Genomic DNA, 144,179 nt, shown 5'->3' with positions numbered 1-144,179 from the left:
AGCCGCGAGGCTGTCGGCTCCACTGGTTCCCTGCTTCCTCCGCCCCGGAGGAAGTCCATTCCTAGTTTTTCTCCTTTCCTCAATATATCTGAAAAAGGTCTTATGTAAGTATAATATACATATTGTCACACTGGGACAGACCAAAGGCCCATCAAGCCCTGCATCCTGTTTTCAACAGTAGCCAATCCAGGTCACAAATACCTGGCAAGATTCCCAAAATGTTCAATACATTTTATGCTGCTTATCCCAGAAATAGCAGTGGATTTTCCCAAATCAATTTATGTTTCAACAATTTTTATTGATGACCACTCAGAGAATGCACATACATAATATTAGCCTTTTTTAAACCCCACTAAGCTAACTGCCTTTCTTTAGATCTGTAGCCATTTTTTCTTCCACCTGTGTTTTCACTAGTCATATTGTCTTCACTTCTTTGAGTTTAATTCGGTAACCTTTTCCATGATTCTCTTGTTACATTCTTCTGTATTTCTTGAATGAAGTCTTCTTTGCCCTTATTTTTTCATCCACTTGTTTGGAGAACCATATCGGCTTCCTGCTTCTCTTTTCCTTGTATAAAGGTCTGTTGTCATATTTAAAGCAGCTTTCAGCTTGGACCACTGCATTTACACTTCTTCTATACCTACCCATGCCATCAGCTCCTTCTTCAGGTATTCCCCACTTTGACAGGCATCCACAATCTCTCTGCTTCTGCCGATGGGACGTTCCAATCCACATCAGGCAAGTTGAAATCTCCAAGCAACAGCACCTCCCCTTTCATTCCAAGCTTATGGATATTTTCTATCAGATCATAAGAACATAAGCGTTGCCATACTGGGATAGACTGAAGGTCCATCAAGCCCAGCATCCTGTTTCCAACAGTGGTCAATCCAGGTCACAAGTACCTGGCAAGATCCCCAAAAAAGTACAATAAATTTTATGCTGCTTATCCTCGAAATAAGCAGTAGATTTTCCCCAAGTCCACTCCTCCACCTCTTTTGGCTCTCCTTAGCCTTCCTAAAAAGATATAGCCCAGTATGGTCGCATCCCATTCATGTGAATCATTGAACCATGTCTCTGCAATAGCAACAATATCCAAGTCTTCTTCAAACATCAGGGCTTGCAAATCTTGAACCTTTTCACTTAGTCTACGAGCATTTGTGCTCATTGTTTTCCATGTGCAAATTGGGTTAGGATGGTTTTCGTTATTTACGTGACCTTTCCCTCTGCCATCATGTTTTTTCTGGGGGCACTTTCTGAATTCCCTTGTTTCCCTTTTGGACTCATTTTCGAAAGAGAAGGACGTCCATCTTTTGACATAAAACAGAAGATGGACATCCTTCTCCCAGAGACGTCCAAATCGGTATATTGAAACCCAATTTTGGACATCTCCAACTGCAGTCCGTCGCAAGGACATCCAAAGTTCAAGGGGGTGTGTCGGAGGCGTAGCGAAGACGGGACTTGGGTGTGCCTGACACTGGGACGTCTTTGACCCATAATCAAAAAAAACAAGGGTGTCCCTGACGAACACTTGGACGTTTTCACCTGGACCTGTTTTTTTTACGAATAAGGCACACAAAGGTGCCTGAAATGACCAGATGACCACCGGAGGGAATCGGGGATGACCTCCCATTTCTCCCCCAGTGGTCACTAACCCCTCCCACTGTCAAAAAAACATCTTTAAAAATATGTCGTGTCAGCCTCAGATGTCATACTCAGGTCCATGACAGCGCATGAAGGTCCCTGGAGCAGTTTTAGTGGGTACTGCAGTGTACTTCAGACAGGTGGACCCAGGCCCATACCCCCCTACTGTTATGTTTGTGGAGGAAACAGTGAGCTCTCCAAAACCCACTGTACCCACATCTAGGTACCCCCCTTCACCCGAAAGGGCTATGGTAGTCGTGTACAGTTATGGGTAGAGGGTTTTGGGGGGCTCTGCACACAAGGTAAGGGAGCTATGTTCCTGGGAGCATTTTATGAAGTCCACTGCAGTGCCCCCTAGGGTGCCCGGTTGGTGTCCTGGCATGTCAGGGGGACCAGTGCACTACAAATGCTGACTCCTCCCATGCCCAAATGGCTGCATTAGGACATTTTTGATATGGACATGTTTGGTTTCGAAAGGATTTGGACGTCTCTGATAGTATTTTCGAAACGAAAGATGGACATCCATCTTGTTTCGAAAATAAAGGTTTCCCCGTCCTTGGATTTTGTCGTTTTGCAAGGACGTCCAAATCGCAACTTGGATGTTTCTTTCAAAAATGCCCCTCTTTGTCACCCCCACTTTCTAGTTTAAATGTCTAGAAACATAGTCTGAATTTCTCCCCAAGGATCCTTTTTCCTGTTACAGAAAGATGTAGCCCATCATTACAGTACAGCCTGTTCTTTTTCCATGTACTGCCCCATCCTCCTATGTACCTAAAACCTTCTTCTTTACACTGAGATTCAAGCCACTTAATAAATTAGCCCCCAAATGCAGGATATCTGCCCTCTTTCAGGGGTTATCTCCCCCACTCTCACTAGGAAGAGAAGAACCTCTCGCTGAGCTGCCTCCCTTTACATCGGCAATGGGAGATTCGTTACTAAGATGTCATCTCCTGCTGCCGCATGACCAATCTTGCAATAAGAACTGCAAAATCTCTCTTTTCGATTTGTTGATTGCCTTGTTTATTTTCAAAAGAAATGTGCCTGGGTGAATCCTGATGTTACATTGGATATGTAAATCTTGGTTGCTCATTTGTTTATTATTAATAAAACCTCCTTTATAAAAAAAAAAAAGAACTGCAAAATATCACAGCTGCTGATATCGCAGGACTGGTCCCACAGCAGCAGGAGATGATCTCTCTATATAAAAGGCAACACCAACGTTCTATGAAGCCTCCAGCCGGAAGTGTGAAGGGGGAGAGATATCCAGTTTCCCCATGAGTGTCTGCCCCGCCCTCTCTGTAACACAAACAGTCAGTGAAGGAAAACAGCAGAGCACGAAATCAAATCGCTGCCTCTGTAACAGTGAAGGACTCAGAGGGGGGAGGGGAGAGAGGCCAGAGGGCAGGGACACACACACTCCCACATGCACACAGAAGAAAACATTGCTAGCCCCCGTTTCATTTGCATCAGAAACGGGGCTTTTTTACTAGTGTTATATAAAGGCATCTCCTGCTGCCATAGGGGAAGGCGGTTTGTTGGTGCCATGGCTGAGCTGAGTCATAGGGTGGAGCCAGGAGGTGGAGTGGGGTTGGGTATGGCTTAAAATCTCCCTCTTAAAAGATTGAGCCCCCTTGGTAACTCTGTGTCAACTCTCAACAAAACAGGTACTTGAACTCAAAGAGGATCAGAAAAAAGTTCACATCAGATTATATTTTGAAAGATTAGAGGGCTTCTCGGAAAGAGGATGAACCTTTGATTAAGAAACACATTGTGGATATTCCTCAATGTGAATCGGGGAAGAAAGATTTCCAAAGATCTGAAGAGAATGAGGGTTGTCACAAGAGTTCAAAAAGAAGGGAACTCTGAGCAGAAAGTCACAGAGATTTCCAAAAAGTGACCTGAAAAATTATGAGGGTCATGATTAGAGAGATGTCAGTATTCATCTAAAGGACACCGGGTGCCTGAGTGAAATATTTATCAAGAAACTGAAAAGAAGCTTGAGACTATGATCAGGAAGATATTATGAGTCAAGGTCAAACAGTTCCAGGATCAGTGCTACCATTAGGTGAACTAGATGAGTGTTAAAGTGTTAGGGGTGACAAAGCTTTCTCCAAAAAGGCCTTGCATTGGCGACCTCAAATTTTCCAACCCTATCATAACTGCTGCCATACCATTGCCATATCTCCCCTTGGACCTCTGCTGGCAGCAACACTGGCAATAAAATAAAAAAGAAGAGGCACAGGGCCTCAAAGTCCAGCTGGTCCAGCCCCAATATGGGAAGTCTGTGTCAGAGGGGCGGAACCAGCTGGACATTCAAAGCATTGATTGAGGCAGGTCCAGTGCAAGGACATTAATTTGCAGAGGCTCAAGAATGAATGTTTGCTAGGCTTAGGGCACTGTAATTGATTGTGTAGGAAGTTACCAGTTCTCCTTAACAACACTCCTTCATAGAGCTACATTAAATCCCGCTGTACACAGCAGAAAGGGTGTGGCCCAGTGTGAAGGAGTAAGTGGTCTAGCAGCAGGTACTTCTAGGAACACTCTCTCTCGGGTGTTGAAGTTAAACCACCTAATGGCAGGTGGAGCTGTTATGCTGTCACAAGGGTGGGGCTCAGGCAAGGAGGTGGTTAAATGCCCTTGGGCAGAACAGCTCAGAGGGGCCTCAAGGAAGGAGATCTCCAGGGGCAGAAGTCCAAAATGAAGGTGTCTCCAGGAGAGAAGCTCCAAGGGAAGGAGCTCTCCCAAAGTGGTGGCTGGGAAGCAGTGCCTGTAGGGCTGGAGTCCTAGGGAAGCAAGAAGACTTGCAAAGGTAAAAGAGTGCCTTTATTTTCTATGAAGACCCAGGTCCTGAGTGTCCTAGTTGCAGCCAGGCCTGGACTTATGTTTGAGTAACTGGATTTATACTAAAGAAGATAGAACTGCTAAGAGAGAAGAAAGTAAATGTTATTGGGGGCTGTGGCTCAGGGAATGTAGCCTGTGATAGGGGAACAGACTGTATTGCTCTAATTATTTTCCACCAATAAAGCTTACCTTTGACTTTGCACTATAAACTGTCTTTGTCTGTGAGGCCCTGTAGCCAACCGCAAGTCAGACTATCACACTTTTAGTTAAGGCAGAGCAGGGAGGATGTGGTTCAGACAGCGATATAAAAATTCTGAGTATAGGCAGGCCTTGTTCAATTCTAATCCTTGAGTCCAGGCCCGAGCCAGGCCTAGTTTTAGATAACCTTGAAGGCAAAGACTAGTGCACACAGAGACCATGTGAGCCTTGGCTGCGGGAAGATTGTTATTAAATTCAAGATACTTTTCTTCTGAGTTTATCAAGCCTCTTTTCAATATAAACAAAGGGGCCGATATTCAGTCCACGGGAGGGAGCACGGCTAACTCCTGCAGTTGGTGTTGAGCCCGGATTTTCAATGCCGGGCCATTTCTGGTGACCGGCATTGAATATTCAGTTTCTTTTTGGATGGTTTTAAACTTAACCAGCTAAGTTAATACTCATAGATGGCCAGTTAAGTTTAAACCGGCCAAAGATATTCCAGCTGTTTATATGGCTCAATATGCCTGCCTAGAGTAGCCAGCTATGCGCTGAATTTTTCGGGGATAGCCAGCTGTATCATGTGATATGGTAAAATTGTGTCTCACCTGATAATTTTCTTTCCTTTAGTCTCAGTAGATGAATCCAGAAACTGGTGGGTTGTGTCCATCTACCAGCAGGTAGAGGTAGAGATAGCTGAACTGAAGGCAATGATAGCAGATGGCAGCCCTTTCATTAGTCAGTATATGTCTCATCCGAAAGCAGTAGGGAAACAACAAAAACTGAAAACCTTCCTCACAACCCCACAACAGGTAGGAAAAGAACCAGAGTATCAAAGCGTGACAGACACTGATCAGTTTAGAAGAAACATGTCTCTTCTGTCTTTTTTTTTTTTGAACCAACTGCACCTGAAAAAGAGTCAAAGACTACTGAAAAAAATCCAGCAATAAACTGAGCAGAAAAGAACACGCGGCTGACAAACAGGGAGGGATCCTGGATTCATCTGCTGCGACTAAAGAAAAGAAAATTATCAGGTGAGACATAATTTTACCTTCCTTAGCCTCTTCAGCAGATGAATCCAGAAACAGGTGGGATGTACAAAAGCATTCCCTAAATAGGGTGAGAAGCTGCCACTCCAAAATGAGCATCCGCCCTTGCAGCCACGTCCACTCTGTAATGCTTCGAAAATGTACGTCGAGAAGCCCAAGTAGCCGCTTGACAAATCATCTCCAGTGGAAGAACACCTGTTTCCGCCCTTGAGGTCTTCTGTACCTGCATAGAATGAGCACGCAAGGCTTCCAGCAGAGCCCGACCTTACAAAGTGTACACCGATGCAATTGCTTCCTTAAGCCAGTGAGCAATAGTTGCCTTAGACACTGTGTAGCCCCATCAAGTCCCTGAGAGAAGCACAAAGAGATGACCTGAATGCTGAAACTCATTAGACATCTGCAAATAACGAAGGAGAACTCATCGAATAGCCAACAGACAAAGTTTCACAAAATCCATTGGATAATCCTCTTGTCAAAATGAATGGAAAGGGAAATGATATACTGCCTTTCTGAGGTTTTTGCAACTACATTCAAAGTGGTTTACATATATTCAGGTACTTATTTTGTACCAGGGGCAGTGGAGGGTTAAGTGACTTGCCCAGAGTCACAAGGAGCTGCAGTGGGAATTGAACACAGTTCCCTAGGATCAAAGTCCACTGCACTAACCACTGGGCTACTCCTCCACTCTGTACCTGTACTCTGTACCTCCAGGGGATACAGAGGCTGATTGGGATGACATGCTGGCAGGACTTTTGGCAGAAAGGACAGGATCGTACACAAAGTGACGCCCACTTCAGAAAACTGAAAAAGGGGTACCGACACAACAACATCTGAATATCTGAGACAAGATGGTCTGACGCCATGGCCACCAAAAACACTGACTTCAGGGTCAGATCTTTCTCAGAAGCCATGTGTAAAAGCTCAAAAGGTGCCGTCTACATAGCTCAAAACACCAGGTTCAGATGCCACACTGGGCATGGCTAATGAAGTGGGGGATGAAGACAAAGATTCCCCTATAAAAAGCCTACCGCATCCGGATAAGCCGTCAGAAAAGATCCTGGCATGCACCCCCTGTAACAGGCAAGGGCTGCCATTTGAACTCGGAGAGAATTATAGGCAGCCCATCCTGTAGGATGGCCAACATCTGAGAAACCAATGCCTTCAAAGGCAACCATGCACGACTTGCACACCATGACACAAAGGTCCACCATCCAGCATCACCCCTTTCTCTTTCTATCTCTTCACCAACCATCCAGCATTGCACCTCTCCCTCCATCATCTAGCATGGACTCATCTCTCTCATTTTCCCCTCACCATCCAGCATCACCCTTCTGTCTCTCTCTCTCCCCCCACCATCCAGCACAGGAGGAGAAACCCACAAAACTGAGTATACCAATGGGAGGGGGACTGGGGGAGAGGAAAGAGAGACATAGGAAACAAAGCAGGAAATGGAAGAGACAAGGCAATGCTGGATGGTTGCAGGTGGGAGAGAGAGACAGAGGAATGTCACCCATTTGTGAAGAAGTGAGTCCTGCTTATGCACAGAAATAAATCTATTAAAATAAAATATATCCTAATAGCATTAAGGGATTTGTAGTGCCTGCTTCTTTCATGTGAAATCAGCTCTACATATAGAGAAATGTACAAGGACATGGGGTGTCAGAAAGTCAGGGACATTGGCCATTTTGCTGCTCTAATCTGTGGATCTCTGCAGTTTTGGGGAATAGACATTCTGCAGACACTGGGCCCAATATGCAAAGCAATTTAACGAGGCAAGAGGTTCCTGCCTGGAAGACTTAACAGAGATTAAAAACCAAAGCACAATGACAGAGCAAGGAGGAAGAAAGCTCAAGATCAAAGGGGATCGGTACAGAAAGCTGGAAGGGGGAGAAACAGACTCTGACGAAATGTGAGAAATGTGGGCAGTTGATGAATAGCCTAGAGTAGAGGGTGGTTGTAATCAAGATAGTAACAAAATTCAAGCCTGCCTGGGAACTGATAAATGAGCTTGGCATTTATATATTTTTTTTATATGGGAAAGGGCCACTGGTATCCTACTACATAGTGTACAGAATTTGTGGACTTTAGTACTTGGGTATAGCATATGGATATCCATATGAGTAGAGGAGTGGCCTAGTGGTTAGGGTGGTGGACTTTGGTCCTGAGGAACTGAGTTCAATTCCCACTTCAGGCACAGGCAGCTCCTTGTGACTCTGGGCAAGTCACTTAACCCTCCATTGCCCCAGGTACAAATAAGTACTTGTATACAATATGTAAGCCGCATTGAGCCTGCCATGAGTGGGAAAGCGCAGGGTACAAATGTAACAAAAAAAACAAACACAGAAGGGTAAAAGGAAAGACAAAAGATGATCATTAACTGAGTATGGTTTGTAGCAACACCATTGGGCCAGACTGAATGACTGGGTCAAGGGTCTCTATATTTAGCAACAGTTGCCACGTTACTAGCTTTAAGACCTGTCAAGAGTAAAGAAAATGCCCTCATTGCTTCCCTTGATAATGTGCTTCAGCCCTTCCCCGGAAAAGAGGAGAGGGTGGTTCACGCTCCATGCCCATTCATCTTTTGGCTTCTGTGCACCAGCTAGGAGGTTGTTTCACTGAAGACGCTAGTCCCTGAAGGCAGGAAGGTTTAAGAGGCCACTACTCCATCCACACTTAAAGGTAAGACTGCTTTTCTATTTACACAAAATTTTCAGTTAAAATAAATAGGTTATTTTTAATGCAGGGCTTCACAAACCTGTCCTGGTGACCCCCCACCCCACCCCATCCTACCCCAGCCAGTCAGGTTTACAGGATATCCAGAATGACTATGGAGAGAGATGAGTTTCCATTTGATTTTGTTTTTTCAGGGAGAAGGGGATTATATTTAGTTCATACCTGTTCAAGGATATTAGATACATCCCCTGTCCATGGAAGATGTACATCTAATAACCCCATTTACTGATGTGCATTAATACAAACCCTGTTAATCTAAGTAGGGTCTATCTAATAACCACATAATTTGCACTAATGCAGGTTATCTTGCCGATGAGCCCCGCAAAACCCACTATCCCCAACTGTACACCACCACAATAGCCCTCTTGGGTGAAGGGGGCACCTATATGTGGGTACAGTGGATCTCTGGTGAGTTTTGGAGGGCTCACAGTTTCCATCACAAGTGTAACAGGTCTTATCAGAAATCAGAACTGCAAGTGCATGCATTCAGTGGATTAAAACCAGGAATCGCTCAGCCTGGCTAACAGAAAAGGAGTAAGCTGGAAAACTCAAATGCATATTTTTCAAAATGTCAGTACCCTCCTCCCTATTTAGTTACAGCAGGACTTTCCCAAAACCCCTTGGAACCTCATAGCATAACAGGTTTTTCAGGATATCCATGATGAACTTGCATACAAAGGAAACTTGTATGCAAATTTTCTCATGCATATTCTTTGTGAATATTCTAAAACCTCTCAGCTCTGGGGTCCCCAGGGCAGGCTTGGGAATCCCTGACTTAGCACTACAATTCCATGCGGCCAGTGGAGTAAACTAAAGCTGAAACAACATGTCATGAAAATGTGTAACCAGTTGACAATCCAACTTCCACACACCGGATCAGCTAGGCTTGGCTTTGGAGTACTGTGAAGTCAACACTCAGGGCCAGTTTAAGGGGTTGTGGTTCCCTGAGCCAACTTTTGCTTTTGCACCCCCATCTTGGGGCTAATCTTGTGGTATGAACTGTACTAACATCAGGGTTCATACAATGTGAATGGCCCCACACCAGAAGGAAGACTGTGTTATAGCTTAAATGCTATTGCTTACCTAGTTTTGGGACAAAATATCTCACACATTTAGAGCTTACAGCAAAATCCCCCTCACTAAGGGGTCCTTTTACCAAACCATGGGAAAAAGGGCCCTGCTGTAGCGGCATGGGCCATTTTTCCCACACACCAGGGCCTTTTTTACTGCAGCAGGTAAAAAGCCCCAAAAACAAAATGGCCATGCAGTAAGAAAACTATTACCACTTGGACATGCGCCTGGGAACCCTTACTGCCACCCACTCAGGTGACGGAAAGGGCTCCCACGGTAACCCTGTGCACGGCAATGCCGAGTTACTGCCACGCTAACCATTTCTGCGGGGGGAGTCTTCACCGAGAAATGGTTTGCGCTCAATCCGGAACTACAGCTAGCGTCCGTGTTAGGCCAGTAGTAGTCCCGCATTGAGCTTACCGCCATTCTGTAAAAGGGCCCCTAAATCAGCACTTTCTGAGCTTCCAGTATTATTGCCATATTCTACCTCCTGTGTCTGTGCATAAGCAGACTCTGCACTCTCTCTCCTGGGCTTCTCTTATTGATCTAGCGAGTCCCCAGCTAGCTCCAACTCCAGTCAATAGGAAAACAGCAAGGAGTGGAAGGCATTAGTCAGCTCCTCAAGCTGCAAACCACTTAGCTCCAATGGATAAATGAGTTCTTTTTTAAATAGCCAGCTACAGCTAGTTTCTGCCACTAACGAAAATTACCGTTATAATTTAATTTAATAATGTTATTCTAACATACCATTTTAATATAAATCATATACAGTATAATTATTCTTTCATAGAGAACATTCCCAAACTAACAGATCAACTCCCCAACAATAAGTACAAAGCAGAAGTTGGATGTTTCACATGAAACTCAACCTACAACTATCTATAACAAGATCGATTGATTAAAAGATTTATAACTCACACAATCCACAATTTTCAAGGTGGCTTACAAATAAATATACATGATAAAAAGCAATCACAAAATAAACATAAATACAAATCATTTCAACATCTCCAGATAAACATTGACCATCTTAATTCTTTTAGTAAAAGGAGTGGAGGAGTGGCCTAGTGGTTAGCTTGGTGGACTTTGGTCCTGGGAAACTGGGTTCAATTCGCACTGCAGGCACAGGCAGCTCCTTGTGACTCTGGGCAAGTCACTTAACCCTCCATTGCCCCTGGTACAAAATACGTACCTGTATATATGTAAACCGCTTTGAATGTAGTTGCAAAATACCACAGAAAGGCGGTGTATCAAGTCCCATTTCCCTTTCCCTATTTGAGATTCTACATGGAATGTTGCTACTATTGGAGATTCTAGATGGAATGTTGCTAGTGGAGGAGTAGTCTAGTGGTTAGTGCAGTGGACTTTGATTCTGGGGAAGTGGGTTGAATTCCCACTGTAGCTCCTTGTGACTCTGGGCAAGTCACTTAACCCTCCATTGCCCCAGGTACAAATAAGTACCTGTAGGCTGTATATAATATGTAAGCCACATTGAACCTGCTATGAGTGGGAAAGCGCGGGGTACAAATGTAACAAAAATAAATATGGCAAGCTTGACTGTCTTATGGTGGCTGTAGCTTTCCAAGACATATTGCGGAATTGGAAGAATACTCTGTGAAGAGTGTAACATCCTGGTGGAACTCTGTTTGCTTGATATACAACTGTGAGGCGCGTGCCTGATGTTTTGAGACCTTCTGTGCTAGTTGCACTTCTATGCGGAATAATATGGGGGTTTTGAACTAGTTTGGGTCAACTTCTGCTGTGTCAGGGGTGGGGGGAGGGATGGGGAGGGCTGTGCCATCTGGCAATGTTATATGAAGGTTGCTGTGCCGTTTTATTTATCAATAAGTAACAAAATAATAAAGTTGTGAACTTTAAAAAATGTAAGTATATGTTATTTTGTTTTGAATCCTGGATAGCAGACTTGGCCCATGCTCAGTCCGATGGCTGTGAGTTAGAGAATGTGGAAATATACAATCTTTAGATACTGTCACTCCCATTAAATTCCATTGATTAAATGGGATAGGATTTGTGAGTTAGACAAGCCAGAGTTCAAATCCCACCTCTCCCACTGACACACTTTCTGTGACCATGGGAAAGTCACTTCACCCTCCATTACCTCAGGTGCAATTTAGATTGTGAACCTACTGAGGAAGACAAAAAAACAAACAAAATAAAACCTAGGCAACTGTCCTTGAGTTCAGATTTGAAAGAGGAAGTAAATCTAAATACCCTGCTATCTCCCCTTCCTCTGATGCCCCACCCCTTTCCCCTCACAGCTTCACACCTGCACATTTACAAGAAGAACTGGGTGATGTCTCTTTATGTCGGGGACATTCAGAATACGATTTTCGTCACACTCCAGTTGTTTTATAGTTTCCTTCCCTAAATCCTCTCTTCAGCTGTTCGTGCTGTACTTCTGCATCAGTTGGGATACCTGCATGCACCTCTGAGGGATCCAGTGTTCAACTGTTTGTGCTGTATTCATGCTTTGCATGTATCACTGTAGCATCTTCCTGGAGAACAAGAGGGTGTTTATTTAAAACTATTTATGTACGATCCCATATCTGGCGCCTGAATTTAGGCGCAGAACCCTGATGTGCACGTATCTAAGGGTCCCTTTTACTAAGCTGCGATAAAAGGGACCCTGTGCTATAGGCGGCGGCCTATTCATGCTGTGTACCAGGGCCCCTTTTACCACAGCAGGTAAAAACGGACAAAAATGAAATGGCCGTGTGGTTCGCACTTGCCACGCAGCCATTTCCAGGGGGCAGCACTTAGCGCTACCCATTTGAGATGGCAGTAAGGGCTCCTGCGCTAACGTGGCGGTAACGAGGCAGGGCGTGGTGCTTGTCTGATTACCTCTAGGTAACCCCCGGCAAAAATATTTGTCAAATATTTCCGCAAGCTCCAAAAATGCCGCGTGCTGGGGGGTGGAACTACCGCTGGCACCCGCATTGGGCCGGTGGTAGTTCCAGATTGGCAGTTGGTAATCCCACAGTGGGCCTACCGTCCTTAGTAAAAAGGGCCCCTAAATGAGCTGTCAACAATGAATGACAAGGCCCTTAACAATCAATAATAGCACTTAATTGGCACTAATTTGGATCTATGCGCGTCTTCCTGTGCGTTGTAACACCCCGCACTAAGGGGTCCTTTTATGAAGCTGCAGCAAAAGGGGGCCTGTGCTGGCGTCGGCACATGTTTTTGATGTGCACCGAGGCCCCCCCTTTTTTTATTTGTATTTATTTATTGGAATTTATTAACCACCTTTGTGAAGAGATTCACCCAAGGCGGTGTACAGCAGGTACAGTTTAACATAAAACTTTTCGTTCACAGCGTAGCAATAGCAAAAACGACCAAATATAAACATAACTACAATAAATAAGGTAAGCTTGAAAACAGAAAATTGATACCTAATAATAGGACTAACATGAAACAGTATCAAAAATATACACATTTAACAGCACTGAAATTCAAATTCAAATTGGGTGGCGGGGGGAAGAGGGGGTGGTGGTTGGGAGGCGAGGATAGGGGAGGGCAGACTTATACGGGGTCTGTGCCAGAGCCGGTGATGGGAGGCGGGACTGGTGGTTGGGAGGCGGGAAATACTGCTGGACAGACTTATACGGTCTGTGCCCTGAAAAAGACAGGTACAAATCAAGGTAAGGTATACACACATGAGTTTATCGTGGGCAGACTAGATGGACCGTGCAGGTCTTTTTCTGCCGTCATCTACTATGTTACTATGTTAAATAACAGAGATTTATTGATTTATTTATTGCATTTGTATCCCACATTTTCCCACCCATTTGCAGGCTCAATGTGGCTTACAGAGTTTTGTTATGACATAGACATTTCAGGATATCAGATACAATTGGTAATGTACAAAGATTTGGTAAGGGAAGAGAGAAGGATGGTGTACTGCAGGATAATATAGAAGGTGGACTTTAATAACTGGGTGGTTTGGAGAGGTAGGTATGTGAGGTTATGGGTTCTCTTTGTAGGCCTTGTTGAAGAGATGTGTCTTCAGAGATTTGCGAAAGTTAGTTATTTCGTCAATGTCAGACTATGGAAGATCAAATTTCTGTACTTATCTAGGAAGACATCCTTGAAAGAGGGAACGTCAAACTGATTAGAGGATGTAGATTTCAGAGGCCTAGAGGGCTGATGTATTTGCAAAGTCGCTGAGTCGACCGAGGCCCCCTTTTAACACAGTGGGTAAAAGGCAGGTGGTGGTTGTTTTTTTTTTTTTTTAAAGAAACGGACATGTGGCAAGAGAAGCACTTGCCAAGCACCCATTTCAGGTGGGAGCACTTACCACCTCCCATTGAAGTGGCGGTCAGGAATCCCACGCAACCCAGCGTGAGGCATTGCCCTATTACCGCCTGGTACACACCGGCATTACAAAAATAAAAAATGGGAACTACCATCGGGCTGCTGCAGTAGCCCAGTGGTACTACCCTTTTAGTGAGCGGCAAGCCCGCGTAGGACTTACCACTGCTTTGTAAAAGGGCCCTAAATCCTTTAGCGTGTAATTGGGGAAAGGGAGTGGCCGGGGGAGAGATGTGGGCATTCGAAAAAGTTATGCCTGGTTTCATAGAATGGCACCATTTACACACTGAAATGCTGCGAGTTCTATGCAGCCATTTACATCAGGTCTCAGATGAACAAATCACCTTCACACATGTACAAGAAGCTCAAATATTCCTGAACCTACACTTCCAAGTTGACCCCCCCTTCCCCATTTGAAGCCCGAGATAAAAACAGGACAGAACAACAGTGGGAATTAGCAAGAAACAAGAGAACAACAAAACGGAAAGGACAAGAGATAGAAGACATCAGGCACCAGGCCGGGACACCCAAACCAACAGGGTGAAAGGAGAACCCCTCTCCCACCAGAGAATCCCAAAATCTCTCTGCGGGAGTTGAGCTCATGCATGCAGGACAACCATGCCGAAGAATCCACCTCAAAACCCCCAGCCAGACCTTGCAACGGTGTGCTCAAAAAGCACAAACAGAGAGAGCCAACAAAACACCACTGAACTGCAGAGCTCAGATAAGTTGGAGCGCTCCCTCCAATGTGCACCACTGCAGCATGGCGGGAACAGAGACACAGAAAAGACTGTGTTACAACTCATATGTTTGTTATAGAATGGGTGAACATTATTCCATGTATAAGTACAATAGAAACTATATCCAGCCAAAGGTGTGGGGAGGGGGGGGGGAGGGGAGGGGAGAGAATGGGGCAGGAACACAGAGGGTGATAAGAAAAAACTCATACAGTATAAGATGCTGCCTAGATTACCCAAAAATTACAAAATGAACCCAATCCTGATATCCTACAACGTACGGGGACTGCGAACCCCAATCAAATGAAAGAAAACGTTAATAGAACTAGATACCTCATACAGGGATTTTTTTGAGGGGGTACTTGGGGGTACTGAGTACCGGCACCTTTTACATTGTCTGCTAAAATTGAGCCATGGTCCCCAAGTTTTAATGAAAGAGCTCGGGCTCTACACAACAATTCTGCCTTGTCATAGATTCTGTGACTGATTGCAGGGGGTTTGGCTATTGTGGGGTGGGTCCCTGAGTGAGCACCCCACCGCTGGCTTGGCATTTGAGTACCGGCACCTTTTTCTCTAGAAAAAACACACTGACCTCATACAGAAAACATACCATAAGGAAAGGGGAGAAAAAAACTGCAAGCCAGTTGGGTGAGAGATATATACCATTCAGGAGCGGTCTCCAACAGCACCGGGGTAGCGATTATATTAAGAAAACAAAGAGACAAGAAAACACCCATTACCTAGCAGGACCAAGCAGGGCAGGCTATAGCATTAGAGATGAAACTGGGGGACAGAGACATCTTCCTCGTGAATATATATGCCCCGAATAAAGGCCAAATCAAATTCCTACAAGACACACTTTCACATGTGAGAGGATGGACACGACTACCCATATTGCTAGGGGGAGACGTAAACTTGGTCATGAACAAACAACTAGATAGATCAACCCCTCCCAGGAAATAGGAAGATGACCTCACCAACATTATCAGACCTTTGTTGAGAATATAGCCTTATAGACATCTGGAGGAGGCTCCACCCACAAATGAGGGTCTGCATGTGCTATTTTGCCAGTCATAATTCATACTCCAGAATAGACCTATACCTAATTAAACAATCTATAATCCCACAAGTACACCCCTGCATCATAGGCCCAATAATTGGAATAGATCATGCACCCATCACATGACAAATAGAAACTGGGAGGGGGAGAAAAATAGGGACAACAGCCTGAAGCACAAAGATTGGGTCAAGGAAATGAACATATCCTTAGAAGAATACTTTAAACATAATGACACAGGTGACAGAAACAAAAAAAATGCTCTGGGATACCACGAAAGCAGTCTTCAGAGAGAAATGCATAGAAGTAGGAGCAAGGCAAAAATAAATATATATATATATATATATATACACACACACACACACACACTAAAAAAATACTTAAGGAGGCAGAAAAACAAAATAAATCAAACCCCTCTCAAGTCACAACAACCAGAGTCCAAATGGCATTCGAGGAGGTAGAGAAGATATACAAGAGAATGGGCCTCACATAATACCTTTCAGGAGGATGTATGACCAACTTCTCACCTCCCAACTCAAAAGACAAATAGCACAAAACACCATCCTAGAGATCATAGACAAAAAGGGCACCCCATACACGAACAGGGAGGAAATATCCAAATGCTTCCTGAAATATTACTCTAAACTATACTCCTCAGAGACCCAGGCCTCAAAGGAAGATATCAAAACATTCACCTCAACCATGCCATATAAACAACTCCCCGAAGAATCCAAGCTCATACTCTAAGCCCTCATCTAAGGCAAGGAACTATGGAAGCAAACTATACCTCCCCCTCTGTCAAAGCCCCAGGACCAGATGGCCTACCTATCGAGTTCTGCAATCAAGGTCATCCACAAAACCCCACAAGCCAGACTAAAAATTAATGGCACCCTATCAGAAAACTTCAAATTAGGAAGGGGGACAAGGCAGGGATGCCCCCTCTCACGTCTGCTCTTCACCATATCACTGGAACCATTTGCATATCTACTTCATCAGAACTCACACCTTCATGGTGTCAAGGCGGGAGAGACTGAACATAAGATAGCACTAGACATAGATGACGCCCTATTATTCATATAAAACCAAACACAATCGCTCAAAACCTTCCTGAAATTAACTGGCCAATACAGCGGAACATCCAGCTACAAACTAAACCACTTGAAATCCACAATACTTCTCATCAACATCGCCGACATGCTAAAAACAAGCCAACAGCAATAAGAATCAGGTACCTAGGCCTACAGGCCATACCACATCTCCAAGACCTGTACGGCTATACTACCCCCCCCCCCCCCCCCCCCCCCGCCAATGCTGGAGACACTGAAAACAGACATGGAACACTGGAACTTCCTAGCACCATCCCTCCTAACCAGAACAAATGTAATAAAAATGAACGTATTGCCCAGACTGCTGTTCTTATTCACGATGCTCCCATGTGAGATCGAAGACATCTTTTTTACACAACCAGACTCTCCAGATTCCTCTGTAAAAGCAAAAACCCTCGAATAGGACTCAAAGCATGTCTTTCTTCTGTGTTTGTACAGCGCTGCGTACACTTTGTAGCGCTCTAGAAATGTTAAATAGTAGTAGTAGTAAAGCATTAAAGCTCCCCACAACAAAAGGGAGACTAGACCTCCCACACTTCAAACATTACTACCACGCAACCCAACTAAGAATGACAGCCCACTGGATAAAGGGGCCACAAAGACCAACACTGGATACAGATAGAATACAGCAATACAGCCACCCTACTATTTCAAAGAATGGAGAAAGCACCCATTAATAGCCCCAACCTTTAAAACATAGCACCGCATTAAATCGCATGTTCCAATTTGACTCCACCAAGTCCCCCGTCAGAGATACAATAACTGTAGCGTGATGAAAGATAATGTTGATATTCGAAGGAGAGTGGAACAAATCAAAAACTTTAATAGAAGATTAAATTTACGCTTATTGAACTTTCCCAAACTCCCAGGGATGAACCCACATGATTTATTCAAAAGATACCTGAATGAAGTTTTGAAAATGCCTCTGGAAGCAATGCCTGCCTGTTAATAAATTATATTATATTTCAACTTTTAAAGGAGAAAGTGGGAAAAAAACAAGATGTCCAACATGCAAGTTTAGATCTTGATAATATCTCAGCTATACTAGAGCAATCAGTGGATGAAACTACAGACAGGTCAACTTTGATTGTGTCTTTAATTTTTGAACAGGATTTGAATAATATTATGAAATTATACTTTAAGAATTTACAAACTTGTTTTGGAGGGATAAAAGTACAAATCTTCCCCCAACAGAGAAGGAAAGCCTTTTTGGCATTGAAAGCAAGAACTGTTGAGATAGGAGGGATGTGTTTCCTTGCCTATCCGTGAAAATGTCTTATTAGATTGGGTCAGGTTAAATACACCTTTTATTCACCTGATAGTCTATAAAATCACTTCTGGACTCAAAACAACTGTAGTAATTAAGTATTAATGGGAATATTTACGCCATTTTGTTACTTTTGATTAAAGATTTTGTAATAATTCTTCTCTATCTCTAATCGCCCTCCCAAACTAATAGGATCTAAGAAAGCACAAACAGAATATGATGTCATGAAGGAAGATTATGCATTAAAAGTATGTTATTACTTTTTGTTTCAAGTTTATTTAAGAATATGTTATTAATTTCCTAATTAATCTAATCATGGCTGTATTTCAAAACAAGTGTATTCTTGTTTAATTTGAAAAATTAATAAACAAATAGAAATAGAAATATAATAACTGACTCGACAATGGACCCAAAAAGATTCCAATGGATGACAGAACTATGACTAACCTGACCATACAACTTCATTGAGAAAGGCAGATACAGACCCCGAAAGGAACTCTTCCAGAACCAACAAAAAGCCCCACAAGTATTCACAGTCATAGAAGTTTACCACTATCTCCACACCGAGCAAACGTCCTTCCTCTGAGACCTCACCCCTATAGAAGATTTTTTTACACAAAGGACACAGAGAAAAAGGCCTATTGGCTCTCTTATATAGAGAATTATCATCACGAAATGGGCAGGATGGGATCCTAATTATAGGCAGACATGGGAACAGGAAGGAGAGGGCTAGACAACCTAACTGGGAACAATTATGGGAAGCAACCCCAAAAATCAGTAAATGCCTATTCTACCTGGATACCCAATATATAATTTACAAAGAACATACATCACTCTAGAACGATTTCACAAGATACAGAGGGGAACCCCCGACACCTGCTGGAGAGGATGTATAGAAAAAGGAGACTTTGATCACATGTGATGGAGATGCTCCAAAATCAAAATTTTTTGGCTAAAGGTCAGAGATGACATTCAAAAAAATTACTGGAGCACAACTCCACATGGACAATACTTTGATGCTATTAGGAACCACCATGGACCCAGAACTGAGGACCCTAACTAAGGGGGATCTGACCTTGTAACTTCTCCTTGCAGCCCGCCTTGTGATAGCAGCCCAATAGAAAAACCTGGAAACCCCCACTATAGAACAATGGAGAAGGAAAGTAAGACATATTAAAGACATGGAGAAAGCCGCAGCCAGATTCCAAGACAAGGTTGACAACTTCAACAAAGTGTGGTACCCCCACACTGCACTCCAGGAGAAGACTGCACGACAGAATTCAAACTGAGGACTCAGCCCAAAATGAATGGAACTATAACAACAAAAAGAATCCCCCCAGAGACAGTCTCCTCCAGGGCCGCCAAGAGGGGGGTAGGGGAGCAAAATTCCCCGAGGCAGACCTCCAAGGGGGGGGCCTGTTGCCGGCAAGGTTTCGGGAGGCAGGCAGAAGGTTCTGCTCCCTCATTCTGTCTCTCTCCTGCTCATGTGTGTTGGGACCTGGGTGATTGCGTTAACGTGATAACCCGGGTCCCGACACACAGGAACAAGAGAGCGACAGACCAAGGGAGGAGTAGATACAGGAAGGTAAGGGGGTGGCGGTGATGGACTGAGTGGGGGCAGGGAGGCATAAACCTGCCCGGCTTTATCTCTCGGCCGCCCTGGTCCCCTCTTGAACCCCTCCCCCCCTCGATCATGCTAAGACAACACCAAGGCAGAACAACAAAAGTCACCAACTTGCAGAACTGATCGTTTTTGTTTGCTAGAATGTTTGAATTTTAATATCAGTGGAGGATAGAAAAGAAATGTTTAGAAGTACAATTTTCACTAAACACAGTTAATGAATCAGGGTTTGAAAGTAAGATCACTAGAAAACAGGACTTACAGGGTATCCTGTTGTAACCACAGAAACTTACTGACTTTGACTTTAACCTGCATAAGCTGTCATGATCAACAGTGTAATATGTTTTGCTACAAACTTTCTAATAAAGCACAATTTTAAAAATTCTTGCTGCTGTTAGTCATTCTTGAAGGTTGTCAAGCTAGTTAAGTCTCAGGAACTGTTCCTTCTCTATTGCTAATACAAAATTAAAAGTCAACAAACAAGTTACTGGTGAGATTTTTACCTTGCACTAAATTACCACATTTGCATCTTGCTTTCCAAGAGTTACTTTCCAAAAGGCTGTTGCCCAAATAAACAGGTTGGACTACAGGTGGTGATGCCAAGCTTAGTGGTGGAAAGAAAGAATACATGTTATATGGGAAGATTTGCATATTACCAGGAAATATTTGCTTGAAAGCTCAGGCTGGCACTGTATGAATCCGTCTTTGTGCATCTGAGAATTACAGCACAGCTACGACGTTCTAAAAACAATTTTCTTTTTTTAAATGATAAAATTCTAGAGCTTCAGAACCTAAAGCAAAATGCAGTGTATACACAAAACCATATGAGACAATTTGCACAAAATCCTCAACCAGTAGAGAGTGTTCCTCTAAACACATCAACAAATAAGTACATAAGTAATGCCACACTGGCAAAAGACCAAGGGTCCATCGAGCCCAGCATCCTGTCCACGACAGCGGCCAATCCAGGCCAAGGGCACCTGGCAAGCTTCCCAAACGTACAAACATTCTATACATGTTATTCCTGGAATTGTGGATTTTTCCCAAGTCCATTTAGTAGTGGTTTATGGACCTGTTCTTTAGGAAACTCTGTCCAATCCCTTTTTAAACTCTGCTAAGCTTAACCGCCTTCACCACATACTCCGGCAACAAATTCCAGAGTTTAATTATGCGTTGGGTGAAGAAATATTTTCTCCGATTTGTTTTAAATTTACTACACTGTAGTTTCATCGCATGCCCCCTAGTCCTAGTATTTTTGGAAAGCGTGAACAGACGCTTCACATCCACCTGTTCCACTCCACTCATTATTTTATATACCTCTATCATGTCTCCCCTTAGCCGTCTCTTCTCCAAGCTGAAAAGCCTTAGCCTCCTTAGTCTTTCCTCATAGGGAAGTCGTCCCATCCCCGCTATCATTTTTGTCGCCCTTCGCTGCACCTTTTCCAATTCTACTATATCTTTCTTGAGTTGCGGCAGCCAGAATTGAACACAATACTCAAGGTGCGGTCGCACCATGGAGCGATACAACAGCATTACAACATTCTCACATCTGTTCTCCATACCTTTCCTAATAATACCCAACATTCTATTCGCTTTCCTAGCTGCAGCAGCACACTGAGCAGAAGGTTTCAGTGTATTATCGACGACAACACCCAGATCCCTTTCTTGGTCTGTAACTCCTAACATGGAACCTTGCATGACGTAGCTATAATTCGGGTTCTTTTTTCCCACATGCATCATCTTGCACTTGCTCACATTAAACGTCATCTGCCATTTAGCCACCCAGTCTCCCAGTCTCATAAGGTCCTTCTGTAATTTTTCACAATCCTGTCGCGAGTTAACAACTTTGAATAATTTGTGTCATCAGCAAATTTAATTACCTCGCTAGTTACTCCAATCTCTAAATCAATTATAAATATATTAAAAAGCAGCGGTCCCAGCACAGACCCCTGAGGAACCCCACTAACTACCCTTCTCCATTGTGAATTCTGCCCGTTTAACAATGTTGCTCTGCTCATTGCATATAGAATGCAGCGGTATTTTTGGATTGCTAATTTTACAGTAGAGCCACGCTCAGAGCTGGTTTTACAGCGAGGCTTTCTGCATCAGTCCCTGTATTTGTTTGCAGGTCTAATTCTTTAAAAAAAATGTTTTTTTGCAAGTTCTATTGCTTCTTTTCCCCGGGCGCTGATAAATCCATTCCTTCTGTCCGTCCTAACATTTGTCCAGGTTTAAGGATTGAGATCACCTGTGAGCATTTGCTTTTGTACCTTCAGAAAGTTTTGAGAATTTAGGCCTGGTACTGGATGCTCTTAAGTAAGCTTACAAGTTTATGATAGCAGCTCTCTTTCGAAAAGATCCATACCCAACATCTCTTGGCATATACAACCTCGGCCTTAGAAATACCTGATGGGCACGAAGGTGTTTTCTTGCTCTTACATCCAATATTTTGAGATCTTTATTGAGCCAATTTATAAAACCAAAGCTACATGAAAGTACAGAAATGACCAGCTGATGGCAGCATGTATTTTATTCCTCACTGTTAAAGTATTGCTAACAGCATGTAACTTGCAAATCTCAACGTTAAAATGTTTCCCCCTCCCCTTGAGATGCACAGCACCCTCACTCGTAGCACATGATAATAAAGTGACGTACAATACACATATTTGGTCTTCACCTCTCTTCTGCCATTTGCAGGACACAGACCCTAGAAATCTGCTCTGCACTAGCCTTAGCTCCCAAAAGACAGGTGTGGATTAGGGGATTAAGGCCAGAACCGCATGGACTTCTACGGTTTGTGTCACATTTATGGCACAGGAGAGGTGGAGACCAAATATGCGTATTGTATATCATATGCTACGAGTGACTGTGTATCTGAAAAGACCTTAATGTTGAGATTAGTAAATTCAACACTGTTAGAAATACTTTTGGTTACAAAATATTGTCCCAAGACTGCATCATATTTTCTACCTATATATGGTTGGCCTGATGGCAAATTGCCAACCAGTGTTTAAGCATGAATGACTATAACCTGCACAGAGTAGTGGGTGCAGCTTTGCCTTTGTTGTTCAGAGACTGGACGGATTGTGTGGTCTTTAGTTGCCGTCATTTACTGTGTATTACTGCGTATCAGTTTCAATCTTCTGTAGGATTCTTTGTTGAAATTTTCTCTCATTAATTTGTGCTGGATTGTTGAACCTTCTACCAGTGGTGGACTGACAGGGATCTGGGCAATAAAGATTATGGACCCCTAAGCACCTATGAAAAGTGATTAAATTTGATGGCAGCTAGGGGAAATTGGGCCCCCTACTGTTGTGGGCCCTCAGGCACTATCCTATTGTCCAAATGGTCAGTCCGACCCTGCCATCTACTCTTAGATAACTATATTTTGTGACATGCTGGGCAGTAGTCACTAGTTAGACAGCAGTCTACAATTACAGGATACTCAAGAGAACATATGAAGGGTCTGAAAGGAAGTGAGCTCATAGTAATGCTGGGAGATGTAGTTCTCAAGAGTACTAAACTGATAGGAACTGAGGCCCAATGTTCAGAACCAAACACTGGCGTTAGAGCCAATTAGCCCTAGACTACATAAGTGCATAAGTATTGCCATACTGGGAAAGACCAAAGGTCCATCGAGCCCAGCATCCTGTTTCCAACAGTGGCCAATCCAGGTCACAAATACCCGGCAAGATCCCAAAAATGTACAAAACATTTTATACTGCTTATCCCAGAAATAGTGGATTTTCCCCAAGTCCATTTAATAACCGTCCATGGACTTTTCCTTTAGGAAGCCGTCCAAACCTTTTTTAAACTCCGCTAAGCTAACTGCCTTTACCACATTCTCTGGCATCGAATTCCAGAGTGAAGAAACATTTTCTCAGATTCGTTTTAAATTTACTACATTGTAGCTTCATCGCATGCCCCCTAGTCCTAGTATTTTTGGAAAGCGTGAACAGACGCTTCACATCTACCCGTTCAACTCCACTCATTATTTTATAGACCTCTATCACATCTCCCCTCAGCTGCCTTTTCACCAAGCTGAAGAGCCCTAGCCAATTTAGCCTTTCCTCATAGGAAAGTCGTCCCATCCCCTTTATCATTTTCGTCACCCTTCTCTGCACCTTTTCTAATTCCACTAGCACCGGAGTTAGAGCCAGATGCACTAAGCTTTAACGAGCCAAAAATGAGCCTTTAAGGAAGAATTTTCAAACCATTGCATGCACTAAAGCCCATTTTCCGACAATGGAATGCAGATGAGCAATTAGTGTAGAAACCCTATTGAAATGACATGCACTAACCTTTTCCGATTTGTTTAACGCAGGAAAACCGAACGAAACGCCGAGAAATCTAACGAGAGGTCTGTTACTTACGTCAGATGGGGGCGGGCCCAAGAGGAAAGAGACGCGAATGAAGACTTGGCACAGACAGAGGCATCAGCTGTTCTTCTTGCCCGTGCAGCGTCTTCACACAGCACTGCACAGGCTGGTAAGAGGGAGGGAGGCCCGGTGGAGGGGGGGAATGGCGGCGACGACCCCAGGAGGGGGCGGGGCACAGGGCGGAGAATGTCAGGAGGCGGCGCTGTGGGGTGAAAGAGTAGAGAGGAAGGGAGGGGGGCTGGCCAGGGCTGCTGATTTTTGTTTTGCTTTTTAATTTATAATGCAGGGGGAAGCGGGGAGCAGCGGCAACCTCGGGCGGGGGGGGGGGGGCAAGGCCCTCCATACAGGACGCTCCTGACGAGCGCCTTTGCCCCCTCCCGATCCTTTTTTGATTTTTGTTTTTATTTTGGGAGCCACGTGTTTTTTTTTTGTTTTGACTGTTTGTGGCATGCGCAGAGCAGCCAGCATAACGCTTGGCTGCTCTGCGCATGCTTAAGGGGCCAATTACCGACGGGGTTTACGAACGTATGATACATTGTACTTTTCAATACCGCACCGAACATTTCTGAGCTGTTTTTTTGTGCATTCTTTGTTGTTTCAAATTCGTTAAGCACTTTTACGATTTAGATTTTTTAACGTTTGGTTGATGCATCTCCCCCTTAATCTGCTCAGAATGTTCAGAGGGCTTTAGTGCAGGAATCAACATGCACACCAAAGATGGCCGCAAATTGTATTTAAATGTAGTCAAACAAATGTTAACCAGGTCATTTGCTATGCCCTCCCGACGCTCATAGAACAAACAGACCCTGCTGTTACCAACTGGAAACTTAAACACAAAACAACTTGGGTGGAGGTGGAGAAAATTCCAAATGATTAGGGCAATCAAGGAGTAACAGTGTCCAAAGAGTTTATTCGCCAAATAAAACTGAACCAAAAGATCCTACACGAGCCAGACACTCTCCTGAGGTGACCTTTGTATCCATTTTCACTGTCCTGATTCAGTTCTCCTTTTAGTTTTGCTTTCAGCTTCCTTAGGACAGACAGTACACTATGGGCCCCATTTACTAAGCTGCGCTTTTAGCGTGCGCTAACTGTGTAGGCACCCACAATATTCCTATGGGAGCCTACACAGCACGCTAATTTTCTGCACATGCTAAAAACACTAGCGCACCTTAGTAAACAGGGTCCTATATTTCCCCTTTGACTCATTTTTTAAACTTTATGTGGTGGAGATTTTTCTGATGATGCTCGCTTGAGCTCCTTGACTGTTGGTTTCATATGGCCCGGCCTTTTGAGGCTACCTTTATTTTCATTTTTACTTTATTTTTTTTAATCTATTTTATTTTTTTGCGGTAGAGGGCTCTTGACGATGCCAGCATCAGCCCATTGGCTCTTGGTTGCTTTCATATGGATCCCTCTTCCATTTGTTTTATCTTTTCTCATTTTTTCAATTGTTTTTTCATTTTATTTCACTCCACTTAGATTTGCATGATGCTCATATATTTTTTAAGCTGCTTGGCACAGGTTGTGACTCCACAGAGTTATGTAATTCCCATTTTCCACACCCAAATATAGTGCTAACACAATGAATTCTTTTTTTTTTTTTTTGCATTTTCAGTCTAGTGTGTTGGACTTGAATATTTAATGTTTTTTAGACTCACTGCGTTGCTGATTTAACCTGTACCACATTGGTATGTACTCGCATACGACTACACTGTCATTCTCCATGCTCACCACCAGTTTTGTTTTGTTTCTACTAGCCACATTAATCACTGCAACTTTCCTTTCCATATCACTACCCACTTAATCACACACTCTGGTGTATTATATATCTCCATATACCTGTATCTCACCTTGATGGTGCCTACATTATTCACAATTTAATTATTTCTTAACTTTTATTTACTGATGTTTCTGTACCTGCAATAATATTTTACTTGTATCATTATTTATGTTTTTTTGCTGTGTGTGTTTTTATTTTGATATTTTAACTTTGCTTTTCATGTTTTTAGACCCCTGAAGAAGGCTTTGTGCTGAAACACAGCCCTTGTAGGGTCTCTTGGGTCAGTTTTATTTGGCAAATAAACTCTTTGGATGCTCTTACTCCTTGTTTGCCCTGGTAATTTGGACTTTTCTCCACCCCCACCCCTGTTGCTTTGTGCTTCCTTCTCCTGTGGAAGTTGTGAATCCTCTTTCCTTTTTTCGCCACCACTGGAAACTTAACACCAGTTGGGAGCTGGCACTGAGGGATTCCAAGACAGGATTTCTTATAATATTCTTTTTAAAATCTGCCAGAGGGGTAGGGGAGGAGGGGAGGTATTTAAGTCACCAGAACTTGTAAAGGGCTCTCCAGGAGCATCAGGCATTAGCAGGCTCTGGGGAAGATAAAATGATGCCAGTTCAAAGTTGGCTTTATGTGAGGTTGCAGGGTGTGAGGTTTTGCCTCTGCTTCTTATTTAGCTTATGCTGTGCTATCAAAGCGTATGTTAAGGGCTACTAATGCACAATTGTACCATTTGTCCATGGGCAGCCCGGGGAATGCAGGCACACTCCAGATGTGTGTTATTTGGCTAAAGTCACGTGTTATTTTCCTAATGCATATTAGTAACGATCCCGCTGAGCTGGAAATACAAAAGTGCAGAAAACTGTCAGCTTAAAAAAAAAAGGGATGTGTGTTCTTTAACTGCCAGTTCACATACCTGGTTTATCCTTATTTGTTTAGTCAGTCTGAGAGACAAGACAGTAAATCACATGGCCACCCCCTCTGCCCCAGCCTCTGCTTTGTCTCAATGCTTCTAATATTGCAGATAAGGTGCTTGAAAATCACCTACAAGGTTAATCAGCCTGGATTAGCAAGATAAGTGTTTATTATTTTCCGATGAAAAGGTTTATTTAAAATTGCTGCTCTTGCTTCAGAGAGGGGTCCTGTGAATGGGGCCTTTCTGTGCTTGATTCAGCATTGTTTTCAGTACTCAGCTCCTTCTTGAGAAAGAAAGCCTGCAGATATGCAATCAACTGTTTGCTTGGCTTTGAGGAGCTAATCTACTGAGGATTAATTTTCACCTTATTCTCTAACTTCAAGAGTTTCTATCCAGCTGTTTAGAGCCACACACACACTACAGAAGGGTGTTGTGTTTGGAGGTTCTGTGCTTCGGACCCTCGTGGAATGGGTAAAGGTCATATTGAATAAATCCTGGCTCAATTACTATTCTACGCATCCATCAGGATGACTGGAAAATGTGGTGAATTTCGGCCGATAGAATTAGGCAGATAACGTACCACTAAGGTCGGAGAACAAGATTGAAGTCCATGATTGGATTCCCAAGGCTCATCCCTCCTTTTCTGCCATCCCTCCCTTTCTAATAGGATTCAGTAATAGATGAATGCATTTCTTTACCCCTACCATAACTTTCTTGTCAATATTTTCAAATGTTGGACTTAGCTGTTAGTCGAGGAGGAGGCAATTCTATAAAGATTGCCTAAACTTAGGTAATAAAATGTTGGCTGCTAAGCATGAATTCGATACCAGCTATTATATGTGTGATTGCTATTAAAGAATACTAGCGTATGTATACGCTGGAAGAGAGGAGATATGATAGAGACGTTTAAATATCTCAAGGGCGTTAATGTACAGGAAGGGAGACTTTTTCACCTGAAGGAAAACTCTGGGCATAAGATAAAGTTAACAGGGAATAAGCTTAGGAGTAAGCTAAGAAAGTATTATTTCACAGAAAGGGTGGTGGAAGCGTGGGATGGCCTCCCGGTTGAGGTTGTGGAGTCGAGGACTGTGTCATAATTTAAAAAGGCATGGGATAAGCATCTGGGATCTCTTAGGAAAAGGAAGAGTTAGGGGTTACAGAGGATGGGCAGACTGGATGGGCCATTTGGCCTTTATCTGCCATCACATTTCTATGTTTCTAGTGTCTAAGTTTAGTCATGAACACTGGTGGTATAAATGCTTAGGCCTAACAGTATTCTATAACCGTAGACCTGTCCATACCCCCCCCCCCCCCTCTAGCAGCTGTGTGCTACAGAAATGACATGCTGAGGTTACAGAATACCAACCAAGCGCAGACACAAGTATAACTGCATATTAGTGCCAATTAACTCCATTGATTAATGTCAATTATCCCCTAATGTAGCCCTTATTCTATAACCTGGGCATGCAATTTTGAGTGCAAACTGCCGGATTCTATATATCACGCCTTTATTTCTACACGAAAAATCAAAGCATATAGTATCATAATGAGCGTAACTTAATTAGCTAGCTAATCAAAGCTGTCAATTGGATGTTAAGAAGCAATTATAAGCACAAACTGGCATTAAGATTTACACGCAGAAGTCACTAAGCGTATTCTGTAATGTGTTGCGAGTAAATTCTAAGTCATATAGTTGAAAAGGGTGTGTGTCATGAGCGGGTCATGGGCATTTCTAAAACCTATGTGCATTGTTATAGAATGCACCCACTCTGTGCCTAATTTAGGTGTTGGGATTTACACCAAGTAAAACGTGGTGTAAATAGCCGTTACTAAATTTGGTCATGTGGAGAGACACTCGGTGTAAGTGTGTGATGGGGAAGGGGTGCACATAAAATCTCTCTTTTCAAACCTTTTCCTTGCTCTTTCCTCAAAAGCTATTTGGTCCCTGGGCTGATGTTCCTGCTCAGAACCAATCTCAGCCAACAAAACAGAAAGAAAAAAAACTTCATAGATGATCTGGAAACTAAAGTATGCAAAAACCTGAAATGCAGTGGGAAAAACCACACTAGTCAAGCTTTTAGAGAACAGGGATAGCCTAATGGTTAGAGCAGTGAGTTGAGAATCAGGAGACCCAGGTTCAAATCCCACTTCGGCTGTTTTTGATTTTCACGTGGCTCTGGTCACCTTGTGGGGCAGAAAATAGAAAAGCAGATCAGTAGTAGATATAAATAAATTTTATTGATTATATAAGAAAATTGCCCGACACAGGCCATTTTTCACCCAGAAGGGCTGTGTCAGGGGCTATCTATATATATAAAAGGCAACCCCAACGTTCTATGAAGCCTCCAGCCGGAAGTGTGAAGCGCCAGAGATATCCGTTTTCCCCATGAGTGAAGGAAAACAGCACAGCACGAAATCCCTCTCTCTGTAACAGTGAAGGACTCAGAGGGGGGAGGAGAGAGATGCCCTCACTCTTTCTGTAACACAAACACAGCACAGCAGGAAACTTAACACTGAAGGACTGGACTCGGAGGGGGGAGGGGGAGGGAGAGAGGGCAGAGGGCAGGGACACTCCCACATGCACACTCTGAAGAAAACCTTGCTAGCCCCCGTTTCATTTGCATCAGAAACGGGGCTTTTTTACTAGTAAAATAATAAAACACATACAATAACAAATATGAACAATTAATGTCAAATAATATAAAAGATATAAAAACATTTTAAAAAATGAATCAGAACAGCTGATAGAACTATAATACAAAACTGAAAAATTAAACACCCCCCCAATATGTTCTTTCAAGAATATGTATACATATATATAATACACATACAAATGCAAGCAAATAAAAGCCAATAAGCAAATCTATACTAATAATATAATATAATAAAATAATCAGATGACCTTATATTAATAACGAATATATGATCAATAAAATTAAACAAATAAATTAACACTTGAACATATATAATTAATGGTAATATTGATCAAGTTATATAAAAATAATCTTATCTGTTATTATTTTTTAATTTTTATTTTTCACTTGTTTACCTTACATATGTTATGTTGTACTATTTTATTTCATTTTTATTTTTATTTTCAACATGTAGCATCTAATGTTGGAATACATGATAACTTTTTCATAAGCACCCTATATTACAGTCCATTCAATAGGTATGTGTCCTGTTTGTCTAATTTTATATATATTATTTGATATATTATTATATATATTATTTTATACATATTTATACATTATATATGTTCAAGCATTAATTAATGTATTTGTTTAATTTTATTGATTATATATTCATTATTAATATATAAAAGTCATCTTATTTTATTATATTATTTTATATTATTAGTATAGATTTGCTTATTGGCTTTTATTTGCTTGCATTTGTATGTGTATTATACATATGTATACATATTCTTGAAACAACATATTGGGGGTATATTTAATTTTTCAGTTTTGTATTATGGTTCTCTCAGCTGTTCTGATTAATTTGTTTTTATGTTTTTATATCTTTTATATTATTTAACATTAATTGTTCATATTTGTTATTGTATGTGTTTTATTATTTTATAGCCCCTGACGCAGCCTTTCTGGGCGAAACATGGCCTGTGTCGGCCAATTTTCTTATATCATCAATAAAATTTATTTATAGCTACTACTGATCTGCTTTTCTGTTTCCCATCTTGGAGTTTGCGGATCGTTTGCCTTGCTGTTTCTTGGGACCCACCTTGTGGGGCAGACTGGATGGACCAGGCAGGTCTTGATCTGCCATCATTTACTGTGTTACCTGCTTCGATTCTGGAGAAAGGGGGCATTTCTGAGAAAGCATAAATATTTTTTTAGTGTTTGAAATCTTCCTCCTACTATTCCAGTCATTCCAACAGAAATGGATTTAAAGAAAAAATGCAGTGTGTCACAAATAAAAACTACATGCATTGTTTGCCTCCAAAAATATATATGTCTGTGGGGGGAATAAAGTAAGAATGGCCAATACAACAGGGCATTTATTAATGTAGGTTCAGCACCAGGATCTGGACAGCTCCTGTGACAAACATGGGCTGATACCCCTTTGAAAGTTAACAGCTGCTTTTTAAATACTGAAATGGGCCACTGAGAAAGGGAGATGTGGGTATAAGCCTAAAAGAAGAAGTCTATGGGGGCAATTTTATTAAGTGATGCCTTGAGGCATGTAGGCGCTTCAAAGGCACCATTAATTTAATTTATTCATGTAGATTTTGCTCACACCTTTTTCAGTAGTAGCTCATGGTGAGTTACATTCAGGTACACTGGGTATTTCCCTGTCCCTGGAGAATTCACAATCTAATTTTGTACCTGAGGCAATGGAGGGTTAAGTGACTTGCCCAAGATCACAAGGAACACTTCTGGATGTCAAGGCTGGTGCTCTAACCACTAGGCTACTCCTCCACTCCACCACAATTGGCAAGTAGGAATCTATGTGCACTAGGTGCTATTCGTTAAGGTAGCACCTAACTGCAAGTAAGGTTGCCAATTGGATCCAGATTCGCCCGACAGGGTTCATCCAGTCCTGGTTTTACCCCTTTGCATGGAGGGACTTGTAGTCTTGCTTTTCTTAGGAAATGCAATAGAGAAATTAGAAATACAGGTCCATGCATGTGATGGGATAAATCCAGGACTGGATTAACCTTGTTGGGCAAATCTGGATCCAGTTGGCAACCCTAAAACTCCAAGGGGGCATACAGGTGGGCAGAGCATAGGCAGGCCATGGTTGTGTCTTCCAAATACATGCATAGTTTATACAATGCTGTAAATTGCACACACCACTTGGTGCACCAAAGCACGCCAATTTACACCTGCCATTGACATGACGCAAGAAGGCCAACCTTATGCTGGCATTCTATAACAGAATCTTGGCACCAAGATGCCATTATAGAATTGGCATACACTGTTCCCTCTAAGCTGAGAGGGAGTCCTCCACCTATAGTCCTGTCAGTAGATGGCACTGTTTCACTATCACATTGTCAATTGTGAGAGATAGGCTAGCTCTGCAGGACTCCAGGGAACCAGGCTGTCCCTAATTATGGAACACACAATATTGAAGCACAGACCCCCCCCCCCCCCCACACTGGTAGCAATGCAGTTGGAGGACTCCTGCCCAGCTTGGAGGGAACAGTGGAACTAAGTACATTGCATTGGAGCATCAAGACTGAGGTGCCCAGTGGTGTACCAAGGGGGGGGGGGCGGTGGGGGTGGTCCGCCCCGGGTGCACGCCGCTGGGGGGGTGCCGCGCGCCTGTCAGCTCTTTGTTTTCATGCTCCCTCTTCCCCGGAACAGGTTACTTCCTGTTCTGGGACAGAGGGAGCATGGAAACGAAGAGTCGACAGGCGTGCGGCACCCCCCCCCCCCCCCCCAGCGGTGTGCACCCGGGGGGGGGGGTTCGCGCTGTTCTGGGGGAGGGGCGCTGCACCCAGGGGCAGGGTGCATCGGCGATCTGCCCCGGGTGTCAGCGCCCCTAGGAACGCCACAGGAGGTGCCAGTTTAAAGAATTGCCCCCAATATCTTTCTGCTCATGTTTATTGAGGCTTACTATATCTTTTTAGGCAATAAGTTAATGTTTGGAAGGCTCTGAAATACCTGTTGCCTCTTCTTTAAACTGCTCCGGTTTCCTTTCCTTCAATAATGTTCTCCCCCAGCAAATTTTCACAGTTGTGTTTTAAATACAAATTGCTGACATGATTGTTAATGTAGTCCAGAGCTGTCTCCTGAAGATCGAGATGAACCGGTTCCTTGACTCTGCCTTCGGGTGGCATGCATTGTACAGTTTCACTGTAATACATTCAAAGGACAAAGACATTCCAAAAAGGAAGGGCGGCAACATACCTCAAATATTTAAAGAAGGTTTCAGCCAGATTAGAAGGCTTTGAAGTGTATATGGTTGTCAGTATGTGAATCCTCTGATATGGCTCTGAGACATCTTCAAAATAATCCTCTACAAATGAGTATATGTCAGACTTTTTAAGATATCAAATTTCTCCAATCTTGTTAAAAATGAGAGGAAAAGTCTCAACTGACTCCTTCTTAGCTTTGTAGCCGATCACTTCTAGAAGTTCATGCAGAGAAGAAGAATCGATATATATTTCAAAAGCTAAGTAAAATATTTATGTGGATATTATAGTTTAATTCAATAAAATTTTTGAGAGGTTTTTCAGCCAATGATGACTACATGAACTCCTAGAAGTGATCCTAGATGCAGAATTTATTGGATTCTTGGAAGCCTGGTTCTCTCAATCTTTGCAATTATGCTCCCACCATGGATCCTTTAGGGTGGAAAGGGCTCACAGACTCGGCCCTAAGGGACTGGCAAGATCTCGACCTATGGTGGTGATACTAAAGCTTCTAAATTATGCCCATAAAGTACAAATTTTGCAATCCCAGCGCTCAGGGAAAACTCTGATGTATGAAAAGAAAAAGATTCTTTGTTTTCAAGATTACTCGGCAGCTGTGGCAACATGAAGCAAAGAGTTTACTCCAATATGTTCTTCACTTTTTGGTAAGTGCATTACGTTTGCGCTGCTATATCCAGTGCGATTGCAAGTGATAACTAATGGGACAACCTCGCTTTTTTGATACAGTTGCTGAGGCATGCTCCTTTATAGTTAGTCTGCAAGCCCAGGATTCTCCAGAAACAGCCTCTACTGTCACTTGAATTGTTGGTGCCACTTGGGGCAGAGTTGTCTTTCTGTAACATGTGAGTTTGTTTGTTTTTTTGCATTTGTACCCCGCGCTTTCCCACTCATGGCAGGCTCAATGCAGCATACATGGGGCAATGGAGGGTTAAGTGACACCAATGTGGCCGCGCAGGACGTCAGACTCACAGAACAGAAGCCTGCGCAGCCCTCCACATGGAATGTTGCTAGTGGAATAGCAACATTCCATGTAGAATCTCCAATAGTAGCAACATTCCATGTAGAATCTCCAATACTAGCAACATTCCATGTAGAATCTCCAATAGTATCTATTTTATTTTTGTTACATTTGTACCCTGCGCTTTCCCACTCATGGCAGGCTCAATGCGGCTTACATGGGGCAATGGAGGGTTAAGTGACTTGCCCAGAGTCACAAGGAGCTGCCTGTGCCTGAAGTGGGAATCGAACTCAGTTCCTCAGGACCAAAGTCCACCACCCTAACCACTAGGCCACTCCTTGAGGTTAGGCCTCCTGAGGGGTTAGCATGGGGATTAAGTAGGCTTAAGGATTTAGTGGATAAGACAGAGATAGATATTATACAGTCTGTAGATGGTCGGGATGTTGGAGGAGGGGAGAGAATAGGTGTTCATTTGGATAGCAGTAAGGGAATGCTTGGGGGGGGGTAAGGTTAGTGGGGTGGAGTAAGTTACTGGGGGAAGAGGGAAGGGGGATTAGGGATTAGGTCCTGTTATAGGCTAAAGAGGTTAGGACTCGCTTGGAAAAGACGGATGAGGGGAGATATGATTCAGGTCTACAAAATCCTGAATAGTGTAGAAGTGAATTGATTTTTTACTCTTTCAAAAAGTACAAACTACTACTACTACTATTTAGCATTTCTATAGCGCTACAAGGCGTACGCAGCGCTGCACAAACATAGAAGAAAGACAGTCCTTGCTCAAAGAGCTTACAATCTAATAGACAAAAAAAAATAAATAAAGTAAGCAAATCAAATCAATTAATGTGAACGGGAAGGAAGAGAGAAGGGTAGGTGGAGGCGAGTGGTTACAAGTGGTTACGAGTCAAAAGCAATGTTAAAGAGGTGGGCTTTCAGTCTAGATTTAAAGGTGGCCAAGGATGGGGCAAGACGTAGGGGCTCAGGAATTTTATTCCAAGCGTAGGGTGCAGCGAGACAGAAGGCGTGAAGTCTGGAGTTGGCAGTAGTGGAGAAGGGAACAGATAAGAAGGATTTATCCATGGAGCTGAGTGCACGGGAAGGGGTGTAGGGAAGGTCGAGTGTGGAGAGATACTGGGGAGCAGCAGAGTGAGTACATTTATAGGTTAGTAGAAGAAGTTTGAACAGGATGCGAAAACGGATAGGGAGCCAGTGAAGGGTCTTGAGGAGAGGGGTAGTATGAGTAAAGCGACCCTGGCGGAAGACGAGATGGGCAGCAGAGTTTTGAACCGACTGGAGAGGGGAGAGGTGACTAAGTGGGAGGCCAGCAAGAAGCAGATTGCAGTAGTCTAAACGAGAGGTGACAAGGGTGTGGATGAGGGTTTTGGTAGAGTGCTCGGAAAGAAAGGGGCGGATTTTACGGATGTTGTAAAGAAAGAAACGACAGGTCTTGGCAATTTGCTGGATATGAGCAGAGAAGGAGAGAGAAAAGTCAAAGATGACCCCAAGGTTTTGAGCTGAGGAGACAGGGAGAATGAGAGAGCCATCAACAGAAATAGAAAACGGGGGGAGCGGGGAGGGGGGTTTGGGGGGGAAAATGAGAAGCTCGGTTTTGGTCATATTTAATTTCAGGTGGCGTTGAGACATCCAGACAGCAATGTCAGACAAGCACGCTGAAACTTTGGTTTGGATGCAAGGTGAGATATCAGGGGTAGAAAGGTAGATTTGGGAGTCATCAGCATAGAGATGGTAGGAAAAGCCATGGGATGAGATTAATGAACCAAGGGAAGAAGTGTAAGACTAGGAGACACTCAATGAAGTTACATGGAAATATTTTTAAAACAAATAGGAGAAAATATTTTTTCACTCAATGAATAGTTAAGCTCTGGAACTCTTTGCTGGTGAATGCAGTAACATCGGTTAGTGTATCTGGATTTAAAAAAAAAAAAAAAGGTTTGTACAAGTTTCTGGAGGAAAGGTCCATAGTCTGCTATTGAGACAGACATGGGGAAGGCACTGTTTGTCCTGGGATCGGTAGCATGGAATGTTGCTGCTATTTGGGTTTCTCCCAGGTAATTGTGAGTTGGATTGGCCACTGTTGGAAACAGGATGCTGGGCTAGATGGACCATTGGTCTGACCCAGTATGGCTACTTACAGTTCCAGAGTAGTATTTGTAATCCTGAATTGAAATCAACACTGTAGGTCCGGAAATCCAGGGCTGCTCCAAACTGTGCAGCTTTTTTATCATTCACTTGGTGTTACACAACCAACCCAATTGCATTTCACCTGAACATTCCATTGGCTTTGCTCCTCATCCAGTCCTTTCTCTCCTTCCTTTTAGAGGTGTTTTATATATCCTCAGACAGTTCCTGAGGACTCTGATTTATCTCTGTTTGATGTTTATGTAAAAGACTGCTGCTACTCTGGGCCCAAACCAGCATCATTTCTGCTAAATGGAAGAGGAGGCAGCACCACAGCTCCATCTTAGTCTGTGTCCCCCATTTCTCCCACAGTCCCTGCACCCACAAAACAGTGGCAGTGCATGGATACACATTAAGCTTGTTACTGCCACTCTATCCCCGCAAGGCAGTCTCTGGACAAAACAGTCCCTAGAGCAAGGGTTGCTATCAATGCCCACTTAACCAGTTCCAGGCTGGAGACTTTTTATCCAGTTCTGGTTTTGAGGTTACATCCCAAAGCAGTGTGGGGTTTGTACTGCCTGATCCTGTCCATTGAAATCAGTGCTGCAAGTCCCATAATGTACCAGGATGGGGTGGTCAGAAATCCAGGACTGTCCCCAAAACTCCAGCCTAGAGCTGAATAACTGGGCATCTCTGCTCCTCCCCTTGGGTGCCTGAATAGCCCGTCTGATTTAGAAGAGGCATATGGCATCCCCCCCCCCCCCCCCCCCCCCCCCCAGCCGTGGTGCCTTGAAGAGTTACTCTGTTTACCCAGTCTTTGCAACAGCCCTGCCCTGGACTATGGTCCATGCTGCCAAGTTCTTGCCATCGTCCTCTCATGGGTGCAGTGCTCAAACAGCTCACTTCCTCCTGGAGTGTTTTTTACATACAGTTTTTCTTCTCAGTTATAACAGAAGGAAAGTAAAACTTTACAGGTATGAGTCATACGTTCATTCTGATGGATTTTTCATATACTAGAATGCGAGCCTTATCTAGCCCACAGAAAAATGTTTGTTTGCTGGACATCTACAAGGCTTTGACCTAAGAGGAATAACATTACAACAAATGCTGTTCAAAATACAAATCCAACTGCAAGCTATTTCTTCTTACATAGTAGATGACGGCAGATAAAGACCTACATGGTCCATCCAGTCTGTCCAAACTCATATGTGCTACTTTATATGTATACCCAGTGCCGTAGCGAGGGCTAATGGCACCCGGGGCGGGTCGCCACTGCGCACCCCCCCCCCCCCGGGTGCAGCACGGCGCGACCCCCCCCCTGCGGCGCACCCCCGACCGCATTCTTACCTGCGGGAGGGCCGATCCGCCCCAAGTGCACGTCACTCGGAGCTGCGTCGGCCCCGCTGGTTCCCTGCTCTCTCTGCCCCGGAACAGGAAGTAACCTGTTCCGGGGCAAAGAGAGCAGGGAACCAGTGGGGTTGGCACCCCCCGAGCGCGTGCACCCGGGGCGGACCGCCCCCCCCCCTTCCTACGCCACTGTGTATACCTGACCTTGATTTATCCTTGCCATTTTCAGGGCATAGACCCGTAGAGGTCTGCCCAGTACTAGCCCCGCCTCCCAACCACTGGTGCTGCTACCCAATCTCTGCTAAGCTTCTGAGGATCCATTCCTTCTGAACAGGATTCCTTTATGTTTATCCCACAAATTTACAGTGGAGAATGCGGGCATTGATCCCGCCTACTTCTTGCATGCTAAGTGAATGCTCTACCAATTGAGCTAATTCCCCCTCTTTTTCAGCTAATTCCCCTCCCCTTCTTTTCTAGTGCTTTTAAAATTCTTCCAGAAGTGGAAAATGCACATAGTTTTCCATTAAATGTAGAATACCGTACATTCAGATCTATCAGAGGAGCTTTGTTTCATTTTGCAAACCATGCACTTAGCTTTGAAAAAAACTCATGGTTCTGAAATTAAACCTTTGTCATATTAAAACCCTTTTTAAGGATAAATTAAGGACACTGTTTGCATATGCCCTCTTTTTTGCACAATTTAACTTTTTGGGGGGGGAAGGGATGATGTGTTTAAACTATTTTTCTACTCTTGTCATCATCTTTGCCCAGTGTCGTAACTCTGAATGGGGTGTGGCCGTGTAGTCATACTGAGGAATGCACAGGATGGGATAAGGCACCCAAAAAGGTCACAAAGGGTATAATCTATGACACACAGTTTCATTATATTAAGTCCGAGGGCAAGTTAATTTAAGTAACTGTGTCATAAGATTCATTATCGAAGGACAGAAGCCTCCATAAACCAAATATTTTCATTTACTAATTACTAGGTTTAGATTGGGTTTTTTTAAACGTTATTTTTGTGATCCAATTGAATAATGTTAATAAGAACATAAGGGTTGCCATACTGGGACAGCCCGAAGTCCATCTTAATAATGGCTTATGGACTTTTCATTTAGGAAGTTATCCAAACCTTTTTAAACCCTGCTAAGCTAACTGCTTTTACCACATTCTCTGGCAACGAATTCCAGAGTTTAATTACACGTTGAGTGATTAAATATTTTCTCCAGTTTGTTTAAATGTACTACTTAGTAGCTTCATTGCATGCCCCCTAGTCCTATTTTTGGAAAGAGTAAACATGTGATTCACGTCTACCATTTCCACTCCACTCATGATAGAAGTCTACAAAATACTATCTCCCCTCAGCCATCTCTTCTTCAAGCTGAAGAGCCCTGTAACTTTTCCTCATAGGGAGTTGACCCAATCCCTTTATCATTTTTGTCACCCTTCTCTGTACATTTTCTATTTCCACTATATCTCTTTTGAGATGCGGTGACCAGGATTGCACACAGTATTTGAGGTGTGGTCGCACTATGGAGCGATAGAAAGACATTATAGCATTTTCATTTTCCATTCCTTTCCTAATAATTCCTAATATTCTACTTGCTTTCTTAGCTGCCGCTGCACACTGAGCAGAGGGTGTCAACGCATCATTAACAAAGAACACCTAGATCCTTTTCCAGCGGACCCAGCACAGACTCCTGGGGAACCCAACTAATCTACCCTTCTCCATTGAGAATACTGACCATTTAACCCTACTCTGTTTTCTAACTTTTAACCTTAATCCACATAGGATATTATCTCCTATCCCATGGCCTTCTAATTTCCTCAGGAGCCTTTCATGAGGTACTTTGTACAGTGCCTTTTGAAAATCCAGATATACAATATTGATTGGCTCATCTTCATCCACATGTTTATTCACCCTTTTAAGAAATGTAGAATGACACAATGAATGACACAAGTATAAAGGATAGTGGGAGGAAAAGGAATGAGAGGTCAGATTAAAAGACACGAGGGAGGGGAAGTTGCTGTCGAGTTATATATGGAGCTTCAGATGTGTCCACCCAAAGTTGACGAACTTCGGGGCCCTTTTATTAAGCCACGTAGGCGCCTGCGCGTGCCCAATGCACGTCAATTTGGAATTACCACCTGGCTACTGCGTGGCCCGAGTGGTAACTTTCATTTTTGATGCATGTCCCCTACCCGCACCAGAAAATACTTTTTCTTTCTGGCACGCGGCTCTACCAGCAGTAAAGGCATTCTACACACGTAGACCATTACCGCCCGGTTAATATGTGAGACCTTACTTCCACCACAGCTAAGGATCCTCTGAGGGCTCAACATCAGAGGGCAAAGTGACTTGCCCAAGACAAGCAACATCAGTGGTTAAAGGGGGAATAGTCCTTGGCTTTCTTCTCAACTCACTGTTCCACCCACTAGGCCATTCCTTCTTGTTCTGTGGCATTGTTTAAGAGGGACATTTACAGACACATGTATATTCTTCAAAGGCATAAAATGGGACAAATACTTTAATCCATCTGTCCTTTAACAGTAAAAAGGAAGCAGCATACGATTTATTCATTGAAACACAGAAGGTTTGCAGGAAAGGACTTGTAGGAGGGAGACAGTAGAAGCAATTGCAATTTCTTGACTAAGTAACAGGCAGTTTATAAAATAATGAGTGGAGTGGAATGGGTAGACGTCAATCGCTTGTTTATTCTTTCCAAAAACACTAGGACTAGGGGGTACGTAATGAAGCTATAAGTAGTAAATTTAAAACAAATTGGAGAAATATTTCTTCACTTGATGTGTAATTAAACTCTGGAATTCATTGCCAGAGAATGTGGTAAAAGCAGTTAACTTAGCGGGGTTTTAAAAAAAAGGTTTGGAATAGCTTTCTAAAAGAAAAGTCCATAAGCCATTATTAAGAGAGACTTGGGGAAAATCCACTGCTTATTTCTAGGATACAAAAATCCAACAAAAAATGGCTCAGCTTTGTCCAAAAATGTTTTGTAAAATACACAACTCAAACCGGACAAAACAAATTTACTGGCAACACAGATATGTTGACTAATGAAGGTGTCTCATATCGTCCAAAAGCCTGTATATGCCAGCATACTTTGCGGCTCACAAGACTGTGAAAGTTTGTAATCATAGACCACCTCCAGCCAACCAGTAGTGCCCAAATATCAGTCATATGAAAGCCTGAGTATCGAATTATCTCTCCATTTATTGATTAAAGCATTGGTGCTCAGGCGCAAAAAACAATAAGTGCACTGCTGTTTCAAAAATTAAACATTATTGCAATAAATTGACGAATAATGCAAAAAATCAACTTAACTTGATAGCTCTGAACAATGTAAGCCGTCTTCTTGGGCTGGAGCTTATCAGGTTTCAAAGGTTCAATATATCACCATACTGACAACTCCGGGTAGCGCTGTAAGCCCAACAGGACCCTGTTTCGCGGTCAACTGCTTTTCAAGGGCATAAACTTTTCACAGCCTCTGATGTAGGATAAGCAGCATAAAATGTATTGTACTGTTTTGGGATCTTACCAGGTGCTTGTGACCTGGATTGGCCATTGTTGGAAACAGGATACTGGGTTTGATGGACCTTCGGTCTGTCCCAGTATGACAATGCTTATGTTCTTAAGGGGGAGTTTTAATGGAGGATAAGGGTATGCATTTGATATACTGCCTTTCTGCAGTACAACCAAAGCAGTTTACATATTGCATTCAGGCACGTTATCTATCCCTAGTGGCTCAATATTTAAGTTTTTATACATTGTCATATCTGTAATCCCGTTAGCAAACCTTCAGGGGTGGTAGGCTCCTTCAGCAGTCCACAAACAAAGTCCTTCCAGACAACACCGCTTTTAGTTCCAAACAGTTTATTTCCCCTCCTCCACCAAATCTCAGTTCCTGGGGTTAAAGTCCCATTCGGTTTCCAAAATAAAGCAACAAGAAAAAAACTTCCCTTTAAATCCAAGTTCTCCCCCCAGTTCAACAGCCTGGGTTTCAGTTTTAAAAGTCTTTCCGCTTGGGTGGTTGCAGAATGGCAGTACACCGCCCACAACACAGCTAATTGACTCCTGTGACCACCCACTGCCTTCAGTCCCTGCAACTCTGCCCCAAAGTACAATTACAGTCCATGTCAACTGGCTCCTCCAAACCTGGTGTGCAGGTCCCTCCAGACTCTCCTTCCTCCAAGCACTCCATTAACTCTGCTTCTTTGCTAGGCTGTTGTTGGAGACCTCCTCCCCCTCCCAGGTGGAAGGAATCTTGTACTGATTTCTAACCCAAGGGAATTGAGCTTTGTCATCCCTGCTCCCCCTTCTGGCCCTCGTCTGCCATAGCAGCTGCTCTTTCCAGTCCTTTTCCCCCTCCCTCCCATGTGGGGGGGGGGGGGGGGCCATACCGGGTTTTGGGACCTACCCCCCTTATCCCTTCTCTCAGGGCCTTGTGGGGAATGTAGTCTGGCCCCATACCTCCTCCTGACCTGCTTAGACCCTCCAACCTCCTTACAACATAGAGCAATAAAGGGTTAAATGACTTGGCCAGAGTCATGCAAAGCTGTTGGGAACCAAACCCAGTTCCCCTAGTTCTCAGCTCACTGTACTACCCAAGAAGCTAATGAGAGTCTATGAGGTCTTGCAAGCATTATACTACTGGTTTCAGTCCTTATATTATTATTTGTAGGTTAAGCAAGGTGTTTGAAAATTAAAATAGAATGTGGGTAATATTATTATTATTTTCTGCATTTATATCCCACATCTTCCAATAAATATTATTTCAATATAGCTTACAATGGTAATAGTTTCTTTGAGTGTGGTAGAGTCATTGTTTTAAGAATAAAGGGGTTGAGTGAGTTCTTAGTAACATAGTAGATGACGGCAGAAAAAGACCTGCACAGTCCATCCAGTGTGCCCAACAAGATAAACTCATATGTGCTACTTTTTGTGTATACCTTACCTTGATTTGTATGTCATTTTCAGGGCACAGACCGTATAAGTCTGCCCAGCACTATCCCTGCCTCCCAACCACCGGCTCTGGCACAGACCGTATAAGTCTGCCCAGCAATATCCTCGCCTCCCAACCACCAGCCCCGCCTCCCACCACCGGCTCTACCACCTAATCTCAGCTAAGCTTCTGAGGATCCATTCCCTCGGAAACAGGATTCCTTTATGTTGATCCCATGCATGTTTGAATTCCGTTACCGTTTTCCTCTCCACCACCTCCCGCGGGAGAGTATTCCAAGCATCCACCACTCTCTCCGTGAAAAAATACTTCCTGACATTTTTCGAGTCTGCCCCCCTTCATCTCGTATCGTGCCCTCTAGTTCTACCGCCTTCCCATCTCCGGAAAAGGTTCGTTGCGGATTAATACCTTTCAGATATTTGAACGTCTGTATCATATCACCCCTGTTTCTCCTTTCCTCCAGGGTATACATGTTCAGGTCAGCAAGTCTCTCCTCATACGTCTTGTAATGCAAATCCCATACCATTATCGTAGCTTTTCTTTGCACTGCTTCAATTCTTTTTACATCCTTAGCAAGATACAGCCTCCAGAACTGAACACAATACTCCAGGTGGGGCCTCACCAACGACTTATACAGGGGCATTAAAACCTCTTTTCTTCTGCTGGTCACTCCCCTCTCTATACAGCCTAGCAACCTTCTACTTACGGCCACCGCCTTGTCCACTGTTTCGTTGCCTTTAGATCCTCAGATACTATCACCCCAAGATCCTCTCCCCGTTGGTACCTATCAGACTCTCCCCGCCTAACACATACGTCTCCCGTGGATTTCTACTCCCTAAGTGCATCACTTTGCATTCTTCGCATTGAATTTTAATTGCCAAACCTTAGACCATTCTTCTAGCTTCCGCAGATCCTTTTTCATGTTTTCCACTCCCTCCCGGGTGTCCACTCTGTTACAAATGTTAGTATCATCCGCAAAAGGCAAACTTTACCTTCTAACCCTTCAGCAATGTACTCACAAATATATTGAACAAATCGGTCCCAGCATCGATCCCTGAGGCACTCCACTACTCACCTTTCCCTCCTCTGAGCGAATTCATTTACCACCACCCTCTGGCGTCTGTCCGTCAACCAGTTCCTAATCCAGTTCACCACTTCGGGTCCTATCTTCAGCCCGTCCAGTTTATTTAAAAGCCTTCTGTGGGGAACCGTGTCAAAAGCTTTGCTGAAATCTAAGTAGATTACGTCCATAGCTCGTCCCTGATTCAATTCTCCTGTCACCCAATCAAGAACTCAATGAGATTCGTTTGGCACGATTTCCCTTTGGTAAAATCATTTGTCTCGGATCTTGCAACTTTATTGGCTTCCAGGAAATTCACTATTCCTTTCCTTCGCATCGCTTCATTACTTTTCCAATAATCGAAGTGAGGCTTACCGGCCTGTAGTTTTCCAGCTTCTTCCCTATCACCACTTTTGTGAAGAGGGACCACATCCGCCGTTCAATCCCACAGAACCTCTCCCGTTTCCAATGATTTATTAAACAATCTTAAGAGGACCCGCCAGAACCTCTCTGAGCTCCTTAATATCCTGGGGTGGATCCCGTCTGGTCCCATGGCTTTGTCCACCTTTAGCTTTTCAAGTTGTTATACACACTCTCTTCCGTGAACGGTGCTATATCTATTCCATTTTCATTTGCCTGTTGCCAGTCATCGCAGTCCTTCTCCAGATTTTCTTTTGTGAATACAGAACAAAGTATCTATTAGCAAATTTGGCTTTTCTTCATCATTATCTACATAGTGGTTCACAGTGTCTTTCAGTCTCACATTCCCTTATTTGTCTTCTCCTTTCACTAATATACCTGAAGAAATGTTTGTCACCCCTCCTTACATTTCTAGCCATTTTTCTTCCGCTTGCGCTTTCGCCAGACGTATCTCTCTCTCTTGGCTTCTTTTAGTTTCCTCCGGATTCCTCTCTGTGTTGGGCTTCTTGAGTTTTGGTGTATTTCAGGAACGCCAACTCTTTAGCCTTAATGTTTTGGCCACTTGCTTGGGGAACCATATCGGTTCCTTTTTCTCTTGCTTTTATTACTCTCCTACATAAATGCTTGTGGCTCTATTTATAGCTTTTTTCAGCCTGGACCACTGTCCTTCCACTTCTTGTTCGTTCTCCCAGCCCATCAGCTCCTTCCTCAGGTATTTCCCCATTTTACTAAAATCAGCACGCTTGAAATCTAAGACTTTGAGTTTTGAGTGGCCGCCCTCCACTTCAGCTGTCATATCGAACCAAACTGTTTGATGGTCACTGCCGCCCAGGTGGGCACCCACTCAGACATTTGATACACTATCCCCATTTGTGAGCACTAGATCCAGCGTTGCTCCCTCCCTCATGGGTTCTGTCACCATTTTCTGAGCCGAGCACTTTGTAAAGCATCCACTATCTCTCTACTTCTTTCCGATTTCGCAGACGGAACCTTCCAATCTACATCCGGCAGATTGAAATCTCCCATCAACAGAACCTCTTTTTTCTTTCCTAATTTTTGAATATCTGCGATCAGATCTTTATCTAGTTCCTCTAATTGTGACGGGGGTCTGTAGTCACACCCACTGTGAAACAGAGGTTCTATCCTCTCTTTTTAAGGTGATCCATATTGCTTCTTCCTTTCCCCAGGTCCCTGTCATTTCAGTCGCCGTGATATCATTCCTCACATACAGAGCTACTCCTTCCTAAATAGATTATAGCCTGGTATGTTTGCATGGGAACCATTGAGCCACGTCTCCGTGATGCAGCAACATCCAAGTCTGCCTCCACATCAGGGCCTGAGAGTCATGAACTTTATTGCTTAGACTGCGAGCATTTGTGGTCATCGCTTTTCCATCTACATTTCCTGGTATGCGTTTCAACATTAGTGATTTGGGGGGTTTTCTTTTCTCTTTGGGTACCTTCATTTCTTTTTGTTCCACTTTTATTGTTTTTTTCTTTGGCTTCCGTTCTGTTTTCAAGAACATCACAGTGCTGTAATGGAGTAAAGGAATTTTGTAGGGGCAACACTTGTGAGGTCGGATGCTTTCTTAGAGTGGTCTTGAAGACAATGGTTGAGTTTATTTTCTGTGAGTTTTGCAATGAGGAGGTGTATTTCTGTTGGTGATTAGTTGATTGTCTCTGTTGAGAAGGATTATTGTTGCCGGGAAAGAGGTTTAACAAGAAGACTTTCTGAATCATTGGAATGATCCTAGTCTCCCTTCGGGTCTTTGTAGAAGAACTTTTTGTAGAAAAAGGCTTTGAGATGTTTGCGAAAGATCAGGTAGTTGCTCATACTTCTTAAGGCTTTAGGGAGTCCGTTCAACTTTTGGGCTTAGGTATGTAAAACATGATGAGTAAACAGAAGAGTATCTCAAACCCTTGCAACTGGGGAAGTGAAGTGTTAGATAGTTTCTCAATTCTATGTTGATGTTGCATAGTGGTAGGTTTATTAGGTCTGACTATAGCTAGGAGCAAGACCAAAGATGATTCTGTAGGCTAAGGTACAGAGCTTGAAGGGCTATTCTTGCCTTTACAAGAAGCCAGTGTAAGACTTTGAGTAGTGAGGTAGTTCTTTCGTAGCAAGATTTTCTATGTTTTACACCGCCTGTAATTTTCTCAGGACACGGTCTGTGCATCCAGCATAGATTCTGTTGCAGTAGTCAGTGTGCTAAGGTCAGTGTTTGTACTAGCATGCTGAAGATGTTTCTTGGAATTAGCCTCTGATGCACCTTACTTTCCACATTGTGTGGAACATTTTCGTTGAGACATTCTTTGTATTTTGAAGGACAGGTTTGGTCTAGTATGATCTCTAGGACTTTCAGGTTGTCTGCTATTGGGTGGTTGAACCCATCTAGATGATGATGGGGAAAATGTCCTTGCAGTAGGTGGATGAAAGAATTAAGAATTGTGTTTTCTCTTTGTTTAGTTTTAATTTGAATGGACTGCCCAGGATTCTAGTATGCCCCCCCTTGTGTTATTATGGTGGTGGTTTCTGTTGTGTCTTTATCAAATAGTATATAGATTGATATCACCCCAGGCGGTGATGTTTTCCTTTGTTTAAAATAAATTATTTTCTGTGGTCCAGGTCTAAGTCAACCTTTGAGCAAATGAATGAGTTGAATCCATCATTGAGTGTTGGCTAGTGGTAGCATTATTATATTGAAAAGTATGAGTGATAATGGTGATCCTTGTGGGACCCCACATTCTGCTGTCCATGGGAGGGAGAGACTGTTGCCCATCTTGACTTGGTAGGATCTGGATGTTAGGAAACCTTTGAAGCATTTTAGCACCTCACCTCCTATGCCTATTTTGTCCATTAGTCTTAACAGGATCTCGTGATTGACCATGTCAAAGGCACTTGACATGACAAATCGGAGGAGCAGGATTTGTTTGCCTTTGCTGATTTCTTTTTTGAAGTTTGCTAGTAATGTTATGAGTACTGTTTCTGTACTGTAGTCTAAATCCCAATTGGGAGTCATATGGAGAATTCCTTCCTACCTAGTGACTGCCACCTGCCTGAAGGTGACCTACTTTATTTCTCTGCACTTTTTTTCTATAGTCAACCAAAAAAATTCTGATATCACCACCAGTTTGGCAACAGGTTGTTGTTGGATAGAGAACACAGTGTGATTTCTCCTTTAATTAATGATGAAATTGCATCAGAAGCTGTATTGTTTCAGAACATCTAGTGACTGGCATTGAATACAAAGCAGTGTGGAAGTAGTCCTGCTCGCCATTTCTTCCTGTTTACCTCTCCCCACTGCAGAGAAATCTGGTCCCTCTGCACCCCTTGCTGAACCCTCACCCCCCCCCCCCCCCCCTCTTATCTTGAACCTTCTTTAACAGATTCACATACAGGCTCCTTTACCTGGTCCTCTTTTGAAATTCAAACCCTTTTTTCCATAAAAAAAATTCACGTCTTCCATGAAAACTACCTACTGCCCTTGTGATCCTTTTCCCTCTTTCTGGCTTAAGGTACTGGAGTTAGATTTATTGCCCATTCTACTGTCCTTTTTTTTTGTTGTTGTTACATTTGTACCCCGCGCTATCCCACTCATGGCAGGCTCAATGCAGCTTACATGGGGCAATGGAGGGTTAAGTGACTTGCCCAGAGTCACAAGGAGCTGCCTGTGCTGGGAATTGAACTCAGTTCCTCAGTTCCCCAGGACCAAAGTCCACCACCCTAACCACTAGGCCACTCCTCCACTCCTTGATTAATCTCAGCCTCTCTTCAGGCCAAGTCCTTGATCTCTGAAAGCAAGCAGTAGTCCATCCCATGTTAAAAAAAGCCTTCGCTTGATCCTACTATTCCTAGTCCAGTTCAATCTTTGCTATATGTCAAAACTGCTGGAAAAGATTGTGTTTTAAAAAGGGGTTAGATAGATTCCTAAAGGACAAGTCCATAGACCGCTATTAAATGGACTTGGAAAAATTCCGCATTTTTAGGTATAACTTGTCTGGAATGTTTTTACGTTTGGGGAGCGTGCCAGGTTGCCCTTGACCTGGATTGGCCACTGTCGGTGACAGGATGCTGGGCTAGATGGACCTTTGGTCTTTCCCAGTATGGCACTACTTATGTACTTATGTACATCCTCGTCAATCTGGCTTCAGGTCTCACCAAAGTGCAGACCCTTCAAGGCAGAGCTTAACAGTGAACTTCATTTCCACTTGGACCAGCACAGAAAGGTACTGGCAGTCTTGCAAGACCTTTCTGCCGCTTTTGATCTGGCTGACCATTCCCTCTTACTCTCACATTACCTTCCCTTAGGCATCACTGGTACAGTTTTTTTCTGGCTCGCTTCCTTTCTATCTTATCGCACATTTCAGGTCATTCTCTCTAACACAACATCTGAGTGGAGAGAACTACATCAGGGTGTACTCCAAGGTCTATACTCTCTCTTCTTTTTATTCTCTTTTTGAGTCCCCTCGCTGCTCTCATACAATCCTTCAGAATCTCTGCTTATCTTTATGCTGATGACATTTTGCTGCTCTTTCCTATCACCTCTTCCTCCCTTTCCCTTACTCCTTTACAGATCTCTCTTGACTCAATCGCCAACTGGCTAAGTGATCATCAATTAGTGCTAAATACGGACAAAACAGTTGCCTGTTGGTTCTCTGGTTCAACTCTCCTTCATCCATCCCCCATCACTCTATTTGGCACATCTATTACACCAGTGATTACCTTTAATTATTTAGGTATTATTTTCGATTCCTCCCTTTCTTTTTTGCCACAGATCTTCCACTTGACTAAAACTAGTTTTCCGCCAGCTACGTGCAATTCGCCACCTCTTTGATACTTCACAATCCCATGCATTAATCCTCTCTTTTGTTTTTACCACCTGTCTTGATTATTGTAATGTTGTCTGTGCTGGGCTACCTCATCACACACTAAAGAAACTTCAATCGCTCCAGAACACAGCCATCAGATTACTCTGCCGTGTCCATCGCTATGACCATACTTCACCTCTGCTGAAACAGTATCATTGGCTCCCCATTGAGCAAAGGATCACTTATAAAATTGCCACGCTCGCTTTCAAAGCCTTTAGACTTGGTATCCCTGACCATCTCTCTTGTTTAACTATTCCTTATTGCCCCTCCAGAATCCTCCATTCATTAAACAATCACTGCTTAGTTTTGCCTTCTCCAAAACGTGCCCACTTGGAATCAATCCGTCACAGCGTATTCTTCTTCCTGGCTCCTCATACCTGGAACAATCTCCCCCTTTCTCTCTGTAGCAATTCTTCTTTTAAGGATTTTAAAACTGAGCTGAAAACCTGGCTTTTCCACTTAGCTTTGGTGAAACAGTTTGCTGAAATTACCACTGTTACCCTTCGACCATGTCCTTCTTTTTGCAATGTTTATGTTTCTAAACATAACACCCTGCTTTCCTATACATTAATGGAGTTTTTTTTTTTTCTTGTTTCTTACTTTTTAGTCTGTACACCAGTCTGTTCAGCCCATCAGCTACAGTGGTATAGAATGTTATTGCAAATAAATAAAAATAAAATAATCTCTGTGAGCCCGTTTTATAGTAAGTGCTTCTTGTCCTCACTTCGGCTAAATCCAAGTGTAAGGGTCTGAACTGTGAGCAGAGGATGGTTCCTGGTTCCTTCTTGGTCTTTTAACTGAGATTGAGAACCTATGCTGGAGAGAGGTGAGGAAGGGAGTTTAATAACCCGAGCCCAGTGGGGCCAGAATAATATTAAAAGGCACAGCCAAAGTAATCTACTGTTAAAAAATATAATTCTAAATTGTAAACATAATCCTCTAATATAAAGGGCTTCCTTCATAGGGGGGAGTGTCAAACATTTAATGAATGAGGAGAATCTGAATGTTTTTTTCAACATGCCTCTGTAACTCAGAACCACTTTGATCGACCTTGAGACTTCCTAGTTTGAATGGTACTGAAGATTACCGCTTTGATTACTGAAAACATATATCCGGATCTAAGTCCGCTCAAACTCACCTCAGCCTTCTCCCACCCCCATGAACCAATAACGTTTCTTATGTGTCAGGGCTCTCTCTCTCTGAGCTGTTTATTCTGTGTGTGTGTCACAACCCTGGGGAGTTGCAAGCTCTTCAGCAAATCTTAACCAGCCAGTGAAGGTTTTCAGTGAAACCATGATCATGCCACCAAAACATGTGCTTACGTCTTCATTCACCGTCTCTCTTTCGCAAGAGACCCAAACCCCGAGCGTACAGATGAGGTTCCCGCATACACTGTAAGTTCTTTGGGACTTTATATCTGCAAATGAATTATTGAGCGTCCAAGTTTTATAGCACGATATAAATGCCAAAATACATACATGGAAATAAATGCATACAAAGGGGTGAGGGTGGGAGGAAAGTTTCACTGGTCAGGACTGGAGAGCAAAGAACTACAACTCCCACCCAGAGCATAGGACGAGACAGACACGACTACAGCAGCCAGCAACGGCGAGCGGGGTGGTGACGTCTCTCAGACGTGTAGTCGATGGGCGGTGCCAATGCAGGGGCTGACACGTGAGGCGGTCTCGACCAATGAGAGCGCCGGGAGGAGGTGTGACAAAAAGTCATCAGACAGTGAGGAGAGAGAAGGAAAGGAAGAGGAGGAGGAGAAGAAGAGAAGGAGACAGAACAGCACCGGTAGCAACAGGACTCAGGAGTCCAGGAGAGCGAGGCAATCAGGGAAGACTGCAGTGACCTCCTGGGGGGGTGAGTGTGGAGCCCGGGGAAGGGAGGGAATGTTCTCCCCCATCCTGGACCCCAGCCCTGCCGTGTGACCTCCGGGGGTGGGGGTGAGGAGAGGGTGCATCCCAATATCCTGTACCCCAGTCCTGCCATGTGACCCTAGGAGAGATGACGGGAGAGTTCACCCCAGTATCATGCAACCCAGTCCTGCCATGTGACCCTAGGAGAGATGACAGGAAAGTTCATCCCAATATCCTGCAGCCTAGTCCTGTTGTGTTATCCCCAGGGGAGAATGCATCCCAGCATCCTGCAACCCAATCCTGCCCTGTGACTCCAGCTTTTTACACCCTAGTCCTGCCGTGTGACTGTTAAAAGAGATGAGGGGAAAATGCATCCCCATCATCTCTCCCCCCCCCCCCCCCCCCAAAAAAAAAAAAATCCTGTTATGCTTCGCAGGGAAAGATGAAAGCGATGCCATGTGGCCCCTGGAGGAAACGAAAGTAGCGTGCACCTCAGCATCTTGCCCCTATTTTACTATGTGACCAGGGTAACATGAGGGGGAAATGTGCCATAACATCCTGAAGCCTACTTCCGCCATATGACCCCTGGGAAAATGAGAGGAGACTGTGCGGTAATATCCTGCCTCCTCTCCCTTCCTGCTATGTAACGCTGGGGAGGGCATTCAGTATCCTAGCACCCCCCTCTTATTGTAGTATTGATGCTACTATATTGTCTTGATCTTCTCACTTTACATTAATATTGAGTGATACTAGAAATTCTTTATTTTGTCTACTGTCTCAAATAGAGTGTAGTCTACATTGATAAGGAACTGTGTTTGTTTTATGTGTTTATACAGTGCCGTGTGTATTTAGTAGCACTATAAAAGCATGTTGTAGTAATATGAATTGTTGCGTCTCCCTGTCAAGCTCATATCCTGCTTCCGGGCATGAGTTATATACCATCACCACCACCTATATACTGTCTATACTGATGTATGATTATCATAATTAAGGAGAGGGGTTTTCAATCCCCTGTTATTGAGTGCACATCACATTCCCTCAGGATGGGAAGCAGCCACAGTCAGTGTTTTTGCTTTGGGCATTTGCCAGATGTATGCCCAGATGTCTTGCTGTGCTTCACAAGTGGTATTAGCTCACTGCTCAGCCTGAAAAAGGTACAGCAAAAGGGTACCTGAACTGAGTATGGAGTCAGCTTGTCTCTACTTAGCTCATGGATTTGCTTGTGGGACTTCTTTAAAGATTTCTATAACTTCCAAAACTACAGTCTAAACTGGAGTATATGTGGTCTACTATATATGTTTGTGTGTATAGGAGGAAACGTTTATCTGGATGTGTTGGAGAGAATAGGATGTGATTAGTCTGCAGGGTGTCCAGCGGCTGGGAGATGTCCAGACCAGCCATTTCTGTTTTTAATGTGAAGTACCTGAATTGTCATACTTCGGACAGTGGCTTTTTCTGCATCTTAGTTCAAACTAGAGAATGACACAGGGACCCGCAGTAACCACAGGGATGGGGACGGGGCGAGGATGAGCCCATGAGGACAGGGACAAACTTTGTCCCTGTGTCATTTTCTACTTTGAAGACTATTAGTTATGTTTCAGTGATGCAGACAATGATATTTTGATTTTTTTGGAAAAACAAGCAAACATGCTGGCCGCAACTAGCAAAATTTGCATGGGGGGATCCTGTACATCCTGCTACCAGCACATCTTCTAAGAAGACATCTTCTATTGCAGGAGGGACTGTGGAACACAGGAGAGCTAGACTGAATCCTGAGATTGTTGATGACTTCTTATTCATCCACAGATTAAAAAATCATAGGGCATATTTCTCCCCTCAAGGGTATACAGAACAGGTTGTATTTTAGACCTCTGGACATTTTAACAGTGTGAATTAGGATTCCTTGGTGTAGTAGAAATCAGCTATTGTTGGGGTTGGAAGGGTAGAGGGTGGTGCTGAGGAGGGTTGTTATAGCTGCTTGCTATTATTATTGCTTTCTATTTGTAATTTATGCACAATAGTTGCACAGCATGTTGTTCCTTTTTATACTTTAATAAAAATATTTAAATATAAAATCATAATTGTTCGAGGCTTCTGCAGATGGAGACAGAACTTGTGGGGATGGAGACAGAACCCACAGGGACGGGGACAAACTTTGTTCCTGTGTCATTCTGTAGTTCAGACGCTTTAAAAAAATGTTTTTGTTCTCAGACATCACACTTGGGGGTTCTTTTACTAAAACAGTTTGAATTATCTGCAGCAGGGCCCATAGGAATAAAATGGGCCCTGCTGCAGATAACTCGAGCTAAGCTTTAGTAAAAGACCCCCTTCTGCTCACTATGCTCCGTTCCACTTTCATGACCGGTCCCCATGCCAGATTTGGGGAAGAGCAGGGAAACTGAATGTGGCAAAGAGACAGAAGGGGCTGAGAAACAAAAGGGACTGCCAGGCTCATTATTCACAGAGAGATCAAAGAAATGGCTGTAATATTCTAGGACATGGGTCCCTTTCCACAAGTCCTAGGAGATTCCAGCTTCTCAACTGCTTGGCTTTAATGGGTTAGGTAATGTACTACAATAGGGTACAGGCTTAATTATCAATTAATAAGGCAACGGTTATTCTCCAGTGGACCAAATGTTAAATAGAGTATGATTATTTTTATTTAACAATAATTATATACCGCTCTCCTGGTTAAAAGACTGCCCAAAGCAACGTGCAAAAAGCACCAAAGGGTGAAAACAAAGGAACGATGTGAAAAAAAATCAGAAAAAGTTTTTACATTTCTGATTTATCATGGCTGCTAGCCATTCATCTTCCTGTTAAACATAAATTTAATTTGGGTAATTGAATAATATTTTATAACTAGCTCTATGTGTTGTGAGTGGAGGATGGGAGAGCTGCAAATTGTTGCAGTGATTTAAAAAAAAAATCTTTTTGTAATGGGCAGCCCGACCTCTCTGAAGCACATCAAAATTCCTTGTACAATTCTTCATGATATAGAGCATCAGATCAGATCTTGGTTCCTTGTTTGGGCGTTCAGTGGGGCAGACAGTATGAATGGAATTTGACTTTTGTTGTTGATTTTCAAGTTTTCTAAAATGTTGCCCTGTAACTTTGGGCCCCTCTTTCCAAGGTTGGGAGGGGCCAGGTAGGGGTTATAATGGCTACCACATCATCAAAAATCTCGAATGGACTTTTAGCCTTTCAAATAAAGCTACAGAATTTAAGAAAGCGTGAAAGAAGCACATGGGATCTCCAGATGCGAAGAGGGAGCCCGAAATCATGTTTACTGTGTGGTCTTCTTGCACCAGGAAGTAGGTGGGCAGAGACTAGATTGACTTTATTCTCATTGTGTGGCATCAGACTTTCTGTTTCTGCTTTCTTTATTATTAACAAGCTGAAACATCTTTTGCAGCGTAACACGGTCTTGCTGCTTTGCCGTTTTCCACAGTTCAGAAATTGTCGCAATTGAGGCCCACATGGGGCATTCTTAAGTTGAAGTGTACTTAGCAGGTACATCTTGTTTATGACGTGGCCTCTAGTTGACTGGCACTAGCCATTCGGATCCGGGAACAGGGCTTGGCATCGTCATGGCTGGCAGAGAACATCACCCATTTAACTGATTGTGGAAACTTCAAGCTTCTCCCCTCCCTCCCCCAGACAGTGCTCTGCGATGAGAACATCTGGCCAAGCTCCCTGTTAGCTAATGGCCTGTATGTAATGATTTGGATGATGAGTGGTTAATTTACTCTGTTTGCTGTACATGTGATTGAAATTAGCCTTGGCAGGACATTCAGCGCAATTAACTAAAATTAGGAGGGGGAACTTTCAAAAATCTTAAAATTTTAGCCCCTGCATCAGAGCTGCTTGAACCTTATAGTTTTCTGGTCATTATTTATAACCCACATTTATCCAAGGTGGGGTACAAAATTACATACATAATCCCTAAAAACAAATACAAAAATAACTTATCACAGTAGGGCTTCTTTTACAAAGCTGCTCGTCTGATTCCCGGTATGGTAAATAAGAAGAAGCCCATTCAGTTCCTGTGGGCTTCCTCTCATTTGACTTTGTAAAAGAAGCCCATGGTTATTTAGTCCATCAGCCAGTTCAAAGTGGCGCATATGCCAGGTGGACCAAATGGTGCTCCAGTAACTTCTTAAAGGAAACTGTGTCCTGCTGTTGTCTAATTTCCAAGGGAAGTTGGTTCCGTTGTGGCCAGTGGAGGCTTCTTTCAACAGGAGGCAGTGGCTTCAGGATCACAACCTGGCAAGGAGTGTGCACCTGGAGGCACTATAGTGATATAAAAAAAACATTAACACCCCACTTAAAATAAGGTCAATATAATGGGATCTGAACTTAGAATGGAAGGCAAGGCCTCAGAATAACAATGGAACACAACACTTTGCTTCCCAGTTTCAGTCATTGGCAGAAAAAAACCTCGGTGAAAGATCAAGAATCCAATGTGCATTATAAATTTAATACATTACAAATTGCAAAAATATGCTGTCCAAAAAGGTTAAAAATATACTTAATCTTATCTGCACATGGTTACTGCAGGATATTGCAGGATCTCTAGATAAGCTACATCATGGCTACCAATATCAATAGGTCATGGTCTGAACTGCTGACAAGGGCCTTTGTTTTGTGAGGAAAGTCACTGCTTCAGGGCAAAGAGTAGACCATGTTGAGCACTGCACTGTCAATTCAAAGTCCTGCTTAACCATGATCTGTTGTTATTTGCAATCATGATGTAGCTCACAGTGTTGTGCTCCATTGTTATTTTGAGGCATTTTCTTTCGTTGTTCAGATCCGATTATATTGACCTAATTTTTAGTGGAGTGTTAATGTTTTTTATGTCTGATATTTTTGTCAATCCTCATTGATTGAGTGGCACTCTAGTGATGACTGATGCCAGCATCCTCAGCTGGGGAGTGCATGGCGGATTACAGATGGCTCAGGACCAGTGGATGCATGCCAAGTCCACCTGGTTGATCAACTGGGTGGATACCCGGGTGATTAGAAGGATGCTGTGCACATTTCAGCACCTAGTGCAAAGGAAAGCAGTCAGTCTTCTGCGATAATGGCTCAGCAGTGGCGTTTCTGCCAGAGTGGTAGTCGTGAAGGAGGCAGAGGCCCACCTAGAGGCAGTCTGCATGCCGCATAGCAGGTTTCCTGAATGTTCAAGCAGATTGTTTGAGCTGACAGTGCCTGGACCTGGAAGAGTGGGAGCTATTGGGGGAAGTGTTTGTCTTTGATATGTAGATGCTGGGTTGGGGGGGGGGGTCTCTTACATGGATCTTATGGTGATAAGACAAAACACCAAGGTCCAGCACTTCTTCCACCACTGGACAGAGTATGGTTCTGTGGGATGATCTCCTGCAAACCTGGGCCCCTTCCTGCCCTTGCTGATTGTGGGGTGGGTGCTACAGAAAGTGTCAACTCGGTCAGGTTTGGTGATCTTGGTGGTTCCCAACTGGCCCAAGCACCCCTGGTTCACAGTTCTCATCCATCTCCTTGAGAGGGACAGCATGTTGCTCCCCCTGGCCAGGAGTCTGCTGTTGTAGGGACCCATGGTTATAGTCAACCCATCTCCTTTCTGTCATGGCTTGGGAATTGAGAGTTCTTGTTTAAGGAGAAAGGGCTATAGGGAAAGAGTGATTATGACCTTGCTAAAAGTTACAGAGAAGGCCACGTCCTTAGCTTTCATGCCAGGGTTTAGCAAGTTTTTTGAAACTTGATGTATAGCAAGAGCTTGGGACCCCTTCTGGTTGTCCATTGGGTAGGTCTTTTCTTTTTTACAGGAGAGAGTGGTGCTGACCTTGAAGGTGTCACATTTCTGTAGTAATTTGGAGGGCGCTCCCATGGGTTCCTACCTGGATGTGGTATGCTTCTTAAATGAGGTAGTGTACTTGAGGCCCCTTTTACACTCAGTGGTAGATGTCGAGCGTCTTACCTAGGTTCTAAGCTCTCTTACTCTGTGGGTTTTTTTGTTTTTTTTTTGCAGCGTCAGCCTGTATGGCTGAGATTTGTGATGTGTACAGCTCTGTGAACCATTTGGGCAGTAAATCACACCTCACAGATCTGCTTCTGCTGCGGTCTCCTCTTTCCTCTTAAGAGTTTTGGTATTAGCTTCATTTGATTCTGTGCCAGAGAATCCTGCTGCCACCAACCCCTTCTACCAGGGAAAGCCACACTGGACACTGATGATCCAGACCTGATTGATTTATTTATTTTTGTTCATTGGGCTTTATTAACCACCTTTATGACGAGATTCTCCCAAGGCGGTGTACAGTTTAACATCAGACTTACAAGTATGTTAATAGCATAACAGTGAAATGAACAAATAAAGACATAGAATGAAAGAAGAAAACTTGAAAGCTGCAAATTGAAACCTAATAATAGGACTACCATGAAAAATATACACATTTAACAGCACTGAAATTCATATAACAGAGATATAATATTATTTATTGCATTTGTATCCCACATTCCCCCACCTATTTGCAGGCTCAATGTGGCTTACATAGATCTGTTAACATTGTCATATCAGGATATCAGATATTAATTTTTTTTCTACAATAGAGCTTACCGTTTAGCTGAGGGGCCAAATGCAGATATATACCCAGGGACAAGATGCGTAGTACAGAGTCAGTTGGGATAAATAAACTGCACGAATGACTGATAAATGCCATATTCAGCATCCTTCTAAATGTTTGGCTTAAGAATTCACGTTGGCTATTATAGCTTGTCTATATATAAACGCTGAAAGCACTTCTGATACATTTTTACTCTTTAACTAAGTTTGGGTGATTTTACTGCTGTTTGAACAGCTTATCAGGCCTATATTCAGCTGGGGCTGTCGGTCTTTTGAACAGCAGCTGCCACAGCTAAATTATATCCAGATATTCAGCACTGTATCCGGATAAATGGCTTTGAATACTGCCCTGTCTGTCTTGAGGAGCATTGGTTTCAGTCTTGCTAGAGTAGACATCCAGCCTTTTGTTTATTGGTAAGTTTGCCAACCCTTCCCTGGGTGCTGTTTATCTGCATCTAGTCTCTTTTCTTACCCCCTGCTCTCCCACTCCCCTCCCTCAGAAACTTCTTGTGTCTTTTGAAAGGCAGAAGAAATTCACCCAGGAAGACATTCATCATAGGTTAAGGGCTGATATAGAAATGACAACCGGCAAGCTGTATGTTCACCATTTTGCTTGAAATTGACTGGTTCAGTTTTTTGTTTTGTTTTTTTCCCCTTCTAGCATACAGTGACTCTTTTACCTGATAGATGTGTTGTTGTGTGCTCTGAAGCTGAGAAAATGACTGATAGCAAACCTGTATCTTATGATGATATCAAGTAGGGTTCTGTTTATCACATGGCCACTGGAAGAATGCAATAATTCGAATGGTGTGTATTCAGTAGCCTGGGGGCTGTAGTAATGGAGGTAGATGGCCCTGGCATTTCCTGCCCTGTTCTGTTCTCTGTGGCCTCCTCAGAAAGGTAGGTAGTATCAAACTGCATCACGGAGTCCGTGAAACAGTGCAGGTACATTGCTGGCACGGAGTGGGGGGTGTCGAGTTCTGGGTACTGGCTTTCACTCCCCCCCCCCCCTTTCATTTACAGGTGGCATTGTGAACTGAAACAGTTTTGTCTGGCTTTGGAAAAGCTGGAGGACCTTGTGCTGCTGCAGGGGTTTGTGGAAACAGCTTTAGATTTGAAGACTTGCTGGTCCTGTCGCACTCATGTCAACATAGCTGACACTTGATCCTACGTTGACAGGCCTGTCGCTGGGGGCTCTCAATAATAAGAATGCTCACAGAAGGCTACAGAATTTAGTCCTTTGCTGTCACATCCAGGATGACCTAGAAAGTTCATATACTCTGCCACTGTCTAAGATGTTCTTTACGTGTTCCATTGTTACATTCATGAATTAAGCCCGAGAGTGGCTGGGGAGTGATCGGTAGCTGTGCCTTTTTCGTGTCCCAGCCCCCAGTCTCCTATCCTGCTTACGCCACCCTCTCAAATAGGGGAAATGGCAGTTGAAATTTTCCAAGGCATGAAATGGGAGGAGGGGAAGGAGATAAATTCTTAAATTAATAGTCAACTATGATTGAATTCTATTTGGTATAAAATCTTGGTCTTTACTCCTAGACCTGGAGGGCCATCAACAGGTCAGGATACCCCTAATAAATATACATAGAGAGACCTCCACTGTATGCAAACTCCTCATGCAGATTCATTAGTGGTATCCTGAAAACCTGATCTGTTGGCAACCCTTGAGGACTGGGACTCTCTCTCTCTCTTGGAAGGATAGCCTGGGCTTTATCCACAACCAACACCTACCTTCACTTATACTGTAAGACATCACTTATACACACACCAGATGCCTTGACGTGACTTATTGTGGCTTCTAGGAAGAGATTGTTGCATGGCGGGATTTTGTGAGTTTGCTGGCTGTAGACACAGGACGTGCTTCAGGCTGTATTGATAATTGCCAGGCCGGATGAAAATGAATTTGTAGGAAGGTCAGAGCGGAGATCTGTGTGCTGCATTCATCCTCCCCTTTTGTGCCCTTGCCATCCAAAGTCATGTACTCTGATTTTGCTCTCCATTCAGTAGAAGTGGTATCTTATTCTTGGATGGAAAACCAGGCCTAGTGCCTGGCGCTGTTTAGAGTAATTTGGTTCCGTCCAGGGTCTGAAGTACTTTTGTGAGCCTAATGAGAACTAAAATGGGTTTAGTGCTGTTGTGCTTGGATTAGAACATCCTCCTTGCCCCCCCCCCCCCCAAGACCACAGCACCTTTTCCTGGCCTTAGATGAGCCACTGCTTTGCATTTCTGAATTACGCAAAACAATCCAGTACCAGGACCTCCTGAAAGCTGGCCTAGGAAGTTGGCGACTGTTTCCAGTTCATACTCTGTTTTTTTTTGTGTGCAGCCGAGCGGTGTATGTGTGCAAATAGCAATGGGTTTGTCATCTGCTACCAAGCCATTTGTAAAAAGGTTGGGTGAATGTAGTTATGTATTTATGTACAAATCTGGGTCGTGGTAACACAGTAGATTTTTCTGCCACTATCGGCTGCTTCCCTTTCTTCCTCCCTCCCTCCCTCCCTCCCATCAGCCTGCCCAATTATTCTGTCCATACTGTTAAATCATATATCATCTGCTAGCTACAGAGCACAATTGCTTGCAAGGTGTCTGCCGTCATCCTTTTTGGTTTTTCACCATCCTTGGCCCTGATCACTACCAAAAAAGATGACCTTTTTTAAATTTATTTACAGGTATAAAAATATCCTCAAGGTGACTGGGTTTTTAATAGGGGGTGGGCAACGATTGAGAACTTTAATTGAGATTAATCGTGCAATTGAAACTTTTAATCACGTGCTCAATCACGCTTTATCATGGCGTTGCCGTACCAGCTTGTTCCATTTATAGCACATACACTTCAGCTTTCTGTAAATGGCGCAATTAAAGCAACCAACTTGGAAGTTAGTCTAGCAAAATGCAGAAAAGTTGTTGGGCATCTCAAACATAGCCCAGCTAACAACACAAAGTTAAATAATCAGCAGAAATTGAAAGGTCTGGCGGAGGAAAGCTTTTGACATAAGGTGGAATAACACCTACGATATGCTTCAGCGACTTCAGAAACATTGCTGTGCTGTCCAAACAGAATCACTCACTTGCCACTTTGTCAGCAGCTGAATGGGAGAAGATGATTAATAAAGTGTCAAGGGTGATGCAGCCATGCAAAACAGCGACAGAACTACTCGGATGTGAGAAGTCCATTTCATGTTCTGTCATGCCGGAATGGGAGAGAGACTCAGAAGTTGTGCCACGTGGGAGAGAGACTAGGAAGCAGCGCTGGAGGAGTTGCTGGGAACGCCTCTAAGAAGGGTCAGGGGGGTTCTTCCGGTGAGTCGGGGAAGTCTCGTAGGGCTTGAAAACTTGAGACTTCCCCCCTAATTCCTGCACTGCTGTGCCGAGAAACTGAAAATCCCAGCAGTAGATCCCCGGCAAACGAAGGGGGAAGGTCCATGTAAAAAAAAAAAAGAAGGCCAGCATTAAAAATCTCCATCTGCATTAAAAATTTAACATGCTGACAGTTAATGCATTAAATGCCCACCCCTAGTTTAAAAAAAATGTTCATGTAACGTATGTTCCTGCACCTCATCTGTCTAAAAGCTGCTTGTGCTGTTTGTACCAAAGGCAAGTTGAGAAGACTGTTGCTGTTCTGTTCATCAGCCATTCTGGTGTGGACATGGCCTAACTAGTGGGAGTGATCACAGGACTGGAGGGTTTTAAAACCCAGAAGTAATATCGTAATAGAAATATGTGCCTTTTTATTTCACGTATATATAAAATAAAGCTAATATATGCTTGATCAGAAAGAAATGAATGAGGAAGAAGACCTGTGGTGCTGAACGTGATAGCAGGGTATAGCTGGTGCGGAATTATTTCGAACAAGATCATTTCAGAAACCTGGTTCAATCTCTCTTAGTTTCTCAATTAGATTATTGTAATCTGGTATATTTAGGATGTAGTAAAAGTTTGGTGAGGAGACTGCAAACAATACAGAATACAGCAGTTCAAATGATTTTCGTACTGTCTAAATTTGATAGGATCACTCCCAGTTATCTATCATTACGCTGGTTGCCTATTGAGGTTAGAATTTATTTCAAACTGGCGTGTTTTCTCTTTAAACTTTTACATGGCTTGGCACCAGACTATCTATATCCACATTTTATATTCATTTATGCTTTGAGAACAAGACATACTGATACTGTAGGTTATTCTTTTGCATCATCAAAAGGTAAAAAGAGATTACATTTCTTTCAATTAGGGTTGGCATTTCAAGCAGCAAGATTATGGACTATGATTTCACCTATATTTAAATCTTCTCAGTCCTATATTCTTTTTAGGAAAAAATTGAAAACCCTTTTGTTCCAGAAATATGTATCCCACACTGACCACTGATTTACTGTTTTTCTTCTTAATTACTGATTTACTAATTTTCTTTTTAATTACTAACCTGCTTATAATCGAACGAGAAAAACGCTCAAGTTCCGACCTAAATCGGGAGATGGACGTTTATCTCACAAAAACGAATAATACGGTATAATCAAAAGCCAAACTTGGACGTTTTCAACTGCACTCCATCGCGGAAGCGTACAAAGTTGACGGGGGGGGGGGGGGGGGGGGGGCGTGTGCCGTGGTGAAGGCGGGACTTGGGGCATGGTTATCACCTGAACAGAGATGGGCGCCTTTCGCCGATAATGGAAAAAAAGTATGCGTTTGTAGCTAGAATTTAGGGCACTTTTCCTGGACCCTGTTTTTTCACGAATAAGGCCCCAAAAAGTGCCCTAAATGACCAGATTACCCCCAGAGGGAATCGGGGATGACCTCCCCTGACTCCCCCAGTGGTCACCAACCCCTTCCCACCACAAAAAATGATGTTTCACAACTTTTTATTTTCACCCTCAAATGTCATACCCACCTCCCTGGCAGCAGTATGCAGGTCCCTGGAGCAGTTGTTAGGGAGTGCAATGGACTTCAGGCAGGTGGACCCAGGCCCATCCCCCCCTACCTGTTACAATTGTGCTGCTTAATGCTTAGTCGTCCAACCCCCCAAACCCATTGTACCCACATGTAGGTGCCCCCTTCACCCCTTAGGGCTATAGTTATGGTGTAGACTTGTGGGCAGTGGGTTTTGAGGGGGATTTGGGGGGCTCAACACACAAGGGAAGGGTGCTATGCACCTGGGAGCTCTTTTACCTTTTTTTTTGTTTTTGTAAAAGTGCCCCCTAGGGTGCCCGGTTGGTGTCCTGGCATGTGAGGGGGACCAGTGCACTACAAATCCTGGCCCCTCCCACGAACAAATGCCTTGGATTTATTCGTTTTTGAGCCGGGCGCTTTCATTTTCCATTATCGCTGAAAAGCAAAAACGCCCAGCTCACAAATTGTCAAATAAAACATGGACATCTATTTTTTTTGAAAATACGGTTCGGTCCGCCCCTTCACGGACCCGTTCTCGGAGATAAACGCCCATGGAGATAGACGTTTTCGTTCGATTATGCCCCTCCACATGTACTATTATGTCTCTCCTTCCCAGTTAAATGAAACTGGCTTCTTAAATGTTGTAACCCGCGTAGAACTGCGAGGTAATAGCGGGATAGAAAACCAATTTACCATTACCAGTATCTCACGCATCAAATTATAGATGGGTGATACATGCAGATAAGGTCACAGAGTGTTTGAGACAGAGCAGGGGCTTTGAACTCCAAGCTCTTGGTTTATTCTGAGTCATGACTGATTGCTCTCACTGTTTCTCCTCTGCAAGATCCCTTGTGGTGCCAAGTATGGGATAACAGACCATGCAGCTCCAAAATGGCTGGCCTTTGTGGAGGTAGAAGGGGTTGGTGGCAGCAGGATTTTAAACTATTGTATGTATTTTTTTTTCAAATTAAAAAAACCCCAAAATTTTCACAATCCAGATTATTACAAACAAGTCCACATCTAGGAGAGCTAAATAGAAGTACTTAGGTGCTATAACAATAATAGAATATATCAAGAAATGATACCAAACAATATTTAATGCAAAAATCCTGCAAGCATGGAAACATCTAAATTGCCATCCTGAACAATTCAACCTCTTCTAAGTTCTGAAACTGAGGGAGAAACTTCCAGTTTAATTGCATGAAAACGTTTTAAAAATTTGAACGATTGTAAATGTAAAACAATTCTGCTCAGTTGAAGGGTGCTGTTTTCCATTTTGTTGACTAGGTGTTGTCCTTGAGCAGCCATGTCGGCGAAAGCGATATCCGAGGAGACCGGTAAGGAGTTCCTGTACAAATTCATCTGTACCACAGCTGCTGTGCAGAACCGATTCAAGTATGCCCGGGTGACGTACAACACCGACTGGGACCGCCTAGTGCAGGAGTACCCCTGGCTCCTCACAGAGGTAAGCGCTGCTGAATCCAGCGAGAGCATCCACTGCATTCTGATATCTTGTGCTATGAGCTTACACTGTTACGGGGTGTGGGGGGGATTTAAATTAGTTGTTAAGGATTAAAGGAAAGGGGATGGGATTGTACCATCTTTCTGTGGTTACAATCAAAGCGGTTTACATATTATATACAGGTGCAAGTGACTTGCCTAGAATCACAAGGAGCTGTCGTGGGAATAGAACCCAGTTCACCAGGGTCAAAGCCCACTGTGCTAACCACTAGGCTATTGTTTCCTAACTCGGTCCTGGATTACCCCCTTGCCAGTCAGGTTTTTAGGATATCCACAATGAATATGCATGAAAGAGAGATTTACATATGGAGGCAGTATTTGCAAATCAATCTTACGCATATTCATTGGGAAACACTGCACTAGGCCACCCTTTCGCTGGAACAAGTCAGTAAGGGGTAGATTCAAGAAAGCGCACTAAACATAAGGGTGCTAAGCGCCAATTCTGTAGCGGCAATTGTGTGTGAAATTGCTGCTTTAGAATAAGAGCGTAAGTCGGCATGGGTGTGCCTAACTTTAGGCGTGGGCACTTTTGCCTTGTAAATGATAGCCTTGTATAGCTTAAGCGTGTAACCACAAGACCCGCCCCCTTTGTAGTAGCGTGCTGTAGCATTTAGGCGCTAACCGACCGATATTCAGAATGATTTAAGCAGGCAGGAGAGGCTTTTGTCTGTGGCTAACTGCCGATATTAAGCAGCCAACGTAGAACCAGATGTTCAACACCGGTGCCTGGACATGGCCCGGTATCGAATATCCGGGAATATAGCTGGCGGCAGGCGTAAAAATGCTGATTGCCACCGACTGAATATTGGTCAGTAAGTTTCTAGAATAGTGCCGAAGTGCATTCACAAACTACAAATTATTGCCAATTCCACTTAAGGGCTGTTATTGGTATTTAAGGCCAGTTGGTGCCCAATTTAACAGTTAAAGTTCGACGTGCAGCTGGCACTGTTCTATAACTTGTGTACCCAAATTTACACACTCATTGGAAATTTGGGTGCACAACTTAATAGAACCCGGGGGGTAGAGCAGGGATGGGATCTCTCAGTATCGGGTTTTAGGAGCAACTTAGACGCTTCAGAGTAAATTTTCAGCCGTAGTCAACATAGTTTTTTGTGAAAAAAAATATAGATATTGATTGGCGCTGAGTTATATGTATTCACCATAGCTCGCTAGCCATTATCTGTACAGCAAGTAATATTCAGCTGTTTTTGGAACAGCCTATGACTTTACTGAATATATAGGGGGTAATACTCGGCCTGTGATAGTTGGCATTAAAAAAAAACAAAACACTAGCTACCACGGTTACCACATACCAGAACTAAATGTCTGGGTATAAAGCAACTGGCAACACTTTTCCAGGTACCAGCAATATTTGAACCGGTACCCAGATAACTGTCCTAGCTGTGTCGGGATAGTTAGCCAGTTAGCAGACTGAATATAGTCTGGTAACTCTTAGCTCCTCCTCAGACCACCCCCTCACTATCAGGATAGCACAGGGTGGTCAGTGATACAATTTTTGCCAGCATCATCCGGATAATGCCTCTGAAAATTGCTGATTGGTCCTGGTTAGTGCTGTTTATCGGGTAGCAGCATGTATTACCCGGATAAACAGCTTTATTATTGGGCCCAAGGTAATTTATGGCTCCCACCCTAATTTCACCTCAGCCCTAAACAGATAGTGGCAGAGTGGTTAGATTAATTTTTAGTTCTCCACTTTCTGTATACAGGCTGAAAATCTATCGGTGGTGAATTTATACACATGCTGGCCACTGGTATGTGTATAAATCTTTTGGAAACTAACCCCATCTTTTTTAGGTTCAGCCTTCAATCTTCTTTGATACCCTATCTTGGGGCACTGGTTTGCAGTCTGATCATCTGAAAGGGCCATGATGTCTGCAGCCAGCAGGAAAGGTTAATTTAAGTAGTGTATTTTTGTAACCCTGACAATCCGGTTTTATGGGTATTCTGGGGGTTCTGGAAGATTGAGGCTGTGCTGTCCTTTGGCGCAGTGAGTTTACTCAAGGTTCTCCAGCACTAATGTTATACTCAGTGTAGTAAGAATTTTTAGCTTGGTAAAACCACTGCGCTAAAATGTAGTGTAATGGGCATGCAAAACACTGAATTTGAAATTGCTTCTGTTGTAAAACCTGTGCTAACTCCAGCTCAGAGCTGCAGTGAAGAGGGAGCACGGGAAGAAGTCATCTGAGGTGAAGTGCAGCATGACACCCCCAGAGACATTTTATTCGTGATGCAGCAAAGGGCTACAGATCACTGTGATGATAAGCGCTGTGTTTTGTTTTGTTTTTTTTTCCCCAGACAGCACACACTTTTTAATGCTTCTGTAATTTGCATGCCATTTAGTTTACTGCTTTTGGAGTAATGTTTTTTTTTTATTGCGTGCATTAGAGTATTGAAGCTTAATGCACCAATCTAAAACACCACCTACTGCATCAAGGCCTGAGTTTGGAAAGCACTGAGACAAAGGTGAAAAATAGTTAATTTGTTTGGCTGAAATTCTAGAGGCTTTTCTGAGCGTGTGAAGGCCGCTCCCTCACTACCACAGTGTCCACCCGTTTCCTCCAACTATAGACAGGCTCATCTGAGAGGGAAAGATGGACAGGCCTGTGTGGCCGACTTACCCTGCTGTCCATGGAGTACCCCTGTTACAGGTAAATAACCTTGCTCTCTCTCAGGATGAATTGGCCACATACTGGTGACTCCCAAGCTAAGGGTCTGTGGAGGGGTATTATGTAAAGGAAGGTGTATCTGCTCTTTACAGCCTGTGAAGCTGAGGGCAATGATGGAAACTCATCCAGTGCAACAACAGGTTGCAAGTCATAAAGGGAAGATTATAAGAGAAAAACAGTAGGAATGCCGCAGGCCATGTATCACATGACACTCGGGAATTGGGACATTGGTGATGTGAACAAGGGCTGATTGATGGAAGAAAAATAAACCCAAGGGAGCAGGCCAGTGTGCCTGGCACATCAAAGAAGAGCAGCCACAGGAGACCTAGAGTTGGAACAGTTGTTTTGTGAGAAGGGATTGATGGTCCAGTTGTTGGTGAAAGGAGATTGCTAGGGCAATATGGACCAAAGGCGGACAGTAGGGGAGGTCTCTATTGTCTGGTTTCAATGAGCATGTCGCTTTTTAGCATAGATGTCCAAAATGTGGTAGGTTTTGCCTATCCAAGTCTCTTTTGAAGGACTGTATTCTGGAGGACTTGCAAGAATGTGACTTGCAACAGTTTTGGATGGGTGACATGGCTCACAGGATGCAAGTACAAAGACTAGGGGACACTCGAGTAAGTTACATGGAAATACTTTTAAAACAAATAGGAGGAAATATTTTTTCACTCTACAAATAGTTAAGCTCTGGAAATCTTTGCCAGAGGAGGTGGTAACAGCAGTTAGCTATCTGGGTTTAAAAAAGGTTTGGACAAATTCCTGGAGGAATAGTCCATAGTCTGCTATTGAGACAGACATGGGAAGCAACTGCTTGCCCTGGGATTTGTAGTATGGAATGTTGCTACTCTTTGAGATTCTGCATGGAATCTTGTCACTCTTTAGGATTCCAGAATCTTGCTATTCTTTGGGGTTCTACCTGGAATGTTGCTACTCTTTGAGATTCTGCATGGAATCTTGTCACTCTCTAGGATTCCAGAATCTTGCTATTCTTTGGGGTTTTACGTGGAATGTTGCCACAATTTGGGTTTCTGTCAGGTACTTGTGACTTTGCTTGGCCACTGTTTGGAAAACAGGATACTGGGGTAGATGGACCATTGGTCTGACCCAGTATGGCTACTCTTATGTTCTTATGTTCTAAGATTGTAACGGACCATTCAATTCATATTGTGTGTGTGTGTGATGCGGGGAGGGAATAACACTATAAGGTTGAGTAACCCCCATAGTAAGTGATGGAAACAACCTACGCAGGCAGTTCACAAGGGAACCCAGAGCATGAAGGAAGAACTCATGAGCGGGGTTTTCAGACTTCATAGCAGCAGGTGGTACAGGTGCAAACAACCCATTCTACTTAACCTGTAGTAGGGTGCCGTGCCCTTGTCCAAAAGAATGAGCAGCAGAAGGGAAGGGTGTGTGATGAGATGGAGTCATATAGGTCATTCTGGCATTTGGTGTTTAAGGTACAGGATGTGGTGCTGTAGACACCAGAAGTATACAGATTTAACAGGTTATGGTAGCAAGGTACCTTTGTACAAGCTGTTGGGGGGGGGGGGGGGGGGGAATTGCCTTGGAGGTAGTTTGTTTAGCAGATGGTGAAAGCATGTGGTCTGTTCTGCCAGCCATCGGCCTCCTGGAGCAGAAGAGGAGGCACTGTATTTTCGGGGTCTCCTGGAGTGAGAGCACATCCATAATGGGATCCAAGTAACCTGGGAGCAGGCTGTGTGAATTCGGGGATGGAGTAGGATGGATGGGAGAAAATTGGATTTTTGACATTCAGGAAAAATAGACCGAGTAAGATGAATGGGTAAAACGGATTTTTCATGTTCAGCAAGAATAGACATTTTCTGAATAAATAAAAATGGAACTTTGCTGCTCAGCAAGAATAGCCAACAGCAGCAGTAGAAAAAACGGGGTAGAGTGACAGCAGGTAAATTCCTCAATAGGATAACATTCATGATGAATTAATGGAAGGTCAGAAGGTTTTAAAGAAGTGTACAGAGTTATACAGAAACGCCTTCAGGGATTGAATCTTTGCTGGAGAAGTATTTGTGTGTGGGGGAAAAGGGGTCCGCATGGGTGTGTAATTGTGTAACCCAGAGCTTGCTGGCTGTGGACACAGGGTGTGCTCCAGGCTGTATTGGTAATTGCCAGGCGGAGATCTGTGTGCTGCATTCATCCTCTCCTTTTGCGCCCTGCCATCCAAATGTTTGTATTCTGATTTTGCTTCCTGTTCAGTAGAAGCTGTGTCTTATTCTTGGATGGAAAATCAGGCCTAGTGTCTGACTCTGTTAGCCAGGGCGTTGTCTGGTGAAAGGGGTGGGGCATTCCACATTAGGCAGTGGTGTTGTAACAGTCAGGCACCATGACATGGGTTATAAGTATGTATAGTGGTAAGGAATGTTATAAAGCTGATATTGGGAGACAGCCTCTATAGCATCCCAAAGTAACAGTGAGTGGGCTCCTGTCAGAGATGGGTAGGCTTGGAGATATAGTGAGATTGACTGCACAGGTTCAGAATGCAGGTAACTGAACCAACTAGAAAGTGAATGAGGTACCAGGAAGGATGAGGAAAGAACTCCTCTGAAGCATGAAATGTGAATAGCGTTTGTAAGCCCGTAGCAGCAATAAAACAGGTAGTTTTTGGAGGCCACAGCTGTGGTATGGTGAGATACATTTGCATAGAATGGAAGGTAGTACATGCAAATGAATCTCATGCATATTCATGCGTTAGTTCTGGTCACCGTATCTCCAAAAAAGATATAGTGGAATTAGAAAAAGTTCAAAGAAGGGCCACCAAAATGATAAAGGGGATGTGAGGAAAGGCTAAAGAGGTTAGGGCTCTTCAGCTTGGAAAAGAGGTGGCTTCAGTGGGATATGATTGAGGTCTATAACATCCTGAGTGGTGCGAGTAGAAGTGAATCAATTTTTCACTGTTTCAAAAAGTACAAAGACCAGGGGACACGTGGAAATACTTTTAAAACAAATAAGAAGAAATATTTTCAACTTGCTGCCAGAGTTAGCGTATCTGTGTTTAAAAAAAAGTTTGGACAAGTTCCTGGAGGAAAAGTCCATAGGCTGCTATTGAGACTGACATGGCGAAGCCACTTCTTGCCCTGGGATTGGTAGCATGGAATGTTGCTCCTACTATTTGGATTTCTGCCAGATACTTGTGACCTGTATTGGCTAGTGTTGGAAATGAGATACTGGGCTAGATGGACCATTGGCCTGACCTGGTATGGCTATTCTTATGTTCCATTAGATGTTAGGATCAACAATGGCTTGGAAACATTAGGAATCATGAGAGGTCTTTGAGCTGAAGAGAAGGCACAAGGTTGCAGGTCTTGTTTCATCTTGACTGGGACCTCTGATCTATACCCTCGCACATAAACCAGAATTTTCTTTTCTTAATGTGTCCCCCTATGCCTGAGTTACCTTCCATCAAGGCGAGGTGTGTTCAGGATCATGGGGATACACATTGGCATCTAAGTTTGCAGTAGAGGCAGTTGATGTGGCTTGTGGAAGATCACAAGGAGTCGCGGTTAAACTTGAACCCTGAGCCTTGGGCCCCAGTGTGCTGTCGGCAGGGCAGTTGGTTATATGGGCACTGTGGTGGGGTTGGGGGGGCCTGCACATGCCCAGAAAGACCTTTTTCAAGGCTGTAGGAGAGCTACTCCATTCATGACGTTGTCAGATGTCATCACCAGTGTGTGGCTGACTCATCCTGCTTGTCCGTGGAGAAAGGGCTCCATCCCATCTCCATTATTTCCTAAAGGCTGTTTAAAATTCTGACTGAGTTTAGACTATGATGTATATAGCAATGTGCATTTGCGTATGTACATCATTGTTACACTTCTTGTTATTAGAATGATGTTTGGAGAGGAATTATCTTGGATTTAGGAAGTAGGTCAGAACTTGGCTATCTCCCTAGATAATGATTATTTTAACCTGCGGTTTTAAGGAATGTGAATATAGTGATACGTTGGATCATGGGGTTTGGCTTGGAGGGGGGAATTGTAAATTTGATTTTTTATTGCATGCCTGTTTCATGTTGTTTCTTTCCTTGAACTTCTTGGTGAGGTGGTTTATCCAATGAAATGAATAAATAAATGTCTTGATGCCTCTTGATAAAACTTAGTACCTCTGACCACTGGCAATGTCGTGATTGTCATAGCCAGAGCTCAGGAGTAGCAAGAGGCTTCTACAAGACCATTAGTCCAGCAGCAGTACATTGGCCACTATAAATATTTGGCCTCCAGTTTTCATGAGTAGCTGGGCCACTGGATTGCAGTACTTCCTGTCAGAATCATAAGCATTATATCAAGTTTTATGGAGCAACAAACTATTATTATTATTATTAATAACTAAATATTATTGTTTGTTGAAATTAATAAATAGGACATCACACAGTGTTTTCATGGACTAAGAATATTTATGAAAGGAAACCTCAAGTCTCCCGATGGTGGTGCTTAATAAAATCTACCAGCCATTTTTTCAGGAGTACTTGCTACTATCGCTGGTTTCCTATTTAAAAAGAGGGAACAAAAGAAACAGTGGAAGAAACTCAAGCGACTGTTTCCAAAAAATCCCCCCAATCTCCAAATTGAGAAAACCATTGTGAGTGATCCCAAACTAAAGCCGTTCCCAAAATCAAAAATCAAATGGACAGCACAAGCTAGCTTGTAATAAAAATTAGAGCTGACTTATCTTGTAGCGGTCTGGCTTTCTGCATGAATTTTAGGTCCTGAGCCCCCGTTCTGTTTTCTGTCGCTGTATTATGAGCATTATACCTCTTCCTTCTTTCTCGGGTCACCGCTTTAAAGGAAAAGACTGTGAAGAAATGCTGAAAATCAGGGATAACAGCTGGAACGCAGAACCACAAAGCAAGTGCACATGTCCAATTAAACTGCCCCAGTACGGGTGCCTTGTTTCACCTGCTGCATCAGGAACTAATCCTTTCGAAGGACATGTCAATCTGAAAAAATGGCTGGTAGATTTTATTAAGCATCGCCATTGGGAGATTTGAGGTTTCACTTCATAAGTATTCTTACTCCGTGAAAACATTGTGTATTGATTCCTTATTTATTAAAACATAAGCATTGCCATACTGGGTCACACCGAAGGTCCATATAGCCCAGTATCCTATTTTGAACAGTGGCCCAGTCCAGGTCACAAATACCTGGCAAAATCCCAGAAGAGTAAAACAGATTTTATGCTGCTTATCCCAAGAATAAGCAGTTGATTTTCCCAAGTCCATCCTAATAATGGCTTATGGACTTTTCTTGTAAGAACGTGGTCAAACTTTTTTTAAACCCTGCTAAGCTAACTGCTTTTACCACTTTCTCTGGCAACAAATTACAGAGTTTAATTACACATTGAGTGAAGAAATATTTTCTTAGATTTGTTTTAAATTTACTGCTTAGTAACTTCATTGTGTGCTCCCCTAGTTCTTGTATTTTTGGAAAGAGTAAACTAGCGACTGACCTCTATCTGTTCCACTCCACTCTTTATTTTTTTTAGACCTCAGTAGGGTTGAATGAACACCTTGCTGCCCAAGGGTTTCTGCCCTCTAGCCTTTACCCATGCACAGCTTCTGTGCAGGATTGAGGCTTTAAGTGGAGGGTAGGGGGAGGCTTGCAGGGCAGTTCTATAACGCGGCATGTGCAGTTGTGTGCATCCTGCTCATGTAAGTGGCACCTTAATTGGCACTTCCTTGTGCCATTGCACTTTGTGCTATTGTAAGGTAGCACTTAAGTGCTAAGGCATGTTCTATTCCATTCCATGGGGCCGATATTCCGACCATGGGAGGTAGCCCAGCCAACTCACGCGGTCAGTGCTAAACCAGGGTATTCAGTGCCAGGCTGTTTCCGGTGACTGGCATTGAATATCCGGTTTATTTTTGGCCGGTTTGAACATAACTGGTGTGTATTTCCATCCCTTAGCCCCCCCCCCCCCCCCCCCCCCCCCAAGGGAGGGAAAACACAGATAAGGAAGAGAACTTAGATTCCATTAGGCATAGCCAGTAATTTACCTTTTATTAGCATCTCACAGAGCCAAAAAAATACAAACAATAGTTCTCTCCCTGAAGCAGGTTGTCAGTCAGCATCCTGAAAGACAAGGACTGCTCTCTAACAACTCCCGGACATCACATATATATACTGTTGCAAATTCCATTTCTCATAAATCATGTGATTTCCCATAAACTAGCACCATTAGGTTGCCTTATACCATATATGGATTGTTCCTGTATTCTATCAGTCTCTCCTGATGGGAGTTCACGTGCAAAATCGGCACCTATTGGCTAGTCAGTTATCTGTTCTGCGTGCACAGTCAGAACAATACCCTTGTGTTCTGTCTCTCTATCGATCTCCCCAAATGAAACAATCTGGACATGTTAGGCTCACACTATGTCCTCAGCCTGTCTCCTAGCAACTTACAAGGTTACGTCCACCCTATATGAAAAACATACTCAGCTGCAAACAAATGCTATGAAGTGTCAGTTCTCAGCTCCTGAGAAAGCAATGATTGTTACACAAGATGCTGAGTTAGTAGGCTAACTAGGCTAACATGTGAGAACCAAACTGACAGTACAGGCCTTAGGCCTAGCCCTTAGTAATAGGCCTAAAAAGAGGAAAGAATATACACCGGCTAAGTAGATATATTCAAACTTAGCCGCTTATGTTTAGACCGGCCAAAGATATCTCGTATTCACACGGCCAAATATAGCCGCTAAAAAGAGGGACTGAAAATCGTGGATAGCCAGTTATATTAACTGATATAACCTGTTATCCACTAACTGGCAATATTCAGTGGGAGATAGCAGGCTATCCTCCACTAAATATCACCAGATAGCCGGTTATGAGGCATTTAACCGGCCATGTACTGATTGCTTTTGACTATTGAAGGGGGGGGGGGCAGTATAACCTTAAGGGGCTGGAGCATGAGCTGGCCATAGACATGTTATCAAATGACACATCCGACTTATCCCCCACTTAACGCACCAACTTGCACAAGCCATTGACCTGGCGTAAGTGGTCTCACCTAAAGCCTGGCATGCCAAGATGCCATTATAGCATTGACGCTCTCAGTGTACATCATTGAGGTGCCAAGTTCTAGAATTCCCCCCTTATTTATCGGGCAGTCCGGGATTATAAGGTGCAGCTGAGTCTTGCAGCTGTCTCTCTTCCCAGTAAGAACAGGGAATTTGATGTACCTTCAGCTGTTTTGTAACCTGTTTCTCCTTGCTGGTTGTCCTCCCTCCGCAGCCTCTGGTAGTGAAGCCTGACCAGCTGATAAAGCGCCGAGGGAAGCTGGGATTGGTTGGAATCAATCTAAACCTGGACCAAGTGAAGTCATGGCTGAAACCACGGCTTGGACACGAGACCACAGTAAGTACAGCCAGTCAGTCAGGGCGGTGCTCCTTTTTGACTGACTCTGCAGAATCACTTTTCTATCCTGTAAAGAAATGCTTAGAATTTGTATTTGCAGGAATTTGTGGGGTTGGTGAAGAACTACTGTTATCTCTGTAAAGCTCAGTGGGGGGAGTGGAGACGAGATATGTTTATCTAATCCTGAGCCTTAATTCAAGGATTTTGCCAGTTTACAGTCACTAGGGAAGTGAATGTACAGCTCTTTCCTTTTGTCTGTTGTCCTTTATCTCCTGCATATTCAAATTGCTCTCCCCAACATTTGTGTTCTGAGACTAGCCCTGTAACAAGAGGCATAGAACCTACTCAGAGAGAGAAACCTGCACTAACATGGATTTTTAGTATATTATAATAACTTTATGGGCACACTAAAACAAATTAATGCTTCTCAATTGACATGTCTGAGAATTGCTATCTGTAGCCCAGCTAAAAGTGCATATAGACTTCCGGAGCATCTGTGCTTTTAGGCATGGGGAAAAAGTGCCATTCTGCTCGCATTTTAGGTTGGGGGGTGTAAAACAGCATTCAGAATATTGGCATTTTGAAAAGTTTGTGTGCTGTTTTACGCTCCTTGGCTGCCTGCACAGGCACATGATACACAGATGCTTTTAGCTGGTATACGTTGTGCTAATTTTCAAAGCAAAACTACCTGGTTGATTTTTATTAAAATCTGGTGCAAACCCCATGTTCCGAAAGCCTCCACAACTATGAGGCAGTTTGAAAATTACCCCCTCCCCCACTCTATATGCTTTACTTAAGGTGTTGTGTAACTTTTCTCCTGTGTGAGAAAGAATATAGAGATAGATAAAAATGGTTGAAGTGGTTGTTAAATTGTTGGTATTTGTCTATTTGTAATGGGGGACAGATGTAGAGGCTGTGTTGTACGGGAGTCCCCTGGACTGCATGGCATAATCCACTTCGTTGGGGGGGGGGGGGGAAGGAAGAATTAGAGCTCCGTTTTCTCTGTTGATATGTGCCATGGGATCCCCTAATACTGTCTGTTACAGTTGAAGACCTCACAGGCCTCTTGGAAGCAAATAAAGAAACACAGCCTGGTGCCTGTGAATTTCGGTTCTTTGTAGTGTGCTCTCTGGGCCCCCTTTCCCTTTTGAAGGGCTATGAGTCTGATAAGAACATAAGCTTCGCCAATCTGGAACAAACTGAAGGTCCATCAAGCTCAGGATCCTGTTTCCCGACAGTGGCCAATCTAGGTCACAAGTACCTGGCAAGATCCCAAAAGAGTATAATAGATTTTATGCTGCTTATCCCAGGAATAAGCAGTGGTTTTTCCCCAAGTACATCTTAGTAATGGCTTGTGGACTTTTCTTTGTGAACACGGTGTGTGTGTGTGAGAAGCTGATCTGTGGCCTGTGTTTAATAACATGCATTTTTTCCTTCATTATAAATAGATTGCTAAAGCAAAGGGTATTCTGAAGAACTTCCTGATAGAGCCTTTTGTACCACATAAACAGGTCAGTGCTCCTGTTGGGCAAAGGTGTGACATGATGTCTCTTGCTTCATGAGATGGTTACAGTCTGATCTTCCACAGACTAAAAATGCTGTTTAGTGTGTCATGCTGACCTGTAAACAGGACAAATTAGGGGTGCTCTGCCACTAGCCACTGTACAAAACTGAAGCTTTTATTTTAAAAACAAAATGTGCTTTTGTGATATTTTATAAAGGTGGCCTGAAAGCCAGGATCACATTTGAGATGTTGTCGCCCAGTAGGCAGGAATGAAGAGCTGGGGGTTGTGAGGGAGTGAAGGAAAGAGAGCTAGGAAGAGGGGAATTTGGCCATCCTTTGGGCAGTTGTCTAAGCCTGCTGAAAGCTGACAGCCTGGGCTTCCGAAGCCCATTATCCCCAAACAGTAACCAAGCCAGCAGAAAGCGTGAACAATGCAGAGAACAGACACAGCTCTAGAGGATCCAATTTTGTAACCTACAGTTAATAAGACGATAAGAATATTTTTTATGATACATCAAAGTTGTTCTAAAGCAATACAGAACTTTCCCATGCCTCTGAGGAGGAGATGTGAAAGACCGTATGTTCTCTAATTTGATGATGTAGTTATTTATAAAGCAAATAAAACTTCTTTTAATTCTAGGGCTAAATTAAGACCTTCTCCCTTTTATAACCTGGCAGTAATGAGTGGCTTGGGCTGTCCTAGCTCAGAATGCCTAATTGACTGTGGAGACTGTGGTTGACGCTCTTGTGAGGACCCCCCTGGTGGAACAAGAGTGGGATTTGCTACTGAAAAGAGAATCGGTTTTGCTGGCATCAGGCCTAGAATTATCTTATGTTGAGGTTGGAGGGAAGGAATTGGAGGAGGAAGAAGAGGAGGATTTAGTGAGTGGCGGAACCCAAAGAACAGGCAGCTCCGCAGGTAAATCGCAGTGGAAGAAGTAACAGTGTGGACGCTGTGGGGTGGATTTAACCCCAAAGTAACCCTTTTAATTATAAATTGTGTAAGACTAAGAGCTTCTCCTCTCCTCCCCCTTTGTGAGCAGTGTTTAATTGTAATGCATTTTTGTTAACCTTGTTTGTAACTTCATATTGCCATTCTTGTTCATAAGGAACAATCTTTGCAGAACATACATTTTTCCGTGATTGTATCCAAGGAGAACAAGAACAATCTTCTATTAACAAACATCAAAGAACAAGAAGCTTGCAAATTCTTTAGGGATTCCCACACTTTAATACCATGAGAAGTTAAATCTAAAGTTCTTACACACTAGTTTACCTTATAATATCAAACGGTGGGGGAGTGGGGGCGGGTTCTATTGTGTGCTTACTTACATATAAGACCTTATCTTCCTAAGCTGGTAGAAAACCACTGGAGAGATCTAGATATCTAGATTGGACGGGCCAACTGGTCTTTATCTGCTTTTTATTCACTGTGTAAATTCAATTTACTTCACTGCCAGATATTCAGAACCCTGAGTCGTCTTAACTCGGAAATAAACAAGAATGTAAAAAAAGAATGTAGTGTAGATTTAATTATGTTTGTGTGTGCTTGTTTATTTACCGGAAAGGTGCCATGTAAGACTGTAGGGGCAGAGAGGGGGAGGGATGCAGAGGGCTCAAAGCACCGAGGGATGTGAGTTTGGGTTTCCTTGTTGGCTAGCAGCTTCTTTACTTATGACATCAGAATCTTAGGGGGAAACTAGGGGCTGTGGAGTCTGTACATCAAACCTCCGACGACAACTATCCGATTCCTACCAGTCTTAGGCTTTAAGTTTTTTTGTAATGGATCTAAAGTACTGGTAAATGTAAGTTATATAAACCAGTACTTTAGATCCAGGACACAAAAATATATATAAATATAAAATGATATGTTTATAATAATGTTGTAAGTTTTTTTTTTTTAATGCTGGAGTCGGTACATTTTTGCCAACTCCATCACTACAGCCCTGCTTTTTATGTCCCTCAATTCTTATCCCTGCTGCGTCACTGAGGGACCATTTTATTAAGCCACATAAGCGTGTACACGCGCCCAACGTGCTCCAAAATGGAGTTACCACCCGAGTACCGCGTGGCTTTTGCAGTAATTTCATTTTTGTCGCACATCCAATACGCGTGTCCGAAAAATTATTTTTATTTTCGGACACGCAAATCAGGCACGCACCAAGTGGCATTTGACGCACATAGGTCATTACTGCCCGGTTATCGAGTGAGACTTTACCGCTAGGTCAGTGGCTGGCAGTAAGGTCTCAGACCCAAAATGGATGTGTGCCAATTTTGTTTTAGCTGCATGTTCATTTTCGGCAAAAATTTTAAAAAAGGCCTTTTTTTTTTTTTTTTTTTTTTTTTTACAGGTGCGCTGAAAATGGATTGGCGCATGCCCAAAACCTGCACCTACACTACCGCAAGCCATTTTTCAGCGCACCTTAGTAAAAGTACCCCTGAATCTCTGGATGACTGAGGCCTCATTTTACCTTTTAGTACTGCAGGCTTTCACCTTGACTTGCCTTTTAGATGAGCTCTGCCTGTTGTAATAAGTATCCTGCTTTGTGAGGCCCCAGTCCACCTCCCAGAGTCAGTGGAAATAGCAAAATAACACAGAAACAGGCCTTTGTAGGGAGAAAGACCATTTTATCCATAAGGTAAGCTTGTTATAAATCTACAGCACTTGGGACAAGATTATTATTATTACAAAGCATCTGCTATAGGATGTAAGATTCAAGCCAAGAACGAATCTGATGGAAGGTGTTCCTCTGTACGGTGCTGACACCTGTCATTTGTAAATATCCTTTGGTAAAAGTAAAATTCCAAAATCCCACTGTATCAAAATAGTAATATCGAGAAGTCAGGTTTCACCACGTTTGGCTTCAGAAAGCTGGCTTTGAATTGTTTTGACTAATCCCATCACTCTGGTCTGTGTCCAGGAGGAGGAATTCTACGTTTGTATCTACGCAGCCCGCGAGGGGGACTACGTGCTCTTCCACCATGAGGGTGGTGTGGATGTCGGAGACGTGGACTCCAAGGCTCAAAAGCTCCTGGTGGGGGTCGGCGAGAAGCTGGCCATCTCTGACATTAAGTCGAAACTTCTGGTTCATGCTGCCCCGGACAAGAAAGAGTAAGACTGAGAGGGGGGGAGAGAAAAGGCAATAGAATTGGCAACAAAACGTTGTAGTCCTAAAAGCCTTGGAGAAAAAGTAGGGGTGGGCCAAAGAACTTCCAGCATCCAAGTATAAATGAACAGTATTTATTGGCAAAGCACCCGTATTTCCAAAGACACTGGGCCGTGTTTTGGCAGAGAACTGCCTGCCTCTGGGGTCAAAATGCTCTGTCAAATGTAATTTCCAGCGCCAGAAACAGGGTACTGTAAAACAAGCTGAAGCAGCTTTTGAGCGCCAAAGTTAAGCGGTAAAGTGCAGGAGAAGCTTCCTAATTTTTCTGTGCTGATCATTATACAGCAAACCCAGATTGTGGTGTCTTTCCCATTTCATTGCTTGACCGTACACTGGAGCTGTCCCCCTGCACAGATGCTCTGATTCTGGGCTAGAACTTGGTTTCTGAGCAGGCAGACACGGGGAGTGAATCATCAGCTAGCTGGCTTCCTTTAGGAGGAGATTTATTGATGGGCTGAGGACTGTCAGATTAAATTGGCTGGCCCCCATGAGGACAAACAGTTATCTTCTCAAGAGTAACGAACATTACATTACGTGGGAAAACTGACAAACAGGACTATGAGAGGCTGAAGACCAGATATGATTGGATTTCTTCATCAAGGATAAAATGACTGTAGGCAGGTGTTCCATAGTGCCCAGTATCTGCAGGCTTCCTCAGACCTCCTGAATGTGTTTCTGACAGGGGCTATATGTCTCTTCTTTTTTTCTTCCTTTGCAGTATCCTAGCCAGTTTCATCGCCGGGCTGGTCAGCTTGTACGAAGATCTATATTTCACTTATCTGGAAATTAACCCACTAGGTAAATTGCTGTCATTTTCAACTAGTTGCACAATGCCTGACCATGCTGTGGCTTATGCACAGTGTGAAGAGGGTTTACTTATGTCACTGAATCCTTCCCTAGATGAGGGGTATGTCCACACCCTTCCTGGGATGAGCTGCTGGCTGTTCCCCCTCTCACTGTAGAACAGAGGAGTAGCCTAATGGTTAGTGCAGTGGCCTGAAAACCAGGGGAACTGGGTTCAATTCCCACTGCAGCTCCTTGTGAGTCTGGGCTAGTCACTTGACCCCCCATTGCCTCGGGTACCTGTACATATTTCATAGAAAAAAAGCAATGTATAAAACAATTGAAAATTGTTTTTATTTCATAAGGCATTTGCAGGCCGATGATTAGGCAGTAGAGGCCATTAGCACCGTACTTGCACCCGTGTTTGCTGTCGCCCGATGATCAGAGCCGGCAAGCATGTGTAACAACAAGCTTGCCGGTCTGAACGCAATGAGTATGCAAATGCCTGTTCCTTCCCAGGGCATCGCCAAATAAAGGCATTGCTCCTGCGGAAAACCGTACGTCAGCTTAAAGCTGGTATTAGAACTTGCCGGGGCATTGTGGAGACCCTGTCCAGCGTGGACCTCCAAACTCCCCCCCCCCCCCATAGCAATAAAGAAAATACCTGGTAGTCCAGTGGGACCCTACTAGCTGCCCCCCACACCCCTGTACCTGGAAGCAGGAGGAGGAAGGGCTTGGGGGGAGCACCAGCCCACCATAGAGGGGGGCAGAGAGAACTGTCCCACTCGACCACCAGGTAATCTCTTTATTGCTTGGGGGGGGCGGTGGACCTTCAGCCCCTTGTGTCCGGGGAGTGATGGGAGGTCTGGAGGTCCACCAGACTTCTATGCTCTTCTGTTCGGCTACGTTTGACAGGTCCGGGCTTTTTTTTTTTTTTTTTACAGCCCAGACCTGTCAAACAAATTATGCGGGAGGATTATGCCTTAGGCGCATGCCCAGGCACAGTCCTCCTGCAGAAGTACCCCAATGATCAACACTAATATTGTGCATAAATTTGCGTGCTTTTAACGTTGATCATAAGGGCTTTATTTCCCCGCACAGTTCCAGTGCTAACTTTACAGCGCGGGGAAATTGATCACGGTATGGTTCTGAAAAGATATAAGACTGAATTACATGTTAATGGTTAATAGCTGGCTATTTATATGTTAAAACCTTTGTGATACTTGTAATGATGTACCTGTTTGTAGTTTTGGATTACATATGTTTATATTGTAATCCTCCTAGAACAAAGGACTGTGCAGAATATAGATGTTAAAAATAAATAAATAACTATGGGGATCTTGTACTAAAGATTAGCTCGAGTTATCTGCAGCAGGGCCCATTTTATTCCTATGGGCCTTTCTGCGGATAACTGGAGCTAATCTTTAGTACAAGACCCCCTATGTAAACTGCTTTGATTGTAACCACGGAAAGACGGTACATCCCGGTACATTCCAGTATTATCCATTTGTAACCACCTTTGGCTGTGTCTGTTCATAAGGAGGCTCATTTTCAAAGCACATAGACTTACAATGTTACATAGGTTACTGTTAGGCTCATTTTCGAAAGAGAAGGACGCCCATCTTTCGACATAAATCGGAAGATGGACGTCCTTCTCCCAGGGTCCTCCAAATTGGTATAATCGAAAGCCGATTTTGGACGTCCTCAACTGCACTCCGTCGCAGGGACGGCCAAAGTTCAAGGGGGCATGTCGAGGCGGGACTTGGGCGTGCCTAACTCTTGGACGTCCTTGACCCATAATCGAAAAAAAGAAGAACGTCCCTGACGAACACTTGGACGTTTTCACCCGGACCTGTTTTTCTTACGACTAAGGCACTAAAAGTTGCCCGAACTGACCAGATGACCACCAGAGAGAATCGGAGATGACCTCCCGTTACTCCCCCAGTGGTCACTAACCCCTTCCCACCCTCAAAAAACATCTTTCAAAATATGTCATGCCAGCCTCAGATGTCGTACTCAGGTCCATTACAGCGCATGCAGGTCCCTGGAGCAGTTTTAGTGGGTGAGGGCACTTCAGACAGGCGGAACCAGGCCCATCCCCCCCCCCCCCCCCCCCCCCCCCACACACCTGTTACGTTTGTGGAGGAAACAGCGAGCCCTCCAAAACCCATCACAAACCCACTGTACCCACATCTAGGTGCCCCCCTTCACCTGTAAAGGCTATGGTAGTAGTGTATAGTTGTGGGTTTGGGGGGCTCAGCACACAAGGGAGCTATGTATCTGGGAGCAATTTCTGAAGTCCACTGCAGTGCCCCCTAGGGTGCCTGGTTGGTGTCCTTGGCATGTCAGGGGGACCAGTGCACTAGAAATGCTGACTCCTCCCATGACCAAATGACTTGCATTTGGTCGTTTCTGAAATGGACATCCTTGGTTTCGAAAATCGCTGAAAATCAGAAATGTCCATGTCTAAGGACGTCCATCTCTAAGGACGACCACATTTAAGGATTTGGACGTCCCTGACAGTATTTTTGAAACGAAAGATGGATGTCCATCTTGTTTCGAAATACGTGTTTCCCTGCCCGTGGATCAGGACGTTTTGCAAGGACGTCCAAATCGAAACGTGGACGTCCCTTTCGAAAATGCCCCTCCATATAACTTTGTAGGTCTGTGTGCTTTGAAAATGAGCATCTTAATGTGCGGTTGCATCCTGGGCTACCCAGCTGTATTCATCTCCTCAGGATTTTTAACTGTTCTACTGTGTGAAAATGCTGCACAAATGTCCTCTTTGCGTGTAATGTTGTAAGGTGTCTGAAAATGATAATCAGTCCAGCAGCACCCCTCCACCTCCCCCCATTCCAGTTTACTTGACAATATGAGTGATTAACTATAGACCAGTAGCAGTGGAGCATCTTTTTTGGTTGGTTGGACAGACCAAACAAACCAAACTGTGGCCCTTCGTCCAGCTGCTGATGCTGTGTTGAGCAAAATAATGGTCAGCCATGGCCTCAGTGGATCAACTCCATTTTGCTGCTTGTGAAAGCTAAGTGATTATTTCTCCTGACAGGGAATAATAATAGGAAGGAGTGTTAATAATTTTTGTTTTAAGAATAGAAAATGTTGCCACATTTCTTTCTCCTCTCTTGCACACAGTTGTGACAAAGGATGGTGTTTACGTCCTGGACCTGGCTGCGAAGATTGATGCCACGGCAGACTACATCTGCAAGGCGAAATGGGGAGACGTGGAGTTCCCGCCTCCATTTGGGAGGGAGGCGTATCCAGAGGTGAGTGGGCCTATATGGGAGACACCTGAAGCATTCTGCACGCTGGAAGTTTCTGAAGGAAGCTTTAGAGAACCCACATCCAGGAAAATACCCTGCAGCTAGGGTAAATATTCTCTCCCCCCTCCCCCATGTTATAATACAGGTTGCTATTCACTGCAGACTGACACATCCCTATTAACATCACCCTGTCTGTAAACTTGTGATCCTGTGTGTTCTAAAATTCTGGAAGGGATGGAGCAGCATAGAGACTGGCTCCGAAGCACCTCTTGGTTTGCAGAACACGACTTCTCCCTCTGAACCTGTCCGTTTTAATAAAGAGTTTGGAGGATGCATTAACAATGCTAGAAGTCCATTTAGATATTATCTTGAAGGCAGCTTGCCAAATACCAGCACTTAACTCAGATTTCTGTCTAGTAAATCATTTTAAGTGCTGAGGCTCTCGAGCTGTCTGCTGAAGGTCACTCCAAGGTTACATCTGAGGTTATTAAGAATTAGAATTTGTGGTCCACAGTGGGGTCGGTGTTGTGACATGAGACAATCCTAGCAGAGCCAATTGCTGTAAAAGATGATTCTGTTCCCCTCCTCCCCACCCTTTAAGTAAGTGTAGATAGGAAAGTGCAGCTTTCTGGTGCATGACCACCAGGACGTGCTTTTGTTTTGACTGATGACTCTGGATATGCACCAGAAGATTTGCGGGCTTTAGTCCCAGCTGAGACAGACGTCCTGACCAGATAATACATGTGCTGCATCAGTGGACATTTACAGGCTTTTTTTGAAAGAGAAGGGTGCCCATCTTTTCGACACAAATCGCAAGATGGGCGTCCTTCTCACAGGGTCGCCCAAATCGGCTTAATCAAAAGCCGATTTTGGGCGTCCTCAACTGCTTTCCATCGCGGGGACAACCAAAGTTCACGGGGGCGTGTCGGAGGCATAGCGAAGGCGGGATTGGGGCGTGCCTAACACATGGGCATCCTCGACCGATAATGGAAAAAAGAAGGGCGTCCCTGACGAACACTTGGACGACTTTACCTGGTCCTTTATTTCTTACTACCAAGCCACAAAAATGTGCCCTAAATGACCAGATGACCACCGGAGGGAATCGGGGATGACCTCCCCTTACTCCCCCAGTGGTCACTAACCCCCTCCCACCCTCAAAAAAAATTTTTTTTAATATTTTTTTCCAGCCTCTATGCCAGCCTCAAATATCATACCCAGCTCCATGACAGCAGTATGCAGGTCCCTGGAGCAGTTTTAGTGGGTGCAGTGCACTTCAGGCAGGCGGACCCAGGCTCATCCCCCCCCTACCTGTTACACTTGTGGTGGTAAATGTGAGCCCTTCAAAACCCACCACAAACTCACTGTACCCACATGTAGGTGCCCCCCTTCACCCATAAGGGCTATGGTAGTGGTGTACAGTTGTGGGGAGTGGGTTTTGGGGGGCTCGGCACACACGTGAGCTATGTACCTGGGAGCAATTTCTGAAGTCCACTGCAGTGCCCCCTAGGGTGCCCGGTTGGTGTCCTGGCATGTCAGGGGTACCAGTGCACTATGAATGCTGGCTCCTCCCATGACCAAAGGGTTTGGATTTGGTCGTTTCTGAGATGGACGTGCTCGGTTTCCATTACCGCCGAAAATCGGGGACGACCATCTCTAAGGTCGACCTAAATTTCACGATATGGGCGTCCCCGACCGTATTATTGAAATGAAAGATGGGCGCCCATCTTGTTTCAATAATACGAGTTTCCCCGCCCCTTCACCGGGACGTCCTGCGAGGATGTCCTCAGGAAAACTTGGGCGCCTCTTTCGATTATGCCCCTCATAGTCAAGACTTTTAAACTTACCAAAAGAGCTAGTGAGCAGGATATAAAGTCAGTTCATTTAGAGGCTGTAGAAATCACTGTGGACGCTGAAAATAGGATATTTGCAGCATTTACTAAACATTACTAAAAGTTAAAAAGCCTGTGATGTTAGAATCTCATTGCTAAGCCAGGAATGTCGGTCTCAGCATGTCCCATGTGTGACTTCCTTATTCATGGAGAGGTTGTAATTTAGTAGGTGCCGTTGATGGTGTCTCTTATGATATAAGATTGTCGCTTGATGAACTTCTGCTGTGAGGCTCTTCAGGTGGTGGCACTCTTTGGTAGCACTAAACACAACCCTTATCCTGGTCTAGCACACCAACAAATTGACCTGTGGTAATTTGTAGCAGTTAAAGATAAGGTGAGGCGATGGGCCCTCTGTCTCCTGCCTCTGGCTCATAGTGGAACAGTTCAGATAGTGTTCCACTGTGTGTTGTAACTGAAGGATTGGGGGATGGGAAGTGTCTGGGGCTATGTCAGAAAGTGGAGGAGTTTATTTGGTGGCACTTTTTGTTGGCAGGAAGCCTACATCGCAGACCTGGATTCCAAGAGTGGGGCCAGCCTGAAGCTTACCATCCTGAACCCAAAGGGCAGGATCTGGACCATGGTTGCAGGGGGTGGAGCTTCTGTGGTGTACAGGTGAGACAGCCACGCCCCCCCCCTCCCCCCCGTCACTGAGGGACTGAAATAAAGTCAGCAAAGTTTTTCTAGCAGACAAGTCCATTAACAACTATGAGCCAGGCAGGCTTGGGAACCACCACCCCTTAACTGTCAGGAGAGGGAAGCAAACAATGGGGAATGGATATTGGGGATTTTCAACAGACCAGGATTGGCTATTCTCAGCAACAGGATGCGGGGCTCAATGGATCATTGATCTGACCCAGCATGGCAGGTGGAGGATAGAGGAAGAGTCTCCAGTTGTTGATGCTTTGAAAAAAAAATGCTGGGAAGGGTTGAAGATGTTCCTTCTTTCAATTATGGGGCTGCCCCTCCCCCCTTTGTTTTGTTTTTTCTATCCTAGTGACACCATCTGTGACCTAGGTGGTGTGAATGAGCTGGCGAATTATGGGGAATACTCTGGTGCACCTAGTGAGCAGCAAACCTACGACTATGCCAAGACCATCCTGTCCCTTATGACCCGGGAGAAGCACCCTGAGGGTGAGGAAGAGCGCTTACAGCTCTTTTAATCGCTTAAAACACGTGTGTTGAGTGAACTGCACAATTCTCAGTACCTGGTGCACGAGAGGCTGAGTTGTCTGGATTTGAACCTGGAGCCTTTTGGGATATACATTTGAGCTGCATTTTCCCACTGACCTAGGGATTATTGTCTGATTTTTGTTCTTTTCTTCAGTTAGTAGGGTGATGGGTAAATGGAACAGGGTACCTTGTTCTTGACCTGCATAGCTGTACGAGAGTATAGCTGACTGGAGATGTGAAAACCGTATGCATATGTTTCTTGCAATGTGGACAAACAGCGAGCAGATCAGTAAACAGTCCACCTTATTGTTGAATCACAAATTGATAAAATGCCCAACACGGGCCGTGTTTCGCTGAAAGTGGAGGAGTGGCCTAGTGGTTAGGGTGGTAGACTTTGGTCCTGAGGAACTGAGTTCGATTCCCACTTCAGGCACAGGCAGCAACTTGTGACTCTGGGCAAGTCACTTTTAACCCTCCATTGCCCCATGTAAGCCGCATTGAGCCTGCCATGAGTGGGAAAGCGCAGAGTACAAATGTAAGAAAAATAAAATAGATACTATTGGAGATTCTACATGGAATGTTGCTATTCCACTAGCAATTTCAAATACTATAATTATCTGGTTTAACCTTCTTTATAGCTTCTTGAATTTATATATATCTCATTCAGCAATATCTCATATAGAGCAAGATATCTAGATACAGTTTAAATATTTATTTTTGTTTTTGAACCTCAGCAATCTAGATCGTTCATCTACAAAATATATAGAAGACGATTTAGAAAAATATCCAGTTCTTCATTGGTTCTTATTTTTTAGATCGCTATTTTAAACAATATAAATTTATTTTAGTTTAAATCCACACTTATCTTGTATTTTTTGTCGGACTCAGGGGGTCAAACGTCCGACGTACGTTTCGCCCATATCGGGCTGTCTCAAGGACATTCCCCTGAAATATATAGTAGACCAGTGATTAGATCATTTTCCACAGTTAAATAATCTACTTCTATTAACGAAAGATATCTAGCAAGCCATTTATTTCTTAAAAAGACTCACCCCGTGTTTAGTTCAGCGTCAGCTAGGCAAAAGTTATTAGTCAAGATGGCGCCCGCTTTTTTTCAAATTCCTTAAATAAGCAGTACGTAATGACGTTTCACTCGTTACATAGATTTATAAGCCCCGCCCCCCAAGGCGTTCCACCAGCAGCCGAAAAGCTCGATCTTGCTACTGGTGGAAAGGAGGATCATATATATATTTATAAATATCTATTCTTAAATATATATTTTTATGTTAACGATGTCCATTCAATTTCAACATTCAATCCTCTAGGAAAAACCGTTTGATACAAGAAAATGTTGAATTGTTCTCTGTAATTCAACAGTTTCTTTACAGAGCCACCCTCTTCCCGATAATCTAAACATTCAACAATTCTCCATCTAATGTCATCCCATGCATGATTTTTCTGAAGCCAGTGTTCTACCAGCGGTAGATACAAAAAAGATATCATCCAAAAATCTTTTCCAGAGTTTCACATATTTAAAGTATGAAGATACATATATAGCTTCCAATTCCATCTTGGCAATGTATAGAGTGGCTACAGAGGGATGATATCTTTTTTGTATGGACAGGATCGAAATCAGCGTTGCTGCAATTTCTGGAGTGGTTGAACAACATAGACTCACATATTAGGTTTACAATGACTGTTAATGAAACGACTATTGAATTTCTAGACCTTTTGATCTTTAGGGAAGGAGAAAAATTATATACATCATTATACCGTAAACCAACCAGTAGAAATACTCTTCTACGTTTCAATAGTTTCCATCCCTTTCATCTCAAGTTCAATCTTCCCATTAGCCAATTTCTACGGGTTAGACGAGTGTGCTCCTCAGTGACTGAATTTAAGAAACAAGCCAATGAGTTGAAAGAAAGATTTCTGGCAAGAGGGTATCCAAAACGGGCTTTAAAAAGAGCATACACTAGAGCAAGATTTGCTCAGAGATCACTTCTGCTACAAGAAACTATCAAAACAGATGAGGATTGTCTTACCTGTATTTTACCCTTTACTGGGATAAGTCAGAAAATTGCTAAAGCAATTAAGGACCACTGGCATGTTGTGCAATTATATCCGTGTTTTGAAGATCTACCACTGATTTCCTATACCAGGGGTAAAACCCTGGGAGAACGTTTTAGTAGAAATAAATTTGGTAGAATTGATCATGTAGCTGCCTTGCAGGGCAAACAGACTGCTTGTGATCACTGTCAATGGTGTTCACTTGCAATATTGGAGGAAAATTGGAAGGTACCCAATAGAGATAAAATGATGCAAAGCAGGCTTAGAACAAATTGTGATAGCAAAAACGTCATTTATGCTATAAAATGCCCCTGTGAATTAATCTATATTGGTCGGACATCAAGATCTATCAAGACTAGGTTAAATGAGCATAAATCAAAAATCTCCACTCAGAATATACAGGCACCGCTGGTAGAACACTGGCTTCAGAAAAATCATGCATGGGATGACATTAGATGGAGAATTGTTGAATGTTTAGATTATCGGGAAGAGGGTGGCTCTGTAAAGAAACTGTTGAATTACAGAGAACAATTCAACATTTTCTTGTATCAAACGGTTTTTCCTAGAGGATTGAATGTTGAAATTGAATGGACATCGTTAACATAAAAATATATATTTAAGAATAGATATTTATAAATATATATATGATCCTCCTTTCCACCAGTAGCAAGATCGAGCTTTTCGGCTGCTGGTGGAACGCCTTGGGGGGCGGGGCTTATAAATCTATGTAACGAGTGAAACGTCATTACGTACTGCTTATTTAAGGAATTTGAAAAAAAGCGGGCGCCATCTTGACTAATAACTTTTGCCTAGCTGACGCTGAACTAAACACGGGGTGAGTCTTTTTAAGAAATAAATGGCTTGCTAGATATCTTTCGTTAATAGAAGTAGATTATTTAACTGTGGAAAATGATCTAATCACTGGTCTACTATATATTTCAGGGGAATGTCCTTGAGACAGCCCGATATGGGCGAAACGTACGTCGGACGTTTGACCCCCTGAGTCCGACAAAAAATACAAGATAAGTGTGGATTTAAACTAAAATAAATTTATATTGTTTAAAATAGCGATCTAAAAAATAAGAACCAATGAAGAACTGGATATTTTTCTAAATCGTCTTCTATATATTTTGTAGATGAACGATCTAGATTGCTGAGGTTCAAAAACAAAAATAAATATTTAAACTGTATCTAGATATCTTGCTCTATATGAGATATTGCTGAATGAGATATATATAAATTCAAGAAGCTATAAAGAAGGTTAAACCAGATAATTATAGTATTTGAAATTGCTGGTAAAAATCTGGTTGTTTAAAGATCTATATTAATACGTTTGCCAGCTGATTAGTAGTATGCTATTCCACTAGCAACATTCCATGTAGAAGGCTGCACAGGCTTCTGTTTCTGTGAGTCTGACACGTCAGACTCACAGAAGCAGAAGCCTGCACGGCCACATTGGTGATCTGCATGGGCCAACTTCTACATGGAATGTTGCTAGTGGAATAGCAACATTCCATGTAGCATCTCAAATAGTAGCAACAGTGGAGGAGTGGCCTAGTGGTTAGGGTGGTGGACTTTGGTCCTGGGGAACTGAGGAACTGAGTTCGATTCCCACTTCAGGCACAGGCAGCTCCTTGTGACTCTGGGCAAGTCACTTAACCCTCCATTGCCCCAGGTACAAATAAGTACCTGTATACAATATGTAAGCCGCATTGAGCCTGCCGTGAGTGAGAAAGTGTGGGGTACAAATGTAAAAAAAGAAAAAGGGGGCTGTGTCATAATATCTACCCAAATATGGATAGTATATGTTATAGTTCTAACCAAATGTGATTGGTAGAGAATAATGCCAGATAGCTAAAAACTAGTGGAATAACTACTATTAAAGGGACGGGCTTGATTTTCAATTTGAGTAAATTCAGTATGTTTTCACAAACCTTAAGCCGCTCATATCAAGCTCACATGTTCCTGGCTGCTGATCTGCTCGTTGTTTGTCCACATTGGAGTCTGTGGATGGATTGCCTTAATTGGTTTCTGGGACCATCTATGTGTCTTGCAATGTCTCATGGCCCTTGAAAAGCTTTTTGCTGTGTTTATAGATCTTAATCCCTTAACTTTCTTTCTTTAATTCATTTTTTTCTACTTTCTCAGGCAAAATCCTGATCATTGGTGGTAGTATCGCCAACTTTACTAATGTGGCTGCCACCTTTAAGGTAATCAACTATTTGGAACTGGCTGCCAAAGCCAACAGCTTCCTTAGATTGGAGTTAAGTCTTGTGGCCTTCCTGCCTCTCCTTTGCCTGCTCTAATGGTACATTTACAACATGGAATGGAGGGCAGATAGAGTGGCAATGGCGGTGCACAGGGCTGTGGCCTTCCTCACTCTCTAATCAGCTAGTTGATCTGTAGCCCTCAGTCACCTATCTTCTGCTGCACTCAGACGCAGACCCGCAGGTTCATTGGGATCACCATATCTTGTATCATAGAGACTTAACCTATGGAGAGTTCTGGCATCTGCCGCACAAAGTCGGTCTTGTGAGGTATATCAAGTATAATTAATCAAATAAGGTCAAGACTGTTGTACATAATAAAAATACCAAAAACTAAATGAGCTCTAACATTAGATAGAAAAGGATAGAACCATACAAGCCACAAGTGTTCAGGCAAGAAATAAAGAGCCAGTAGGCAGTCCACTCGGAGTCCTTCTCTAGGTACCATTTCCAACAAAGCGTCAAATACAGTTGTCTTCAGAAGCATCTTGAATCTGTTAAAGACAGTTGATCACATAACAACAATGATAATTTATTCCAAAGTACAGGGTCCAGCCAAAAAAAATGTACATTTTCACATAATAGGAAGGTGAGCTAGAGAAGGGGAAGGGATAGCAAACCGATGCACAGATAAGAGTACATTGGTCTGCCCAAAATGTATGGGTTAATAAGCAAAGCCAGATAAGAAGGGTTATCTTTGCAGTAAGCTCTATGCACCAACATCGGAATTTTAAACACTATTCCCCTGGATTCTATATATGGTGCAAATCTGGGCATATTCTGATTTGCATGTGTAACTTAATTTGATAACAAGCCAATCAGTGCTGTTAATTGGACGCTAACAAGAAATTAGCACTAACTGGCAATAATTAGAATTTACACGCACTACTCACTAAGTATATTCTATATCATAGTCCGTGTAGATTCTACCATGCGGAGTGCGGCTACGGGAGGAGTGTGGACAGGTCGTGGGCATTCCAAAAGGTTACATGCAGTGTTATAGAATAACCCGCTCCACGCCTAAAGTTAGGTGTGGGCATTTACACCAGGTTTTCATTGGTATAAATGGCTGAGCCTAAATTCTAGTCACGTGGATGGATTTAGGCATATTTACAGCGTGCTTTCCTTCGGTGCCGATTTTTATAGGTGACATATATAGAATTAGGTCCTGTTTGCCAGTGCACTGGTAACCAGTGGTATCATATCAGCAAAGGTGTTGCTTGTTCAAAGGTCATTTACACCCATTAAATTCCTATTTTACTTCTTCTCCAGGGGATTGTCCGGGCTATTAAAGATTGTCAAGGTCCTCTCAAGGAGCATGAAGTTAGAATCTTTGTCAGAAGAGGAGGCCCCAATTACCAGGAGGGCTTACGTGTCATGGGAGAAGTAGGTAAGGTAGCATCTGCAGACTGTGTTTGGGAAAGGAGAGCAGGCCAGCAGGCACTGATTTCAATCCCATTTCTGCCACCATCTCTCATTTTGTGCCCTAAAGCAGGACATCTAATCTTGCTGATCGAACACTAAAATCATAATCTCTTTGCGTATATGTGATCAGAACTTAATGCTGCCGGGTCCTTGCTGCTGACAGTTAAAAGATGAGCTTTCTTTTATTATACTTCTGGTTTTTAAAGGTTTCCTCTCTCCTGCTGTTCCAAACACTATAATAATTAGAGTTTTGGACAAACAGGAAAGGGAAACTAAGAACAAAAGTAGGATAAGTGGAGGAGCAGGGCCTTGAGAGAGGCTTCTGATTTGTTGACTTAGCATATGTCCGCTTCTGTTGCAGTGTGTATGTGGGCTTTTTTAGTTTTTTATTCTAACATCTCCTATTTGTTTTATTGAAAAAAACTTCTAGGCCATCTTACCAACCAAAATAAAATGCCCAACTGTCTTTTTTTTCTTCTAGGCAAGACTACAGGAATCCCTATCCATGTATTTGGGACAGAGACACACATGACAGCCATTGTGGGCATGGCCCTGGGCCACCGACCAATCCCCAACCAGCCCCCCACAGCAGCACACACCGCCAACTTCCTGCTTGCAAGTGGGAGTTCCTCTGTGAGTATCCTGTAGAGCATAGTCGTGTGGTCTGTGCCTCGGACATTGTGCACAGTGTTTGTGTTTTAGAGACCCTCCCAATCTGAGTTTGAAAGCACATTATGTTCTGATGAGATCTTCAAGGAAGCTCTAATTTGCATGATGTACACACCCTACACCTGCAGGTTCTGGAGAAAATTCAGTGCTTTTAGAAACAAGAAGGTGTTTTTAGTGGGAAAGTGGAGCACTCTGAATCTTCCCTGATTGGGTTGGGAATTGTAACCCTGTGCTCCATTTCAGACACCAGCCTCTAGCAGAACTGCTTCTTTCTCGGAGTCTAAACCCGATGAGATGGCTCCAGCTAAGAAAGCGAAAGCAGGCGTTCCACAAGGTAATGAAACTCTCAGCCTACACAGTGGGATTACTTATCTCATAGTCTTGTCTTTGGTTTTTTTTTTAGATGTTTTATGTCAAGGCTAACCTGTGGGTATATGACGCCCTGGTGAGCTTCAGCAGTGCATCCCCCTCCCTCCATTGTCCAGCATCACACCTGCCATTTGTTATTCCCACCCCTCCAGGTATCCAGCATTACCCTTTCAATTCCCAACCTCCCCCCCACTAAGGGCCAGATTCAATAAATGGCACTCAGTTAGTGCTGTTACTATCTGCATAAGATAGTATTCTGTAAAGGACGCTCTGCACAGAGTGCTTTTTATAGAATACTAGCTTGGCGAGCAGAAGCTGGTGTAGATACTTGTGCCAAACTGATGGTGGTTAGGCACACACAAATCCAGGTATTCTATAATATTGCACCTAATTTCTAGGAAGGCCCCTAATCCACCTATGCCCCTCCTATGGCCACAGCCCCTTTGGAGTTGCACACTATGAAATTTAGGCATTCATGTGATAGAATAGGGCACAAGGCAGGTCCATACATCTAATTACTGCCAATTAAGTGCTTGTTAAATGCCAGTTATTGATTAACACCTAATTGATTAATTAGTTTACATACATATCTGGGATTCACACCCAAATTTGGGCAACCTATATAGAATCTTGGGGGTAAGTGTCCAGCATTGCCTCCTCAGGTATCCAGCATCTCTTCTGTCCTACTTGTTGCTGCTGCTGGAGCTGACCTGTGCTGCTGCCAAAACCTTTCGCCGGTGCAGCCTTGAAACAGAGTGAGCGGCTAGTGCAGGGCCTTAAGCATACCATCATGCTCAACGTCTGCTGGGTTTAACCCCTCAGAACAGAAAGTTTGGAGGGAGCAGACACAGCAGGCCTTGAGCACATGTCTACTCAAAGCCCTGCACCAGCTGTTGGCTCTGTTTTAAGGCTGCTAAAAACTGCTACCATTCCCAGATTTCTCCCTTGGGTGGATGCCTAGTCTCTGTGTTGCCTTGTGGTACTATCAAAAAGTAGTTAAACTGATTAAACATAAGTATATTGCATTTGTCGTCTGGATTAATTTATTTATAATCTACCTTGAGCAAATTATGAAAACAGGCTGAAATTAATCAATGAAAGAAGACATTGGGATCGATTATTCAGCTGGTGACACACAGCGCTTTGCAGACCACTGCCGGTGTTATGTTCAGAAATTCAATGTTAGGCTGTGTCTAGGCTCCGGCATTGAATTTCCAGGTTTCTATCGCCGGCTACACCATAGCCAGTTAAGTATGACTGACTTTTATGCAGTCCTGTTTATGCAATTATCTTGACCAGTTAAGAGCTGAATATCGACACTTAACCGGCCAAGTACCGACTGTGCTTCCAGAACATCCTAACATAACTGGTTTTGTTTTAAGCACTAACCGGTCATTTTCAGCGGCAGTAACCGGTTTAAGTACCGCTGAAAATGACCGGTTAGCCCCGAATGGACAATTTTAACAGGCCAGGAGTCATTTCAGGCCAGTTAAATCGCTTTGGACTTTGGATTTTAGGTTTATTATTCTCCTTTTCTAAATCTGAGTTCAAGACAAGTTACATTTAGGTAAACAAACTGTTTCCCTGCCCAACTGGGCCCATAGTCTAATTTGTATCTGAGGATATATGAAGTAACTTAGTCAAGCTCACAAGGAATGTCAGTGTGAGAAGTGGACTTTTGAACCCAGACTTCCCTGGTTTGCAGTCTGCTTCTCTAACCACTAAGCTACTTCTCCATGTTGCTCTTTCCCAAACTACTATAGACAATCCCAACATATTCCTCATAATGTATTGATGTGCCTGGGACTTGGATCTCATAACTGCATAAATATATATTTGGCATGTCCTTAGAGCAGGGCTGTATGAGTGGTGTGGCCACACAAGCTGCAAAGGAGACGGGGTGCAAAAATCTCTTCCTGTCCATTGTCTTTCCTGTGGTGGCCACGATGAAGCAGATGGGACGGGGACGCCAGGGGACATGTTGCACAGAGTGCAATTTTGGCTCAAGTCATTCCTGCTTTTTGAGGATACTTCAATGCTGGATTATTGCTGTCTCATCCTTCTGGAAATAATCTGAGAAAGTGTGAGGCTGAATCCTTAAATCCATTTGCAAGCCCTGTCTCATGATCTTCCCTTGGGCAGCAGCTTTTTCGGTTTGATGGGGGTGAGGAAGATTGAGCTGAGTACCAAGAGTCTTCATTTGCAGCTTTTTGGGTGTAATGCTCATTTCTAATCCCATCCGTTAGCAAGCTCTTCACTTTGCATATTGTACCCAGCCTTTTGTAGCTGGTAGATGTTTGCTCACTGTAGAACTGGGTGGCAACCACTGGGCGAGAGGAAGACGGTCAGACTTGGCCTGATGCATCAGTCGCTGCAAAAACATAAGCCTGGAGGCCACATGTGACACTCTTGCACACTTTGGTGTGTTTCATGTGTGCTGCAGAATTTAAATGGGACCCGCACTCCCATTATCAAAGCTGATGAACACAGCAATGTGCTACTTCTCCTGAAAGGGAACTCAGATGATTTCAGCACACCTTTCTTCTTCCCCATGTTCACCCAGTTTAGGAGTAATTTACAAAGCTTTTTCCCCACTTAAAGCCTGTTTGTCATGGCTCCCGCTGTGACTCGCACCCCACTCATCTTGGGACGCCTTAGGGGGTGTCGAGCTGGGTCCTGTACTGCTCTCTGTTGCTCCTCCTGCCTTGCGGCTTGGTCCCGTTCTGTGCACTCTGGTGCAGCGGCATTGAGGGCTTTCCTCTAGGCGTGCACATGCACAGAAGATCTGCTCTTAAAGGGGCAGCGTGCTGCAGCTCTGGCAAACACCTGAGGCATTCTACTTCCAGCCTGCCAGGTGTTAAGGAAGGCCCGTACGGTTCCTCAGGGCCTTCACAATGAGGTTCTCTAGCCTTGTTCCAGCTCTAGTCTTGGTCCCGTCCATGCCGTAGTCCGGCTCCTGCCTTGTTCCTGCCCCTGATCCTAATGCCAAATTCCTGACTTGTTCCTGCTCCAGCCTTGCCTTGTCTCTTGTTTTGGCCAAGCTTCAAGCCATACCTTGTCTCTGAGTTCTGGCCAAGCTTCAAGCCATACCTTGTCTCTGAGTTCTGGCCAAGCTTCAAGCCCTACCTTGTCTCTGAGTTCTGGCCAAGCTTCAAGCCCTACCTTGTCTCTGAGTTCTGGCCAAGCTTCAAGCCCTACCTTGTCTCTGAGTTCTGGCCAAGCTTCAAGCCCTACCTTGTCTCTGATTTCCTGCCAAGCTCTAGCCCTGCCTTGTTTCCAGATCCTGCATTGCCTTAGATGCCTGTTCTTGCCTTGCCAAGTCCTGTCTTGTCCAGTTCTTGCCTTGCTTCTTGCTTTACCTTGCTCTAGTGTCTGGTCCTTTGTCTTATCTCTTGTCTTGTCCAGATCCAGTCTTTGCCCTGCCTTGCTTTGCCTTGTCTGGACCCAGTTTTAACCTAGTTTCCATGTCTAGTCTTGTTCTGCCTGGGTTCCAGTTCTAGCTCCGTTGCCCTGCCTTTCCTTGCCTCATCTAGATCCAGTTCCTGATTTGTCTGCCTTGCCTTGTCTAGTTCTTACCTTGCCTTTGTCATGCGTGTCTGGACCCAGTTTTAGCCTAGTTCCTTGTTTTGTCTTGTCCTGTCTGGGTTACAGTTCTTGCCCTACTGCCTAGCCCTGTTGTGTGTTGCTCCTTGTTTCTGAATCCAGTTCTTACCTTGTCATGCCTTGCACAGTCTAGGCCTGTCCTGTCTTGCCTTGCCTTGCCTAGTTCTGTCTGCCCTTGTTCTAGTCTTGCCTCAGGTCCTGCCTTGTGCCAGCCCAGAGGACATGTCTGCCACAGCTCTGGCTGTGGGCCAAGGGCTCACCTTCCTGTTGTTGTGACAGATTGCAAAGGCCATGAGCTTGATGAGTTGTCTGGTGTTGGTGTTCCTGCCCTGACCTGACCTTGATCTTAACTACAGGTTACTCCTGCTTCAGCGTATTATCTCCAGTTTTGCTTTTGTTCTTGTCCAGTTCTACCTAGAACCTAGCCATCCATTTGGATAGCTTGCTTGCTTTCAGCCATGACGGATTGGGTGGCTAACGTTTCTGTGAACTGAAGTCATCAACCTTGTGTTTCCTGTATCATGCCCGAAGGACTGGACCATTGGGATGTGGTCTAGGACCCCTTTGGATTCCAGATAGGCCTGTGGTTACTAGAACTCTTCTTGGAAGTTTTAGTCTGCTCCTGTGTTCTTGTGGAGGTTCCACTGTCTGTTGTGATACGCTGTCCTGGACCAAGAGGAGGTCATCGAGGAGGGGGTACTGTCACGGTTCCTGCCGTGACTCACGCTCCACTTAACTTTGGACGCCTTAAGGGGCATTGGACTGGGGCCCGCGCTTCTCTTTGTCGCTCTTCCTGCCTCTTGGCCTGGTCCCACGCTGTGCGGTCCGGTACGGCGGAATTGAGGGCTTTCCCCTAGACGTGCACGCATGCTGCAGAGCTGCCCTTACAGTGGCAGCGTGCTGCAGTTCTGGCGACACCTGAGGAGTTCTGCTTCCTGCCTGCCAAGTATTTAAGGAAGGCCCCTACGTTTCCTCAGGGCCTTCACAACGAGGTCTCTAGCCTTGTTCCAGCTCCAGTCTTGGTCCTGTTCCTGCCATAGTCTGGCTCCTGCCTTGTCGTGTCCCCTGATCCTGATGCCTAGTTCTACCTTGTTCCTGCCAAGCCCTGCCTTGTCTCCAGATCTTGCTTTGCCTTAGACGCTTGTTCTTTCCTTGCTTATTGCTCTACCTTGCTGTATTGTCTGGTCCTTTGTCTTGTCTGTTGCCTCCAGATCTAGTCCTTGCCTCGTCTGACCTAGTTTTAACCTAGTTTCCATGTCTAGCCTTGTTCTGCCAGGGTTTCAGTTCTAGTCCCATTGTCCTGCCTTTCCTTGCCTCGTTTGGATCCAGTTCCTGTGTTGCCTTGCCTAGTTCTTGCCTTGCCTTGTTGTGCCTCTCTGGACCCAGTTTTAGCCTAGTTCATTGTTTTGCGTTGTCCTGTCTGGGTTACAGTTCTTGTGCCGCTGCCTAGCCCTGTTTTGTTTTGCTCCTTGTTGTGTCCAGATCCAGTTCTTGCCTTGCCTAGTCTAGGCCTGTCCTGTCTTGCCTTGCCTTGCTTTGTCCTGCTTAGTCCTGTCTGCCTTGTTCTAGTCTTGCCTCAGGCCCTGCCGTGCCAGCCCAGGGGACTTGTTCGCTGCAGTTCCGGCTACAGTCCAAGGGCTCACCTTCCTGTGGTCATAACACTTTTTATTTGTGGAAAAGAGTTTTTATAACATTATGCAACTGTATGTGTGCACACATATTTTAACCAATCAAAGAAAGCACAGTCAGCCACAAGAAGAGGTGAAGGAAGCAATTTATTAATGACCTGACATGGGTTGTGTTTCAGCGTGATGCCTTCGTAAATGATCTGTATGTAACACAGTTAGACATACATATACATGTCAAATAAAAAGTTAAGGGCCTGATGTTCAACTGCCAGCAATCGGCATTTTGTTGTCTGCTACTGGCGTTATCCTTGGAAATTGAATGTCGTGCCATGTCTGGGCTTTGGCATTTATGTTCTGGGTTTATGAAGCCAGTGAAAACATAGCTGGTTAAGTTCAGTATTCAGCACTTAACTGGCTAAGGTGAACCACATAAAGGTAGGACTGACTTCTTTTATGTGGTCTATTTTTATGGTTACCTTGACCAGTTAAGTGCTGAATATTGGTCTTTAACCGGCCAAGTTTTGACTCTGTCCCCAGAACACCCCCAAGATAGCATCGGGTGCTAACCAGACATTCTCAGTGGCATTAACAGGTTAAATGTTTATTAAAACTTGACTTTAGTAGAACACAGCAGTTTACCTTAAAAAAATTTCTGACAGAAAGCTTAAAACAAGCATCCAAAAGCCAAAATACTATAAAACCAGTGCCACTGAATATGACTTGATAGTCTTGAACAAGCGATTTAACCAGCCAGGAACCATTTCTGACCAGTTAAATCACTTTGAATGTTGACCTCTAAATATAAGACCTTAGCTCATTAAATATAAAGAATATAAAAACATATAATTATACAAAGTGTATTAATTAAAATTAATTAATTAAAAACAACAACAAATTTTCAATATCCACATTTAAAAACAAATCATAAAGATGGTATGAATAAATAGTGTATACAGTGAATTGCTATATTATATATATATAATCTGCTTTTATGCCATTCCTGGTTGTATAGCTTTGGCAGAGCAGAGGCAGGCTTGCAGTGTATTTTGTGAGTTATACCTACACACGTACACCTTGTTCAGTATAAGTTATTGTGTGTGGCATTAGCCCACTATCGAGACAGGTTCTGGGAGCCCATTTTATAAAGGCACATGGGCACATATGTTGCTTTTTATAAACCAGGCACTTTTTGGATTTATCTCTTAGAGTTTTGTCTTCTAAAACTATCCCCTTAGTCACATACCTGGTGATTCTCTCTTTAACAGATTCAGTGGCAGCCTCAGGAAGTGTGCAAGGTAGGGTGGCTGCAACTGACCTCACATTTCCGGGCTTGCTGGGGGCAGGTCTTGTTGCTGTGTTGTCCAGTCTTCACTTGTTCCTCCTACCTGTGCATTTTGTGTGTGTGTGTAAGACTGTTCTGACTCTCACACCTTTGTGTGTGTGTGTATGTGAGACCCCTTCCACTGTTCTGACTCTCACACCTTGTGTATGTGTGTGAGAGAAACTTGCCACCGTTCTGACTTTCACACCTTTGTGCATGTGTGTGAGACACCTGCCTCCGTTTTGACTCTCACACCTTTGTAGGTATATGTGAGACACCTGCCTCTGTTTTTACTCTCACACCTTTGTACGTGTGTGTGATAACTGCCTCCATTTTGACTGTCACACCTTTGGACGTGTGTGTGAGACACCTGCCTCCGTTTTCACTCTCACACTTTTGTACGTGTGTGTGAGACACTTGCCTCCGTTTTGACTCGCACACTTTTGTACGTGTGTGTCTGTTTTGACTCTCACACCTTTGTACGTGTGTGTGAGATACCTGCCTCCGTTCTGACTCACACCTTTGTACGTGTGTGTGAGACACCTGTCTCCGTTCTGACTCTCACAACTTTGTACGTTTGTGTGACACCTTCCTCCATTTTGACTCTCTCACTTTTGTACGTGTGTGTCCGTTTTGACTCTCACACCTTTGTACGTGTGTGTGAGACACCTGCCTCCGTTCTGACTCTCACAACTCTATGTGTGTGTGAGACACCTTCCTCCGTTTTGACTCTCACACTTTTGTACGTGTGTGTGAGACACCTTCCTCCGTTTTGACTCTCACACTTTTGTACGTGTGTGTGACACCTTCCTCCGTTTTGACTCTCACACTTTTGTACGTGTGTGTGAGACACCTGCCTCCGTTTTGACTCTCACACTTTTGTACGTGTGTGTGAGACACCTGTCTCTGTTTTGACTCTCACACCTTTGTACGTGTGTGTGTGACACCTGCCTCCGTTTTGACTCTCACACCTTTGTACGTGTGTGTGAGACACCTTCCTCCATTTTGACTCTCACACTTTTGTACGTGTGTGTCCGTTTTGACTCTCACACCTTTGTACGTGTGTGTGAGACACCTGCCTCCGTTCTGACTCTCACAACTCTGTATGTGTGTGTGAGACACCTTCCTCCGTTTTGACTCTCACACTTTTGTACGTGTGTGTGAGACACCTTCCTCCATTTTGACTCTCACACTTTTGTACGTGTGTGTGAGACACCTGCCTCCGTTTTGACTCTCACACTTTTGTACGTGTGTGTGAGACACCTGTCTCCGTTTTGACTCTCACACCTTTGTACGTGTGTGTGAGACACCTGTCTCCGTTTTGACTCTCACACCTTTGTACGTGTGTGTGTGACACCTGCCTCCGTTTTGACTCTCACACCTTTGTACGTGTGTGTGTGACACCTGCCTCCGTTTTGACTCTCACACCTTTGTACGTGTGTGTGTGACACCTGCCTCCGTTTTGACTCTCACACCTTTGTACGTGTGTGTGTGACACCTGCCTCCGTTTTGACTCTCACACCTTTGTACGTGTGTGTGTGTGACACCTGCCTCTGTTCTGACCCTCAGAACTTTGTGTGTGTGTGACACCTGCCTCTGTTCTGACCCTCAGAACTTTGTGTATGTGAGACACCTGCCTCCGTTCTGACTCTGACAACTTTTGTGTGTGTACGTGCACATTTTTTGTTCATTTTGAGAAACTGATTTCGTTCTGGTTTTGGTCAAGGGGGGTGATGTATAATCCAAAGGCAGCTTGGGTCTGATTTTCTTTAATATATATAAATTACTTGACTTTCACTGAAGTGGTGTCTCAGATTTACCTCTTTCAGGGCCGTCTTCTCATTCTCTTGGTGTCTGGCTCTACGGCTGCTGAAAATAAATGGTAGTTTAGAATTGGTAAAGAGCCTGCCAAAATGAAGTGCTCCCTGATGGCATACAGTGCCATGCACTCATTAAAGAGAAAATAAACTTTCAGTTCTATCATTTATTTTCTGCAAAATGTTGATGATTTGGTTCCATTCACTCCAGGTGTGGCTGCCTTTCAGTCCCTGCAGAACCACTGACCTTTGAATTTGGATCCTAAATTATATTGGGAGGTTAGGGGGCCTGTACTCGCGGAACCCAAATTTTAAGATCAAATTTGAAAGAGAGCAACACTGCCTGTCTGCTTTCTATTCTTTGTTTCTTGGGGAGCGGTAATCAAGGTGCTCTGGTAACCACTGGCCTTAAAATCCTGTTCCAAAAGATCCATTAAACCACCTTCCCTCCCACTTCCTCTTGGCAAATAAACACTGTGTTAGGGAATTTATCTCATGAAGGAAAGAATGAGGCTTTGCAGATCCATTCTTAGATGTACATTTAGCACCTCTGAAGATGTTCTTATGAATATCACGGAGTCACCAGTTGGGGTATATATGGAACCAAATACCCAGATTCTGAACTGGATCTGTATCTGGATAGTGGGTACAGCACAAGGGGTGATGGGGCTAAATTTTGGATAGTAGCCCCTTGTAATGTGGAAATGTCTGCAAGCTGGTCTTGGGGAACAAAAGAAAAGAAAATGCAGGAAAGGTACGTGGGGGGGGGGGGGGGGGGGAAGGGAGAAAGGAGGGGGGTAATGGCCATCGTGGAATGCTCAAAAGATGGATAGATAAGTCATGGAGGAGTAGCCTAGTGGTTAGTGCTGTGGACTTTGATCCTGGGGAACTGAGTTTGATTCTCACTGCAGCTCCTTGTGACTCTGGGCAAGTGACTTAACCCTCCATTGCCCCTGGTACAAAATAAGTACCTGAATATATGTAAACCGCTTTGAATGTAGTTGCAAAAACCTCAGAAAGGTGGTCTATCAAGTCCCATTTCCATTTCCCTATTTGAGATTCTACATGGAATATTGCGACTATTGGAGATTCTAGATGGAATGTTGCTACTATTTCAGATTCTACATGGAATCTACATGCAGGACGTTAGACTCACAGAAACAGAAGCCTGCGCGGCCGCGTTGCTGATCCGCAAGGGCAGGCTTCTACATGGAGTGTTGCTAGTGGAGGAGTAGCCTAGTGGTTAGTGCAGTGGACTTTGATCCTGGGGAACTGAGTTCAATTCCCACTGCAGCTCCTTTTGACTCTGGGCAAGTCACTTAACCCTCCGTTGCCCCTGGTACAAAATAAATACCTGAATATATGTAAACCGCTTTGAATGTAGTTGCAAAAACCTCAGAAAGGCGGTCTATCAAGTCCCATTTCCCTTTCTTTTTCCCTTTTTTTTTCTTTTTTTTTTAATCTTTCTCCCCATGCTTTGTGTCCTGTCTTTTAAAACAACCTAAGTCAGTCCTTCAGACCTATGGCATTCCATTGTAGACCAAAAGTGTTTCTGCTGGTGTTAAAGTTCCATGCGTTGCTAACTGAATGGGATCTGTTTGCTGCAGAGGCGGACTGAGAGTGCTCTGGGCCCCTGGGCAGTAAGAGCCATTGCCCCCCCCCCCCCCCCCCCACCCCCAAGGCACTGCCTGCATCCTCTCCCGCACACTTCCTCCCCCTCCCCCGCACATTAGTGTGCCCTCCCCGATCGTACCTTGAAGTACCTTGAAGCACCTTGGTGGTTTAGTTGCTTCTTCGGGGGCAGGAAAGATCTCCACTATTTTCTGCCCGCTGCCGCCATGTTTTCACTGCCACAGGGAAGTGTCAGCAGCCATTTTGAAAATGTAGCACTGCACGGCAGAGTAGTGGCAGGGGGCAGGAAACAGTGGGGAATCTTTCCTGCCACCGAAGAAGCCACTAGACCACCAGGGCCCTTTAAAGTGGGACTACTGCTATTACTATTTACTACTATTTAGCATTTCTATAGCGCTACAAAGCGTACGCAGCGCTGCACAAACATAGAAGAAAGACAGGGCAGGGGGCTGTAGTTTGTGGGGTGGGGGGGAAGATCCCTTGGGCACTGCCTGGTTGCCTGTATGATCAGTCCGCCCCTGGTTTGCCATACTGTTATTTGTCATTCATTTCCATTGAGGGGCTGGTGACATTCTCTCCTGGTATTGTCCTTTTGGGGGTTTACCTGGGTTGCGTTCACGGAGACACGTTTCCAGCTTCCTCAGTGATCAAACTGTGAGTCCCACACTGCAGCATCTCCCAGCACTTCTATCATGCTAACCTTCTGGCAGTGGGTTGAGATTTTTGGGGAAGTGTGGTTGAGAACATTCTTATTAGCTTTCATTTTAATGTTCCAACAGGCAAGGCTACCACACTGTTCACCCGTCACACGAAGGGCATTGTCTGGGGGATGCAGACCCGGGCCGTGCAGGGGATGCTGGATTTTGATTACATCTGTTCCAGGGATGAGCCCTCGGTAGCTGCCATGGTGTATCCATTCACGTAAGCACTGCGCCCATACCTTCTACCTAGTCGTGCACATAAATAATATCTAAGGCAAGAGACAGAGCACAAATGACACTTCAAGCTGGTCCTGGCTTCCTAGTTCATTCTGGTACCTGTAAGTTCCATTTCCATTACATAGCTTCCCACTATTCCAGAACCTTTGTGATAGTTGTATTCATCAACCAGCAGGTGGAGATTGAAAACTGAGCTGCTGAGAGATATCTCTCTTGGCATTCAGTCCAGCTCCTCAGAATTTTCTATCTCCAGCAAGAGGATGGACACACTTTTCAGCCTTTGTTTCTGAGTGATTTGCTCCTGGTCCAGTTGTTCAACTGGTCCCCAGTTGAGCTTTGTGAGTGGCTTGAGTAGTCTGCAGAGTCATATCTGGAGATCTTCAAATCCCTGTCTGTGGTGCCCCACAAAAAAAGAAAGGAGAAGGAGAGAGGTTTATTGGAGAGTGGGGGAAAGAGTATCAGTCCTGATCCTTTCTCATCTGGGGTTAGACGTGGAGACTGTGAGCTTGGGAGGAGCAGCTGTTAGTGGTTTGACTCTGAACTGCTTGGGGGGGCTTCAAGTTCTACTTGGTGCAGGGAAGGGATCCTGACTCACTGCTTGGGACATGTTCTGCACTGGTGATGGATTGAATGGCAACTCCCGTGGAGGCAATTAAGCAGTGTTTACGCTGTGGGACCCACCGGCCAGCGTCAGGGCGTTGCAGCGCATAAAAGCTGGGAATCCTGTGGGACTTGGAGGAAACGGTCAGCGGCAGCAGATCTTCTGATTTGGCGCAGCATCCGAATATGCTGGCTGTATCGGGGATCTTTACTTTCTCTAGAGTTTATATTGCTCTTACACAAGGCCTATTTACTGAAGCAGGGGCAGTCATGGTTGCCACAAGGTACTTCAGTTTTTCATCCCGCTGCCTCTCCGGCTCCTAAGAGATCTCATTTAGACCTCCAGAAGTATAGACAGATGAGGCTATCTCTGCTTCTTCCTCCTTATCTGACGTGGCCTCAGTCTATTCAGAGGAGCCATCGTTGAAGGAACCATTAGAAGAGGGAGAGCTCCCTCGTGAGGAGGGGGATGATTCAAAAGTATTGACGTTATTTCATAAAGAGGAGCCCTGTACTCTCATTTCTGAGGTACTGGTAGTGCTTTCCATTGAGGAGCCTTCTGCTTCGGCGTTAGGACTTCCGTCTTCGTCTATCATGAGAGGTTTCGGAGGTCTTTCTAAGGCCTTCCCAATGCTTCCAGATATTCAGGACCTGATTACAGCAGAATGGGTCTCACTGGGGGGAAGAACCATGGCTCACCTCTACCAGTTAGTTCCAGAGGAGAAAGATAAATTGCAGCTTCCCAGGGTGGGCTCTCTGGTTATGGTGGTGACTAAGAAGACTACATTGCTGGTGGAGGGGGAAATCGCCCCAAAAAACCTAAAGGATAGGAAGCTAGAAGGCTTGCTGAAACAAGCCTTTTGAAGTGTCCTCTTGGGCCTTCAAGTGACAGTGTGCAGTTCATTTGTGGCAAGAGCATGTCTGAAGTGGAGTCAACAGTCGGCAACACAAGACAGGCGCCATAACGCCCAGCTGGAAGTAGGGTTGGCCTACTTGGTGGATGCTATTTATGACATGTTATGGGTTAGTATGCAGTATATCTTTGGCTGTCACGGCACATCGGCAACTCTGGTTGTGGCACTGGGCAGTGGATACAGTGTCAAAGTCACGTTTAGTTATACTGCCCTCTCAGTAACTTGGTGAAAGAACTGGGGGAAACTAATCCACAGCAGTTGCTGGAAGATAAGCCGAAAGCCTCTGGTCGTCTGTCTTCAGGGGACTCTCGATTTTGAGACGGCAGACGGTACCGGCCTAGTCGTCGGTAGTATGGTCAGAAGTCCTACTTTCAGGCACTCCAATATTTCTTTTCTTGCAGACAGGAAGTCAGCTAGAGCTCCCAATCTTCCAGAACTTTGAAATGATGTGAGGCTGGTCCACTCTTCTCTTCCTCCAATGGGAGGACGTCTTCAGGAGTTTTGCGGTGGAACAAAATTACGTCAGACCAGTGGGTTCTGGATATTGTTAAAGAAGGTTACAAGTTGGAGTTCTCCTGCCCAGTCGCTCCTCTCTTCTTGCAGTCTCCTTGTCAAAAGGGAACCAAGGTGGTCGAGGTGCAGGCCACCATAGATTCCTTGCTGGCAGTCTGGGCCTTTGTTCTAGTTCCCCAGTCCGAACATAAACAAGGCAGATATCCCGTGTACTAAATTGTCACATAGAAGGAAGGCACCTTTTTGTCCGGTCTTAGATCTCAGGACTAAACCGCTGCCTCAAAGTATCCGGCTTTCACATGGAGATGCTAAGAGAAGTTATAGCCTTGGTTCAAGCGGGAGAATTTCTCACTGCCCTCAATTTCAAGGAGGCATACTTGCATATACCCATGTGGCTGTTGCATCTGTTCTTTATCTCCACCTGCTGATTGATGGACACAACTATCCCACAGCTTCTGGAATAGTGGAAAGGACTAATGGGAAAGAAAATTATCAGGTAAGACCTAATTTCTCCCTTCAAAATGGCAAAAACAGGAACTGCATATCCCGCAATGCACCTAGATGCAAACACAAAAACCCAGAAACTGGCCCAAGTCTAGCTGCCTTCTGATTATCTGATTGCTTTCCCAACCAAGTGGATTTACGGAAAGACTTTGCAGTAGCAAATTAATTCATGAGGCTCTGTGGCTGCTTATGATGTAGTGGAGCCACATTATTCGTGTGTTTATTGTGGACAAATTATTAATTAGAATTTGCTCCATGACTTTGATTCACTTTTATCTGTTTCTCAGTTAGCTAGGAAGTTAGCCAAAGCAGTACATAAGGTCAAAACAAATTGATTTTTTGAACTGTGATAAATTTATCAGCATTTAGTCATACCATTAAAGCTGGATCATCCTGACCTGGAATCACACCCTGTGTAGTGCACCCTCACCCTGCCCATTGCGCCACAGCCAAGCGGGAGACGATGGTCAGGGAGCAATTTTTGTGTCCCATGTGGTCACTTTGCTCGCACAGCCCTCAGGGATGGCCCTGCATTATGATCCCATCTTCGGTGGTGCCATTTGATAGCCAGCTGATGTTACCTGTGCTGTTTGGTGGGTGCTGGCCCAGTACACTGTTTCCCCAGTCACCACTGGTCCAAGAAGTCAGCTCTCCTCATTACTGCTTGACTTTTACTTCCAGTTGCAGCAGGGCAGTCCCGAGGGCTGTGCGAGTGAGGTGGCTGCAGAAATCGCTCCCATCCATTGTCTTCTCTGTGGGGCAGTGGGCAGGGCGGGGTCACTAGGGGGCATGTCACACAGGTTGCAATTGCAGCTCAGGATGCTCTTGGTGGGATTTTATTTTATTAAACTTTTACTGTTTTTTCTGAGCAGGGGAGACCATAAGCAGAAATTCTATTGGGGCCACAAGGAGATACTACTTCCTGTCTTTAAGAACATGGCAGACGCCATGAAGAAGCACCCAGAGGTGGATGTGCTCATCAACTTTGCATCTCTGAGGTCCGCCTATGACAGCACCATGGAAACCATGAACTACCCCCAGGTCAGCAGCCTCCATATTGCTCTGTCCCAGGCAACAAGGGGTCTGTGAAAGTCCTTATTCCGCACATCGTGCCATCAGCTATGGCATGACGGAGCCACTGTTCTGTAACTCACATTCTCTTAGGATATAAGATGTCATCTTGTGCAGGCTGACCAACATTTATGGAGGGGGTTGGGGGAGTATGAGCTGAGCAATTAACCTTGTGCTGGCAGAGAAAGATTTACGATCCTTTGTTTGTAAGGAACACTGGGAACAGTATTCAGCTAGCACAGTCACTGCTTTAAGTTAAACACCAATATCTATAAAACGTCCAAATAGAGAGTGTATTCAAAATTTACATATAAACCAAAAACATCCAACAATTGGTGCCATAGATTCCTTAAATTCTATAAGGATAAACAAGGAAATAGGGGCCATCAACTACAGAGTCTTATCGATAACTCCAGCACTGTCGACAGCCGTACATCATAAGATACTTCAAAGGCAGCCTTCCAGATAGTTCATCATTGGTCCTGCCTTGTTAAAAATGTTTTCTTTCATTTTTTACTCTAAATTTTAAATATCTATATCATTACATTGTTAAATATGTAAGATTTTTCGTTTTGTTTTTTTGTTTTTTTTAGCTGAGGTGTTGATGTTTCAAGTTTCCGAGATGTGTACAGGGAAATAATCTGGTCCCCGTCCTCTCCCATGCTCGCAATATTAATGACTATTGTCACTAACGCGGATATCCACAGGTTTCCCGTTGTCCCCATCCCCATGCACACCTCTACTATAAAGGAAAGCAGTCACTTGCTTTTCTTTATAGAATATTTAGCTGTGATCTCATTATGTTGAACACTTGTAACCTGCTTAATCCCTTTCAAAAAAAAAATTAAAAGCGGGTAATAACAAAGGATCTAATTACAATTAACTGTATAACAGATCATTCATACTGTACCAAAAATGTGTTAAATTTCAAAGCCTTCCTAAAACTAAATGTTAGGTTACATTCTAATTATTTATGTGGCAAGCTATTCCACATTTTTACAGAATAATAATTAAATGAAATTTCATGAGTAGAATTAAATCTCAATCCTTTTGTAGATGGTTATCAATAGAAATCAAACAAAATAAAACATGGAAAAGAAAATAAGATGATACCTTTTTTATTGGACAGAACTTTAATACATTTCTTGATTAGCTTTCGAAGGTTGCCCTTCTTCGTCAGATCAGAAATAAGCAAATGTGCTAGCTGACAGTGTATATAAGTGAAAACATTCAAGCATTACTATGACAGTCTGATAGGGTGGGAGGATGGGGGTGGGTAGGAGGTATGCATGGGGACATCAAAGCATATTATTGATATTCTAACAGGATTGGTGTGGATAGGTGAGGGGTGGGGTGATCAACAGAGAAATACAGCTTTATGGTTTATAATGGGCTAGGAACCCCAGATCCTTGTTAAGTCCTTTCTGTTGGGTGTTAAAATATTCAATCATTCTGACTTCAAAGGTCTTATGTTCTTGTATGGTTTTAAAGTTACCTTTCAGGATTCTCACTGTGAAGTCACTGGTACAGTGTCCTGGTCCTGTAAAATGCTGACCAACAGGGGTGGGAGCCCTATTGGCACCAGTATTGTTCATGTGATGTCTGTGTAAATTGAATCTTGTCTTAAGCATCTGGCCTAACGAAGGATGCTATATTGGAGAAACAGGCCAGATGCTTAAGACAAGATTCAATTTACACAGACATCACATGAACAATACTGGTGCCAATAGGGCTCCCACCCCTGTTGGTCAGCATTTTACAGGACCTTTCCTTCAGCATTGCTTCCATTACTTTTCCAGTAACCGTCAGGATTATTGAAGAGCCTCCGCTCCTATGAGGGACCGTGTCAAATGCATATCCTCGATCCAGTTCTTTGGTCACCCAGTCAAAGAAGTCCAATCAGGTTCATTTGGCATGATATACCTTTGATAAAACCATGTTGTCTCGTAACCTATTGGATTCCAAGAAATTCACTATCCTTTCCTTCAGCATTGCTTCCATTACTTTTCCAGTAACTGAAGTGAAGCTTAACCGGCCTGTAGTTTCCAGCTTCTTCTCTGTCACCACTTTTGTGAAGAGGGACCACATCCGCTCTTCTCCAGTCCCACGGAACCTCCCCCATCTCAAAGGATTTATTAAGTAAATCTTTAAGATGACCTACCAGAACCTCTCTGAGCTCCCTCAGTATCCTGGGATGGATCCCGTCCGGTCCCATGGCTTTGTCCATCTTCAAATTTTCAAGTTGTTCATAAACAATTTCTTCTGTGAACAGCGTTATATCCACTCCATTCTCATATATACCTTTTGCCAGTCAATCATGGTCCTTCTCCAGGATTTTCTTTTGTGAATACAGAACAGAGGTATTTTTTTAACACATTTGCTTTTCCTCATCATTATCCACATAGTGGTTCATAGCATCTTTCAGTCTCGCAATTCCATTTTTAGTCTTCCTCCTTTCACTAATGTGCCTGAAAAAATTCTTTCTCCCCTCCTTCCATTTCTAGCCATTTGTTCTTCAGCTTGCACTTTTGCCAGACATATATCTCTCTTGGCTTCTTTCAGTTTCATCCGGTGTTCCTGTTCTTGAGTTTTTCTCTATTTCATGAACGCCAACTCTTTTGCCTTTATTTTGTCAGCCACTTGCTTGGAGAACCATATGTTTCCGTTTTTTCTTGCTTTTATTTACTCTCCTCAGATAAAGGTCCATAGCCATATTTTATAGCTCCTTTCAGCCTGGACCACAGTCTTTCCACTTCTCATATGTCCTCCTAGCTCATCAGCTCTTTCTTCCGGTACTCCCCCATTTTACTACAGTCAACATGTTTGAAATCCAGGACTGAGTTTTGAGTGGCTGATCTCCACTTTAGCTGTTATATCAAACCAAACCATTTGATGATCATTAATGCCCAGATGGGCACCCACTCGGACATTAGACACACTTTCCCCATTTGTGAGCACAAGATCCAGCGTCGCTCCTTCCCTTGTGGGTTCCTTCACTATTTGTCTGAGCAGAGCACTTTGAAAGGTATCCACAATCTCTGTACTTCTTTCTGATTTCACAGGTAGAACTTTCCATAATCTCTTCATATCCTTTAATTAATTTAAAAACCAAGGAGTATAGACTAGAGGAATATTTAGTATGTAGTGGTACCACTACATCTAGTGCCATACCAATATTACTTGACCAATCTGACAACAATAACTGTGGATCCTGAGTATCAAAATTAAATTGAATATAAGTGCACAAGTGTTGCCATACTGGGACAGACTGAAGGTCTATGAAGCCCAGTATCCTGTTTCCAAAAAGGCCAATCCAGGTCAATAATACCTGGCAAGATCCCAGAACAGTAAAACAGACTTAATTTAACCCCAGAAAGTTTCTCTACAAATTTTACTCTGGGTAACCACAGCCTTCTCTTGAGGACATGAAAAACATGACAAATAAAAATTTAAAGTAAAATTACAAAGATAATGGTCAGACCAAGGTACAGGAAACCGGTCACAAAAAGATAACAGTTGAGAAGAAGTAGCAGTAATAAAATCCAAGGAATGACTTTTTTTCATGAGTTGGAACAGTGTTTTTACCATAGAGCTGGTATTAATATTGGTGCCTAGATTGCTAGCATGCTCATGTGGAACTGTGCACCCCACCCATGTGTACACACACCATCAAACTATATTGCCATCATATTTAGGACCGTGCTATAGAGTAATGGCATTTGTTCAGGTGTATTCCCACAGAGGAATATGCCTCTATTCTGATCATTTTATGCACATTTGTGGCACCTCTTTATAAATTTACCCTCTTACTGTCCAGCCACAACAGGACCACATAATCCAGCCTGCACTGGAGGGTGGAGTTAGAATCCAGGGCTGGACTTGAAATTATTATAGTGGCACGTAGTACGGTCACCCCTTTCTGTAACACAAAGGCTGGCAACCAGTGCATATGTGCGTTTAAAAGGGGGTTGGTTATAGCAGTGCATCTAAGAATTTACACTAATGGGTCACTGGTTTACTATTGGAGGGAGCCTCTGTAAAGGTCTGAACCTGGGTGTGCATTTGGAGCTTACCACTCTCTGGTTCTGCTCTCTCCCCACAGATCCGCACTATAGCTATTATTGCCGAGGGAATTCCAGAGGCACTAACCAGGAAGCTAATCAAGACTGCAGATGAGAAAGGCGTTACCATCATTGGGCCTGCTACGGTAAGAGATGGGTAGATGAGAAAAGCGTTACCATCATTGGGCCTGCTACGGTAAGATATGGGTAGATGAGAAAGGCTTTACCATCATTGGGCCTGCTACGGTAAGATATGGGTAGATGAGAAAAGCGTTACCATCATTGGGCCTGCTACGGTAAGATATGGGTAGATGAGAAAGGCTTTATCATCATTGGGCCTGCTACGGTAAGAGATGGGTAGATGAGAAAAGCGTTATCATCAGGCTTGCCACCATACAAGATGAGTGATATCTTTCACTGCAGGTGGTCTGTACACCACTAAATGAGCACCCAAAAGAAGACTTTCAGTAGATAGGGTGGTGAGAACAGAGCAGACCAGGTTGACTTCCTTAACCTGTGTGTCCGTTCCACTCGCTGGCTGCTGAAATAATACTAATTTTTATTTTATTTTTTTAATTTGAAAAATCAGTCACTGCACTATGGGAGTCTTTTACTAAAGATTAGCTTGAGTTATCTCAAGCAGAGCCCATAGGAATAAAATGGGTCCTGCTGCAAATAACTTGTGCTAATCTTTAGTAAAAGACCCCCTATGAAAATGAGTCAGGACCTGGGATGGTTCTTTTGGGAGCCATTTAAATTTAACATATCCTTTCATTGGGCCTCATTTGTGATCCAGGTTGAGTTAGCCTCAGCTCTCTATTCTCTTGCAGGTTACTTCAGGTCAGTGAATTTGCCCCCCCCCCCCCCGCCCAACCAGAGGATCATTTTAAGATTTCCAGGCAGAAGACAGACAGTATTTGAAATGTTCTGTTTCTACATGACAGATTGTACTGTTCTAAGAAATGCATGCAAGATGAATGTTTGTTTTGTACTGGTAAAGGCTTGCCATTAATCCTCTTCCAGGTTGGTGGCATCCATCCTGGCTGCTTCAAGATAGGAAACACGGGGGGCATGCTGGATAACATCCTAGCTTCCAAGCTCTACCGGCCTGGAAGTGTGGCATACGTCTCCCGCTCTGGGGGCATGTCTAATGAGCTGAACAACATCATCTCCAGGACCACAGATGGCGTGTATGAGGGTGTGGCCATAGGTGGAGACAGGTGGGTTCTAGAAATGATGGTTTGCGCTTCTAAACTGAGATGGTTGAGATAAAAAAAATTCCTACCTGAGTTAGCAGGAAATCTCACTCAGTGTGGTTTTCTTTCCATGCACTTATACCACCTGTCCTTCCCATCTTACCAAAGAGGTTCAAGAGGGGGTTACATTTTTGGGTTTTTTTTCATTATCTTGAGATAAGGAGAAGAAAAATGATGTTAAAAGAGGAACTGGAGCTGGTTTTGTGTTGAAATGTCCTGCTCTACTTTGGGTGAACTGTGCTTGTCCACCCTTCCCCCCCCCCCCCCCCCCCCCCCACACACACACACATTGAATTTACAGTTCATATAAATATTTTTCTTGTGATGCTTCCTCCTCCAGGGTCTTCACATATTCACATACAGCCCTCACTGTACCTATGCAACTTTTGGGTTTTTTTTTCTTGACTGAATGTGTGAATATTACCTCATCCCCTTCATTTAGGGCATACTTTTGGCCAATTTTGTGTCTAGCTGTTTCTCTCTCCTTTAAATATAATTGGACTTTATGATTTTTGTTTAATTGGATATATATTTTAACAAAAAGAACCTTCACAGCTTTACTGGTGAATCAGTTTAGTTTTCTTTGCTTTTCAATATTGGCTTTTATACTGCATGTATTTTATTAAACATGTGATAAGTATCTTCTATCATCTCCACCAGGTATCCTGGTTCAACTTTCATGGACCATGTATTGCGCTATCAAGACACTCCAGAGGTTAAAATGATTGTCGTGCTTGGAGAGGTAAGAAACTGAGGGGTCCTTTTACAAAGGCGCGCTGAAAAATGGCTTGTGGTAGTGTAGGTGAGGGTTTTGGGCGCGCACCGATCTACTTTTCAGCGTGCCTGTAAAAAAGGCCTTTTTTTTTTTCCGAAAATGGACATGTGGCAAAATCAAAATTGCCACGCGTCTATTTTGGGTCTGAGACCTTACCACCAGCTATTGACCTAGCGGTAAAGTCTCACGCGGTAACCGGGCGGTAATGACCTACGCGCATCAAATGCCACTTGCTGCACGTCCGATACGCGTGACCAAAAATAAAAATATTTTTCAGACACGTCAAAAATTGAAATTGCCGCAAGAGCCACATGGTAACTCCATTTTGGCGTGTGTTGGGCGTGCATAGACGTTTACGCGGCTTAGTAAAAGGACCCCTGAATATGTGGCATTCTCTGCACCCACCAGAAGGTGGCAGGAGCAAGTATATGAGCATTCAAAATGGCATTTAGAGCGGGCGGATGGCCTCAAGACATAAAAGTTGGGAATGCTGGGAGCAGCTGGAATTTACATAGTATAGGGAGTAGGGACAGAACAGTATGGGACAGAGATGCCAAGTTACCCAGTTCCAGGCTGGAGATTTTGGGACAGTTCTAGATTTCTGACTACCCCATCCTGGTGCATTATGGGACTAGCACTGATTTTAGTAAGCAGGATGGGCACTTCAAATCTCACACTGCACTAGGTTATAAGTTCAAAGCAGGCTTCTCCCAGAACCTCCAGCCTGGAACTGGGCAACTTGGCATCTCTGATGGGGACATATTTTAGCTAAAGGCTTTCTTTGTATTAATTTATTTCCTGGATAAATGTTTGTGCATCTAGGGAGGAGGGAAGGCATTAGCAAGGGAACTGTGCTTTCAGTAAAAAATCTTTTTTTGTGTTTCCGGGGGCTCATTAAGTTGTTCTCTGAATCTGTCTCTCCCAACTTTCCTTTTCAGATTGGAGGGACAGAGGAGTACAAGATCTGCTGGGGCATCAAGGAAGGCCGAATCACCAAGCCTGTGGTGTGCTGGTGTATTGGGACATGTGCCACCATGTTCTCCTCCGAGGTATGCAGACTTTCCCTTCAAAATTAGAACAACGTTTTGTCCATATAGCAGATGCAGCTGGACCGTATGGTTTTTTAAACTTGGATAGCCATTCTTATCAGACCCCGATGCAGGCATGGTTGCCAGAATATGGCCCGTGTCGGGTCCTTTAATAAAGAACTCTTTGCTAATCCAGCTCTGGAGGCCTTTGGTGCTTTTTTGGTTCTTTTGTTTGTTTGTACTTTGGATTCCTTCTCCTTTTCTGTGTCTTGTTATAAAACAGTAATCTTTTGAGTGGTAGATTTTGGAATGATTTAATCTTCTTTGTGATGGCTAGGTTCAGTTTGGCCATGCAGGGGCCTGTGCCAATCAGGCCTCAGAGACGGCAGTAGCTAAAAACCAAGCCCTGAAGGAAGCCGGAGTCTTCGTCCCACGCAGCTTTGATGAGCTGGGAGACGTGATTCAGTAAGTGTGGCACCATGTACCCTCTGAACCTCCTTATGAAAGATGCTGGAGGAGAAGGGCTTACCAGTCTTTGCTGTCTTTCCAGGTCTGTCTATGAGGATCTGGTTGCTAGAGGAGAGATTGTGCCTGCCCAAGAGGTGCCGCCTCCCACAGTGCCTATGGACTATTCCTGGGCAAGGGTAGGTCATGGTCTCTTCCCATTTGAGAGGCGAGTGAGGGCCTGGACAGACCATATCTGGTTGTGAATCATTTCTGGTTAACAGAACATGTAGTGTTCCATAATGAACCAGAGGTAAAAAGCCAATCCTGATGATGTGGGAAGATCTGGCCTGCATTATCTTTTGGCTGGCTCCAGGAATCGTCTATTCCTGAACACGGTGTGCACCTTTCTCTGCAAATAGTAACATTTATAACAGCAACCTGGACTGCTGCTGCCACAGAGTGACCCGTGCAAGGGGTTTTAGTAGGTCTAACATGAGCAGCATGACTTTTGTCACCAGACTTTTCAGCAGCACTTTTTTCATACAGACTGATTGTGGAAGGGGGTGGGGGAGCAGGAGCAGAATTCCCTTAGGGTGAAGTGAGAGTGAAACCAGATATCAAGTAATCTTTGGATAAGGCAGCCTGAATGGGCCTTGGGGTCACTATCTACCCCAATAGTCCTATTTCTGTAGTAAGGAAGTGGCCATTCCGGCATTCACTCACCCATGCTAATCTAATCAACCACAGACTGACTATCGGCTTATTTCCCAAATACTGCTGAGATGGCCGTAACACTTCTGCCACATATTTTTAACTATTATAACTTATAAAACTCTACACAATATACATCTAGTCCTGGTGCTTTACAAAATTGGAAACTCTTGATGGGTTTTTGTATTTCCCATACCCATTGTTGGGAAATTTAAATTATCAACAGCCTGTTAGGGCAATTGAGATAAATGTAAATTAGTGAACTAATCATCTATTTCATATGGTGTTGACAATTCATTCTTCTGTGTATATACCTGGTGGAAAAAAATTCTGAAAACCTTTTTCAATATCAGCCATATTTTGTACTATGGTTCTATCCTCTTCGTGTGCTGAGTGACCAAATCATCTCCTTTTCTCCGCCTGTGTTCAGGAGCTGGGGCTGATCCGCAAGCCTGCCTCCTTCATGACCAGCATCTGTGACGAGCGTGGTCAGGAGCTCATCTATGCCGGAATGCCCATCACTGAAGTTTTCAAGGAGGACCTGGGCATCGGGGGTGTGCTGGGTCTCCTCTGGTTCCAGAGAAGGTAGGGTCAAGATCAACATTAACTGGGAGTCTCTCAATTTGTTTTTGCTGTATGGCTAAAGGGGGGAGTTATCAGTGTGGTAAAATAACCCATTTTAACAGTACCCCATGTTGATAATGTCCTCTTAATGTCTAATTCACCACAAGCAACAAACACTTAGACTTACGAGTGTGGTTACATATGTGTATAAATGTAGTCTTGCAACTGAAACATAGAAAATGATGGTAGATAAAGACCATACTGGGTATCCAGTTTGCATTTCTCCCAGAGCTGTCTGGCTTGTGGAACAGGATGTTAGGATGGGAAATGGAGATTTTTCTGAGCAGAATCTGGTTAATTGTAAAAGCCTTCAATGAGTGGCTGTATCAAGGATTTACCTCCAATGATGGCTTCTGCTTCCCTGCTCTTCCAGGGCCACTGCAATGGTATTAGGCATGCTGGGCATTCCTTCGACCTTGTGCCTCCTCACTTAACTTTGAGGTCTTTAGTGTGCCCCCCCCCCCCCCCCCCCACCACGTGCTCTCTTTCTGAGGTATTGATTGTTAAATTCCACAGTCATGATTGATCATGGCTACACCGCTATATTATAAAATGTTCTCAATACCGTAAAAACGCAGAATTTGGACATCATTCTTTTGTGTATATACATATCTACATAAAGAGGGCAGTTCCCAAAAGTCATTCACTTGGGTAAATGGGCTGGTTGAAAGTTGCCTACCCTCCTTCCCTGCGGGTAAAAGTCCACCCTGATGATTCTTTCAGTTGTGTGGCTATTGGGACCTGTTGTTGCTTTGACTGCTGTTGCTCTTTGCTGCCCCTGAGAAACTGCCCTCTAGGCAGCTGCCTAGTATGCCTTATGGTTATGCCAGCCCAAGCTCATTGTGAAAGAGTGGCCTAATGGTTAATGCAGCGAGTTGCAGACCTGGGGAACCAGATTTGATTCCCTTCTGCCTAATGGTCGGCAGTGGGTTAAGATCCTGGGGAACCAGATTCGATTCCCACTGCTGCCTAACGGTCGGTAGTGGGTTAACATCCTGGGGAACCTGGTCCAATTCCCTTTGCAGCTCCATGTGACCCTGAGCAAGTCACTTAGCCCTCCATTGACCCAGGTACAATATACAGTATATTGTGAACCCATCAGGGACAGTGCAAGCACCTGAATAGTTATATGTAAACCACCTCGATTCGTGCTTCAAAAGAGGAGGTATATCAAATTGATAAACTTAAGGTGATGGGGAGGAAGAATGAGTTGGGTTTTTTTTTCATGCCCACCATTCAGACAGGAGCCTGGTTATCTTACTTGCACTTTGGCTACAGAAAGAAAAAGAATTGAGGCAGAATAGCTCACTGTGACTCGGGTTACTTTGTGAATTTGTGTTCATACTTGGGCTTTCTTCTGGACCTAAGATGGCTGATATCCATGACAGCTGAATGTACTTTTAACAGTGGAGAGTCGGATGAGAATATCATGGGTGTATATAGAAGTAACTTGCATTTCTTTCCTCTCTCAGGCTACCGAAATATGCCTGCCAGTTCATTGAGATGTGTTTGATGGTGACAGCAGACCATGGACCTGCTGTGTCAGGTGCCCACAACACAATCGTCTGTGCCAGAGCTGGAAAGGACCTGATTTCCAGCGTCACCTCTGGGCTACTCACAATTGTAAGAACTGAGCTTGGTTTGACCTTCTATTGCCATGTTACCCATACCTATATCTTTCCCCCACACCTCCTATTTCCACCGCCTTCTCTCTGCCCTTAGGCTGTTGTAATATCATATTGTTAGGCTTACTGAGACAGTTGATATGGGGATTACAGGCTTTGCAAAATACAGCGGCTATATTAATAGCACAAGGTTATAGGTGGCAGAATGCAGCTCTGTTTTTGATCATTAGGAGGTTTATTTAGTTTGTTGTTATTACCTTTAAGATTATAGCTTCAATATTAAAAGCATCTTCACGTGTAACTAGTGATTTTAGAAAGTCACTATTTACTTGTGAGATTATACCTTACAGGAATTTCAAGGGGGTATGATGAGGGCAGGGTTTAGATGGTGCAATAATCTACACATGCATTCCCCATTTCTCAAAGGGCATGTGCATTTATGGGGGAAATTCTCTCTTTGTTTTAAAGCAGCTCAGTTTAAAAAAATGCTTATTTTGGCTGGGGCTTTAGACAAAGGGTTGAGTCATTCTTCTTGTAAATGGCGGCACCCACTGTACATGCCACTAAATACACATGCACCCCTGCAGGTATGTTAGAAAAGACTCTCAAATTGAGCGTGTCCCGTCTGGATGTCTCAATTCCAATATCCACATTCTGTGTAAAAAAAAAAAAAAAATAAAATAACCACTTAGCCGGAAACAGTTCACATACATGCATGTCTGGAATTCTAGTTGTAAAATTTCATTTATTAGGATTTATTTACTGTCTTTTTGAAGTAATTCACTCAAGGCGGTGTACAGTAAGAATTTATTTTATTTTTGTTACATTTGTACCCCACACTTTCCCACTCATGGCAGGCTCAATGCGGCTTACATATACAGGTACTTATTTGTACCTGGGGCAATGGAGGGTTAAGTGACTTGCCCAGAGTCACAAGGAGCTGCCTGTGCCTGAAGTGGGAATCGAACTCAGTTCCCCAGGACCAGAGTCCACCACCCTAACCACTAGGCCACTCCTCCACTCTATGCCGGAATGCCCATCACTGAAGTTTTCAAGGAGGACCTGGGCATCGGGGGTGTGCTGGGTCTTCTCTGGTTCCAGAGAAGGTAGGGACAAGATCAAAATGAGCAATAGGCAATTACAGCAGTAAAAACATTCAAAAACAATACAAAGTATGGCATGGTATACTACTTACAATATCAACACAATAGAGCATTATAATTAATAGAGAAGGGTAAAGCAAAGATGGAACATATAGATAGGTAAGAGAGTTAGAAAGTAAGACAGTCCTTTGTGGAGTAGCAGAGCCCAGTGATTAGAGCATCAGACTGACAACCAGGGAAGCCCAGTTCAAATCCCAGTGCTGCTCCTTGTAATCTTGGGCAAGTCGCTTAACCCTCCATCTCATCAGGTACAAACCTAGAGTGTAAGCTGGCTAGGGACAGGGTAATATCGAATGTAACTCACCTTCAGCTACTACTGAAAAGAGGGTGGGCTAAATACATGTGCATTTAGTGGGTAGTTCTGTTTATAAGTCCCTTTAGAATATTGGCCCAGTGGTTATTTGGGAAATTTAACAGTTTGTGGTTTTAATTAATTAGTTTCTAAGCTTTCTTAATGGAGTCCACCTTGATCGCCTCCATTGCGGGTTAAAAAGAATAAAAACAGCAAAACTAAAGTTTTTGAAATCCAATGGATTACAGGACCTAAGGCAACATGGTTTCACTAGAGGCAGGTCTTGTCAAACAAATCTGAATAATTTCTTTGACTGGGTAGCCAGAGAGTTGGATCAAGGGAGAGCGCTAGATGTGGTGTACTTAGATTTTAGCAAAGCCTTTAACACAGTTCCGCATAGACAACTAATAAATAAACTGAGTGCCCGCAGTATGGGCCATAACGTGACTGACTGGGTTAGGAACTGATTGAATGGAAGGTGACAGAGGGTAGTGGTAAATGGAGCTCATTCTGAGAAAAAGGATGTTACCAGTGGTGGGTTGCAACGTTTGGTTCTTGGGCCAGTTCTTTTTAACATTTCTGTAAGCGATATTGCTGAAAGGCTGCCTGGTAAGGTTTGCCTCTTTGCAGATGATACCAAAATCTGCAATAGGGCAGTGGCATACCAAGGGGGGGGGGGGGCGGTGGGGGCAGTCCGCCCCGGGTGCACGCCGCTGGGGGGGGTGCCACGGCGCGCACCTGTTGCCCTGTCGCAATTTGCATGTGTTCTCTGCTCCCTCTGAGTCTGCCCCTGTGAACTTTCTCGGAGACAGGGCAACAGGCGTGCGCCGCTGCACCCCCCCCCCCCCAGTGGCGTGCACCTGGGGGGGGGGTCATTTTGCCGGGGGGGGGGCGCATCGGCGATCCACCCCGGGTGTCAGCTAGGGTCGGAACGCCACTGCAATAGGGTAGACACCCCTAATGGTGTAAATAACATGAGAAAGGACTTAGTGAAGCTAGAGGAATGGTCTGGAATTTGGCAGCTTAGATTTAATGTTATGCATTTGAGTACAATTTAGAGGGTGAAGAGCTTTTGTGCATGAAAGAGGAGCGGGACTTGAGTGTGATTGTATGTGATGATCTTAAGGTAGAAAAGGCGACAGCGAAAGCTAGAAGGATGCTTGGGTGCATAGGCAGAGGAATAGCCAGTAGGAAAAAGCAAGTGATGATGTCCCTGTATAAAACTCTAGTGAGACCTCATTTGGAATATTGTGTACAGTTCTGGAGACCGCACCTTCAAAAAGATATAAACAGGATTGAGTCAGTCCAGAGGGCGGCTACTTGGTCTTTGTCATAAAGCGTATGGGGACAGACTTAAAGATCTCAATATGTATACTTTGGAAGAAAGGCAGGAGAGGAGAGATAAGATAGAGACATTTAAATACCTATATGGCATAAATGCACAGGAGGCGAGTCTCTTTCAATTGAAAGAAAGCTCTGGAATCAGAGGGCATAGGATGAAGGTGAAAGGGGATAGACTCCAAAGTATCCCGAGGAAATACTTTTTCTCAGAAACGGTAGTGAATTTGTGGAACAGCCTCCCGATAGAAGTAGTGGAGACGAAAACAGTATCTGAAGTCAAGAGAGCTTGGGACAAGTACATACAATCTCTAAGGGAGTGATAGTGAGAGTAGATGGCATGGATGGGCAGACTGGATAGGCCATATGGTCTTTATCTGCCCACATTTTTCTTTGTTTCTATGTCAGAAAAGGTAGGACCATGGAGTTCATTATTAAAACCAAAATACTGAAAATCTTGTTAACATTGGCACCCATTTATGAAGTTAGCCAAAAAAGGGGCCTGTTTTTATAAAGGCAACATAGGAGTATATGTGCTTTTATAACTCCCAGTAGTGCACAAATTCTTACAAACTTACACCTGCTTGGAAGGAGTGCAGGTACAGTTATATTTTATCAAAGTGTGGGTGCACTGCAACTCCACCCCAGCTCCTCTGAAACTCCATCCCCAGAATATGCACAGATCGTGCAAAAGAGGTACAAGCTTAACCACGTACCTAGGTTTTTTACCTGTGTATTATTTGAGACATTTTGCACGTGTAAAATGTACTTTGTACACAGAAATTGCTTTATAAAGTTACCAGAAGAAGCAAAAAGAGGAAAAGCAAAAACAACGCACAAACAGAAAAGGTGACAAAGTTCCAAAACAATGGAGCGATACAGAAATTATTGATAGGTATCAGTGACTCAACACAAGCCGTGTTGCGGCCATAAGGCCTGCCTCAGGAGTCAGTACCAGAAAGTTACACAGTGGTCTAATAGCGTGTAATGCGATTAAATAACTACACCCAAAACGCGCATCGAACAAAATCCTGCCTCTGTGTAGCACTGCAGAACAGCTCTGCTTGACTACAGAGCTGTTCTGCTACGTAGAGGCAGGATTTTGTTTGATGCGCGTTTTGGGTGCAATTATTTAATCGCATTACACTACTACTACTACTTATCCTTTCTATAGTGCTACAAGGCATATGCAGCGCTGTACACCATACACAAAAAGGCAGGCCCTGCTCAAAGAGCTTACAATCTAGATAAGACAGGTAAACAAACAGAACAATTAAGGGTAAGGGAATAAAGAGCTGAGGATAAAAGGACAGGGCAAGTGAGTAGTGGTTAGGAGTCAAAAGCAGTGGTAAAGAGGTGGGCTTTAAGTTTGGACTTGAAAACAGCCAAAGATGGGGCTAGATGTACATGCTCGGGAAGTCTATTCCAGGCGTGAGGTGCAGCAAGATAAAAGGAACGAAGTCTGGAATTAGCAGTAGCGGAGAAGGGGACAGATAAGAGAGATTTATCTACAGAACGGAGTACTCGAGGGGGGCATAGGGAGAGACAAGAGTGGAGAGGTACTGTGGAGCGGCAGAGAGAATGCACTTATAGGTTAATAAGAGAAGTTTGAATTGAATGCGTAAATGGATAGGGAGCCAGTGAAGTGACTTAAGGAGAGGGCTAATGTGAGCATAGCGATGGCGGAAAATGAGTCGCGCAGCAGAGTTTTGGACTGATTGAAGAGGAGAGAGATGGCTAAGAGGGAGGCCGGTGAGAAGCAGGTTACAATAATCAAGACGAGAGGTGATGAGAGTGTGGATAAGGGTTCTGGTAGAGTGCTCAGAGATGAAGGGATGGATTTTGCTGATGTTATATAGAAAGAAACGACAGGTTTTGGCAATCTGCTGAATGTGAGTAGAGAAGGAGAGAGAGGAGTCAAAGATGACCCCAAGGTTACGAGCTGATGAGACAGGGAGAATGCGAGTGCCATCCACAGAAATAGAGAAAGGGGGGAGAGGAGAGGTAGGTTTAGGGGGAAAGATGAGAAGCTCGGTTTTGGCCATGTTAAGTTTCAGATGATGTTGAGACATCCAGGCAGCGATATCAGATAGGCAGACTGAAACATTGGTCTGGATGCTGGTTGAGATTTCAGGGGTAGAGAGGTAGATTTGAGAGTCATCAGCATAGAGATGGTATTGAAAGCCATGGGATGATATCAGAGAGCCAAGAGAAGAAGTGTAGATGGAGAACAGGAGAGGACCGAGAACTGAGGTACACCGATTGGTAGAGGGATAGAAGTGTAATTTTCTGGTATTGACTCCTGAGGCAGGCCTTATGGCCGAAACACAGCTAGTTTTGAGTCACTGGTATCTATCAATAAATTCTGCACTGCATCATTGTTTTGAGGCTTATTTGTCTCCTTTGCTGTTTGTGTGTTGCTTTATAAAATTATCCCTATTAAAGTAGGTTGTACACATAGGGCTCATTAGAATTGTAAATCAGCTTGCTTCACTGCATGGTTTTAATAACATTTCCTTCACTGATTCTGGCAGCCTTGCACTTTCCCGTGGACATGCCAAGGTCATTCCTAAAGCTACTATTGAGATCCTCGTTTGAGATTTCACTGGGACTTTAGAAGGCCCATAAGCTAGTGTTCCCCAGTGTTCGCTCCTTCTCATGGTTTTTTTGTCTGGCTGAAATGTTGGCTGCTTGGGTACATTGTAAAATAGATGTTGTCATGAAACTGTTGTACTCTTAATTCTAGTGTTTTGGAGGTGAGAGGAAGGGTGGCTGTATTGATGAATTCACCCACCACACCCCAGGGTAAAAGCTTCAGTGTTGGTCTTGTGACTGTTCATATACAGGGTGACCGGTTTGGTGGGGCTTTGGATGCTGCAGCGAAGATGTTCAGCAAGGCCTTCGACAGTGGCCTCATTTCCATGGAGTTTGTAAACAAGATGAAGAAAGAAGGGAAACTTATCATGGGGATCGGACACCGCGTAAAGTCCGTGAGTAACCAGCACTGCTATGCCTCTCTCTGTTGACAGCTGTCTCTAAATTTACCTAACAAGGTTGATCCAATCTTAGGTTTTCCCTCTGCATGCTGGAAAATCAGAACTATAACTCCCGATTGCATTCCCTAAGAAAAGCAAGACTACAGATCCCTGCATGCAGTGGAGTAAACTAAGGATCAACCCCATTGGACAAATTGGGAGCCATTTTGCAACACTAATCTGCCTGTTCCTCCACTGCTGCTGGAGAGTGGGAAGAGAAGCTTCTCTGTGTCATGTGAATGAGTCATTTCAAACTGGATTAATTTTCCCTTAATGTGTTCACTGCATGTGTTTGCACTTTGACAAGCAAGACTTTGAGAGGTGTCACTGATGGCACCAGTGGGAGACTGGTGGTTAATGTTAAACAAGTTTAAGACCCCTAAGCCAGTTTACAGTGCAGACAGAAAATTCTTAAAAGCCAATCTGACCCTGGGCTAAGGATGAGTAAATTGGAGCAGAGCATTTTGAAGAACAGTCTTTAACTAATGTGGAGTTGCTGAACCATGCTATAGACTGGTTGATCATATTACGTGGCCAGGCTCAGTGGGAGAAAGCTGATTTCACCTTATATTTTCTTACAACTTACAGATAAACAACCCTGATATGAGAGTCCAGATCCTGAAGGATTACGTCAAACAGCACTTTCCGGCCACACCCCTGTTGGATTACGCCCTGGAAGTAGAGAAAATCACCACTTCAAAGGTATGGTGCCAAGTCCAGATGCTAGCAAATTATCGTTAACAGCAGCCTCCCCATGGACATGTGACCACCGAGGTAGCGCCCCTGCAAACAAAGTGTCCATACAAGTCATAAAAGTACAGGCAAAATTGCTGCTGAGGTTTTTGTTTTTTAAGCTAGAACCTCATTGCTCCTCTGTAATTCTGCAGAATGCCTGTCAAGAACTCATATTTACTCAGGCACACAATTTATCAGTCTGCCTGGTCAGATTTCCAAGTTCTAGGTTAAATTATAGGCATTCTTGCCTAATTTGGCCAAGTGACACATCACCTCGGCCATGATGAGCAGGAGACAGAGGCAGCTTGCTAGCAGAACGTTGTCACTTTTTGCAAGTTTAGACTGGAAATTGCCTATCTTTAGGCTTTTTATTTAAAATATTAACTGTTTTTTTTTTTAAGATGTTTCCATTTTAAGCCACTAGCACAAGAAGAGTCAGCCACACGCTGGTGACCTCTGATGCCACTAAGAACAGATTAGCTCTCGTAGGGGCTGATGCTCAAAGGTCCATGCTAGAATGAAGTACTACTGCTAACCTAGCACAAGAAAATTGCCACTTGGAGTAATGATCATGCAAATTAATGCTGTTAAAATCGTGGCAGTAATTAGCTGCTTAGTACTCTGCTTTCCTGTCAGTGCCTGAGAATTGGTACGGGGTTGTTAATGACAGCATTTAAATGCATTTCTCCTTTATATGGTAGTTAGGCCCCACCCAGTGCATCCAGGATGTACTGGGCAGGGCACTGCCATTTTCAAGATGGTGCCCCAAGAAGTAGAAATGAATAGGCATTGCTCCTGCCTCCACCTTCAAGGTACCGGGGGTATAGGGGAGGGTGGGCCACCTCTAGACCACCAGGGAATGACTTCAGACTTGGGGGGTCCATACCGGGCCGGGGTTCCATTGGACCACCAGAGGGTTCTTTTAAGTTTAGGGCTTGGGGGCCACCGGACCACGAGGGCATTTTGTTATAGTCGGGGGAGTCAGCCGAGAGGTTCAGGGGCCACCGGACCACCAGTGCTTTTCTTTTGGGGGTGGAGGGGAGCCTGTCTGGGGCAGAGTGGTCAGGCTGGTGGGTGGGAAAGGGTTCTGGTTAGGCACCTCTTCTCTCAACTAACCCTTCCAACTCTGCCCCAGATCTGGCGTTAGGTTTCTGGCGATAAATGCATCTGAGAGCCTTTTGAGAATTGGTGCAGGGTTATTAATGTGGTCTACATTAATGGTTTCATTGGCAGCGCTAGTCTGGTGCTAATCGCCTTTAATGTTGGGAGTAGGTTTTCAGAATCAGGGCCCTAGAGCTCAGAAAAACCTGAAAGGCCTTTCTAAGTAAATTCCTCTCTCCCCCCCCCCCCCCCCCCACCCCCCATCATCATGCCTACCTGTTTCCACTCTGCTGCCCTGCCTTTCAAACTGCTATCATTTTCTTTTTTCTTTCTCCTAGAAACCTAATCTTATCCTGAATGTGGATGGCTTTATCGGAGTGGCATTTGTTGATTTGCTCAGGAACTGTGGCTCCTTCACACGGTGAGTAGCAGTTCGATTCTGGTCTTTTCCCCTGCATTGTCCCAGTGCATTTCATTCTGGTGGGTTGCATAAAAATCTGCATTGCTGTAGGTCTGTGATGCAGACCCCTCCAAAAGCCAATAGAAAAGCTGATGAAGGTTAAAGGTCAGCTGCACTTGAAAAGACATGGGGTGTGGAGGTGTTTAAAACATTTCATTGCATGTTTGTTACCTGAAATAAATATTCCTGTTTGTGGTTCTCTGTGGTTGCATCCAATCCAGTTTTATTCATAAACTGTTCAACCCGACACAAATCACCCTAAGTGGTGATACAAAATGAATAGTTTAAAAAAAAAAAACAATTCCTAGTCTTTACCCAGAAGGGATGTGCTGATCATTGATTTTATCTTTTGTACCTGCAGTGAAATTTCCAACAAACGTGTTTTTCATTAATGCCAATTCCTATCTGGTAGTAAAAGTACCTGTAGATGTCTAGACTTTGGCTTGAGGTTATCCTTGGGTCCTGAGCTGTTATACTGCTTTTGAAACTAATATAATAAGGTACAGAATGGACATAATAAAAAAAAAAAAAAAAATATATATATATATATATATAAAAACTTTCTTGGACTGTCATGAAACACCTAGCCACCCGTCTGGGGTTACCCCTGCAGCCACTTAGAGGGTCTATCCCCAGCACAGCTAAGGTCCGCCTGCACCTTGTGCTCTACACTAGCACCCTTCTCCCACCAACTGGGTCACACTGCCTCTGAGTGAGTCTCACACTCTCAAAGTATCCCCAGTGATTTCTAGGTTACTGGGGCTACACTCCCAGTGGTCCCACAGTTCCCAGAAAGCATTCACAGACCCAACACACAAGCCACCAGGATTCTTTATCAGTCCAGACAGAGAGGCAATAAACTAAATATTGTTTATAGTCTTTTTAAAATTGAACAGTGGAACAAAATTGTGCAGTCAGCAAACAATAACAGGTAACTGAATAAGGATCAATTATACCACTAACTAAACATTTCTATACTGTCTAAACAGTACCTGGGAAGATCAGGACATATAATTCACCAAGCCTCAGCAAAGAGATCTGTCTCTCTTTTCTCCCGGGCTAAGAATAGATGCAAAAAGAGCACACACTAAAGGAAATGAGCTCCTGGGCCAATCAGAGCCCAGTCAACAAGATAAAAGTATACTGCTGCTGGCTTCCTGCTTGTGTTAAAGAAAAAGAACATTCAGTTCTCTACACCAGCTTTACAGCAAAGAAACACCACCTGCTGGCCAAATACATTTTTACAGGCTTAAAACACACTGTTTCTTCACAGGTTGGGTTTCCTTGTGGATCTTAAAAAGATCCTGAATTCAGCAATAACTAAAAATTCCTGCACTTTATTTGCTGGCTTGTGATCATTAAGGGAAGTTTTGCTGATGTTGTCTTTTGCAGGGAGGAGGCAGATGAATACATAGACATTGGTGCTCTGAATGGTATCTTTGTACTGGGCAGGAGTATGGGTTTCATTGGTAAGTTCTATCTTTATCACCATTTTTAAAGAAAGGATCAGGAATTTTTTTAAAAGCTGAGGGCATTTTTCAAATTGAAACACAGTGATTAATGCAGCTAGATGGAGCTATTTGATAATTGGAATTAGCTTGCTGGTCTGTTGATACATAGGCCCTGTGTGTCCACAGTCTTCCTGGCTTCTCTCTAAAAACTGTTTCTAAGTTGTATGCAATGCAAGTGTCACACAGGTTAGCAGGCACCACTGTGTTTTAACCTGTGAAATGAGTGGGTGGTCTCACTGTTTATTTCCCAGTAGCTGGGGCACTACCTTATTATTTATCGGCATCTGATCTGGTGACCTCAGACTGGACCGGGATCAAAAAGCCTGTAACCCAGAGTCCAGTCTTTGTAACGTTTCTGGCATTGGTTCTCCTAGAACAGCAATGAACCAGGGCATTCTGGTGAAACCTTGTACTACCTCTGCCAGTGTGGCATACTGTGCTAGTACAGTGTCAAAAACAGCAGTGACAAATAGCGATGCCAAGGAAACAAGCAAGCCATAATCCCTGTGAATGTTTTATTGCAGGACACTACTTGGATCAGAAGAGGCTTAAGCAGGGCCTGTATCGCCACCCATGGGATGATATCTCCTACGTTCTTCCAGAGCACATGACAATGTAGTGACTGGTAGCTCTCCCTGACAGTGCCCTCTGGAGGTAGTGACCTGATGTGCCTGGAAGGTTATGAAAGATGGAACTTGAATTGGAGATAGCCATTGGGTGTACGGTGTCAAAGACAGTAACATTTCCAAGCAATTGTGGAATTCTTTTTTTTTTATTCTACTTTGATAAATGTAGCTGCTGAATTGTGGTACAATGTTCCATTCTGCTTCTTGCTATATTTATTAACTAGAAATAACAGAGTGCTTCTCTAGCTTTAAGTGTGTCCTGTTTCTCCTTACCTTTGCTGGGTTTCCTTGGCAAGGAGGTTTCACCAAGATTATCCACCAAGAAATAAAGCCTTCACTCGGTGATGCCAAGCAGCCAATGTTCTGCCTGTTTATAGGAACTGCTGTCCTTGGCATGGCCAGAAAGTGTGGCTTGCAGGACAGAGCTGGGAGACAGAGGGAGAGGGGAAGAAGAGTCTGATGCCAACAGGGCTAGGAAGTGAGACTATAGAAAGATTAGAAGGAGATGGAATGGTTTAGAGCAGAGAGAGGAACCCCCACTTAATCAAGGGCTCCTAAAACGTCACCATGAGAAATCCTCCCCATCCCTCCCAAGCTAGGTTTGGTTTCCAGGTTACCTGCAATAATATAATCTTGCATAATTTGGTCACCTGAGAAACCAGACTTATTGGTAAGTACCAAAGCTGACTAGCCGGATTTCACTAGGCTAGGCCATTACTAAAGAAGCGACAGGACAGGTGTGATTTATTATAGGCCGATGTGAAGGATATGCCTCAGAGTCTCATTTATTCCATTGATGTATGTAAAGCCTCTATACGTGTCTGTCTGTATGTTTCTCTTTAGTTCTAAAGGTTAATTTTATTTAATAAAAGGACTAAGAAAAGCAGCCACTAAATGCAATGCTTCCAAAAGATGTCCCTCCACCATCAGTAGGCATTAAAGCAGCAGTCTGTGGAAGCTAAAATAGTTTTTGAACATGGCACCGGTTAGCACAAGGTGCTTTAAGTTAAACAAAAAAAGAATATTAAACAAAGGACAAGTGTTAGCCTGGACAAGTAAGCAAGGAGATCTAAGAAAACTTCATTTTCTTGCCCATCAGAAAGCAGTTGTTGTGAAGACTACTGTTGCTTTTACTTTTAGGATCTGGTAGGGTTGCCAGGAGGGGCTGATCCAGTCTTGGTTTCTAGCCTGTTGTATGCCTGGACTCTAAAACCAGGCCTGGCTCAGTGCGCCCCAATGACCTAAACTCTATTTTTAACTGACATTGAATTTTTTTTTAAATAGCACAAACTCATGAGTTATTTTTATGAAAAATCGTAGCATGCTTCCCAGCAGCTCTACTCACCCTATTAGCAGAATTAGTGCTAGACGGGCTGACCCAAGAGCAGAAAATGCAGATTTGGTTCTGGGACCCGATTCTGGCTTCTGGAATGCTGAGGAGGTGGGTTATAAAAATAAATAAATAAAGTCCAGTTCATCAAATGACACAACCAAGTACAGAATGCATGTGGTTAAGAGTTCTAAAGGAAGCTATGTCTCTGTCCCCCAGCCAAACTGCTGTTGCTGTAGTAACTGGGCTATGGGGGGGGAGGGGGGAAGGGTAGAGTAGAACGAAAAATAGTGCTAGCTCAGACAGACTGTCGCTGCTAAACCTGCACTGTGTGCCCGTCCTACTGTGGGCTTATTCTCTGTCAGATCACCAAAGCAACTATAAAAAGGAATACTGGTAAAGGACAACTAAGAAGGGTACAAGACCTTGACAACCAGCATTCGTTGTCAATAGTAAATCATTTTTAATTCTTTGTACTGTGGTTTTTTTTGTTTGTTTGCTTTTTTAGCATGGACCAGTAGTAAATGTAGAGGGAGCCATCAAGAGCTTGGCACATGCCATGTATAGACAGTTTAATGGTGGTAAAAGGCATTCTTAAAACTGTGAAATAAAGTTGTTTGTTTTAAACTACAAAGTATTTCTGCAGCCAAAGCTGTCTGTTCTCTGCCAAATTACTGTTCCATGAAACTGTGGACTGTTTGCATTTATCCTTATGTGTACCACCTGTGTACTGTGTGGGTCATGTCATACTGAAGAGTGTGTCAATACGTCTGTATTTTACTCTGTCAGTTAACTTAAATAAAGTAACACTGTTAGCAGCTGGTAGTGAAATGGAATTTTTGGGGGTGGGGGAAGAGGATTGGGGGTTCAGCTTTCTTGCCACATGAAACTTCAGCTATTCTAGAACAGTTCAGGGAATACTGTATAATACATAAAATAACTTAAAAGACATGAGCTTCTCCCACGTGTGAATCCACAGGCTTCAAGGATGGTTTTGTAAAATACTTTCTCTGGTTTGAGCAGAGTCTGTTTTATCCTAAACCAGGAGTACTCAACCCGTTCCTTGGCAAGCCCAGCCAGTCACGTTTTCAGGGTACCCACAATGAATATGCATGGGATAGATTTGCATACAATGGAGGTAGTACATGCAAATTTGTCAGGCTATTCATTGTGGATATCCTGAAAACCTGACTGGCTGGGTGTGTCTTGAGGACTGGGCTGAGAACCCCTGCCCTAAAATGATAGAAACTGTAGGGATAATGTAGCCAATAGCACCCCACATGTAAAAGTGGCCCATTTCCATTAGGAAAGAAGTATGAAAATGGGTCATGAACAGTAATTAGTGGAGGAGTAGCCTAGTGGTTAGTGCAGTGGACTTTGATCCTGGGGAACTGAGTTCGATTCCCACTGCAGCTCCTTGTGACTCTGGGCAAGTCACTTAACCCTCCATTGCCCCTGGTACAAAAATAAGTACCTGAATATATGTAAACCTCTTTGAATGTAGTTGCAAAAACTTCAGAAAGGCGGTATATCATTTCCCATTTCCCCTAATTAAACATAAAGGTAGTCCCATGTACACAAGCCATTAATTACTTATGGAGGTTGCCACTTGCACTGGTATAAGTAGGATTGAATGGACCCCAGGCAGAAAAATTGAGCCCTAATATCAGCATATTTCTCAAGGTAGTCAGAACTAGGAGCAGGTCCCCCTTCAGTGGCACAGGAAATGAGGCACTGTAGCAATTTACTTGCTGCTGGGTTGTACGGCAGCATAAATAGAGGTTTGAGCAGCATATGCAGTGCTCACCACCTTCCATCAGTGCCACTAGCTCAAGGCAATTTGCTGCTTAAGGCAAGGTATGAGTTGGTGTAATTTCCCCCCCCCCCCCCCACCCCCCCGAGCAAGGCACCTAACAGAAAGGGCCTCTGAAAACTCTGTTCAACAAGGAGGGTGAGGAGTTCCCCCTCAGAACATAGGTCAGGCAATTCCCCCCCCCCCCCCCCCCAAAAAAAAAAAAAAAAAATTTCCTTGTCAGCCCTCCAGACCGGTCCAGCTACTGACGTGTGGGTTATGCTTGCCTACCAGCAGATGGAGGCTGAGAATGCAACAGCTTTCTGACCCTCTGTAAAAGCACTGTGCCACCCCTCAGCCAGCCAGTATGTTCTCAGTCTCCAGCAGATGGTAGGCTAGCAACCTTTGCAGTCAGCAGCCGGTCTGGTAGGCCTAGAAGGGCTTGGTCCTTTGGGGTTCCATTGGTCTGTGGTGTTCGGTAGTTTGTTTCAGGGGCTTAAATTAAAAGGATTAAAAAAAAAAAATCCTTTCCCCCTTTTAGTTGTTCCTCTCTCTCTCTGGGCCCTTGCTGTTGGGCTAGTTGGTCCGCAGGGGCCACACTTTACCCTTGAGATGTACACCCAGGTGGCTGGGTCCCTCCTCCCCACCCCCCACCGGTTGGCTGGGATTACTTGTAGCCTCAGCCCTGGGTCTCCCCCAGGAGCCTTGAGTGCTTTCCCACACTTGTCCACCACTAGAACTAGGACAACTGCTACCTAGGCTAATAGCTAATAATTTCTCAATACCAAACTTTCTGAAAATATATATTGAAATATTTTTTAAATTATTTTTTTGAAAGAGTACCCTCAGAATTTTCCACTATCTTTGGCAATTAGTATTAACTATTGCCCAGTGGTATAGCACTTCATTCATCGGGCTACTCTTCTTTTTAACACCGTGTATTATTATTATTTATTACATTTGTACCCCGCGCTTTCCCACACAATGCAGGCTCAATGCGGCTTACATAGTAATTTGAAATACAAAGTTAAGAATAGAATTTTCAATAAAACAGTACATGCTATTAGTGTTTTTTAGTGATACATTTACTACACCTGCACCAACTATGGTCATTAACCAATACTTTAAAATAGCATAGTCATTCATAGAAGCTGAACTTATCTTTATGTCAGCGTCCTCACTGACTCCATGCTCCCATGAGTCAAAGAGCAGGAATGAATATCTGAGCACTGAGAAATGAGCTCTGCATGTTCCTCCCGATAGAAAATGCGAGCCACAGAAGGATCCTCTCCCAAAGGGAACAGGTCTTTGCCAAGATCCAGAGGGACCAGGCTCTCCTCCTCCTCCTCCTCCTCCAGATCACTGAAGTCTTCCTCAAACACAAGGTCCTCCAAAGCATCTTCCTGAAAATCCAGACTTGGATGCTTGGGAAGCTTTAGACCCAGAGCAGGAGCATAATAGGACCCGACCCCATGGAAGGCCCCCGAGGTTTCCCAGTTCTGGTCACCGTATCTCAAAAAAGATATAGCGGAATTAGAAAAGGTTTAAACGACCAACCAAAATGATAAAAGGGATGAAACTCCTCTGATATGAGGAAAGGCTAAAGAGGTTAGGGCTTTTCAACTTGGAAAAGATATAGCTAAGGGGGGATATGATTGAGATCTACAAAATCCTGAGTAGTGTAGAATGAGTAGAAGTAAATTGTTTCTTGTTTCACTTATTCCGAAAGTACAAGAACTAGGGGACACTCAAGGAAGTTACATGGAAATGCTTTTAAAATAGGAGCAAATATTTTTTCACATAGTTAAGCTCTGGAACTCTTTGCCAGAGGATGCAGTAACAGCGGTTAGCATATCTGGGTTTAAAAAAGGTTTGGACAAATTCCTGGAGGAAAAGCCCATAGTCTGCTATTGAGACAGAGAGGGGGAAGCAACTGGTTGCCCTGGGATTGGGAGCATTGATTTATTTTATTTATTTATTTAGATTTTTGCTCACACCTTTTTCAGTAGTAGCTCAAGGTGAGTTACATTCAGGTACTCTGGATATTTCTCTGTCCCAGGAGGGCTCACAATCTAAGTTTGTACCTTAGGCAATGGAGGGTTAAGTGACTTGCCCAAGATCACAAGAAGCAGCAATGGGATTTGAACCGGCCACATCTGGATTGCAAAACCTGTGCACTAACCACTAGGCCACTGTTGCTAATTGGGTTTCTACCAGGTACTTGTGACCTGGCTTGGCCACTCTTTGGAAAACTGGGCTAGCTGCACCATTGGTCTGACCCAGTATGGCTACTCTTATGTTTGTCTCTCTCAGCTCTCCAGCGCCCCTGCTGCAACAGTCAGCAGTCTACACAGCTACAAGGCACTGAAGAGATTTGGAAGGCAGTACTAGGAAGTTATGCCCATAATTTCTTACCACCTTCTGATTGGGGATGCCATAGCACTCAAGGAGGTTTAATAGACAGGAGACCAACAAGCTCATTTTCAAAGCACTTAGCCTCCCAAAGTTCCATAGAAACCTATGGAACTTAGCCTCCCAAAGTGCTTTGAAAATATGCCTGCAAGTGATGTCAAAACGTTCCCCTTCCCCACGTAGCCGTCATCCCCATACACTCAAAACAAAGCAAGTAAACCTATGAGTTACTGCACCCATGTTGTCATTCTTTATTGCTGGTAGCATTTTTATTAATCTCACAATATTTTCAAACATGCCGGCTTGTGCAGTATACGGATCTGTACATCTGGTGTCTGGAATTTTGGAAGATAGAAATAAGGAAATAAAAATAAAATTTTGGATGTATTCTGTAGAAGTTGGTGTTTACTTTTGCAATATGATGGATGCCTTTTCTGGTGTGTGCATGTGTGATAATCTTTGAATAACTGCCTATACTAATGGCTATGGATTTCTGAACATGTGGTATCATTAAAGGACAAACTTTTAAATGCCAGTTGGGTATATATGCTAATCTCAACTTTGTTAAATGTTTCAGACATATCCATCTGTTTGTTCCCATGATATAACTGAATTCTATTATTCTGTCTCACTGTATTTCAAATGTAAGCCACATTGAACCTGACTTTACTTGATAATGTGTGATTATAAATGTAAAAAAAAAATCCTTTATCCTTCATCTTTTAAGACACTGCCTACCTGCGGGATAGTGATGGCACAAGGAAAGCAAGTTTGGTCCAGTGCAGACTAACTCAAAATAACCTGTTCCTTAGCTGGACCCTAGTATTTCCATATTGAAAATGTGACCATACAATGCCTCTGTGGTTTTGCTCCACTAATAAGTTAAAAGATTAACTGGATTTCTTGAAAGGATTATATAAACTTAGGATGCAGGACTAGGGACACAAACATACACTTACTTATTCAATATCACAATTCTTCATGTACAGCCACACAACAATCTTTTAGGGTGGATAGTGTTCTTAATGAGCTCCTTTTATTATCAACCAGATAGAGAAATGAGTTTTCAGTTTTGGCACAGTACAAGTAATCAGAAGAACAAAATCTAAGAAAACCAATGGTCTGCACTAGGGGCTTATAGCTCATTTATATTTAAACAAAAGAGATCTGCATGAAACAAAATATTTATTTTTATTTTGACTTATAAAACCACTTGACCCTGAAACACGTTCAAAACAGAATAATCCATTTGAATATTTAAAAGGTAAAGTACAAAACAGATGAAGATGTGATTCCATGTGCCCCAATGAAAGCAGAGTTTAATTCTACTTCCATTTGATTTCAATATATTCCATCATCTTTATAACACCAGGCTTCCCAAGGCAGATTACAACAGTTAAGATGAACCCATCAGAAAACAGGGTATCCTCACTGAAATTTGGCCATCTGTATTGCATAGTTTGTATTTTGTGCACATTTTGCAGTAAAATAAATAGAGTTTAAAACTGCTGTTTCCTGCCAGCTATAATTTTTTAAGTAGAGGAGTGGCCTTGTGGCTAGAGCACCAGCCCTGACATCCAGAGGTGGCTGGTTCAAATCCCACCATTGCCACTCCTTGAGATCCTGGGCAAGTCACTTAACCTTCCATTGCCTCAGGTACAAACTTAGATTGTGAGCCCTCCTGAGTCAGAGAAATACTCCACGAGGTTTCTTAAATTCTCCCTTCGCCTATGAATCAACGGCTCGTTTTTTCCAGACAAGCACAAACGGCCGGCCTGCGGACCCGCCGTACTCTGCGTGGTTACCGGGCAACCATCGTGGCGTGAACTGGGCATCCGTCCTACGTCATCAGTCTGCGCCTAGGGGGAAAAGATGGCGGCGGCCAGCGTTTCTTCTCAACCTAAGCCGCTTCCCTCGAACCTAGACGCCCCGGCCGAGGATTCGGTGTTGGCAGGAGGAGACTGCGCCTCAGCGGAAGCCGAGGACTTTGTAGCAGATAACCATTGCTGGGAGCTGTCTTGGCGGCAGAATGAGCAACGTAAGCTGGGCCTCTTTTGCGATATTACTCTGGCTTTCGGTGGTGGCCGAGAGTTTCGAGCGCATCGTTCTGTGTTGGCCGCCGCCACCGACTACTTCACGCCGCTCCTCTCTGGCCATTTTGAAGAATCACGCTCTGGCCGTGTGGACATATGCAAGTGGAGCTCGGAAGGTGGCCCGGGACCTGGAGACTGTAGAGGGCCGTTATTCAGTACTGTACACGGGTAAGATCCGTGTCTGCACTGGCAGTGTGCATGAGGTGCTGGAGTTGGCGGACAGGTGAGTGAAACTGTGGCGTGAGGACGACACTAAGTACTGGAGTTAGCGAGCGTGGGCAAGAGGGGAACTTGGTGATGGAGCTGGTAAAGGGGATGAGGTTTGATATACTTCCTTTCTGTGGTTACAGTCAAAGCGGTTTACATATTATTTTTAAGTACTTATTTTGTACCTGGGTCAATGAAGGCTAGTGACTTGCCCAGAATCACAAGATGCTGTAGTGGGATTCAAATTTTTGTTTCTTATGATAATGGTCTTAATCGGTGAGAAGACAACTCCCAATATTTGATCAGTGATCAAAAATCTTCACATTTGTAAAATCTGGTTATTTAAACTAATTTATGTTTAAATCATTTTTATTGGTTGTAACAAACAAATAAGACCTTTCTTCGTCAACAATAAAATTATACATAAATTAGCCAACCACAGGCTGAAACAGTTTCCATATTACTGTGTAGTATTTACATTTCTCACCTTCCTTCCCACCTAAGGACCCTTAATACTCCCTAAATCTTATCGCATGCTAACATTATAAATGGAACAAAATCAGCATTAAACAAACAGCTGGCTAAATTATTCCAGAATAAACTCTTTTGTTCAGCTTTGTCATATACAAGTTATTTAACTATATTAATCTTGAGGAGTACCCTACCCAACCTCCCTGCCCTGTCCCTCCCTCCCTTGCCCTGTCCTACCCCCCCCTCCCCCCCCCCCCCTTGTGCTCCATTACTAAGTCAACTGCATTATAGTTTAATACACACAGAAAGTCAACATTTGAGAATTGGTATCTCTCCTTGTGTATTGCTTGCCCGTCTTTCAGTAAATACTGAGCCATCTTTACCATTATCCAATGCCCCTCTATTTATTGGCAAGCCTATAAGACCTTGCCTAGGCTTTAGAAGTTCAACAATAGGCCTTGTGCCTTAATCGGGAGAGTAATCCAAAGCATTTCCCACTGAGCCTTGAACTTGAGACCTGCGGGGCTTTCCAGATCAGATACCCCACATCTGTCTATTCTCATTTGTCGCACCATTTGTGCTCGCCAGGCCTGTAAGGGAGGTATTTCTTTGCCCTCCAAAATTGTAGTATTGTGGTTATTCCAAAATATATGGCCATCTTGGCAAATGCCTTAAAGCCCTCTGGCGCCTCTGTGGTTAGTTTAAAGCGGTTAAATAAGATTAGGGGATCGTGTATGAAAGTGCAATTCCATAATTGGTCTATTCCCGCTATGATCTGCCTCCAGAACTTTCCAACCATGGCATCCCCAAAACATATTCCCCAGTGAGGCCGCTCCCTGATTACATTTGGGGCAGGTTCCCGTAGTATTAAACCCTGCTCTTTGCGCTCTGTAAGGAGATATGTGTGTTCTCAACAGCCATCTATATAACCTCTCTCTCTGGGGTATGAAAGGCGTTGCTTATACATAGCTTTCAAATATAATCTACATTCTTCCTCTGTAAAAGTACAACCCAAGTCCCCTGACCAATCTCGTGCAAGCTGTCCTAAAATCTAGCTCTGCCGTAGTGTCTTTCAATTGTTGATGATGGAATCTCAATGGTATTGAGAGTTGCGCTCCTAAAGTAAACTCCTCGGAGAGAACCTCAACCACATCCTCTGTGAGATCAGTCCACTCCAGGGAAGCCACATAGTGACTCAGTTGACGGTATGCAAAGTGGTGCGTCGGTGGGATCTTAAATCGATTCTGAAGCTCTAGATATGAGAGAATTTGTCCCTGATCCGTAACTAAGTGTGCCAGGTATACTATCCCCTTTTTTGCCCACCTATTAAAGATGCTAACCCCTTGACCTGGAGGGAACGCTGGGTTATCACATATGGACAACCAGGGGGACGTTCGGGCCGAGAAATGATACGTCTGCACACCCATCTCCATGTTTCCCTTAGGGCCGTCAGTAGGGGATGTCTCTTGAATGCTCCACTAGGCATTGCATTCCAGTATGGAGCAGGGTGACTAAAATGTATGTTTGGGAACATCATCGTCTCCACTGGTGTAATGGAAAACTCAGATGTCCCTCGTACCAGTCATTTATGTGCCTCATGGAACTTGCGATTGTCAAGAACTTAATGTTCATAAGTCCCATGCCGCCCCCCCTCCCTTGGGCTTGTCATCAGGTAGTATGAATTCTCGGCTTCTTCCCCTGCCAGAGGTACTTTTGCAATAAGCGTTGTAAGGACTTTTCATCTTTTCGCTTCAGAAACAGTGGTAATTGTTGGAAGACGTATAGCCACTTGGGAGCTACCATCATATTAAACAGCGCTATTCTTCCCCATATTGTAAGTGGTAATTCCCTCCACATAAGCAACTTATTTTAGTCATCTCTATCAGTGGACCTATGTTTTCCCTATACAGAGAGGCCCCATCTCTGGTTATATACACTCCTAAATATTTATTTATTTAAACTAATTTAATTTTGTGTGTTTATGTTGTGGGAGCTCTTTCTGTATTACTGTTTTGATCTCTGCAAATGGAAGCAAGTATGCTGTAAATCAGAGGTGGGTAACGGTAACCTACAGTATGCCATTGGATTTTATGGGTCCTGTGAAACCAGAAGACATATAGGTAGAAAGTGCCCTGCACAAATGTCATTAACCAGTGCTTTGTAGTTACTAGAAACTGTTGAAGGATACAACAATGGGATAAGCATTGACAGTGTTGTCAACTCTTCGGAAAGACAGAGGTCGACAGTAACAGACTATTCTGGTAATAATTTATGTTCATTTAGTCATCATATTGAGTTTTGTTGACAACAAATTATATGGCAAGTTTGATTTTGTATGTGGCCTGCTAGGGGTAGTACTGACATTTAATGTGTCTTTTGGTGTATAAAAGTTGCCCACCCCCTGCTGTAGATGATGCCTCATCTAAGTCTGTACAAGAGACATTCTGATTTTCAGTTTGTTTGTTTTTTTTTTCTTTCTCTCTCTAAGGTTTTTGCTAACCCGACTAAGGAATTCTGTGGAGAATTTTTGAAGAAAAAACTTAACCTTAGCAACTGCGTGGCCATCCATAGTTTAGCTCATATGTACACCCTGACCCACCTGGACATGAAATCTGGAGAAATGATCCGAAGAAACTTCTTTAAGGTTATCCAAGATGAAGAATTCTATACGCTACCCTACCATCTTGTTAGAGACTGGCTATCGGACCCTGAAATTACAGTGGATTCTGAAGAAGTCCTTTTTGAGACTGTGTTAAAGTGGGTTCAGAGGAATAGTGAAGAAAGGGAGAAATACTTTGTGGAACTATTCAGATTGCTTAGGTTGTCGCAGATGAAACCAACTTATCTCACCAGACATGTGAAATCTGAGCAGCTGGTGGTCAAAAATGAAGCCTGCATGACTCTAGTATCCGATGCTGTGGAGAGTCATGCTCTGAGGTCTGAAAATTTGCAGTCGGGTAATCTCCAGCCACTGACACTCATGCCATCCCTGCCTCGATTTGGGCAAAACATGGATGTCATAATGGTAATTGGAGGAGTGTCGGAGGGGGGAGAATATTTAAGCGAATGTGTAGGATACTTCATTGATGAAGACAGGTGGGTGAATCTTCCACACATTCATAACCACCTGGATGGTCATGCTGCTGTTGTCACTGATTCATATATATATGTGGCTGGCTCCATGGAACCTGGTTTTGCAAAGACTCTAGAAAGGTATAGTCCAAATAGAAATACTTGGGAGCAGATGTGTAATCTGATAACAAGAAAACATTCTTTTGGTCTTAGTTCAATCAAGGGCAATTTGTACAGCATAGGTGGGCATGGTAACTTCAGTCCTGGCTTTAAAGATGTGGCTTTGTATGACACTGTGAAGGACAAATGGCATACTCTTGAGTCGGCCCCAAAGATACTTCGAGATGTCAAAGCAGTGAATGTAGAAGATCGGTTTGTTTACATTGCTGCTAGGACACCAGTGGACGGTGATATTGAGGATGGGCTGAGGACCATCATTTGCAGATATGACACAGAAACCAGGCAGTGGCAGGATGTTGAATCGCTGCCACTTATTGACAACTACTGCTCTTTCCAGATGTCTGTTGCCGATACAAATTTCTATCACACTGCTTCATGTTGTCCTAAAAACTACTCTATAGACAATGAAGAAGCAAAGCAGAAGATCGCTGGCCAAATGCTGGATGAGATCCTTGAAAGCCTTCCTCCTGAGGTACTCAGTATCGAGGGGGCAGCCATCTGTTATCACAAAGACGATGTGTTTATTATCGGAGGCTGGAAAAAACAGTGATGACATAGACAAGCAGTACAGGAAAGAGGCATATCGGTACTGTGCTGAGAGAAAGCGCTGGATGCTCCTTCCTCCCATGCCGCAACCTCGATGCAGAGCAGCTGCGTGTCATATAAGAATTCCTTATAGGTGCCTTCATGGGACACAAAGATACCCCATGCCCCCAAATCTGATGTGGCAGAAAGATAGAATCCGCCAGATGCAAGAGATACATCGGCATGCTTTGAGTATGAAGAGAATGCCGCAATCTCAGATTGAGTGCTAGTTTTGCATACTACGTCAGGTTAAACAACGCACATCTCCATTTTGTAAAACTGAAGAAATATAAAATTTGTGGAACTTGATTTAAGAAACTAAAGCTTGTGTATTTCTTGTAGCAGACATGTGAGCACTACACTCTGTAGCAATGGCTCTTAAGAGATTTGGGAAAATGTTTGCAAGCTGTTCAGTGTCAGAAACCCAGTCATATGGTTTCCTCTTTCACAATAGAATAGCTGATTTCTAGTACAAGATTTTAATTGCACCAAATAACTATTTTGGAAACCTAGAACAAATATAGTGTTAAAGTAAGCATTGAATGCCATTTTATTTAGTTTTGATTTAAGCTTTACATAATAGAAATTATTTGTAGGGTTCATTCACTTATCACTGTCCTAGTCCTAAAAAGTAGAGCTATCCTACAGTGATGAACACGATCTGGATACACCCAGAGATTGCGTGAGAGGAGAAAACCCTTTAATGGACTAGCTGCTTGACGTAATCTAGTCTGTTCTATAATTGTGGATTTTTCTCTGTATATGCAGTTGTAATATGTATCTAAAATTTCCACTCAGGATAAACATGAAGGAGGAGTCTTGAGATCTTGGATTAACCATTCTGTTTACTTTTGATAGCAGATGAAATCTGGGGTTTCTAAATATATCTCTTATAAATTACTGATAGGTGTATAGACTTTTATGCAGTTCACTACTATTTGAGCTTGTGTCTGTAGGAAAAATGCACACTGCATTTTGCATTGTCTAATGAAATGTAAAGAGAGCTAGTCCAAGCACTTTGTTTTTTCATTACAACAATGTACAACACAATCGCAGACCAGCTTCTTTGCAAATCTTCTAGCCATATTTTCAGTTGAAGAAAATTTTAGACACTCTGCTTGCTTCTGACAGTCAAAACATTTTTGTCATCTGTCCTTTCAAGGATTCTAAGTACTTGCTGTACATTGAAAAGACCTGTCTACGTATTAAACAAAATCTGCACCTGGCACTTTCAGTGTTGGAAAAGCAAAGATGTACATTTTGTAACACATAAAAGCTATCTGTGCATAGTAACATCCTCTAGTCCAGTCAGGTATGTTTAAAATGCATCTACTAATAGAAGGTGTAAAAAAAAGAAAAATCTACCCTGCTATTTCAAGTTTAGTGTGCACTAAGAAACAGACTAGCCTTGGGGTTTGAGGAGAATGTGCTAAGCACATATAGCCTATAGCATGAAGAACATGTATTGAAACAAAGCAGTTTTTGTAAAATGAGACTGTGAAAGCATGTAAAGTGAACTGGTGAGGCTTTTCCCATATGTTTTCTTAACCTTGCTGCAATAGTGAATTCATTTAGGAAATCCCAAGAGAGCTGATAGTCTGTAGCAATGTAGTTACTCGGTTTTGTATCTGAGTATCGTTAATACTTGTGCTTTTCAAATGTTTGCTGCTTCTAGACCTAAACCACCAGCCTAGCCTATAATCGTGCAAGGGTGCCTCCTCATTCGTCTAGTGCTGCTGGATATTCGCAGTCCTGTAAAATTCCTTCTGCTCAGAAGCTGGATATTGGAGCCTGAATGCAGAGCTTGTAGATTTCTTGGCCACTAATGGGATTTGCAAAGTTTTACTTTAGATCTTGTTGCTAAAGCGTTTTATGGATGAGGAACTAACAGCTTTTGCTTTGCAGGCACCCCTCGGTTGTCTGAAAGGAATGGTAAGTGATTGCAAAGCATGAGGGTGTACTGTTGCGTTTTCCTGCATGTAATGGCCCTGCCTTCCTTCTAAATATCACAGGTACTGAGTTTTGCTGTTTCAGCGGCATGTTCAGATTAACTCCTGGGACTGCGAGCACAGTTGTGTAGCTTTGAAGAAGCAGGCTATTTATGAGCTGATAGCCATGGCTGAAAGCTGGTAATCAGGGTGGAGTATGTTTAGAGATGATCTATGTGTGCTTAAAGGATAATTTTACAATCTTTTTACCCATGATTTGCATACTTATTTTGAAAAGTACACATGGTATGCAGTTGCACCCACTTATGAAACCAGTGGATATGAAGGACTAGAGATGAGAGCAGTATGTGAGACAGCCATGGAAATTTTGTTGCTGCTTTAGAACATAAGAGATTCTAAATATATCCTAACTATGTAGAGACTGACCCTGTCCTCCTTACTACATGAACTGATGAATTTTGTGGGTGGGTAATAGCTTCCTAGCATGAGCTAGACAAAAGCACTGGAGGTTAGTAGACATTTGCTTGAATCCAAAGCAGAAACGAATTCCAAGGTAAAAATGGCATAGTATTTCTTAATGCACCTTACCCTACAATTTGTTTATGGACTGTACTGTCATATTTACACTGGGTCACAAGTGTGGATGTCGGCACTATTCATTTAGCTTTGCTTGCATGTTGAGCTTTACACCTTGCAATCTAGTCTGCCTCACTAATGCTGACTTCATCTGTTTTTTAAATTCTTTTTCCAATAAGAGTTTGCATTTTAAGAATGCATATTTCCTTACTGACAGACCATACAGGTTCTGTGAACTGTTCACTTTGACCAAACACCAGGTAAGAGCTGTGTCTAACATTGATATTCCTGTAGCAGAGCTACATATTTCCTTTTTATTTTTTTAATTTTTTTGCTTTTGATTGTAGTAGTTTGAAGGGCAATATTTGAAGCACTTTAAAAATTAAAGAATAGTACACTTGGACACTGTAAAATTCTATCATTCAAGAGCTTGGTTTTAATTATCATTAACTCATACGTACATAAGTATTGCCACACTAGGAAAGACCAAAGGTCCATCAAGCCCTGCATCCTGTTTCCAATAGTGACCAATCCAGGTCACAAATACCTGGCAGGATCCCAGAAAACTCAGTACATTTTATGCTGCTTATCCCAGAAATAAGCAGTGGATTTTCCACAAGTCAATTTAACAATGGTGTATGGACTAATCCTTTAGGAAGCCATCCAGACACTTTTTAAACCCTGCTAAGCTAACCGCCTTTACCACATTCTCTGGCAACGAATTCCAGAGTTTAATTACACGTTGAGTGAAGAAACATTTTCTCCGATTCGTATTAAATTTACTGCTTTGTAGCTTAATCGCATGCCCCCTAGTCCTAGTATTTTTGGAAAGAGTAAACAAACAATTCACATCTACCCGTTCCACTCCACTCATTATTTTATAGACCTCTATCATATCTCCCCTCAGCCAACTCTTCTCCAAGCTGAAGCGTCCTAGACGCTTCAGCCTTTCCTCATAGGGAAGTCATCCGATCCACTTTATAAGAGAAGGAAATTTCCCAAATCCATCAGTTTCTCTGCTGTAGCAAGTCAGATGCAATCTAAACTTAAATAGAATTAGTTGAAACAAAAAAGCTATTTGATCTCCATGGATATACTCTCTCCAGCAATAAACTCATGTGTTATGGATTCCCCATTTTATGAACACATTTGCAGGAGATGTTAGCCGCTTCACAGCTTTGCGGAAGCCATCCATGTGTTATCTGGTCTTGGTGTTTGGCAGAAATTGTAAGTGCTTTTGTGCCTCAATGTATGTTCTGTTTGAGTGTGAGGAGAGTGCAATAACCCATTTTTTAGGAGGATCCTATGCTTATGTTACTGTTGGATGGTTATATGTTGGTCTAAAAACCTTGGTGCCTTTTAAAGCTTCTTGGGTCATTCCTGCAGTCTTAAATTTAATCTTGAGGATGGTCAACCTCATGTAAGCAGTATGGTAAACAGTGTAAAACATATTTGAGACAGTATACCAGTCCTCATCAATGAAAATCACTATTTGTTAACCAGATTATAGACATTTAAGTCATGTATCAGGGATTCTTTGAGAATGTTCAGATAGCAACTGATCCAGAGCCTTCAATGTAACAGTATGTTTCACAATATCCTTCTGGTTTTGCCTTTCACTAGTCACATTGTGTGTAGAGCTTTATAGTGAAATGTCAAATCTCAATGAAGAATTTCAAATTTTCATAATGAACCCTAAAAAAAACTTGGGTGGAGAGGATCCATCTACAAGGCCAACAGAGTGTAAGGTGACCCTTGAAAGACAATGTGTGCCCTGAGGAAGTCCTAATAAGATTGCTCAACTCACCCACTCTTGGTTCTTTTTTGAACACATTCAGTGTTGAAATTAAACATTTGCCTGACATGCATTTTTTTTTTTGTATTAAAAACAAAAATGCCTAGATTTTTAGACATCTGGTCAGGTTTGTGCTCTTCCTTAAGAGCAATCTTACTACTGGCCCTAACCATAGCTGCTATTTTGAAGAGACAGTTTAGTGTATTATGTAACCTGTCCATTCTAAACATTCTTGATTTTTCAGCCTTATCCTTTCACATTGAGACAAGTGTGACTACCACTCCCAGAATGCTTAGCAAGGAGAGTAAGAGCAAGATCAGCATCCTTGTAGGAATCTGCCATTAGAAAGCGCTGCTCATTTTCCTCTTAATGAATTTTAAAAAGGGAGCAAGAGACACAAAGGGGAAGAAATGGTACAAGTGTACAAATAGTTGTAATTTGTATAACAAAAACAAATCATGCTGC

General features: G+C 43.6%; 2 protein-coding genes across 2 annotated transcripts; both read left to right on the top strand.

Annotated features, from left to right (window-relative positions):
- The first annotated feature begins 50,125 nt into the window (after positions 1 to 50,125).
- Positions 50,126 to 129,400, top strand: ACLY (ATP citrate lyase). Its single transcript, XM_030220551.1, has 28 exons — positions 50,126 to 50,255; positions 63,030 to 63,207; positions 73,210 to 73,332; positions 74,781 to 74,843; positions 77,758 to 77,948; positions 78,722 to 78,801; positions 81,937 to 82,067; positions 84,447 to 84,565; positions 84,948 to 85,084; positions 89,342 to 89,403; positions 90,733 to 90,850; positions 91,367 to 91,518; positions 91,798 to 91,888; positions 102,704 to 102,845; positions 106,266 to 106,434; positions 110,567 to 110,671; positions 111,549 to 111,745; positions 112,442 to 112,523; positions 113,495 to 113,605; positions 113,922 to 114,049; positions 114,135 to 114,228; positions 115,173 to 115,327; positions 116,839 to 116,989; positions 122,631 to 122,774; positions 123,408 to 123,521; positions 124,994 to 125,076; positions 126,508 to 126,584; positions 127,151 to 129,400. Exons 2-28 carry the CDS (start codon positions 63,049 to 63,051, stop codon positions 127,243 to 127,245), a joined length of 3,273 nt encoding a protein of 1,090 aa, XP_030076411.1. The 5' UTR covers positions 50,126 to 50,255; positions 63,030 to 63,048; the 3' UTR covers positions 127,246 to 129,400.
- A 5,257-nt stretch (positions 129,401 to 134,657) lies between these two features.
- Positions 134,658 to 141,402, top strand: KLHL11 (kelch like family member 11). The gene is given in 5 exon segments (XM_030221889.1): positions 134,658 to 135,009; positions 135,011 to 135,102; positions 138,046 to 138,059; positions 138,062 to 139,347; positions 139,349 to 141,402. Coding segments are annotated over 5 exon segments (2,019 nt in total). The 5' UTR covers position 134,658; the 3' UTR covers positions 139,625 to 141,402.
- Positions 141,403 to 144,179: the final 2,777 nt, after the last annotated feature.

The sequence above is a fragment of the Microcaecilia unicolor genome, chromosome 12 (assembly GCF_901765095.1).
Source record: "Microcaecilia unicolor chromosome 12, aMicUni1.1, whole genome shotgun sequence".
In the NCBI taxonomy this organism is placed as follows: domain Eukaryota; kingdom Metazoa; phylum Chordata; class Amphibia; order Gymnophiona; family Siphonopidae; genus Microcaecilia; species Microcaecilia unicolor.
This window is presented reverse-complemented; position numbering and strand designations above follow the sequence as displayed.

Excerpts from the sequence above, each read along its gene's own strand:
- ACLY (XM_030220551.1), top strand. The coding sequence starts at position 63,049 with ATGTCGGCGAAAGCGATATCCGAGGAGACCGGTAAGGAGTTCCTGTAC. Across the intron at positions 78,802-81,936 it reads TCTGGAAATTAACCCACTAG|TTGTGACAAAGGATGGTGTT; the intron begins GTAAATTGCTGT and ends TCTTGCACACAG. Across the intron at positions 106,435-110,566 it reads AAACCATGAACTACCCCCAG|ATCCGCACTATAGCTATTAT; the intron begins GTCAGCAGCCTC and ends CTCTCCCCACAG.